The following is a 144,179-nucleotide window of genomic DNA, read 5'->3' on the forward strand; positions in this document are numbered from 1 at the left end:
ACGCTGCCTGTTACTGTTTAAATTAAAAACATGAAACATTAAAAGACAGAGAGAGCAAGTGAGAGAGAGACAGAGAGGAAAATGGAGGTAAAGAAAGTTAGAAAGGGTAGAGTAATTGTGCCTTACCTTGAAATCCTATTCCAGTTAAGAGCTGTTACTTCTCCACATTCTATATTCCACATTCTTCATTTCACAGTGTGTTTTCTGTCTATGTAAAGGACACAAATTGCTCCAGCAGGAGTTATCTAAGGCCTCTATAATTTATTCAGGTTCGAACGGCGATAACAGCATAATCAGGTAATTCAACAATACGGCCACCATCACTTTCTTAGAATTTTGGCTGATAAATCTCCCTCAACGCTGTATGATAACGAGGTAAATATACCACGAAACCAGTAAGCTACAAACAATGACCTTGCCTGTTTTTCCTCCTATAAATTCTCCCAATTTTTGCTATATTTTTTTAAACCCCAACGCTGCGCGCTGATAATATTTTAGAGTGGCAGGGGAATTGGCACTCTTCTGCCGCAGCAAATTACCTCTGATGGCTGCTCTGCCGCGACTGGCGGGATTGAAAAACCAGGACCTTTTTAAATTGAACGCTGGCATTGGGTATGGAAAGGTAAATAGAGAAGGAAGAGTCAGAAAGTACAGTTCGGGTAAAGTAGCCAAACCTCAAGCCCTCCTTCACACCCATCCCGAATCCCAACAGAACAGACCAGGCAGGAGATGGTGAGTTCATAATTGGGGGACACATTCAGCAGACGTCCCTGACACATTAGGATAAAGGAATAGTTGTTTAGGAATGATCATTCTTTTTGGAACGGGGCTGTGTGAGTGTGGACTGACTGTGAGTCGACACACACCTGGAGAATCACTCAGCATCCATTATTGTCTCTGACCCAGAGCCAGGAAGCACCTACACTTGAGTGTGTGTGTGTGTGTGTGTGTGTGTGTGTGTGTGTGTGTGTGTGCGTGCGTGCGTGTGTGGACCTAGAAGCACACCTACAGGACTGGAGCACAGCGCAGGAATAAAGATACACGGTCTGCTGGTCTTTTATGACTTTATTACGGCAAGATGATGTCCAGTTTATGAACTCCAATCATATAAAAGAGCTTAGTCAGGATGGAGAGGAGTTTACAGGGTCTGTGCTCTTGGGAATACACAATGGCATCATTTCTGTTTTAGTGGCAGATGTTAAGTGTATGCCAGGGTGGTCATATGTCTCTTCTAAAAGTTTTGGCAAAAAAAGGAAACTTTAAACTTTAATTTCACTTTATGATTTTGATTCCAGTTTATGAATGAGGTTAGAGAAGTCTATATGGGCTATTAGCATTGGACTCCTCTTCTTACTACATTGGACCTGCGAGTCACTCGACAGTCGCAGATAGCACCATACCAGCTCTTCTAAATGCCACAGTAAGTACTTTAGAACGAGGCCACTGCCAAGAGGCCCTACTTATGGTGTTAAATGTCCCTAAACCTCTGCCAAAAGAGAAGAACAATTTCTTCTGCTTTTTTCCTGACCAATTTAAGACTGTTGGAGCATGAGTCTGCTGATTTAAAGCCGACAGGCAAACATTCACTGTTTGTCTTTGTACCTAGCTGCAAATTTATTCTGATACACCTCTCATCCATCTTGTGAGTCTGTCCGACGTTGTTTTATTTGTTGTCATTGGACTACTTGTGTTAAAAAGGCCATGAAGAGGAACGACAATTCCCTCTGTTTTCGTTGTTGCACACATCTGTAGCCAAGGTAACAGAATACCCCTCGGAACCCCTGGAATGAGAATTAGAGGGTTCATTCATAGAACCTTCTAGAATGACTGAACGGTCTACGCTCAGTGCCTGGAGAAGTACAGACATTATGAATAAGGACAGTTATCCAGACTATATTATGTTTGGGCAGTCTTTCGTGTGAGTTTGTGTGTATGTGTGTGTGTGTGGCTGTGTGTGTGTCTATCTTCTCTTCTGGTTAAGTCATCTCTGTCCCGGCTCTAGGCCAAATTATCAGGCTGTGTGAGCTGCATGTTGTTATGTGTATTCAGACTACTATTCAGCCAAATGGACACATATCCTCTCCAACAGACAAAACAATAATAATTTAGGGGTCGATTCAGACTTAGGACATTTACGCCTTTTCCGACGCACTTCTCAGTATTTGGTATTCAGACTTACCTTATTCAGTTGTCTAATGCACTCTGCAGGTGTGGCTACCTTGCGCGCTCTGAATAAATGTCATTCAACCACTGAAAACCGTGGAATTTTAATTCAATAGGGTTTTCAGTACATTTATCTTAAGTCATCCCTTTTAAAAGGGTGTACCTTTTAGTTAGAATTTAGTCAAAACTCAGTAGAATATATCGACAGAACGGGTTCAGAATGTTAGGGATCAATGAAAGAAAGCAAACTAAATTATGCATATTCGTCTCCGTTTCAGCATCAATTGGTAGATTTAAAAATACTCAGATCTTATTGTTTATTTAGGTTTAGGAAAGTATTTCTGAATCATAAAATGCAGGATTGGAGAGCCTTTACGTATGAAAGGAAGAGAACTGCGGTTTGATTAATTCTGAAAATTGCCACATTCAGTTCTTCGACAAATGGTAATGTTGGAAGATTAGTGTGCATAGAATTATAGTAGGGAGAATAGTGTACAATAGTAGGCCATACCCTCATCTTTTGCCTGCAATAACAATGGAAATGTAAAATGACAAGGCCAAATATTGCGCCATGCATTCAAACTGTTAAGACTTGGTCTGAGCTCCGCTCCATAATGTTTTAATTAGCTTACATGTCTTATTTTTTTTATATTATCAACAGCTACTAATGATCCTCAGTAACAACAACGGCTGTGACAGGATTTACAGAGGAAGCAAACTAAAAAAAGTAATTAAATGGAATGATAATGTAGGATATACCAACTGAAGGGAACTAACAGTAAATTGGTAGTTGAATATGTGTGTTTTTTAAACCTACTGTCGGCCGATACTGATAGTGGCTAATAATTAACATGATAGAAATAGGAAACAGAGACGGTTGTGGTAGCCTGTAATTAAGACATCTGAGAATTTAATAGAAATGCTGCATATTTGCACTGCATTTCATAAAATGAACTGTGAAAGTTGATATGTTCATATGCTTCCTTTTATTGCCATATGACATACTGTATGTGCTCATGTTTTACTAGGCAGTTAGTCTGTTTTGTCTGTCAGTGAGATAAATAAATAATTAAACAATCATCAGCCTCTAAATAATAATTCTGGAAAACAAAGTCATCCTCTGTCAAGTTAAATATTGGAGCAAGGATCTAAGATATAACATAACACAGTAAAATTCAATTTGGCCGCTGTGTGGATGTTGCTCTTCAGTCCCCTTAATAAGAGTCAGTCCCCTTGATTCCTCCTGGCTACCCCAACCCCGGCCAACAGATCCGCACCACCCGCAGCTACTTGCCCAAGCCTCCCAGCTTCTCCTTCACCCAAATCCAGATAGCAGATGTTCTGAAAGAGCTGCAAAACCTGGACTCGTACAAATCAGCTGGGCTGGACAATCTAGACCCTCTCTAAAATGATCCACCGCCATTGTTGCAACCCCTATTATCAGTCTGTTCAAACTCTTTTTCGTATCGTCCGAGATCCCTAAAGATTGGAAAGCTGCCGCGGTCATCCCCCTCTTCAAAGGGGGTGACACTAGACCCAAACTGTTACAGAGCTATATCCATCCTGCCCTGCCTTTCTAAAGTCTTCGGAAGAAAAGTTAATAAACAGATCACTGACCATTTCGAATCCCACCGTACCTTCTCCGCTGTGCATTCCGGTTTCTGAGCTGGTCATGGATGTACCTCAGCCACGCTCAAGGTACTAAACGATGTCATAACCGCCATCGATAAAAAACAGTACTCTGCAGCCATCTTCATCGACCTGGCGAATGCTTTCGACTCTGTCAATCACCACATTCTTATCGGCAGACTCAACAGCCTTGGTTTCTCAAATGACTGCCTAGCCTGGTTCACCAACTACTTCTCAGACAGAGTTCAGTGTGTCAAATCGGAGGGCCTGTTGTCCGGACCTCTGGCAGTTGCTATGGGGGTGCCACAGGGTTCAATTCTCGGGCCGACTCCTTTCTCTGTATATGTCAACAATGCTCTTGCTGCGGATGATTCCCTGATCCACCTCTACACAGACGGCACCATTCTGTACATCTGACCGTTCTTTGGACACTGTTAACAAACCTCCAAAAGAGCTTCAATACCATACAAGTCTCCTTCCTTGACGTTCAACTGCTATTAAATGCTAGTAAAACTAAATGCATGCTTTTCAAAAGATCACTGCCAGCCCGACTAGCATCTCTACTCTGGACGGTTCTGACTTAGAATATGTGGACAACTACACATACCTAGGTGTCTGGCTAGACTGTAAACTCTCCTTCCAGACTCATATTAAACATGTCTAATCCAAAAGTAAATCTAGAATCAGCTTCCTATTTTGCAACAAAGCATCCTTCACTCACGCCGCCAAACATACCCTCGTAAAACTGACTATCCTACCGATCCTGGACTTCGGCGATGTCATTTACAAAATAGCCTCCAACACTCTACTCAGCAAATTATATGCAGTCTATCACAGTGCCATCCGTTTTGTTACCAAAGCCCCATATACCACCCACCGCTGCGACCTGTATGCTCTCGTCAGCTGGCCCTCGCTACATATTCGTCGCCAGACCCACTGGCTCCAGGTCATTTATAAGTCTTTGCTATGTAAAGCTCCGCCTTATCTCAGCTCACTGGTCATGATAACAACACCCACCCGTAGCAAGCGCTCCAGCAGGTATATCTCACTGGTCATCCCCAAGGCCAACACCTCATTTGGCCGCCTTTCCTTACAGTTCTCTGCTGCCAATGCCTGGAACGAATTGCAAAAATCGCTGAAGTTGGAGACTTATATCTCCCTCACTAACTTTAAACATCAGCTATCTGAGCAGCTAACCGATTGCTGCAGCTGTACACAGCCCATCTGAAAATAGCCCATCCAATCTACCTACCTTATCCCCATATTGTTGTATTTTCTTTTTTGTTCTTTTGCACACCAGTATTTCTACTTGTACATCATCATCTGCACATCTATCACTTATGTTAATTTGCTAAATTGTAATTTCTTTACTACTATGGCCTATTTATTGCCTTACCTCCTCACGCCATTTGCTCACACTGTATATATACTTTTTTATTGTGTTATTGACTGTATGTTTGTTTATTCCATGTGTAACTCTGTTGTTGTTCGTGTCGCACTGCCTTGCTTTATCTTGGCCAGGTCGCAGTTGTAAATGAGAACTTGTTCTCAACTGGCCTACCTGGTTACAGTGCCTTGCGAAAGTATTCGGCCCCCTTGAACTTTGCAACCTTTTGCCACATTTCAGGCTTCAAACATAAAGATATAAAACTGTATTTTTTTATGAAGAATCAACAACAAGTGGGACACAATCATGAAGTGGAACGACATTTATTGGATATTTCAAACTTTTTTAACAAATCAAAAACTGAAAAATTGGGCGTGCAAAATTATTCAGCCCCCTTAAGTTAATACTTTGTAGTGCCACCTTTTGCTGCGATTACAGCTGTAAGTCGCTTGGGGTATGTCTCTATCAGTTTTGCACATCGAGAGACTGACATTTTTTCCCATTCCTCCTTGCAAAACAGCTCAAGCTCAGTGAGGTTGGATGGAGAGCATTTGTGAACAGCAGTTTTCAGTTCTTTCCACAGATTCTCGATTGGATTCAGGTCTGGACTTTGACTTGGCCATTCTAACACCTGGATATGTTTATTTTTGAACCATTCCATTGTAGATTTTGCTTTATGTTTTGGATCATTGTCTTGTTGGAAGACAAATCTCCGTCCCAGTCTCAGGTCTTTTGCAGACTCCATCAGGTTTTCTTCCAGAATGGTCCTGTATTTGGCTCCATCCATCTTCCCATCAATTTTAACCATCTTCCCTGTCCCTGCTGAAGAAAAGCAGGCCCAAACCATGATGCTGCCACCACCATGTTTGACAGTGGGGATGGTGTGTTCAGCTGTGTTGCTTTTACGCCAAACATAACGTTTTGCATTGTTGCCAAAAAGTTCAATTTTGGTTTCATCTGACCAGAGCACCTTCTTCCACATGTTTGGTGTGTCTCCCAGGTGGCTTGTGGCAAACTTTAAACAACACTTTTTATGGATATCTTTAAGAAATGGCTTTCTTCTTGCCACTCTTCCATAAAGGCCAGATTTGTGCAATATTGTAGTCCTATGGACAGAGTCTCCCACCTCAGCTGTAGATCTCTGCAGTTCATCCAGAGTGATCATGGGCCTCTTGGCTGCATCTCTGATCAGTCTTCTCCTTGTATGAGCTGAAAGTTTAGAGGGACGGCCAGGGCTTGGTAGATTTGCAGTGGTCTGATACTCCTTCCATTTCAATATTATCGCTTGCACAGTGCTCCTTGGGATGTTTAAAGCTTTGGAAATCTTTTTGTATCCAAATCCGGCTTTAAACTTCTTCACAACAGTATCTCGGACCTGCCTGGTGTGTTCCTTGTTCTTCATGATGCTCTCTGCGCTTTTAACAGACCTCTGAGACTATCACAGTGCAGGTGCATTTATACAGAGACTTGATTACACACAGGTGGATTGTATTTATCATCATTAGTCATTTAGGTCAACATTGGATCATTCAGAGATCCTCACTGAACTTCTGGAGAGAGTTTGCTGCACTGAAAATAAAGGGGCTGAATAATTTTGCACGCCCAAAATTTCAGTTTTTGATTTGTTAAAAAAGTTTGAAATATCCAATAAATGTCGTTCCACTTCATGATTGTGTCCCACTTGTTGTTGATTCTTCACAAAAAAATACAGTTTTATATCTTTATGTTTGAAGCCTGAAATGTGGCAAAAGGTCGCAAAGTTCAAGGGGGCCGAATATTTTCGCAAGGCACTGTAAATAAAGGTGAAAGAAAAATAAAGAAAGAAAGTTGTTCTCGGATGGGGCCACAGTGTCTCCTGACCCCTCCCGTCTCAGCCTCCAGTATTTATGCTGCAGTAGTTTATGTGTCGGGGGGCTAGGGTCAGTTTGTTATATCTGGAGTACTTCTCCTGTCCTATTCGGTGTCCTGTGTGTATCTAAGTGTGTGTTCTCTAATTCTCTCCTTCTCTCTTTCTTTCTCTCACGGAGGACCTGAGCCCTAGGACCATGCCCCAGGACTACCTGACATGATGACTCCTTGCTGTCCCCAGTCCACCTGGCCGTGCTGCTGCTCCAGTTTCAACTGTTCTGCCTTATTATTATTCGACCATGTTGGTCATTTATGAACATTTGAACATCTTGGCCATATTCTGTTATAATCTCCACCCGGCACAGCCAGAAGAGGACTGGCCACCCCACATATACTCTCTCTAATTCTCTCTTTCTTTCTCTCTCTCGGAGGACCTGAGCCCTAGGACCATGCCCCAGGACTACCTGACATGATGACTCCTTGCTGTCCCCAGTCCACCTGACCGTGCTGCTGCTCCAGTTTCAACTGTTCTGCCTTATTATTATTCGACCATGCTGGTCATTTATGAACATTTGAACATCTTGGCCATGTTCTGTTATAATCTCCACCCGGCACAGCCAGAAGAGGACTGGCCACCCCACATATACTCTCTCTAATTCTCTCTTTCTTTCTCTCTCTCGGAGGACCTGAGCCCTAGGACCATGCCCCAGGACTACCTGACATGATGACTCCTTGCTGTCCCCAGTCCACCTGACCGTGCTGCTGCTCCAGTTTCAACTGTTCTGCCTTATTATTATTCGACCATGCTGGTCATTTATGAACATTTGAACATCTTGGCCATGTTCTGTTATAATCTCCACCCGGCACAGCCAGAAGAGGACTGGCCACCCCACATAGCCTGGTTCCTCTCTAGGTTTCTTTCTAGGTTTTGGCCTTTCTAGGGAGTTTTTCCTAGCCACCGTACTTCTACACCTGCATTGCTTGCTGTTTGGGGTTTTAGGCTGGGTTTCTGTACAGCACTTTGAGATATCAGCTGATGTACGAAGGGCTATATAAATACATTTGATTTGATTTTGATTTTGATTTGATTTGAAAGAAAGATAGACTCTTAAATAATTTTTCAGACCCCTAACAAAGCCCTGGGCTTCTATTGGTCTCTTATCTGGTCTTAAAGTGCTGAAGTTACTAATGTCCTGTGGAGACAGAGATAGACAGCCAGAGAGAGTGTGAGTACTGCTACTGAAGCGGAACCATTATCTCTGATGGGAAGACTGGCGCTACTGCTTGGGTTTAAGAGCTGTCACTAGTGCTACTGACAAAAGCTTGAAACGTACAGCTCTTATCCAGGGTGACTTACGTAAGTGCATACATTGTGACTCGTTTCAGGATACTAAGTGTATGCCGCGGGTCACTACTTCACAGGAGCGCCATTTGAACATAAACTTGTTTTTTTAAACAGAATGTGTTTTTTGACATAAATGCCTTGTGGAACATGTGAACATTTTAATGTGCCTTTAAACTCTCTCGCCAACAGCCAGTGAAGGTGCAGGGCGCCAAATTCAAAACAACAAAAATCTCATAATTACAATTCCTCAAGCATACAAGTATTTTACACCATTTTAAAGATAAAAATCTTGTTAATCCAGCCACAGTGTCTGATTTCAAAAAGGCTTTACAGCGAAAGCACCACAAACGATTGTTAGATCACCACCAAGTCACAGAAAAACACAGCCATTTTTCCAGCCAAAGAGAGTCACAAAAAGCACAAATAGAGATAAAATGAATCACTAACCTTTGATGATCTTCATCAGATGACACTCATAGGACTTCATGTTACACAATACATGTATGATTTGTTCGGTCAGGTGCATATTTATATAAAAAACAATCTCATTTTACATTGGCGCATTACGTTCAGTAGTTCTAAAACATGCAGTGATTTTGCAGAGAGCCACATCAATTTACAGAAATACTCATCATAAATGTTGATGAAAATACAAGTGTTATACATAGAATTAGAGATATACTTCTCCTTAATGCAACCGCTGTGTCAGATTTCAAAAAAACTATACGGGAAAAAGCAAACCATGCAATAATCTGAGTACAGCGCTCAGACAACAAAGCAGCCAAAAAAATATCCGCCATATTGTGTAGTCAACATTAGTCAGAAATAGCATTATAAATATTCCCTTACCTTTGATGATCTTCATCAGAATGCCCAGGAATCCCAGTTCCACACTAAATGTTTGATTTGTTCGATAAAGTTCATAATTTATGTCCAAATAGCTTCTTTTGTTAGGGCGTTTGGTAAACAAATCCAAACACGCTTGCAGGTCCAGCCGAACATCGGACGAAAAGTTCAAAACGTTATATTACAGGTCGAAGAAACTTGTCAAACTAAGTATAGAATCAATCTTTATGATGTTTTAATCATAAATCTTCAATAATGTTCCAACCGGAGAATTCCTATGTCTGTAAAAAAGCAATGGAACGAGAGTTAACTCTCTCGTGACCACATGTCACGAGCCTGTGAGACTCTGCCAGACACCTGGCTCAATCCCCTCTCATTCAGCACCCCTTCATAGTAGAAGCCTCAAACAAAGTTCTAAAGACTGTTGACATCTAGTGGAAGCCTTAGGATGTGCAATATGACCCCATTTACACTGTATATTGGAATGGCAAAGAGTTAAAAAACTACAAACATCAGATTTCCCACTTCCTGGTGGATTTTTCTCAGTTTTTCACCTGCCATATGAGTTCTGCTATACTCACAGACATCATTCAAGCAGTTTTAGAAACTTCAGAGGGTTTTCTATCCAATACTGCTATTAGCATCTGGGACAGAGTAGCAGGCAGTTTACTTTGGGAACCTTATTCCTCCAAGCTACTCAATACTGCCCCCTGTCACCAAGAAGTTAATAACAAACTTGTATGCCATCTGTAAATACGAATAAAATGGTTAAATTATGAGCCTAGTTGGTTTAGCCAAAGAAAAGGTCAGCAACCTTTCCTCTAGCCATGATTGGCTGAGATAAAGAGTGGGCTGGACATGCCGAGAGATGAGTTCAAATTGGTCTGCCATGTAGCACGCTTCTGTCTATTTGAGCTGGTCAGTATGTCTAGGTAATCCAGTCTAACGTGTCTTTTTTTTAAATATATCGCGTAGTACAACTGCATAAGCGTTGTTCTCCACTTTCTGGAGGACCGAGTTTTGAAATCAGTGGAATTAGAGTATGATAGCTAAGGACACCGGTCTCCAGATTACATCTTCAAACTAAGGGCAGCCATAGCATCCAACAGGAGACGCATCCATCCATGAATGATTTATCTGGGAAAGATAGTCTAGCTAGCTCCATTTTCAGAAATTACACGTTTCTAATTTTGACAGAAAGTCATTTTCATTTCAAGTTAAAGTGTACTGTTAGCTAGCTAGCTAGCTGGCTCGCTAGCTAACATTACATGTATTATCTTATTCTTATCTCAGAGCCATTTGCTTTGCTAGTCATAGCCTAATGATAGCTGGCTAACATTGAACCTGGTTGGTTAGCTACCTGCAGATTATTGCAGGGTAGTAACATTATGAGTTGGGATTATGGTTCTTTCTTTTACCTAGCTACATGTCTTATCAAAATACTCCACTATGCAAGTAACCATTTCAATAGAATGTCACTGCGACAACTGTTGATAGATGTTGCTGGTATATTCGCTCTGGCTATCTACTCCAATTTTAGACCACCCTCGTCTGAGTGTGCCATTTACGAATGCTCAACACCTGTTGAACATGGCCGGTGTCAGTAAACGTTGGCAAAAAAGTGTAAATTGTTGCCAGCAGCACAGTTGCAGTCACCAATGCTTTGGATAACATAAAAACAGCCTAACCAGTTCTGTTAGAGGGAGTAAAATGGTCAGTGAGCTGATCTCTCATTTACCATCTTTTCGGTTTAGTGATCAAAATCTTTCAACTTTGAAAATGTATATTTGTTATATAATTATGATTATATAACTCCAGGTTAATTACTCTGACTAACGACCCTTTAAATCTCTGCTTGGCCCATTTGAACCCGAAATACAAAAGGAGGAAAACTCGGAGGAGTTAAACAGAGTTATTTTTAATAAGTGCTCATATTGTAGATGGACACAGCGCAGCGCTGGCGGTTGTCTTAAGTAAAGTATGGCAGGAACTGAGGCAACACGTTTACACCAGCAAAGCAAACGGACTAAATCCAACAATAGGAACAAGAAAACAATCCGAATTTGATCAGGGTGTGTGTGTGTGTTTGTGGCCCTGGTTCTGGTTCTGTCCCGGACCCAAAACTAAGCTGTTTACATTTCCACTCTTCAAAATGGGGAGCGACTCAAAAGTGAATATCCCATCTTCGAGCATTTGCCACCACAAAAGAGGTGTGTGTGTGTGTGTGTGTGTGTGTACGTTTGTGTGTGTGTGTGTGTGTGTACGTTTGTGTGTGTGTTTGGGTGTGTGTGTGTGTGTGTGTGTGTGTGTGTGTGTGTGTGTACGTTTGTGTGTGTGTTTGGGTGTGATCAAGGGAGCAAATCGGAGCCAAAGAGCGCAATATAGCTACTTTGTTTGTGTTAGCCAGAAGGAAATATAGAAAACATCTTGGTTCCCAATATGACAAAAACATTAAAAGAAAAGCTTTCTTTTTTTACAACCAAATCAAGATTTTTGATGTGAATGGCATGTTTAAGAAGGGTGCAGTCACCTTTTTTTTTGTGATTTCACTTGTTTTTTTTTTTATCAAATCAAATCAAATAGTACATGGACACACCCGGCCTGCACACCTGCATACTGGAAATGGCTCGAGTCGCACAAACTTTTTTGTGATTTCACTTTCAGTTTTTGAGAAACTTACCCAAAACCGGGAATCAAAAAACATTAACAAAGGCATTTTATTTTATTTTATATCCTTTTAGAAACAGCAAAACTCTCAGCATAGTGATGCAGGTCTTTAAATGTGGCATACATAAAAGTGTGTCATTCCGAAATGTATCCGCAAAAGTTCGGAATGACACAATTTCATGTGTACAACATCAAAAACAAGTGAAATCATAAAAAAGGTGTCTGGAACATTCTATAACCTGCCATTTCCATCAGAAATAGAGATTTGGTTGTAAAAAAAAAAAAGGCAACTTCTCCTTTTAACATGTTAAGCAGTAGACTGGAGCAGGGTCTGCTAGAGTCGTTATCAGTCTCCAGGCACAGATGTCTGCCCTGTGAAAAGCCAAGTGCATCTCCCTGGAAGTGTGTGTTAGAGCTCTGCTACCCCACCTGAGCCCGATGGGTCCTGACATTCCACATCATGTTAGGGATGGGTAGGGCCTGTTTTGTCGCCAATAACTAAGGTACAGGTGGGGCACGGGTATCACTACATTGATCACCTGCTCTGCTGCGCGGTGTGGTCATATCTTACTAAGATCATAACATGATGTCAGAAGTGCTTTCACAGAAAATAATCATGTTTCTTGAGTTTTGTTCGTTGTTTAGATTGACAAAAAGTAGCTAGCAGACAGCTAACTGCTCTCTAATGTCTGGTAATTGAGCAGAGCAGGCCAAGCAAAAGGTTTCTCTTAGATAATACAGCCAAAAAAGAAAAATTGTCTATATCATAAGAATTCATGAAAACAAAAATTTGTTTTTTGGTCTTAATTTAAGGTTAGTAGTGTGGTTACCGTTAGAGTTAAGTGTTTGGGTTAGGTTTAAAATAAGATTTAAGAAAATAAATGGTGAAAAATAGGCTGGTTTATGACTTTGTGGCTGTGGAGACGTTGCTATGGAAGTACATGCACGCAGAGTGAGCTGTGCGCAGGGAGTGGGTGACACAGAGTGGAGTAGCTAATGGATTTACGTAATAATGGAGGAAGTTATTTCTGCCTTACATTTGGCAGAAGCGATTAGGCCTGTGCAGGGCTCGTGTGTGTGTGTGTGTGTGTGTGTGTGTGTGTGTGTGTGTGTACGTACAAGTGCCATGGGTAAATATGATTGTGTCTGCCTGACATGCAAATGAGTTTGGATAGTTGCGTAAACAATAGCATTTTTGCAAAGACATTACAATTACAACATCAACAACAACCGCGACGACTGAGAAATGTACAGCGTCCATATATTTCATTTGACAACAAATGTATCTTGTTCGGTGAATGTCTTTTTAGAGCAGAATTCTACCCTTGTCTTGATTTGAAACAAATGACTTCTGTAACACTTGGCCTGATAGCTTTTGTAATCAGATACGGTATATTCATAAAGCACATGTCAAACCTCGATCTGCCACAGTTGAAGCCCTTTCACAGTCCTTAGGCTCGGACGCATCTTGTTGAATTGTTCATTCACTGACATTATATTAGAATGGTCCGTTTCAGTCTCCTGGTGTGATTGGCGTGGGTCTTTGAAGAAGAGAGTATCGTGTTAACCAAACGGTTGAAGCCTTATAGTAAAGAGTCTCTTTTCTTTGTTTGTTCATTAATAACTTGTTTGCTCCCTCTGTATTTAGTAATTGACAACATTGTTGATTGATGAAAACTTGCGTACATGAGCCCGACCACAGTCACACACACACACACACACAACATTGCTAAAACTTTTCTGATTGAACAGAACAAAAGCAGAAAATATGTATTTCATTGTCTCCCTCAACATGGAACATGTACAACCTTGCACAGAAGAAAAACAGAATGTCATTGAAACTGAATCAACTTCGATATAGAATATTGTCCTCGTTTTGTTCTATGAATAACTGAATTTGGAATGAACAAAAAATCATGTCAACTCAAAAGAGCAGAAAATCCCAACACTACACAGAAATGGACTTAAACACTAACTATGTGACAGATTTAACAGGGTTTCTGATGGAGCGCCGCAAGGGATCAATGGAAAGTGAGAATGTCTGACACTTCCCAAAATGTCTGTCTGAAACAGTCATCCACAGGAAGTCGGTGCGTGACACACACAACCTAAACAGGATGCTGAGAACTTAGTGTGTTTTATAAACAAGCGTAAAGAAACAAGGGACAATATTCAAATCAGATCAGCAGTAACCCGTGGTGAACTACAAACACATAACTTATCATTGCTTTTGTTTAAGCGGTGTAACTGGTTTGGACCTGTCAAATCCACAAGCGACTCCCAGCGATATAATTATCACAGGGAGTAGAAATCCTGTGCAGCTGTTTTACAAGTTCAAACACTGGAATGTGTGATGTAATCTACACCTTGATTAGGCTGATTAAAACTTATTATTTTGTTTAATGATTTTCAATTAGTGTCATTATTTCTATATGGCCTACACTTTTTTTGTTCTGAATTGAATCTTGGCCAAGAGCTGCCAGCACTATGGTTCCTGTGTGTGTTGAAGTCACTGCCGTCGCTCAGGGGAGGCTGGTTTGGAGGGTAAATTAAGATTGTTATCTCTTTACATTAGTCCAAGAAGCATCCAGATTCATCTTGCCTCTTCCGATAAAAGAACGAGTGAGGTCTGCTGAGTGCACTGCACTTTCTTCCTTCCCTCCTTATCCCCCTCCTTCACCGCATCGTCTTCCTCTTTCTAGTTCCATGATGACGAGTTTAAGCAGTAGGATCTGCTATGTCCACTCCTTTCTCTTTCTCCTTTTCCTCCTGTCCCCTCTGAACCTGGGAGTGAAACAGAGGACAAAGGACCATTAATACAGTGGCTGTAAATCTGAGTGGCAAAACAGGTCACTCCAGAGCTTCTAGAGAAATGCCAAAGCGTAGAGGTGGCACAGCAAACCTTGTTCATCTCCCTGTACACAAACTCAACCCCCCCCCTGCCATATGTATTCTCTAGTTGTTCCTAACAGCTTTGTTAACACACAGAACTGGATAGTGGTTATCTGGCATGGGGTGTGTTTGGAGGTGATGGACACAGCCTATGTGTGGAGGATCAGACCTTCTGTTAGCCTGCCCAGATGGAGGTGCACACACAAACACACACACAGAGGGTTTAATCTCAGACAAAATAATGTTAACATGGGCAGGAGGGCAAAGCTGACACACTAACAATGCCCAGATGACCTAAGGGTAGATGGATGGTGATTAATTATAGTTACTATGCCCTTGCAGAGTTTTACTACCGTAGTGCACTTGACTTTTAAATACTTTAAAAGGTTCCCATTACCATGAAGAACTTACAGATTGTTCTTCAAACAGTCACTATTTACAGGATTTCTTTTTACTTCTGAGTCAATGGAATATCATGAGCACTGCTGCACAGAGGAGAAGACGAGGTCATTATGGCAAGAGAAATATACACGTTTACAGTGTGTGTGTGTGTGTGTGTGTGTGTCTGTGCATGTTTGTGTACATGTGCAGTACTCCTGTTTAACAAGTGTCCGGACAAAACTGTTTCCACATGCACATGAGTTTACAGGAGTTCCTAACTGGAACAACTAACACCACCCAGTCCCCTAAATGAGAGACTTTCCCCTATCGTTACAGAAGAAACACACAAACACACAGAGAGAGCGAGAGCTTAGCATGGGTTTTACAGAGGGCCTTGTAAAGAGTCTTATTTTCCACACGGTTTGTGCCGTCGCTGTTGGCATGAGAAGTGCTGAGAGGAGCTCTCTATAAAATGTATGCTCTCACTGTGGCTGTATCTCACTAATACACATCAGCCAAGCAGGCTGCGTTTACACAGGCATTCCAAATCTGATCCTTTGCCAAATTTTTGGCTGATGGTCAAAAGACACATTTGTGGAAAATGATCAGAATTAGGCTACCTGTGTAAACGCAGCCTCTGACACACCTTACTTTACTAATCAATGGCTTGAAGATCAGTTGATTCGTTGAATCAGGTGTGATTGTGCTGGAATGGAACTAATTCTACACACCCGTGAGACAAAGAGAGGACATCACTTTTGACTCTTTAGAGAAAGATTGGAAATGGAAGCTAGAATAGATTGAGCTGTCAATTGCTATATTATTGGCGGAGAGTTCCACTTTCTTTTCCCATCTGTCCCTCTCGCTACCATGGTATAATCAGAGCGAATGAGGATCAGAGAGGTGGCATTCACACCCCCAACTCCCCCTGCCATACGGCGGCACTACCCATCCCTGCTGCTCACAGATTACCTGCACCGTCTTCATTGTCATTCTAATAATCACTGTCTCTATTCTGATACAATGTCGTCTCTCTCCTATAACAGCATTCCCTGTTTATTCTAATCTGAGCTACCCATTCCATTAGAGTCTAGAGCAGTTTTTGTGTTGCGATCCACCAAGAGCTTTCAGAGTTTCCCTTTGACCTGAAAAAACATAAACAGTGTTTGTGGTTATCATTTCTTTCCATGACCCATGAAAGAATCCCTCACAACTCACACTGTACCAGGGAGTCCCGATCATCCCACACACAGTAGCTTCATATCAGCTGTAAGAAGGGCTAGGCTTTCACTGGACCTCAACAGCTGGGCAGAAACACCAAGGGGTCGCTAAATGTAATTTCTGCAAGCCATGACACCCACCACCTCAGATTGTTCTGAAATAATTTTGGTAGTTATAAACATATAAGATTAGCACATTATTTTGTGTAAAATATCATTTTATATCTGAGAAATTAAGCTAATTGATTGCACCCAAATTGGCCATTCCAATGTATGGCATTCATAGTATTCAACAAATATAGTACCTAACATCCGATTTGGACCAAACTTTTTTCTAACAATGAGTGAGACATGAGGAATCCAAAGAAATTGTTAAAAGACACCCACGGACCCCCCACGCCAAACCCAACTCACACTGTACCAGGGAGTCCCAATCTCAGTAGCTTCATATCTGTTGTAAGGGCTAGTCTTTCTCTAGATCGCAACAGCTGGGCATAAGCACCAATGGAAATGAGAAATGCTGTGTCCTATAAGTATATTCAGGAAATGTATCCAGGAAATGCTGGTCTTTGCATTAGCATTATACATACTCCTGTTGTCCTTTAAAGGTTATGGATGTGGTTATAATTGCCAAGCTGTATTCATTTCCTGAGTTGGAGAAAGACCTTTAACCATTAGGCTCATGCACAGAAGTAAACAAATACAAAATAAAGCACAGAGAGAGAGAGAGAGAGTCTGACAGATGTGTTCCAGCCACCAGGCAGAAGCACCCAGCCAGTGTATCCAATGTCTGATGCTTCTGAGTTAGGAGTTAGGCCTCAGCACTGAGAAGTGCTTGGTCATGCACAGACATTCCGACATGACGTAATGGTGGAACACTGACTTGAAATTAGAATGTCTGATGTCTCATTTGTGATTCATTTCAGTCTAATTCTATGGTTAGACCCAAGGACTGTATGGTTGGAGAAAAATGAGGAAATATAGAGTGTTGAGACATGGTCATCCATGGTGTTCAGTCCCTCTCTCTCAGCAGCTCTGGGGAGGTGTGATTTCGGAGTTCTTCTCTGCTTATCCCTGCTTAGGACTAAATACCCTCTAGGGGGAAATTAAAAACCCTCTCTAGGGGAAACTATTTATCCACGCTCTCAGGGTTTTGCAGAGGGACGCGTGCGTGTGTGTGTGCGTGCGTGTGTGTGTGTGCGCACGCATGTGTGTGTGTGTGTGTGTGTGTGCGCATGTGTGTGTGTGTGTGTGTGTGTGTGTGTACTGTAAATGCATTTTTTTCTCAAATACTAATAGCAAGTTGAACTCTAAGTCAATAAAAAGTTGTTATTACTTAAAATGTTTGTGGTTCTGACTCAAAACTAAATGAGAAGTCACACCAACAGTTTTTTAAAGATATGACAACAAATGAAAAAAAATCCAAGCACGCTCTGCTAATTTTTTAAATTGTTTTTAATATGTTTTTTTGCATGTACATGTATAGTACATTGAGTGATTAATATTATGCTACACAAAGATAAATAACATACACTTTTCTGAACTAATCCAATCATTTAGTTATAATATTTACACCCATTACTGAAATACTTATTCCAGTTGAAATGGATCAGGTAGTCTCCTCCAGCTGTTCCGAACCCTGGCGATCATTATAAATGCAGGTTGCGGATGAATACAAATTTCAACTGTTGGATATCCTGATGACTCACTGCTTCCAGACAATTTCCATCAGTGAGGCTGAGACTGTGGATGTACAGTGTGGTCTGAAATTATTGACACCGTTGATAAAGATGAGCAAAAAAATACTGAGCTTTTTCGAGGCTCAAAAAACGGGGAAATTATATTATTTAATACTTATACAATTGCTCAGAGAAAGATGTTTTGCATAACAAGCAAACATTTGTTTTCAATAAAACGTAGGGCTAAAATATTTTGATACCCCTGTTTTCAATACATTTCAATACCTCACCTTGCAAGGATAACAACACTTTACCTTTTTCTAAAATGGTTTATGAGTTTGAGAACACATTGGGAGGGATCTTAAATCATTCCTCCATGCAGAATCCTAAAGATCCTTCATCTGCGCTTATGGACAAACCACAGGATTTCAAAGGGTTTCAAGTCCAGAGACTGAAATGGCCACGATGTTGATTTGAGTGGCCAAATAACATCTTTATTTGTCGATTTTGATGTGTGGTTATTGTCTTGCTGGAAGAACCACTTGGGGACAAGTTTCAGCCTTCTGGCAAAGGCAACAAGGTTTTTGGTAAAAATATCCTGGTACTGGGTAATGTTCATGATGCCATTGACCTTAAGGACCCCAGGACCAGTGGAAGCAATATAGCCCATAACATCAAAAGACCCACCACCATACTATACAGTAGATATGGGGTTGTTTTCTGCTCATGCATTCTCAATTTGACTCCAAACCCACCACTGGTGTGCATGGCCAAAGAGGTTTATTTTTCTTGTCATCTGGCCTAAGCACCAGTTCCAATCCAAGTACCAATGCCGTTTAGCAAACTCCAGGCGTTTACATTTCTTGGATGACATGGAAATACAGTTCGTTGGCCACGCACACCAAAGGTGGGTTTGGCGTCGAAATGAGAACGCAGAATGCAATGCATTAGTATAAAATAATATAATGTCCCTATTTTTTAAGCATACAATATAGCTTTGTATTTTTATTATTATTATATATATATATATATATATATATATATTTTTTTTTTTTTTTACATTTTTTCTCATCTTCATTAAGGGTGTCAATAATATCATAACCCACTATATCTCAATAGTCTCACCCACCTAGTAGGTATCCACCACACTGTCATTTTTCAGATCAGTAAAGATGGAGATGAGAAGTGGGAAGGAATGCACTTGACTACTTAGATGCCTCCTTTTAGGCATAATTCATCTGGAGTTCTTCTGACGGTCTCCAGTATAAGTAGTCATACACCTGAGTATTAGACAGAGCACGTTAGCAGAGCTGTACAAATCAGATGGATTATACTATTGAGGTTTACATTTACTGGAGAAATTACAATGTTTGTTACTCTTCTTGTTGTTCTGTATCTCACACTGTCTGCATAACTGCTCTTCAGTGGTTTGTATCACAATCCGGCCATGATTGGGAGTCCCATAGGGCGGCACACAATTGGCCCAGCGTCATCCAGGTGTGGACGGGGTCTGCCGTCATTGTAAATAAGATGAATAAAGGTTAAATAAAAATACAAAATTCAACTAGAGGTGTGCAGAGTAGTCGGACAAAATGAGTATCATAACAGATATGGGCAATTTTCTGGATACAATTATGATCTGAGTATTTTTGTAATCATCCGTGATGTGAAAAATAAACATCTTTCTCATGTCAGCCAGTCAAGTAAGGTGCTACAGTGCTACACTGTCTAAGTAACTCAACTGGCTAGTTTGCTTGTCTGTAAAGAAAAGGGTGGGCTGTATGTTGATCCGGCTGCTCTAATTGGGTAGAGTGAAGCTGTATTTCCCTGTCCACTCACTTCATAAATTCACCTGATCACTTTCACTTTTCTGCTTCAATTAAGAAGGAAAGAAATTCCACAATTGTGCTTTTAACAAGGCACACATGTTAATTGAAATGCATTCCAGGTGACTACCTCATGAAGCTGGTTGAGAGAATGCCAAGCGTGTACAAAGCTGTTATCAAGGCAAAGGGTGTCTACTTTGAAGAATCTCAAATATAAAATATATTTTGATTTGTTTAACACTTTCTTGGTTACTACAAGACTCCACATGTGTTATTTCAGAGTTTTGATGTCTAAACTATTATTCTATAATGTAGAAAATAGTAAAAATAAAGAAATACCCTTGAATGAGTAGGTGTGTCCAAACTTTTGACTGGTATATATGGGGAATTGGAAAGATTGGAAGTGATGCAGACAATTACATTGATGGATGCTGCAATATATTTTCAATATTAAAGCTGATCTAACCCCTAAAACAAATAGCTCTGTTTGCTGGAAGAGGAACCCTCACCCTGTGTGTGTGTGTGTGTGTGTGTGTGTGTGTGTGTGTGTGTGTGTGTGTGTGTGTGTGTGTGTGTGTGTGTGTGTGTGTGTGTGTGTGTGTGTGTGTGTGTGTGTGTGTGTGTGTGTGTGTGTGACCTAGGCCTGCTGAGAGAAAGTGGCAGATCATGAAAGGGAAGGAAGCAGTGTTTATGTATTTTTGTCTCTCGCCTTCTCTTTAGGGATTATTCTGTGTTTCATCTTGTTCAGAGCTAGGTCACAGTCTGGGTAACGACGTGAGCAGGATCATAGAAGGACGGATAGAGAGGAAGAACTAAGGTGTGTGTGCTAGCGTTCCTGTGTGAGTGTGTGTGGCTCTTGTATCGGCCTCCACAGCCAAATGAAGTGGCACGGGCACCATAAGGGCAAAACTTTGTTGTTGTTGGTACAGAGAAATGTATGCTGAACAAAAATATAAATGCAACATGCAACAATTTCCATGATTTTACTGAGTTACAGTTCATATAAGGAAAATAGTAAATTGAAATGAATGTATTAGGCCCTAGTTATGGATTTCACATGACTGGTCAAGGGCTCAGCCATGGGGAGCAAGGCTGAGGCAATCAGATTACGTTTTTCCCCACAAAAGGGCTTTATTACAGACTGAAATACTCCTCAGTTTCATCAGCTGTCTGGTCTCTTTCGATCCTGCAGGTGAAGAAACCAGTTGTGCAGGTCCTGAGGTAGCATGGTTACATGTGGTCTGCAGTTGTGATGTTATGTTTGCAGTGTTATGTTTTGTGCAAATCCAATGAAACACATAATTAGGTACAGCTCTCCAAATTTTCAAGCATAGCCATGGCTGCATATGTTATGGGTATGATTGTTAAGGACTGGGGAGTCCTTAATGATTTGCACAGGCAAAATCCTAGAGGAAAACCTGGTTCAGTCTGTTTTCCACCAGACACTGGGAAATAAATTCAGGACAATAAGCTAAAACATAAGGCCCAATCTACATCGGAGTTGCTTACCAAGAAGACAGTGAATGTTCCTGAGTGGCCGAGTTACAGTTTTGACTTACATCTGCTAGAAGAGCTACAGTATGGCAAGACTTAAAAATGGTTGTCTAGCAATGATCAAAAAACAGTTTGACAGAGCTTAAAGAACTGTGAAGAGAATAATGTGCAAATTTTGCACAATCCAGGTGTGGAAAGCACCAGAAATAATCACAAATGTAATCGCTGCCAATGGTGATTCTAACATGTATTGACTCAGGGCTTTAAGTACTTATCTAATCAATATCTATTAGAGTTTTATTTGTCATTAGCTGCTTTACAAATGTTATAATTTTTCTTCCTCTTTGACGTTACAGAGTATTCTGTGTAGATCGTTTCCAAAAACAAGAACATTTAACCAATTTTAATCTCACTTTGTAACACAACAAAATGTGGAAAAAGTCAAGGGATGTGAATAGTTTCTGATTGCACTGTATGTGTTCTCCTAGTAAGAAACTGTCTGGAAAAAGCTGACTTTCATGTTCAATCTTGCATTCTGAATGCCTGTGTTTGAGATGCAAACACTTATTAGCACATCTAAATGCATCATGTTTAGGTTTTAAACACTGACGTGTGGGTTATAAATGTATCACATGGTTTCATGTTTCATGGTTTGACAGTGTAGCATTTTAGAGACACCCTGTACCTCTGAACACAGATGGTACGAAGGATTTGCATCCCAGCACGGGCAGATGTGGAGACACACACACACACACACACACACACATACACACACACACACACACAAAGAATATAGCACGGACAGCAGTCTATGACCAGCTGAGGCCTGTGCTAACTACCCCACGATAAATTCACTAGCGCCACGTTTCCCTGGTTGGTGCTAAACACATAGCAGCATGACATAGCAATCCATCACAAACTGCTCTGTGTATGTGGGTGTGTGTGCATGTCTGAGTTTGTGTGTCTGCTTTAGCAGGTCCAATAGAGTCCATAACTGCAGAACACACAGGTCGTAAAGGGCTCCCCGAGCGCAAGAAATAAGGCTTTACGAATACACACACGCACTCACAGACACTCACAGAGGAAATAAGGCCTTCTGTGCCTCATGGCTTCTTTGGCAGGATAGTCTGGAGAGCTTAGTGTCTGTCTGTCTTAGCTGTGTCCTACTACTACTTAGTCACATGTGGTCAGTGGGCTGTAGCATGTGCTGGCATGAGATTCACTGAAGCTGTTTTCACTCCGATCGTCTTTTTTTTAAACATATTTTTAACAGCCATTCTCCCTCCTCTTCTTTAATTCAGTTTAATGGTTGTTCTCTCTCTCCTCTCTTCTCTACATCCATTGTTAAATGGAGAGAGCCTCTCTCTCTCTCTCTCTCTCTCTCTCTCTCTCTGATTCCTGTCTAGTTAGGTCAGGTTATCTGTTCTCATTTTATAAGCCTGCTCTCCATTACCCTGCTGAGCCTGTAAGTATGCATGTATATATGTGTGTGTGTATGTGCATACTCATACTAGCACTCCACACACCTGCAGACTGCAGATTTATCACTCTTCTCTCCCTGTGGCCTCTTTTTCTCTAAGGTGGAAACATTTTTCAGTTCAGTTCATTACAAGGACTAAACCCCTGAACAGTGTGATTTTATGACCCTGATTAATCACACCCAGACTAAAAAACAGTCTACATTGCAACACGCTTTAACGGAGACATCAGCAGACTATATAACGAGCAGATTATAAAAACATAATACTGTATAGTGATTACATCTGCCATTGATCATCATTTACAGCCCAAAGTGTTGCTAATAGATCTCTGCCTACATCTATCTGGACACCAGTCAATGATGATTGCTAGCCCTATTGTAGCTCTGCTGACATGTGGAAGTGTTTTTCAGCCCAAAAAGATTATATCCTCCAGGATTTGTCCTCAGACTATGTGTATTTTAATGATCGCTCTTGCCTTTTCCCCCTAATATTACTACTTTCTCGCCCAGCACACGCGAGCTGTGGGTTTTAGCGTAGTCTCTAACTCTCCATAGCGTGCAAGTCACAACAGAATCGCACCATGCAACATAACAACTGGCAATGGGAAATGGAAATATGGGTCTGGGTTTGTGTGATAAACATGAAGCAACATGCAGGCAACAGTGATCAAGAGCTATTGGATCTATTGGTTTGCGTTATGTCTCTCGGCTGTCTAATACAATTACTGCTAAGTTGTTCATTCAATTTACAACAACCTCCATCAATAACAACTTACAGGCTGTTAGCTCTGGCTTTTGTGAGTGCCATTCATACAACATAAATTCTTCTGAGCAGCAGTCCATGCTTCCACTGTGATCTGTCAAACGCGTCCTTCCCCATTCATTAATTAAATTCTAAATCAATTTGACTTAACACATTTCTGCTTGCCTGAATTAAAGTCTATTTGACTCAATTCATTTCAGTGGGGCTTCAATCTGGTTTCAGAGCTGGTCATGGATTCACCTCAGCCATGCTCAAGGTCCTAAATGATATCATAACCGCCATCGATAAGAGACAATACTGTGCAGCCGTATTCATTGACCTGGCCAAGGCTTTCGACTCTGTCAATCACCACATTCTTATCGGCAGACTCAACAGCCTTAGTTTCTCAAATGACTGCCTCGCCTGGTTCACCAACTACTTCTATGATAGAGTTCAGTGTGTCAAATCAGAGGGCCTGTTGTCCGAACCTCTGGCAGTCTCTATGGGGGTGCCACAGGGTTCAATTCTCGGGCCGACTCTCTTTTCTGTATACATCAATAATGTCACTCTTGCTGCGGGTGATTCTCTGATCCACCTCTACACAGACGACACCATTTTGTATACTTCTGGCCCTTCTTTGGACACTGTGTTAACTAACCTCCAGACGAGCTTCAATGCCATACAACTCTTCTTCCGTGGCCTCCAACTGCTCTTAAATGCAAGTAAAACTAAATGCATGCTATTCAACCGATCGCTGCCCGCATCTGCCCGCCCGTCCAGCATCACTACTCTGGACGGTTCTGACTTAGAATATGTGGACAACTACAAATTCCTAGGTGTCTGGTTAGACTGTAAACTCTCCTTCCAGACTCACATTAAGCATCTCCAATCCAAAATGTAATCTTGAATCGACTTCCTATTTCACAACAAAGCATCCTTCACTCATGCTGCCAAACATACCCTCGTAAAACTGACTATCCTACCGATCCTCGATTTCGGCAATGTCATTTCCAAAATAGCCCCAACACTCTTCTCAACAAACTGGATGCGGACTATCACAGTGCCAACTGTTTTGTCACCAAAGCCCCATATACCACCCACCACTGCGACCTGTACGCTCTCGTTGGCTGGCCCTCGCTTCATACTCGTCGCCAAACCCACTGGCTCCAGGTCATCTACAAGTCTTTGCTGTGTAAAGCCCCACCTCATCTCACCTCACTGGTCACCATAGCAGCACCCACCCGTAGCACGCATTCCAGTAGGTATATTTCCCTGGTCACCCCCAAAGCCAATTTCTCCTCTGGCCGCCTTTCCTTCCAGTTCTCTGCTGCCAATGACTGGAACAACTGCAAAAATCACTGAAGCTGGAGACTCATATCTCATATTAATGAGGGCACTAACTTTAAGCACCAGCTGTCAGAGCAGCTCACAGATCAGTGCACCTGTACATAGCCCATCTGTAAATAGCCCATCCAACTACCTCATCCCCATACTGTATTTATTTATTTATCCTGCTCCTTTGCAGCCCAGTATCTCTACTTGCACATTCATCTTTTGCACATCTATCACTCCAGTGTTTAATTGCAATTGTAATTACTTTGACCCATTGGCCTACTTATTGCCTTACTTATCTTACCTCATTTGCACATCCTGTATATATACTTTTTCTACTGTATTATTGACTGAATGTTTGTTTATTCCATGTGTAACTCTGTGTTGTTGTTTGTGTCGAACTGCTTTGCTTTATCTTGGCCAGGTCGCAGTTGTAAATGAGAACTTGTTCTCAACTGGCCTACCTGGTTAAATAAAGGTTAAATAATATATTTTTTAAAGGAATCAATAGCTGCATTGTGTACCAGTGGAATTGTGCAGCACTTGTAGGCAGGGTAGGCAGTGAATACTCTGTGATATTCTAATAAAAAATATATTATGAAAAGCCAAATAAAAAAATAATTATGTGACACATTTTCATATTTTTTTCCCATTATCTGTTTTTTCTGAAAGATTAATTTGGATTTTATGCTCAAAATCAAACATTTTGCTAAAACTGCACACAAAAAAAGGCGCCAGGGCATTCATGCCTTTCTTTCCATCCATACGAATCCATACGAATCCATTAAAATCTTTAAAATGCACAGCCTTTCCTGTCTCCAGGCATGGTCAGCATAGCAAAACTCCTGTTTTTCCTACAGTAACTTGAAGTAACTTGAGCCGATTTCATATTTTGCACATGCGTATTGCCTAAACATTTTCTGTGGGTAATTGCCTGGGATAAGCTGTGCACATTTGGGCGTGTAAGCATCATTTGGCGCTAGCATCCCTTGAACTAAACAATGGTAGCTTGCTAGCAAAAACAACCTGATAAATGGACACCACTGTACTGCACCTAAAACAATTTTCCAAGTTAAAATAATCATGTAATAAGCTGTTTGGGGGATTCGAAGAGTGAAACGTGAACTTTATTTAAAAAAAATCTTCCCATGTACATCTCTTAACTTTCTCCATCCCACCCTCCCATGTACATACAACTATTCCACCTCTGGAACGTCAACTATAATGACAGTTAAGACCAGACAGAGGCAGGATACAGCGTAGAAGATGGGATTTTATTCATGACAGGCAAGTCAACCACCATCTCCCTCACTGCTAGCTGTCGGGCAGGTGAACAGTGAGTGATGGACTGTCCACTTGTCTGAAAAGTCATGACCAATTAATACTTTTTACCCAGACTTTTCGCATCTCGGGCATTTCATTTTGCTTCGTGGACGCAGTTGGAATGGGGCTTCTCCCGCCACTCCATGTGGGCCCAAGCCTTATGTTCCATGGTGTTTACATGCATTGGAAGAATTAGAAATCCATTGTGAATGGCTATGGAGTTTTCATTGTGAATTATTCAGATGAAATGTGTCCATATTTTGGTATTTTAGTGCCACCTTTCAGTTATAACTGTAAATGCAAAATAGGTCTATGGCTGAGCTGAGTTGATCAGTGTGTCAATTTGTAGAATTGTTTGAAATATGCAGTTATCCGAGGCTATTGCTTGTCTATCGTGGCTACATTGGTATTTACATTTGGTGAAAACATTTTTGGTCAATTTCGGTTTATAGCCTATGTCACTTTGGTTATTGGAGCTATCTATTGTATGGTGAATTTGGGCTTCATCAAGGTTTATTTGTGAGTAAATCTGGCTTTGATAATGGCCAGTATTTACCCAGCCGCCGACCTCACCGCACATCGCTGGTGCAGTGTCATCGCTCTCTCTGATCTATTGTGTCACTCTGTCCACACTGTAATGACACTGAGTGAACGGCTTTAACCCTGTGAGATCCCTGGTTGCAAAAATGCAACAGGTCCTAAACTCACGTCCAACACTACACAGTTCATCTCCTTAGACCCAGATGTATTTTTTAGTAGCATTTGTTGTGTGTCCTGTCTTCTCTATAATTCAGTGACATGAAGAAAAAATTAACAGAGAAACAAACATTCTGAGCCAGAAATAGAGGTATTTTTGTCAGTGAAGGCAAAAACGCATTTGCAAAAATGCTTGGGTCTCACACTACGGATTGTTGCTTTCAGCTCTATGCCTCTCATCCCTCTGTAAGATTGTGTGTGTGTGTGTGTGTGTGTGTGTGTCTCTCTCTTTTAGTGACGTTGGTTGAGAAGTGGCTTTTCCTAATGGGCCAAAGCTGCCAGACAAGCCCTTGAACACACACACACACACACTCTTCTCTACATCAGATATCCCTCTCACTGGGGTTTCAATGGCTCTACTCTAACCAGTTTTTTGCCCTTTTGGCTGAAATGAATACAGACTTACTAGGGGTTTACATTTTTAAAACATGTTTTTTTATGACATTGTTATTGTTTTCATTATTTTACTTCATTAATGACCTTCAGGTCAAACATGTTATTCATTTATTTCTGAAGTTATGGGAAAAACAAGAAAGTGGCTTAGTCTAACTGGATTAACTACCAAGGTGGGACCGTGAGTCTAACTGGCGTAACTACTGAGGTGGGTCTGTGAGTCTGGGCCTGTTTCAGACTGCGAGGTCAGTCTGAAAAAGTAAGTCTGATGCTTGACTTATTTATTTGTGCCGACGACTAATGTGACTTTCACAGGAATGGCTTGGCTGTGACTCCTTAGTGTCAAACTTCAGGTAGGACATCAAAAGTTTGGGCCAGACTTTTTGACAGGAAATGGACGGAGAGGGAGATGGTTTTGGAGTTTAATTATGAGATCCAATATTTCCTCTGGGTTTTCATTAAGGGGTCTAACCTGAACAATTGTGCCTCATCAAAAGCACTCGATCAAAATCAACCCCAGCCAGAGAGAGTTGTTATTTATTGAGATTAGTTTATTTATTGAGTAATTTCATTTGTGTATCCCCAGAACGAGCCTTCGCTCCACTCAACTTAAGTTCCCAAATAAACTAATTACCTTGCCTAAAACAACACCAACAGATGGAGGGCAACAGTAAAACTTTAGCGGTGGAAAAGTTTGCGAAATGCTCGTAAGATGTGGAGCCAGCAACAGCCAGGTTTGGTTTCCAGACCATCCGAGGCAAATACCAGAGATGGTACGGCAAGACTTTATTAGGAGATGCTGCGAAGAGACAGTGTCATATCATTAAACACTGTTTGACTGTCGTCCAAGGCAAGAGAAGAAAGCAGAACACAATTGGAAGTAGTAAGTTAGGAGTAAGTGCGGCTAGCGGCAACTCAACAGATGTCCATTTAATCGTTTCCAGCTTAAGGCCTAGATTCAATCAGCAGACATCCGCATAGTAGATGTTTTGGGGGTACCGGGGGTGGAACGGCATTGAAGCCATCAAATCGGTGAGCAACTGCTCTTGTGATCATTGTCACAAAGCCACATCCTCCCCACTCCCGTTAGAAGATCAGAACGAGAAAGTGTAGGCTATTTCAAAATAATGACTCTCAAATTGAAAAATTGGTCAACTTAATAATGAGGATTTCTATCATCCTAATGCAGGTGTAGATTACATCTCACGTTCCACTGTTTGAACTTGTAAACAAGGCTGCATGGGATTTACTCCGTGCAGCCAATGGAAATATCGGCTTCAGGTATAATGCCAGGAGCCACTTGTGGATTTGGCACCTCTAACACAGTTCAACCTCAGACACAGTCAAAACACTCTCTATGAGGATGTTGGCTAAGCGGATCGGTTTGAATCGAAACTTAAATGTGTTTTGTAGTTGTGGAGAATAGGCTCTTGTATCTGTCCTAACGTAATGATCTAATGACCAGTCACTGGATCACAGAACAGTAATATGACATCACCCGCTGGCAGAGGTTTAAAAGTCATTCATTACAGTTACTCTCATTACTGTAACTGAGTAGCTTTTCCAAGTACCTTTTTTGGTATTTTTCAAAGTCAGTCATTTTTACTTCTACTTGATAAAATGTAATTAACATAACAGTACTTCTACTTGAGTAGGATATTCCAGTACTCTTTCCACCAGTGACGAGTGAGTGAAAGGTATTTTTTGTGTGAGGGAGGGAGGGCGGAAGGGAGGGGGGTGGGAGGGAGGGTGTAAGGACTGACGCTGGAGAAGAGAAGCAGGTACAGGGAGTTGACATTTAATTAGAAACGGACATGCAACAGGACAGGAACAGCGCCAGAAATGGTAACACAAAGACAGACGACAATCTATGCTGAAGCGGGGAATGGAGCTGGGGAACAGACAGATATCGGTGAAGTAATAAAACCGGTGATACAGTCCAGGTGAGTCCAGTGAATCGCTGACCTGCGTGACAAGGGAAGGCAGGTGTGCGTAATGATGGTGGCAGGAGGGCGTAACGAGGGGCAGCCTGGCGCCCTCTCGCTCCAGGGGGGAAGAGTGGGAGCAGATGTGACAGAGGGAGTATAAATGGGTGAATGTCAGCCGGTCCCGTGGACAAGTAACAGACTTTATTGTTATGCACTTTTTTGTGTATCTTTTTTATTTATCAATACATTTTAATTCCTTTGAATGTTTAATAAAAATAAAAACATGTTATTAGTATATTTTGAACAAATCATATACAGATGTGCCTTGTTGCAACTTATAAAATAAAGGAACTTAGTTCCTACTGTACATTAATTTCCTCTTCCTTTTTCAATTTAATGCTATTTAATGCAATATTTTAATTTTAAAAGCAACTCAGAGTAAAAGTAATTAAGTACTTTTTAAATGAGCTACTTTTACTTGAGTAGTTTTTTCAGTACTCTTTCCACCGCTGCCTGCTGGCCAAGAGCTTGGTGAGAACATGTTCATAGATACAACACTGCTGAGTGAAGGGGGGTAGGATGAGATTGACCCTATTCAGCTCAGGCATTTCCAAACCATGCATCAACTAGCTATTATCCCAAATGTATTGCTTATCTGTCCTCGCAAATGAAAGCTACAAGTAATTGTCTGAAATACCACCACTCTCACATCATGAAGGTTATGCTTGGCCTTCAAATATGCCTTACTAAGTATTCAGTGTAATTTTTCAAGAACTGCGCTGCAATATACAGGTGACAACCATGTGTGCATTTGTGTGATGTGTTATTGCGGTGTATTCCGCCTCCTCATTAATTCACATAGAATTAGCCCATTTCAGTGTTGCGGACAATTTACATAGGAGGCATTACTGAGCAGGACAAACTTCTCTCTTCAACCAGAGCAGAACAAACTTCTCTCTTCAACCAGAGCCCAAGCACAAACTTTTTCCTCCCTGGCACATTTTCCAGCTGCCCTCACTTCGCCTTCACTACTAATAATAACTTTGGACATGAGTGCATTTCTATCAAAGTAAGTGCCTTATCATTATCATTATAGTTTCTGCATATTGTGTTGTCATTTCTACTGTAGCACACAGTAGAATGTATGTATGTATGTATGTATGTATGTATGTATGTATGTACTGTACAGTTTACATACACTTAGGTTGGAGTCATTAAAACTTATTTTTCAACGACTCCACACATTTCTTGTTAACAAACTATAGTTTTGGCAAATCGGTTAGGACATCTACTTTGTGCAGAACACAAGTCATTTTTCCAACAATTGTTTACAGACAGATTATTTCTCTTAAAATTCACTGTATGACAATTCCAGTGGGTCAGAAGTTTACATACACTAAGGCTAACTGACATCATTGGAGTCAATTGGAGGTCTACCTGTGGAAGTATTTCTACTATTATCTACTATTATTCTGATATTTCACATTCTTAAAATAAAGTGGTGATCCTAACTGACCTAAGACAGGGGATTTTTACAAGGATTAAATGTCAGGAGTTTTGAAAAACTGAGTTTAAATGTATTTGGCTAAGGTATATGTAAACTTCCGACTTCATGTATGGAGCATAATGTACTTACTGTTTTATTCACGTTTACAAGCACTGGTGACAAGTCATGTATTCCGATTTTTGCATTGTAATGGACATATACTGTATGATGTATGTAAAATACTTTTTGAAAGTCGTATTGGTTATGATGAGCTAATGCTGAGCTAATTACCAGCTATGTGTGGCGTCATGTTTGATGACATCATACAATGCATTCCGGTTGTCACGTAAGCGTCTGTCAGACCAAAGATGTTATAACAAAATGAGGTGAAGGGATGGCTCACTCGTCTTTCCAGTAAACTTCTGGAAGTGAATGATGGTAGATGACACACCCCCTTCAACATGCATACTGCAAACAGGCCCAACTCATCTTGTAACCTCTTATTTTTGGTTGCCGGGGAAAAAACAAACATGTTGGTGCTCACAAGCTACCCAATGTCGGATTACTTTATATTTTAGAAAGTGTTCTACTCAATTATTTCGATCACTAGTGAGGTCACCCATGATGTGATGAATTATAAATCATAATTGCTATTAGCTCATTCATACGATGGTTTCTGTCATTCAAGAGTTAACTAAATATGATCCCTTGTGTTAAGTCACTCTTTCCTCAGTTAGTTCCTCATGTAGCCTACATTTTCTGGTTTGGATGATAATTGTGTTATGCTGTCACTACTTCTGTGAATGTCTGAACATTAAATAAATAAAAAAAACTGCTCACATTGAGGACATAACATTGTAAAGACTGTGTTCGTGCAAAATGTTTCTGTGAATAAAAAACAGTGTGGCTATCTCAAATGCTGACTGTTGCGTCAATCGTAACTAGCATTCTAATCACACCGGTTTGAGAGTACAATGCAGGAACCACTGTAGAATGATCACACCTGTGTGTTTGTATGTGTCAAAGTGTTAATGAACGTATTACCTTTGCTAATGTGTGTGTGTGTGTGTGTGTGTGTGTGTTTACGTGCCTATGTGTGTGCTAAATAACTTAACAAATAACAATTTAAGCCTATCTAATGAAGAGCCTGCTTAGGTGATGAATGTCACATTACCATGAGTACCCAACTAATTGGGTTCTACTGTATGGTTCGTATATTATGTAATTCCTTTCCTTTTCAAAACGTATTATAATATCACTGAAATACAGGAAATGAATACAACTTGAGCAGCAGAACTGTAATTGATACAGGGAATTAGACTAGGCCTATAGGCACTGTAGGGTACTCTATGCCTGTAGTGAGTAATATTGGACTTGGAATAAAAGGTTATCTATAACATATGAAAGTCATTTGAAAGATCAAAGAATGTTGACATTTTAAAATATAGCTCTTGGATCCATCCCCACGACATCATAGTCAAATAAACTCTCTCTTTTAATGATGAAAGTACCCTCGCCCGCAAAGCACTGGAGCCAATATCTGACCTGTTTCAGGAAACCAGGCATCTGTCATGGGTCAATACTTCACAGGAACTTCAGAGTTAACTTTTTTTTATCAAAATGCATTTTTGGCAGGAATGCATCTCGAACATGTGAATGTTCATGTGCCTTAATAACAAACTTTTATGCCAACTGTGAATACTAAAAGTACGAGCCTAGAGCTGACAAGGTACAAATCTGTCGTTCTGCCCCTGAACAGGCAGTTAACCCACTGTTCCTAGGCCGTCATTGAAAATAAGAATTTGTTCTTAACTGACTTGCCTAGTTAAATAAAGGTAAAATATAAAAATTAAATAGTTGGTTTAGCCCAGGGCCTGATTGGTGTCACACTTTTTCCCCATCCCTAGCAAACACAGCTGATTAATCAAATTGCATTCTAAACTGAACATGATTAGGTGATTATTGGAGTCAGGTGTGTTAGCTGGAGCTCGGACAAAACTGTGACACCAATCCGGCCCTCGAGGAATGGAATTGCCCACCCCTGGTTTAGCCAAAGAAAAAGTCAGCAACCTTTCCACTAGCCATGATTGGCTGAGATAATGAGTGGGCTGGACATGCCAAGAGATGAGTTTGAATTGGTCCGCCATATAGCACGCTTCTGTCTATTTGAGCTGGTCAGTATGTCTAGTCCTGTGTAATGCACATGTTTTTATGTATCATGTATTAAAACTGCATAAGTGTTGCTCTCCACTTTTTGGAGGACTGTGTTTTGAAATCAGTGGAATTTGAGAATTACAGCTAAGGAGACTGAGAAAACACCTGTCTTTAAATTTCATCTTCACACTAAGGGCAACCATGGCATCCGACAGAAGATTTGTCCAACAATGAATGATGTATATGAGTAAGATAGTCTAGCTAGCTACATTTTCACATATTGCAAGTTTATACTTTTGACAGAAAGAGCAATTTGCGTGGCTAGCTATAGCCTAATTTTAGCTAGCTAATGTTGAATCTGGTTGGTTAGCTACCTGCAGATTCATGCAGGGTAGGAACGTAATAAATTGTGATTATGGTTCATTGTTTATCTAGCTAGCTAATGTTAGCTGGCTGGCTCGCTAGCTAAAGTTACATGTATGACATTATTATTCGTATCTCAGAGCCATTTGCTTAAATGGCTATAGCCTAATGTTAGCTAGCTAACATTGAACCTGGTTGGTTAGCTACCTGCAGATTAATGCAGGGTAATAATGTCATGAGTTGGGATTATGATTCATTGCTAGATGTCTTGCTAGATTAATTGCTAGATTAATTGCTACATGTTTTGACAAAAGACTCCACTATGCGTGTAACCATTTCAGGTGCGTTCGTAAATTCAGTCTGGCCATCTACTCCGATTTCAGAGCACACTCATCTAACTGATTAATTTACGAACGCTCAACACCCGTTGAATATAGCTTGTGTCAGTAAACATCAGTAAACTAATCGTCCAGAGTATCCTGTGTGCACTCTTAACGTGAAACACTCTGAATTTACTAATGCATAATCTGACAGCACAGCTGCAGTCACCAACGCTCTGGATAATGGCGAGTAATGTTTAGTGAGCTGTTCTCTCTCACGTAGATGTCTGGTAGTAGCTAGCAAGTTAGCTTGGGTGGTTGACTGCTGTTATTACATTCGGATCAACCCTTAAAGAGTTGGGGCTAAAGCATAAGAGGGTGTGAACAATGCTGAATGGGTGTAGACAAAGAAGGGCTCTCCAATAGTAGTACGAAAACATTCAAAGGCCATTTTCTCAAATGTGAGTTTACAAGTTTATCAACTTTCAAAGCAAAATTACTTTCCCGTTTTTCCTCAGTTGTAGTGTATGAAATACCATTTTGTAGATTTGAGTCTCTACTTTTATCCAATGTAAAAAAACACAATTTCAAATTATGCTACCTATGACCGATTTGAGCAGGTCGGTCACATATAGCCTCACCAATGCGACATGAACGTAGTGTCATTTAAGGTGAAGTCTGAATACTACAAGCATACTTTTATGAAAGCATTGGCAGGCAACATACACCTAAGACTTTTTGAGATGTTATCTCACCAGTCCATCAATGATCCTGCATAAAACCCCCTGTCATTTCGGATGACTGTGTGATCTCGCTCTCTGTGGCCGATGTTAGAAAAACATTTAAACAGGTTAACACTCACAAGGCCGCCGGGCCAGACGGAATACCAGGGTGCGTTCTCAGAGCATGCACTGACCAGATGGCAAATGTCTTCTATGACATTTTCAATCTCTTCTTGTCACAGTCGGAAATCCCAACATGTTTGAAGCTGACTACCATTGTCCCTGTTCCCAAGAAATCCAAGGTAACCTTCCTAAATGACTTCCGCACTGTAGCACGCCCAATTTTTCAGTTTTTGATTTGTTAAAAAAGTTTGAATTATCCAATAAATGTCGTTCCACTTCATGATTGTGTCCCACTTGTTGATTCTTCACAAAAAAATACAGTTTTATATCTTTATGTTTGAAGCCTGAAATGTGGCAAAAGGTCGCAAAGTTCAAATGGGGCGAATACTTTCGCAAGGCACTGTATGTATATATATATATATATATATATATATATATATATATATATATATATATATATGTCACGTGTGCTCCCTCTCCGGCTTCTAGGTCACCAGGCTGCTCATTATGGCGCACACCTGTCACCATCGTTAAGCACATCAATGCATTATGACACTTTGATTACCTGCCCTATACATGTCACTCCCTTTGGTTCCTTCCCCAGGCTTTATTGTTTCTGTTTCATGTCTGTGCGTTGTTCGTGTTTCTTGTTTTGTATTATGTTGTGTTTATGTATAAAAACACTGACTCCCTGAACTTGCTTCCCGACTCCCAGCGCACATCGTTACATATATTGTCCATTTTTCCTGGCTGATTCATTTATACCATTGATTTACCTAGCTGAGATATAGACTGACAGACTCTTTAAAAGTTTGTATCTTGCTTGATTTTAATGGCAAGAATGTTTAAATATAGAATTGATTATGGCTCGCACACTGCCACAGAACACACACAAGCATTACACCTAATTCACAAACACTAAGTAGATGTTGTTTAACCACACACACAAAACCATTATCACGCTAAGCCTCAGGAGCTCTCAGACTAGCCAGATATTTATGTTTGAAGGTACTGCATGTGAAAGCCCTATGGCTGGTATGAAAATTGGGAAAGAGTTCAAGTTACCTTAGCCAAACAAGCCACCATCACTAGTGAGACTGCTTCGTGACTACTTCAACAGGTGGTTTGTGTGTGTGTGCGTGCGTATGGGCATGTGCGTGTTTATATGTGAACGTGTGTGTGCGTGCTTGTGATTTATTGAGTCTTAGGGAGGTTGGTTTGTAAATGCTTTGTAAATACAGAATGGCCCAATGGTGTTTTTTCTTACAGTGTAAGCTGTGGGGGGCAATGAGTTACTGCAATGTGTGTGTGTGTTGATATACTGCAGTGTGGCAGATCCAGCAAGGAACCTGGATTGAAGAGAAACGGGTTCACTGAAACTTTAGCTCAGCAGCTCTGTAGAGAGACAATGGGGTTCTAGAATGGAACTCCAAAATTGAACCCACAAAACTGCATTCTACAACATAGTAAAAAATGAAAGTCACAAAATTATGAATTAACCCAACATTCTAACATAACTGAAATCTTGTTGACAGTGACTTTATGATGTAGGATCTTAAATTAATAGTGTTTAATTCTTCATTTAAACAGTGAATTTCAAACACAAAGACCAGGGAGGTTTTTCAATGATTCGCAAAGAAGAGCACCAATTGGTAGATGGGTAAAATAAGTGTCACGACTCCTACCGAAGGTGGCTCCCCTTCCTGTTCGGGTGGCGCTCGTCGTCACCGGCCTGCTAGCTGCCACTGATCCCTTTTCCCCCTTTCTGTTTATTGGTTTCACCTGTGTTCATTTTAGCCTGATTGGTCAGGCTTCATTTCCCTGCAGGCCCGCCTGGGATTGTCCGATGTACGTGTGTACATGTCTGTGTGTCACAGTTTTCCCATGTGCTTGGGTTTTTTGCTGGACTGTTTAAGTCCCCCGTGTTTGGGGCATTTGTTTTGGTTGGCGTATGTTCACCGTTGTTGTGCATTAAAAGTTAGCACTACCCTGAACTCTCTGCTTCCTGCGCCTGACTTCTCACCCACTACACCCCAGGCGTTACAATAAGCAGATATTGAATATCCCTTTGAGCATGGGTAAAGTTATTAATTATACTTTGGATGGTGTATCAATACAGGCTACTTTCCTAACTCAGTTGCCGGAGAGGAAGGAAAGCGCTTAGGGATATAACCATGAGGCCAATGGTGACTTTAAAACAGTTTAAAACAGAGTTCAATGGCTGTGATAGCAGAACTGAGGATGGATCAACAACATTGTAGTGAATTCAAAATACTAACCTAATTGATGGAGTGAAAAGACGGAAGCTTGTACAGAATAAAAAATATTCCAATACTTGCATCCGGTTTGCAACAAAAGTCACTAAAGTAATACTGCATAAAATCACTTTCTGTCCTGAATACAAAATTATTATGTTTGGGACAAATGCAATACAACATATTACTGAGTATCACACCATATTTTCAAGCGTAGTGGTTGCTGTATCATGTTATGGGTATGTCATGTTGTCTTGTCTCTGTCCTTTCCCTTCACCCTGTCTCCCTCTGCTGGTCGTGTCAGGTTACCTTTTCTCCCCTTCTTTCCCCCAGCTGTTCCCTGTCTCCTCCTAACTACCCATTCACCCCGTTCCCCACCTGTTCCCTTTTTCCCTCTGATTAGGTCCCTATATCTCCCTCTGTTTCTGCTCCTGTCCTTGTCGGATTCTTGTTTGTTTGTGTTTCATGCCTGAGCCAGACTATCGTCATGTTTGCTGTAACCTTGTCCTGTCCTGTCGGAATCTGCCGGTCTATCTGAGCCTACCTATGTTTTGTTATTAAAGAAGCTCTGTTTAAGTTAGTTCGCTTTTGGGTCCTCATTCACTCACCATAACAGAAGAATCCGACCAGGAATGGACCCAGCGACTTCGGATCCTCTCCACTCAGCCGTCGGGATCCAGGGAGCGATGCTAGGCAGACACGAGCAGGAAGTGTCTGCTGCTCGACATGCCGTTGAGACCCTGGCCACCCAAGTCTCCAACCTCACAGAACAGGTTCACCATCTCCGCCTCGATCCACCGGCCACTTCCAGGGCTTTCGAATCTCCGGAGCCCAGAATCAATAACCCGCCGTGTTACTCTGGGGAGCCCACTGAATGCCGCTCGTTCCTCACCCAGTGTGATATTGTGTTTTCTCTCCAGCCCAACACTTACTCCAGGAGCACTGCTCGTGTCGCCTACGTCATATCTCTCCTTATTGGACGGGCTCGTGAGTGGGGCACGGCAATCTGGGAGGCAAGGGCTGAGTGTACTAACCAGTATCAGGACTTTAAGGAGGAGATGATACGGGTTTTTGATCGATCTGTTTTTGGGGAGGAGGCTTCCAGGGCCCTGTCTTCCCTATGTCAAGGTAATCGATCCATAACAGACTACTCTATTGAGTTTCGCACTCTTGCTGCCTCCAGTGGCTGGAACGAGCCGGCTTTGCTCGCTCGTTTTCTGGAGGGTCTCCGCGCAGAGGTAAAGGATGAGATTCTCTCCCGGGAGGTCCCTTCCAGCGTGGATTCCCTGATTGAACTCGCTATTCGCATTGAGCGACGGGTTGATCTGCGTCACCGAGCTCGTGGAAAGGAGCTCGCGTTCTCCGTTGCCCCCCTCTCCGCATCACTACCATCTTCCTCTGCCGGCTCGGGAGCTGAGCCTATGCAGCTGGGAGGTATCCGCATCTCGACTAAGGAGAGGGAACGGAGAATCACCAACCGCCTCTGTCTCTATTGCGGTTCTGCTGGTCATTTTGTCACTTCATGTCCAGTAAAAGCCAGAGCTCATCAGTAAGCGGAGGGCTACTGGTGAGCGCTACTACTCCTGTCTCTCCTTCAAGATCCTGCACTACCTTGTCGGTCCATCTACGCTGGACCGGTTCGTCAGCTTCCTGCAGTGCCTTAATAGACTCTGGGGCGGAGGGCTGTTTTATGGACGAGACCTGGGCTCGGGAACATGACATTCCTCTCAGACAGTTAAGGGAGTCCACGGCCTTGTTCGCCCTGGATGGTAGTCCTCTCCCCAGGATTCAGCGTGAGACGCTACCTTTAACCCTCACTGTTTCTGGTAATCATAGCGAAACCATTTCTTTTTTGATTTTTCGTTCACCTTTTACACCTGTTGTTTTGGGCCATCCCTGGCTAGTTTGTCATAATCCTTCCATTAATTGGTCTAGTAATTCTATCCTCTCCTGGAACGTCTCTTGTCATGTGAAATGTTTAATGTCTGCTATCCCTCCTGTTTCCTCTGTCTCTTCTTCACAGGAGGAGCCTGGTGATTTGACAGGGGTGCCGGAGGAATATCACGATCTGCGCACGGTGTTCAGTCGGTCCAGGGCCACCTCTCTTCCTCCACACCGGTCGTATGATTGTAGTATTGATCTCCTTCCGGGAACCACTCCCCCCCGGGGTAGACTATACTCTCTGTCGGCTCCCGAACGTAAGGCTCTCGAGGATTATTTGTCTGTAGCTCTTGACGCCGGTACCATAGTCCCCTCCTCCTCTCCCGCCGGAGCGGGGTTTTTTTTTGTCAAGAAGAAGGACGGGTCTCTGCGCCCCTGCATAGATTATCGAGGGCTGAATGACATAACAGTTAAGAATCGTTATCCGCTTCCTCTTATGTCTTCAGCCTTCGAGATCCTGCAGGGAGCCAGGTTTTTCACTAAGTTGGACCTTCGTAACGCTTACCATCTCGTGCGCATCAGGGAGGGGGACGAGTGGAAGACGGCGTTTAACACTCCGTTAGGGCACTTTGAATACCGGGTTCTTCCTTTCGGCCTCGCTAACGCTCCAGCTGTCTTTCAGGCATTAGTCAATGATGTCCTGAGAGACATGCTGAACATCTTTGTTTTCGTTTACCTTGACGATATCCTGATTTTTTCACCGTCACTCCAGATTCATGTTCAGCACGTTCGACGTGTCCTCCAGCGCCTTTTAGAGAATTGTCTTTTTGTGAAGGCTGAGAAGTGCACTTTTCATGCCTCCTCCGTCACATTTCTCGGTTCTGTTATTTCCGCTGAAGGCATTAGGATGGATCCCGCTAAAGTCCAAGCTGTCATTGATTGGCCCGTCCCTAAGTCACGCGTCGAGCTGCAGCGCTTTCTCGGCTTCGCGAACTTCTATCGTCGTTTCATCCGTAATTTCGGTCAGGTGGCCGCTCCTCTCACAGCCCTTACTTCTGTCAAGACGTGCTTTAAGTGGTCCGTTTCCGCCCAGGGAGCTTTTGATCTCCTCAAGAATCGTTTTACATCCGCTCCTATCCTTGTTACACCTGACGTCTCTAGACAGTTCGTTGTCGAGGTTGACGCGTCAGAGGTGGGCGTGGGAGCCATTCTTTCTCAGCGCTCCCTCTCTGACGACAAGGTCCACCCATGCGCGTATTTTTCTCATCGCCTGTCGCCGTCGGAACGTAACTATGATGTGGGTAACCGCGAACTGCTCGCCATCCGGTTAGCCCTAGGCGAATGGCGACAGTGGTTGGAGGGGGCGACCGTTCCTTTTGTCGTTTGGACTGACCATAGGAACCTTGAGTACATCCGTTCTGCCAAACGACTTAATGCGCGTCAGGCGCGTTGGGCGCTGTTTTTCGCTCGTTTCGAGTTCGTGATTTCTTATCGTCCGGGCTCTAAGAACACCAAGCCTGATGCTTTGTCTCGTCTCTTCAGTTCTTCAGTAGCCTCCACTGACCCCGAGGGGATTCTCCCTGAGGGGCGTGTTGTCGGGTTGACTGTCTGGGGAATTGAGAGGCAGGTAAAACAAGCGCTCACTCACACTCCGTCGCCGCGCGCTTGTCCTAGGAACCTTCTTTTCGTTCCCGTTCCTACTCGTCTGGCCGTTCTTCAGTGGGCTCACTCTGCCAAGTTAGCCGGCCACCCTGGCGTTCGGGGTACGCTTGCTTCCATTCGCCAGCGTTTTTGGTGGCCCACCCGGGAGCATGACACGCGTCGTTTCGTGGCTGCTTGTTCGGTCTGCGCGCAGACTAAGTCCGGTAACTCTCCTCCTGCCGGCCGTCTCAGGCCGCTTCCTATTCCCTCTCGACCGTGGTCTCACATCGCCTTAGATTTTGTCACCGGACTGCCTTCGTCAGCGGGGAAGACTGTTATTCTTACGGTTGTCGATAGGTTCTCTAAGGCGGCCCATTTCATTCCCCTTGCTAAGCTTCCTTCTGCTAAAGAGACGGCACAAATCATCATCGAGAATGTTTTCAGAATTCATGGCCTTCCGTCAGACGTCGTTTCGGACAGAGGTCCGCAATTCACGTCTCAATTTTGGAGGGAGTTTTGCCGTTTGATTGGGGCTTCCGTCAGTCTCTCTTCCGGCTTTCACCCCCAGTCTAACGGTCAAGCAGAACGGGCCAATCAGACTATTGGTCGCATCTTACGCAGTCTTTCTTTTCGCAACCCTGCGTCTTGGTCAGAACAGCTCCCCTGGGCAGAATACGCCCACAACTCGCTTCCTTCGTCTGCGACCGGGCTATCTCCTTTTCAGAGTAGCCTCGGGTACCAGCCTCCGCTGTTCTCATCTCAGTTCGCCGAGTCCAGCGTCCCCTCCGCTCAGGCTTTTGTCCAACGTTGCGAGCGCACCTGGAAGAGGGTCAGGTCTGCACTTTGCCGTTATAGGACGCAGACTGTGAGGGCTGCTAATAAGCGTAGAACTAAGAGTCCTAGATATTGTCGCGGTCAGAGAGTTTGGCTCTCCACTCAGAACCTTCCCCTTAAGACGGCTTCTCACAAGTTGACCCCGCGGTTCATTGGTCCGTTCCGTATTTCTCGGGTCATTAATCCTGTCGCAGTTCGACTTCTTCTTCCGCGATACCTTCGTCGCGTCCACCCGGTCTTCCACGTCTCCTGCATTAAGCCCGTTCTTCGCGCCCCCGCTCGTCTTCCCCCCCCCCCCCCCCCATCCTTGTCGAGGGCGCACCCATCTACAGGGTCCGCAGGATTTTGGACATGCGTCCTCGGGGCCGTGGTCACCAGTACCTTGTCGATTGGGAGGGGTACGGTCCTGAGGAGAGGAGTTGGGTTCCCTCTCGGGACGTGCTGGACCGTGCGCTGATCGAGGATTTCCTCCGTTGCCGCCAGGTTTCCTCCTCGAGTGCGCCAGGAGGCGCTCGGTGAGTGGGGGGGTACTGTCATGTTGTCTTGTCTCTGTCCTTTCCCTTCACCCTGTCTCCCTCTGCTGGTCGTGTCAGGTTACCTTTTCTCCCCTTCTTTCCCCCAGCTGTTCCCTGTCTCCTCCTAACTACCCATTCACCCCGTTCCCCACCTGTTCCCTTTTTCCCTCTGATTAGGTCCCTATATCTCCCTCTGTTTCTGCTCCTGTCCTTGTCGGATTCTTGTTTGTTTGTGTTTCATGCCTGAGCCAGACTATCGTCATGTTTGCTGTAACCTTGTCCTGTCCTGTCGGAATCTGCCGGTCTATCTGAGCCTACCTATGTTTTGTTATTAAAGAAGCTCTGTTTAAGTTAGTTCGCTTTTGGGTCCTCATTCACTCACCATAACAGGGTATGCTTGTAATAGTTAAGGACTGGGGAGTTGTTCAGGATAAAAAAAACAGAATGGAGCTAAGCACAGGCAAAATCCTAGAGGAAAACCTGGTTAAGTCTGCTCCCAGACTCTGGGAGATGAATTCATCTTTCAGGACCACAACCTACAAGACAAGGCCAAATCTACACTGCAGTTGCTTACCAAGAAGACAGTGAATGTTTCTGAGTGGCCGAGTTCAAAAGAAATCAGCCAAGACCTCAGAAAAAAATGTAGACCTCCATAAGTCTGGTTCATCCTTGGGAGCAATTTCCAAACGCCTGAAGGTTATACCCTGACTACACCGCTCGCGTCGCAAAATAAATTTAGGAATCTATGTTATTAAATTATTGCATGCACACTGCTCGCACGCGCCAACGAGTGTCTGCATTTAGCCATGGGCTAAAATAGAAGTCATTCCTATTTCTGACGCAGATCACACTGCAAGTCCTGCCTCTCCCATCTCCTCATTGGTTTATAGAAGAAGGTACCCACGTGCCATCTTCTCATTGGTGATTGAAAGATGAACTGTTTTGCCGGTTGTCATGGTAATACTATGAAAGTGTAGATGCCAATCACCATATAAGTTCAAAGATGAAAAACCTGTAAGGATGACTAGAAACGATTCGGTTGACCGTTTTATGTGTGGATTAATTGTCGGAGTAGAGGACCTTGTGCATTTCAGGTAAAATAACAACTCAATGTTTATTTCAGAGGACAAATTAGCTACCAACAGCAAGCTAGCTAAATAGGACAAATTAGCTAGCAAGTGCAAGCTAACTAGCTAAATTGGCATACATGTTTAATGCTTTTCGACCTGTCCCCAAATTAATGTCATTGGTTCAGAGTTTGTGTTGATATTTTAGCCTGCGTGTCGTGATCGTGTTTGGTATAGGGGGACAAAAAAAATGTATGCACAGTAGCACACGATGGTGCATGCACGCAGCCGGTTTGGGTTCCATGTGAAGGTACCACGTTCATCTGTACAAACAATAGTACACAAGTATAAACACCATGGGACCACATAGCCGTCATACAGCTCAGGAAGGAGACGCGATGCTGGAGGAAACAGGTACAAAAGTATCTATATCCACAGTAAAATAGGTTCTATATCGACATAACCTGAAAGGCCGCTCAACAAGGAAGAAGCCCCTGCTCCAAAACCACCATAAAAAAGCCAGACTATGGTTTGCAACTGCACATGGTGACAAAGATCGTACTTTTTGGAAAAATGTCCTCTGGTCTGATGAAACAAAAATATAACTTTTTGGCCATAATGACCATCGTTATGTTTGGAGGATAAAGGGGGAGGCTTGTAAACCAAAGAACACCATCCCAACCGTGAAGCACAGGGGTGGGAGCATCATGTTCTTGGGGTGCTTTGCTGCAGGAGGGACTGGTGCACTTCACAAAATAGATGGCATCATGAGGGGGGGAAATTATGTGAACATATTGAAGCAACATCGCAAGACATCAGTCAGGAAGTTAAAGCTTGGTCGCAAATGGGACTTCCAAATGGACAATGACCTCAAGCATACTTCCAAAGTTGTGGCAAAATGGCTTATGGACAACAAAGTCAAGGTATTGGAGTGACCATCACAAAGCCCTGACCTCAATCTTATAGAAAATGTATGGGCAAAACTGAAAATGCGTGTGCGAGCAAGGAGGCCTACAAACCTGAATCAGTTACACCAGCGCTGTAAGGAAGAATGGGCCAGAAATTCACCCAACTTATTGTGGGACGCTTATGAAAGGCTACCCGAAACATTTCACCAAAGTTAAACAATTTAAAGGCAATGCTACCAAATACTAATTGAGTGTATGTAAACTTCTGACCAACTGGGATGTGATGAAAGAAACAAAAGCTGAAATAAATCATTTCTCTACTATTGTTCTGACATTCCACATTCTTAAAATAAAGTGGTGATCCTAACTGACCTAAGACAGGGAATTTTTATTAGGATTAAATGTCAGGAATGATGAAAAATTGAGTTTAAATGTGTTTGGCTAAGGTGTATGTAACTTCAACTGTATGTAGGCAGCAGCCTCACTGTGCTAGTGATGGCTGTTTAACAGTCTGATGGCCTTGAGATAGAAGTTTTTCAGTCTCTCGGTCCCAGCTTTGATGCACCTGTATGGACCTCTTCTTCTGGATGATTGGAGGGTGAACAGGGAGTGGCTTAGGTAGTTGTGTTCCTTGATGATCTGTTTGGCCGTCCTGTGACATCGGGTACTGTAGGTGTCCTGGAGGGCAGGTAGTTTGCCCCTGGTGATGCGTTTGTTAGACTACACCACCCTCTGGAGAGCCTTGCGGTTGCGGGTGGTGCAGTTGCTGTACCAAGTGGTGACACAGTCTGATAGGATGTTCTCAACTGTGCATCTGTAAATGTTTGTAATGGTTTTAGGTGCCAAGTTAAGTTCTTAGCCTCCTGAGGTTGAAGAGGCACTGTTGTGCCTTCTTCAACACACTGTCTGTGTGGCTGGACCATTTCAGCTTGCCAGTGACGTGTATGCCGAGAAACTTGTGGCTTTCCACTTTCTCCACTGCGGTCCTGTCTATGTGGATAGGAAGGGGGGGGGGGGGGGGGGGGGGGGGGTGCTCCCTCTGCTGTTTCCTGAAGTCTACGATCATCTCCTTTGTTTTGTTGATGTTGAGTGAGAGGTTATTTTCCTGGCACCACACTCCCAGAGGCCTCACCTCCTCCCTGTAGGCTGTCTCATCATTGTTGGTAATCAAGCCTACTACTGTTGTGTCGTCTGCATACTTGATGATTGAGTTTGCCATGCAGTCATGGGTGCACAGGGAGTACAGGAGAGGGCTGAGCACACACCCTTGTTGGGCCCCAGTGTTGAGGATCAGGAAAGTGGAGGAGTTGTTTCCTACCTTCAACACCTGGGGGTTGCCCATCAGGAATCCAGGACCCAGTTGTACGGGGCGGGGTTCAGACCCAGTTACTCGAGCTTGATGATAAGCATGGAGGGTACTATGGTGTTGAATGCTGACCTATATTCAATGAACAGCATTCTTACATAGGTATTACTCTTATCCAGATGGGATAGGGCAGTGTGCAGTGTGGTGGCAATTGCATTGTCTGTTGATCTATTGGGGCGGTAAGCAAATTGATGTGGGTCTAGGGTGACGGGTAAGGTAGAGGGGATATGATCCTTGACTAGTCTCTCAAAGCTCTTCGTGATGACATAAGTGAGTGCTACGGGGCGATAGTCATTTAGTTCAATTACCTTTGCTTTCTTGGGTACAGGAACAATGGTGGCCATCTTGAAACATGTGGGGACAACAGACTAGAATAGGGAGAGATTGAATATATTCGTAAATACACCAGAGAACTGGTCTGCGCATGCTCTGAGGACGTGGCTAGGGATAATGTCTGGGCCAGCAGCCTTGCGAGGGTTATCACGCTTAAATGTCTCACTCACATCGGCCACGGAGAAGGTGAGCCCATAGTCCATGGTAGCGGGCTGCGACGGTGGCACTGTGTTATCTTCAAAGCGGGCGAAGAAGGTGTTTAGCTTATCCAGAAGCATGACGTCGGTGTCCACAAAGTGGCTGGTTTTCCCTTTGTAGTCCGTGATTGTCTGTAGACCCTGCCACTTATTTCTTGTGTCTGAGCCGTTGAATTGCGACTCCACTTTGTCCCTATACTGATGTTTTGCCTGTTTGATTGTCCTGTGGAGGGAATAACTACATTGTTTGTATTCTGCCATATTCCTAGTCACCTTGCCATGGTCATATGTGGTGGTTCGCCCTTTCAGTTTTGTGCGAATGCTGCCATCTATCCACGGTTTCTGGTTAGGGTAGGTTTTAATAGTCACAGTGGGTACAACATCTCCTATACACTTCCTGATGAACTCAGTCACCATGTCAGTATATACATCAATCTTATTCTCTGAAGCTACCCAGAACATATCCCAGTCCGCGTGAACAAAACAATCTTGAGGCGTGGATTTGATTGTTCAGACCAGAGTTGGATATTCCTTAGCATGGGTACTTCCTGTTTGAGTTTCTGCCTATAGGAAGGGAGGAGCAAAATGGAGTCATGGTCAGATTTGTCAAAAGGAGGGCGGGGGAGGGCCTTGTATGCATCCCAGAAGTTGGAGTTACAGTGGTCAAGTGTTTTTGCAGCTTGAGTACTACAGCCGATATGTTGATAGAACTTTGGCAGCCTTTTCCTCCAATTAGCTTAGTTTAAAATCACCAGCTACAATAAATGAAGTCTCAGGATATGTGGTTTCCAGTTTGTATAAAGTCCAGTGAAGTTCTATGAGGGCTGTCGTGGTATCGGCTTGAGGGGGGATATACACGGCCGTGACTTTAACCAAAGAAAATTATATTGGGAGATTACACGGCCGGCATTTGATCTGTGAGGTATTCTAGGTCGTGTGAACTAAAGGACTTGAGTTCCTTTATGTTATCACAATTACACCATGAGTCATTAATCATAAAACATACACCCCTGCCCTTCTTCTTCCCAGAGAGACATTTCTTCTTGTCTGCGCGATGAACTGACAACCCAATTGGCTGGACCGACTCAGACAGTATATCCCAAGAGAGCCATGTTTCCGTGAAACAGAGTATGTTACAATCCCTGATTTCTCGCTGGAAAGAAGCCCTCACCCTGATCTCGTCTACTTTATTATCCAGAGACTGAACATTTGAGGGTAATATACTCCGAAGCGGTGGGTGGTGTGAGGGCCTCCTAAGTCGGACTAGAAGACAGCTCCGAAGACCTCTCCTTCGCCGGCGTTGTTTTGGCTTCTGGAATCAGTTCAATCGCCCTGGGGGGTGCGAACTAAGGAACTGCTTCGGGAAAGTCGTATTCCTGGTCGTAATGCTGGTAGTGCTGGTGAGTTACCACCACTCTGATATCCAATAGTTCTTCCCGGCTGTATGAAATGACATAAATCATTTTCTGGGCTATCAATGTAATAAATACATAAATCAACAAAATACTACAAAATTCCTAAGGGCGAGAAGCGAGACATCCCTCTCTGTCGGCTCCATTATCTGATGTGAATGGCGTCCCTTAGAGGAAAACCACTTTAATTTCACGTGATCACGTGTGAATTGTTCCACAAACACGTTTTCATGTGATCTTATGTCAAGTTACTGTGATAAAATGTTACAATATGTAAAGCAACTTGAGATAACATCAAACTACAGATGTGAAAACGTGATCACATGTGGTGTTCCAACACATTTTCACATGATTTCACATATGAAATTTCATGTGAATTCATACGATTATCCACGTGAAATCATGTTTTTTTTCTGTAAGGGGTGGGCACCATTATCCTCCTGACTCTCACCATTTGAATTGCTGGACCATAAAACAGTTTTTTTTGTCCATGAGGTAGTGCATCAAGCAGAAAGGATGTGTGCAGCTTAGTGGCATCTTGTTATGAAGCACTAATAGAAAGTTCTGAGAGCCTCTATAAAGGCTGCCAAAGGGAAATTTCTCGAGTTGCAGCCGAGACAAGACACAAAGAAGCGCGCACACACACACACACACACACTCAAGCAATGTCGAGATATAGCTTTTTATGTTGAGATACATTTATTTATGTGGACTGGAGGTCGCCGACAAGTGCAACACTATATTTGTATTCCCTCTCTGTGAAACAAACATGTCACAATAGTCAGGTTTGAAATGGACACAAGATTTGTGACACTGTGGGGAAGTAGGATAGATTAGAAAGGGCAGAGAGCACCATTGTATAACAATGTTGCATATTTCAGCAGAAAGGAATTTGGAATATAAAAGAGGAGAGAGGAGGTGAAGAATCTTACAATCAACAGAATATATTGAACCACCCATTACCATCAGGGTCAACGTCTCTCACCTTTCTTTGCGTCTGAGACCAGAGGTCTTGGGGGGAGTGGATGCATAACTTCATATTCAGACCAAACTTGAGAAAATCCCTGCTGTACAGTGTTTCCTAATTGTTTCATGCAAGTGCTCTTGCACAACTATACTGTACAAACAGCAATCTTACCAATACAATTTTGTAAATAAGTTACATTTCACAAGATCGAGCCTTCAGCTTAAATATTACAACGTGAAAATGTTATATTTCTGTAACACAGCCTATAATATAACCTACTGAAACAGCTAGGGTCTATGGACAGCTCAGAGTTGTTCTAAAACAGATTTTGGGTGCAGTTACACTTGCCAGCTGTCTCACATCTTTGTCTCTTTGGACACTGCTCTAGGAGTGTTTAGAGCTGTGTCTTCTCACAGATGAATGGCTTCCCAATCTGTTTTTGTGCTTTAATCAATACTTGACAACAGGTGGAAACAGTGCAGTCAAGCTGAACATAACTCAGGGGCCACAGTCTGCCTTGTGCGCATCCATATTAAGGAACATCTTGCGGATGTAAAACAAGCTGAACGTAACTCAAAGATGCAGATTGTGCATATCCCTGTTTATACACCCTGTGTAACTGAGAAAGGTCTAGAGAGTTGGGAGAGTTGCCCCACAATTTTGCAACTCTCATGGGCGAATTCTGCTGAGAGTAAGTGAGTGAAACAGTATCAGTGGAATATATATAACAGAGTTAGATTTCTTGTATGAACAAAAAACTGGACTCTGAGAACACAGACGTCCAGACATCCTATTGATCACATCCTAGCATTATGTCTCTGCTGTATTTCTAGTGATGGATTATACACACCTCCCAGACAATCTGTTTAACACATATACACACACACACACACACACACACACACACACACACACACACACACACACACACACACACACACACACACAGTCATTGGTCATCCTGTTATATTTAGCTAACAATAGGTGTCCTTCTTTTCGAGGCATTGGAAAACCTCCCTCATCTTTGAGTTTGAAATTCCCTACTCGACTGAGGGACCTTACAGATAATTGTATGTGTGGGGTACAGAGATGAGCTATTCACTCAAAAATCATGTTAAACACTATTATTGCACACAGAGTCCATGCAACCTATTATGTGATTTGTTAAGCACATTTTTACTCCTGAACTTATTTAGGCTTGCCATAACAAAGGGGTTGAATACTTATTGACTCAAGACATTTCAGCTTTTCATTTTAATTTATTTGTAAAAACACAATACCACTTTCACATAATTGAATCCATAAATTCAGGCTGTAACACAACAAAATGTGGAAAAGTCAAGGGTTGTGAATACTTTCTTTAGGCAATGCACGCTACACAGCTAGGCAATGTTAGCTAGCTAAACATTTTTTTCTGCATCCTCACATAAACGTGCTGTAGCTTAATGCTGATATTTAGCTGAACCATATCTAGATAGGAACTTAGGCGTACACTAGCAACCCTAAAGTTAGAACAAGCCTGGCTTTATTTTATCAATATCATGGAAGTCATTATGAGGTAAAAGCAAATTGCAACTGAAAATTGCAATAATTCCCTGGAGAGTTCCTTCTTGCCTGGACCCCCTGAGGTCTCAGTGCAGTCAAGCAATTATCAAACAAAAAAAAAAAAAACATTCAGATTTAAATCTACGGCAACCATTTCAAAATGTAACAGGCTGTTACTACAGTCAGTGTCCAGATTTCAGTTAGGCTACTATTCCATTCAACCCATCTGAACAGTACAGTTCCCTTGACATGCTATTTTGAAGTCCCCGTCTTGTGACTGTCAAATTTGTATAGCGTCTCCCAAACATCACACATAACATAGCCGGTGCTGCTAGCATGTTCTTTTACCACTTTACTAAATCTTTCCCAAACATTAGACTATTGCTCTGGCCCTCCCTTCTGTTTATTTTCTACTCTCCATTTCGCAGATTTTCTCTGAATTCAACACCAACATTGTCCCTTTTGCCTCAGTGGATCAATGTTAACTTTTCTGCCCATGTTCGTAAAAGCCTTTGGCAATTGGCGTGTATTTGACGTACTACAATTACGGCATGCAGGTTAGGCTTTGGCTACGGCAGATACAAATAATGAAAGAAAAACCTCAACGTAGCCTATTGATAGAAGTTGCACAATAATGATACATTCATGGATTTTTTTTATACATTGGTTTCCCTTTGTTCAACCCGCCTGCCACCCACTCGCCCTTCATCCACACAATATGTCTTGACCCTTAACTCGCCTGCCGCGACGATATAACCACAGGGTCTGCGAGTTATGAGTCAACCCTTGCATCACTAACAAACGCACACTCACCGCCATTGATCATTCCATTAGATTTCGGAAAAAATGTTTACCCGAGATCTCCTTGTACCCTGACACACACACACACACACACACACACACACTGTCTGACACTATCTGATTGCCACACATTCAAGCCTCACTGAGTGATTAACATCACGAGGCTATATTCAAGAAAAGGTGAGGTTTGGAAAATGAAAGTGTAATTTCCTCTCCAGTGTGGCCTTGAAGTGGCCATTACGGCAGAAAACACACATTTCACTTCAATTCTGTCTCATTATAATGAATGCAGCCATTGTAATTAGATTGATGTTAGATTGAGCCAGCCCTATTCATTTCTCATTACAACCAATAGATGAATTATCTAACGACTTTCAAGGACAGAACGGGTTGTGTGATTGAGGCATGAGGTTGAAGTAACTCAATCAATCTAATTCAATTGTTGAAAGGTGTATTGCTTAGTAAAAAAGTAATTCAGACAGACACAGAATGCTAAACACAGAAACACAGGCCTGGCCGTAACATAAGAACAAGCCTAAGGTGACAGGGACAGAATTGGATTCCTCTCGAGGGAAGTCACAGCTGTATTCCATTCCAACATATTCCAGTCTGTGCTAGCGAAACAGTCAGGTAGTGTAGCATCCGCGTTATCTGACCACTTCCGTATTGAGCGAGTCACTGGTACTTCCTGCTTTAGTTTTGGCTTGTAAGCAGGAATTAGGAGGATAGAATTTGCCAAATGGAGGGCAGGGGAGAGCTTTGTATGCATCTCTGTATGTGGAGTAAAGGTGGTCTAGAGTTTTTTTCCCCTCTGGTTGCACATGTGACAGGCTGGTAAAAATTTGTTAAAACTGATTTAAGTTTGCCTGCATTAAAGTCCCCGGCCACTAGGGGCGCCACTTCTGGGTGAGCATTTACTTATTTGCTTATGGCCTTATAGAGTTGGTTGAATGATAATCGTAATCGTAGGTAATCAATTTTATTTTCGAATGATTTGCATGTTAGCAGGTAGAATGGATGGCAGTGGGAGTTTACTCTCTCGCCTGCTGATTCCCAGAAGGCAGTCCTATCTGTGTCCTCTTTTCCTCCGTCTTTTCTTCACCCAAATGACGGGGATTTGGGCCTGTTCCTGGAAGAGCAGTATATCCTTCTCATCGGACTCGTTAAAGGAAAATTGTTCATTGTTCTGATGTCCAGAAGTTATTTTCGGTATAAGAGATGGTACCATCAACATTATGTACAAAATACGTTTCAAAATAAGTTACAAACAACGCAAAAAAAACTAACAAACTAACACAATTGGTTAGGAGCATGTAAAATGTCAGCCATCCTCTTCGGCGCCGTCCTTGCCCCAACAACAGTGAAGTTCCTGAGGGAGCAGGGTGCACAGAATCAACAATGCGTTGTACAGGACTGTAATAACATCACATAACGAGGTAGTTAAAGGACTTATGGTAACACAACTCTCGGTAAGAGGGCACTCAATCATGACACCAAATCTACTATCTACCATTTAGACCTCTGTCTACATCTCATCTTATCTGTGAAAGCTACGGTAAGGTATGGTATTAGCCAATTGTATTTGATACAACTTGGGTATAGCTGTACTGAAGAGTTTAGATATGGAACAAAGATATACTGCCCTGTTTTTGGCCTTTTCTGAGAGCGGGTCAGTCTACCGTATACGGTTAGGTGAAATTGAAACCAGGGCAAAGTTGGACTCTTGGGGATATTCAAAATATTGTGCCTGCTATTTGTAATCTGTTTGTAATCTGTTTGTTTGTTTGTTTATTTGTTAGTAGTGCTCTTTGTGGAAACTGTGTTTCTATGCAATAGGCAGCTGCACTTTATTAGAAGTCACAGGAATGTCCCATGGATATCTGTTTCTGTTTTGTGTGCCTCTAGACAGTCCTAACCACTACAGTGTGTGTACCTGTTTTCCTCGACACACAGGAATGGATGATATTAAAAGTAAATGAAAAGAAGAAGACATAACTCCTTCCCACCGATAACTAATCTGATTTCATTCCATTGCAGACCGCAGAGCAATCTCCACTTTTATTACCAACCCTTCATGCTTTTAGATGTTTTTAGAAGTGTACTTGAGATAAATGCTGAATCCACAATTAGTGTCCCATCTGAGTGTGATAGTTGGTTGAATTCATTATAAAATAACACTACAGCAATTTGAGTTGCAGAGTATACAGTTGCCTAGTAGGCCATATTGTATGTGTGCTAGTTTCTAAACAAACTGTGTTCCTATTTCCTGCTCAGGAGATTGTCCTATGGCTACTTCCTGCACTAGGAAGGGTTGTGTCTACATGTGATGGTATCTGTGTGCATTAAGTATGGAATCTTCTGCCAGCACGATGAGGCAGCTGATAATCTATCAACAGATGTCACTGGGTTCAGAGGCTATTCTTTGATGTGCAACATATACAGTACCAGTCAAAAGTTTGGACACACCTACTCATTCAAGGGTTTTTCTTTATTTGTACTATTTTCTACATTGTAGAATAATAGTGAAGACAACAAAACTATGAAATAACACATATGATGTAGTAACCAAAAAAGTGTTAAACAAATCTAAATATATGTTATATTTTAGTTTCTTCAAAGTAACCACCCTTTGCCTTGATGACAACTTTGCACACTTTGCAGAAATGTTTTGGTACGCTTCCCCAGGTCTGTGCCTCGACACACTCTACGAACAATTCCTTCAACCTCATTGCTTGGTTTTTGTTCTGACATGCACTGTCAACTGTGGGACCTTATACAGACAGGTGTGTGCCTTTCCAAATCATGTCCAATCAATTTAATTTACCACAAATAGACTCCAATCAAGTTGTGGAAACATCTCAAGGATGATCAATGGAAACAGGATGCACCTGAGCTCATTTTTGAGTCTCATAGCAAAGGGTCTGAATACTTCTGTAAATAAGGTATTTCTGTATTCATTTTTTTTAAATTAGCAAACATATTGAAGAACCTGTTTTCGCTTTGTCACTATGGGGTATTGTGAGTAGATTGCTGAGGATTTTCCATTTTATTTAATCAATTTTAGAAAAAGTCTGTAACCTAAAAAGTCAAGGGGTCTGAATACTTTCCGAAGGCACTGTATAATTTGGGAAGACAGTTTATTTCTTTGGTCTGAAAGAACAGTGTTAATTAGCTTGTACATTATTATTGTTGATAAATGAACATCATCAATATCCTTTTTACTTCTTAGATCACAGTTTTCACTTGTCCCTCTATGCAAACGCAACTCAACTGGCTACTCTACAGTGAGTTCAGTTCACAGGACAATGCTATGTCCTTCAGAGGGACTCTCGCTCTAAAAATAGCTATGTGTGTGTTGGTCTTTTCATGGGACAGGCACGGACTCCTCATGGTGCAGTTAGGTGTTTATATGACTAACATACATTTGGGAAAGTGGAGTGTGTCAGATAGATAGCTAGGTCTCTCCACCAGAGTAGGGTGCCCAGGCTTGTGGGACTGTATTGTGTGTGTGTGTGTGTTATACGCAGCAGGGTTTATTCTAGGGCAAGGAGCTATGGCTCAACGCTGACTGACACACACACATATATACACGCACACACACACAGTCTTGTCCTAGTTATGACCACGTTTGTTATGATAACAAAGACTGAAAATGCATATATTTCAGTATGTCTCCATAGGTATGCAAGACATAAATATGTTATTGATGGCTTTATATAAAACATGTAATAGAAGAGCATATTAGATTTCCCCTACATTCTGCCTTGTAGTGATTGTCTTTGTTAGCACCCACAGTTTTCACCTAGCACCTATATTTTCCACAGCTTGTTAATTAACACCTATATTTTCCACTAAGTGTATTGCAATGGTGGAGAGGAGAGAGAGAGAGGAAGTGAGAAATAAAGAGCGATTGAGGCAGGAGGCAGAGGGAGAGGAAGAGCATGTGTGTGTGTGTGTGTGTGTGTGTGTGTGTGTGTGTGTGTGTGTGTGTGGGACACGATAGTAGCACAGAGCTCTCCGTGGTGGTGTCGTTGTGTCCACCGTGTCTCCTATCTTTCCCTTCACTCCCTCCCCCGTTCCTCTTCCCCTATCCTTCCTCCCCTGTTCCTCTCCCCCTGCATTCCTCTTCCCTGCAATCAGCTCCTCTGAATCCCCCTGCTTCCTTGCCAAGGCACATATAAGTCACAGGGTTGCCACACATACAGCCACACACACACACACACACACATATATGCAGAGACACACACTTACACCCACACACACACACCACACAGAACATCTCCCCACACACTCCACGTGCACATTTGTTCAGCTGCGAGCTGCTTATGAAGCTCTCCTATCTGAAATTAAGCTCACACCTTCAACGACAACATTTCCTCACCACAAAGCTGAGCCAGCTTCCACTCCATAGAGTCTTACCAGAAAAAAGCACCCAGAAAGGGAAAACAGAGATGAAGAAACACAAAAGTAGAAGTTGAAGCAAGAAAACCTAAACTAGTAACAGAACCCTGTTAAGATGGGCGGAGAGTGGAATATTCCCCCAGGGTGGACATGTGTGCATTTAAAGTCTAGGAAAAGGGATGAATAGGTAAATATGGCGGGAGCTAAGAGTTGGGAGAGCTTTGCGCTGAGGTGTGGCCTTGTGGTTACAGTGTCCGCCCTGAGAGTGGAAGGTTGGGACTTTGATCTAGAGGGCTGTATCTTGGTCCCGATAGAGATCATTGTGGTGTGGTCAGCATTTTTCATGCTGCGTAGGAGCGTTAGCCTACCTATTGTATTAAAAAAACCTCTGTCGCATTATACACACACTCTCAGATTCACTGCAAGTTCAGTAGCCTACCTCTCCTCTCCAAGTTGGGCGTGAGTGATCAAGTGCGCTTACAGTATGTGTGGTCTTAATGAAATAGAGCAGACTGCATAGGCGGAGTTGGGCATGCAAGATCAGGTGAACGTTGTGTCTCAATTAGGCCTAAATAGAGTAGCCTAGGCTATAGCATATGCATGTGCGGAGAAGCACAGGACAGTTATCTTTCCAAGGAAATGAACTTCCTAAATATGATTAGGTTTTAGTTTACTACATTGCCTAGAAATAAATATTGGTCGCCTATATTTGTCTCTGTCTGAAAATCGTCCTGCTTCTGAAAGGTAGCTATAGGCAAAACGTAGCTCAAAATAAAGTGCAAGTATTTCCTCTCTTTCCAACTCTGCTCTCTCCAAACTACATCTAGCCTTTTGGCTGATATAGCCCCGTAATATGATAGCCTAATATAATGGGCCATGTGAGAATCTCTGGTAATTTAACCTATTTCTTAGGTTATATTTGTACATTTTGATATTACCTATAGAGCGCAAAATAGCTGGCACAGTTATATGACAAGCGAGGCTCGTCATACACGCCTAAAGTAACATTAGGGGACTGTAGGTGTGTTCCGGACCAGGTGTTGCGGGAGCGGGTGGGAGTCTGACAGAAGGCTAGTGGGCTGGTGCAGTATGAAAAGCTGCTGGCAGGATGAAGAAATCAGTCCCGTGCAGACCTGTACTTCGATCCCTATGACTGTAAAGTATGGACCCAATGCATCTCTGCTAGGCATTCAGAGTTAAGGAGATACAGTATATTGGGTTAAGGCCCTGTGATAGACTAGTGTCCTGTCAAGGTGGTGTATTTGTACATCAAGCTGCCTCACACTACAGAAACAAGAAATAAACTCCAGCTCCTATGAGCCGTCCCGGCTCTCACAAGCCAAGGCTCGTTCAAAGGCTTGGTCTGTTGTTTTCATGAAATCATTTTTAATCATTTTTAACCATTGGAAGTTCTGATAGCTAAGGATTCCGCGACGATGTTAGTTTTTTCGGCTGGTAACGCAAGTTTGTGTCTTGGATTCCTGATGAAAATAAAAAAATTGGTAGCGGTTAGCCATCACGCTAACAGAACAAGATAACGCTAGCAGTGCTAGAGTCAAAACACCAGTGGTATGAGTCTACGTCTGCGCTCAAATGCGCTAGATGTGAGATTATATCCACGCAAAGAGGAGGAAAATAAGGTAGAACTGATGACTGAACATAAATTCTTTGTCTGTTCTAAATGTATCATCATCAAGCAGCATAGGGAAGAGATTATCTGGCTGCTAGCTCAGCTGTAGGATAAACAATATGTGCTTTTAAGTACTTTGATGCAGCCCAGACACACAGAATTTCAGTTCTGAATGCCTCATACAGCCAAGGGGTTGATAAGTCGGGCAATACTGACCTGATCCAATCCACTGGACCGATGGTAAGCTCAACTCCGTGGCCAGTGGGAGACTGGACACTGGCAAGGCGAAGGAGGTCGGGTGGGAGGCAGTCTGGTCAGCCTCCATCTATCATAGAAGATCAGATCCAGCTATTGAACAGCTTTGCCCCGTTGGAGGTAGACATACCGGCCCCGGGAGTTAGCTCTCATCCTGGGAGTACACCAACAGCCAGTAGCCATCCAGGGGCACCCGCCACAGCTCAACCGATCGCTGACCAAAAGAAACAAGGTCTTGGGGCCTCCTCCATTTCTCTGAGGTTTCCGACGCCATCCGCTGCTACTGATACATGTGCGGCGAGTCAGGCTGGTTCAAAGCACACCCCTCCCCCCAAGGCAGGCCCGTTCAGTTCCCCCTCTTCCTTCCCAATCGGATTCCATCACAACCACCATCGTCGTGGGCAGCTTGATGGTGAGAGATTTTGTCACCCAGGCGCCAGTGTCCAAGACATCAACTCCCTTCACCCCACAGATCTAGCCAACTACTCTAACATAGGCACCATTGTCACTCACTTCAGATTTATTGACATTCGCTTTTGGCAATCTGAGTAACTGAAGAAGGACTACAACATTCTCTTGAACACCCTTGTTTTTACAGGGAAGCAACAGAGGACATGGAAATCGTATTATATCGCAGAGAAATAGAAGTGCAGGAAACGTAAGTAACCTAATCTATGTTCCTTTAATGCTACGAGGGTACTGTCTGCAATACTCATACGCACTGTCAAGAGTAGTAGGCTAAGGCCCAGTTCTCTGTGACATTTTAGAGACACATTTGCATACACCCACACACACTCACTCATGACCGAGTTTTACTTTCACACACAAACGGAGCACAAAGAAGAATGAACATTAAGAGAGAGTGGACATTGAAGAAGGAAAATAAGAAAAAAGTAAAATAAATAAATTGGGACTGGAATTTACCAAAATAATGTTTAAAGGTTAAATATGTTAAATGTTAAAGTTTGAAAGCATGGGGAAATGTACAGTGGAAAATGTTATTGGAGTAATGCAGTAAAGGGGATGACAATGTTATTTGCATTGAAATATGATGAATGTAGACAATGTGTTTTAAGCCTATAAGAACAAGGCCGTAGGGTCTGTAGGAGGTTGATAATGAAAGGTTATAATGCTGAAATGTTGTAATGATGGGATGTTTAACTTGTTGGATATCTAAGAGCTAAGGGGAGTAGTAAGTTAGGTTAGAGTAGGATTGTAATGGAGCCAAGTGGGGAATGGTAATAAAATATAAGGTTTTTATTAACATTAAGAGTGCTGGCCTGAATTGGAAGTTGCCTGGTCAGAGCGGCTAGGAGGAGACATCCTGTCAAGGTGGGCATCCTGGGAGGAAAGGAGCGTTGTCCGCATTAGGTGTTAACCACTGTATGCGTCATCGGAGCAGGTGTCAGTCATGATGAGTTGGCAGAAAGAAGAATGGAGGGTATAAAAGAGCTATGATTTTTGGGAGATGGGCACTCTCTTTGAGCTTGCTAGAAAAACCTGTCGACTGCTGAAAGAAGATTTTTGGTGTAGCTTTTTAGCCTAAAATATATTTTGGGTGGTTAGAGCGTTGGACTAATAACCGGAAGGTTGCAAGTTCAAACCCCCGAGCTGACAAGGTACAAATCTGTGGTTCTGCCCCTGAACAGGCAGTTAACCCACTGTTCCTAGGCCGTCATTGAAAATAAGAAGTTGTTCTTAACTGACTTGCCTAGTTAAATAAAGGTACATTTGTTTTGTTTTTTTAAGATTTTATACTCTGTTAAAGTAAAATTCTAGGTCTCCCTAGTGGTGCAGTGGTCTAAGGCACTGCATCACAGTGCTAGAGGTGTGACTACAGACCCAGGTTTGATCCCAGGCTGTGTTGCAGCCGGCTACGACCGGGAGACCCATGAGGCGGCGTACAATTGGCTCGGTGTCATCCGGGTTAGAGGAGAGTTTGGCCGGCTGGTGTTTCCTCCGACACATTGGTGCAGCTGGCTTCTGGTTTACGCGAGCAGTGTGGCTTGGCAGGGTTGTGTTTTGCAGGACGCATGGCTCTTGGCCTTTGCCTCTCCCGAGACAATATGAGAGTTACATCTATGGGAGAAGACTGTAACTGCTAATTGGATATCACAAAGAAGGGGGGGGGAACTATTACAATTCTAGGAGGAATCCTTAAGGTTACCTCATTGATAGAGGTTTGGTAAAATAGTTGTTTGAGTTTTAGACGTCGTCTTAGAGACTGATCATCCTTAGGGGGAGCCAAAAAAACTGTTTATATAGTTGTAGAAGGTAAGAAACATTTTTTATTTTTAAATATTGTGCTTCTCATAAAATTGTAAGAGAGGATGGCTTTCATTTCAGCAGCAATGAATTCATGAACTTTTGAGGAAAAGATCATGATCATTAGAAAGCAAATTACGGCCTCCTCTTTAAATCTGCGTAATCCTCCAAAGCTCAGTTGTCCTGAGTCTGCACAACTCTGCCAGGACCTAAGATCAAGGGAGACTCAAGTGTTTTAGTCCTATATCTCTTGACACAATGATGAAAATAATTATGGCCTCTAAAACTTCAAGCTGCATACTGGACCCTATCCCAACTAAACTACTGAAAGAGCTGCTTCCTGTGCTTGGCCCTCCTATGTTGAACATAATAAACGGCTGTATCAAACTCACTAAAAGTGGCAGTAATAAAGCCTCTCTTGAAAAAGCCAAACCTTGACCCAGAAAATATAAAAAACTATCGGACTATATCGAATCTTCCATTCCTCTCAAAAAATGTTGAAAAAGCTGTTGCGCAGCAACTCACTGCCTTCCTGAAGACAAACAATGTATACGAAATGCTTCAGTCTGGTTTTAGACCCCATAATAGCACTGAGACTGCACTTGTGAAGGTGGTAAATTACCTTTTAATGGAGTCAGACCGAGGCTCTGCATCTGTCCTCGTGCTCCTAGACCTTAGTGCCGCGTTTGATACCATCAATCACCACATTCTTTTGGAGAGATTGGAAACCCAAATTGGTCTACACGGACAAGTTCTGACCTGGTTTAGATCTTATCTGTCGGAAAGATATCAGTTTGTCTCTGTGAATGGTTTGTCCTCTGACAAATAAACTGTACATTTCAGTGTTCCTCAAGGTTACGTTTTAGAACCACTATTGTTTTCACTATATATTTTACCTCTTGGGGATGTCATTCGAAAACATAATGTTAACTTTCACTGCTATGCGGATGACACACAGCTGTACATTTCAATGGTTTCATGGTGAAGCCCCAAAATTGCCCTCGCTAGAAGCCTGTGTTTCAGACATATAGAAGTGGATGGCTGCAAACTTTCTACTTTTAAACTCGGACAAAACAGAGATGCTTGTTCTAGGTCCCAAGAAACGAAGAGATCTTCTGTTGAATCTGACAATTAATCTGATGGTTGTACATTCGTCTCAAATAAAACTGTGAAGGACCTCGGCGTTAGTCTGGACCCTGATCTCTCTTTTGACAAACATATCAAGACTGTTTCAAGGACAGCTTTTTCCATCTACGTAACATAAAAAAATCAGAAACTTTCTGTCCAAAAATGATGCAGAAAAATGTATCCATGCTTTTGTTTCTTCTAGGTTAGACTACTGCAATGCTCTACTTCCCGGCTACACAGATAAAGCACTAAATAAACTTCAGTTAGTGTTAAATACGGCTGCTAGAGTCCTGACTAGAACCCCAACATTTGATCATATTACTCCAATGCTAGCCTCCCTACACTGGCTTCCTGTTAAGGCAAGGGCTGATTTAAAGGTTTTACTGCTAACCTACAAAGCATTACATGGGCTTGCTCCTACCTCTTTCTCCTGTTTGGTCCTGCCGTACATACCTACACGTACGCTACGGTCACAAGATGCAGGCCTCCTAATTGTCCCTAGAATTTCTAAGCAAACAGCTGGAGGCAGGGTTTTCTCCTATAGAGCTTCATTTTTATGGAATGGTCTGCCTACCCATGTGAGAGACATAGACTCGGTCTCAACCTTTAAGTCTTTACTGAAGACGCATCTCTTCAGTAGGTCATATGATTGAGTGTAGTCTGGCCCAGTAGTGTGAAGGTGAACGGAAAGGCTCTGGAGCAACGAACCACGCTTGCTGTCTCTGCCGGCCGGTTCCCCTCTCTCCACTGGAATTCTCTGCCTCTAACCCTATTACAGGGGCTGAGGGGTGCGTCACTTGAGTGGGTTGAGTCACTGACGTGGTCTTCCTGTCTGGGCTGGCGTCCCCTCCTTGGGTTGTGTCGTGGCGGAGATCTTTGTGGGCTATACTCGGCCTTGTCTCAGGATGGTAAGTTGGTGGTTGAAGATATCCCTCTAGTGGTGTGGGGGCTGTGCTTTGGAAAAGTGTGTGGGGTTATATCCGGCCTGTTTAGCCCTGTCTGGGGGTATCATCGGATGGGGCCATCGGATGGGGTCTCCTGACCCCTGCTGTCTCAGCCTCCAGTATTTATGCTGCAGTAGTTTGTGTCGGTGGACTAGGGTCAGTCTGTTATATCTGGAGTATTTCTCCTGTCTTATCCAGTGTCCTGTGTGAATTTAAGTATGCTCACTCTAATTCTGTCTTTCTCTCTCTCTTTCTTTCTCTCTCTCTCTCTCTCTCGGAGGACCTGAGCCCTAGGACCATGCCTTAGGGCTACCTGGCATGATGACTCCTTGCTGTCCCCAGTCCTGGCCTTGCTGTCCCCAGTCCTGGCCGTGCTGCTGCTTCAGTGTCAACTGTTCTGCCTGCGGCTTTGGAACCCTGACCTGTTCACCGGACGTGCTACCTGTCCCAGACCTGCTGTTTTCAACTCTCTAGAGACAGCAGGAGCGGTAGAGATACTCTCAATGATTGGCTATGAAAAGCCAACTGATATTTACTCCTGATGTGCTGAATTGTTGCACCCTGGACAACTACTGTGATTATTATTATTTGACCATGCTAGTAATTTATGAACATTTGAACATATTGGCCATGTTCTGTTATAATCTCCACCCGGCACAGCCAGAAGAGGACTGGCCACCCCGCATAGCCTGGTTCCTCTCTAGGTTTTGGTCTTTCTAGGGAGTTTCTACACCTGCATTGCTTGCTGTTTGGGGTTTTAGGCTGGGTTTCTGTACAGCACTTTGATATATCAGCTGATGTAAATAAATCTGATTTGAAAAAAATAAATACATTTGATAATAGACAGAAAACATTTTATTGGCACTCCCCCAGGGGTATAGTTAAGGGCACTGAAGGTGGTCTATCAATTTATTTTACTGTACATTTTTGCTCATCATTAATTTGTGATATTGATTTGTGAGTGATTGACTTATTTGTGATGTTTTATGCCTGTTTCTGGAATTTTGAATAAACGTGCTATATTGTTCTGAAACCCTGTGTCATCAAAGAGTCATACAAGTGCATGTCGTTTTACTCTAGGTTTCTGAAGAAGGCTTGATTATTTGAGGATCTCTAGCTAATTTTTTTGGTTAATTATTACATCGGGAACCCGAGTAGCTGGTATAAAGGAACATAACCTGATACCCAACAATAGTTACTGAGTGCATTGGTAGGACTCTTAGTGAGGAGTGTCTCTAGGCTAAAGCCAGAGCAGGACGACCCGCTCATGGTGTGCCAAGGTTGAAAGTCTGTCCCGGGTGATCCTGTGAAGGCATCGAGTTTATACGATTCAGGGAGCATAGGCACTCAATTTCGGGGATAGCCTAAGGACACTCCCTAGCTGTAGACCAGCTCAGTGATAAGGCAGAGCAGCATCTATCAGATCTGTAGGGATTAATGAGGATTGGGTAGGCAGGGGCGAGTTGAATTGTTATTCCTGCAGAAGTGGTATTTTAGCTTTGACAGCACATAATTGAAACAATTAAATTGACAACTTATTAACATCAGAAAACATGAATTTTCTTGCCATCTCTGAAACACACTTAGATACTTGATTTGATGATGAAGAAGTAGCTTCTGCTTACATGTTTATAGAATATATAGGAAAGACATAAATGCAAACGGAGCAGGTGTTGCCATGTCTGTTCAGTCATATTCCTGGCTGAGAGAGGATTTAATGTCAGATGATGTGGAAGTAATATGGCTACAGGTTCATCTACCTCACCTAAAGCATATTCTCATAGGAAGTTGCTATATACAATCAAGTCCTAAAAGGCAATATTTGTAACCAGTGCCTGCAGTCTGGTTCAAGTCATCAGTTAACCTACCAGGGATTTTTTTTTAAAGAACAAGAACTAAATCATCCACATGTATTGATCACATCTTTACTAATATTGCAGAAATCTGCTCTAAAGCAGTCGCAACACCCATTGGATGTAGTAATCATAACTTAATAGCTATATCTAGGAAAAACAAGAGTTAGCCTAGACAATCTGATGAGTGACAATATTAGGCCTATCAGTTGTCAAATTGTCCATGAAGAGATGGGCGCATCTGGTAATTGACAGATGCATATCAAAATCTTCCTTCAGTCAGGAAGGTACATTGTGATTTCTATATAGTATTTGATTGAGCATATTCTGCCAAATATCTCTCAGATTTCAAGAGGTGCAGCTCTTTTTCCAAATTGCACTTTTTCCAAGAATATCTGTGCTGTCCATGCATTCAGCACATGAACACTCGCCCGGCAGCATTGCTCTGCCTACTATAAGCAAAAATGAGTAACATAATAAACTAAAATTTTAAAAATGTTAATCTGTCGTCAATGGCTGAATGGGAGCTAGAAACCAGATAGAAACAGATAATGGTGCATGTGATATCGAAACCAAGTACCTGCTCAATGGCTTTCCATATCTGGGAAAAGATTAAACCAGGCCAGTGGGTGAGCGACTGTCTGAGACTGTGTTTTTTGAGAATCTGGGAGCCTTACATGGGCAAAGATGTGACCATGGGCAACTTATTCACATCAATTTCCCTGGTAGACAAGTTGTTTGCAAAGAAGACTAGCCTGCTCGGAACAGTGAACAAACAAAGGCAGGAGCTGCCCTCCTCCGCGCTGTATCAGCTGTCGTGGGTTGAAGAAGGTGAAGAGGACCAAAGTGCAGCGTGGTACATGTTCATGATGTATATTTATTTTAACTCAGAACACTACGATCAAAATAACAAAAATAGACCAACACGAACCAGTTCTGTCTGGTACAGAGACCGAAAACAACTACCCACAAACACAGGTGGGAAAAGGCTACCTAAGTATGGTTCTCAATCAGAGACAACGATTGCCAGCTGCCTCTGATTGGGAACCATACCAGGCCAAACACATAGAAATACAAAACCTAGACTACAAAACATAGAATGCCCACCCCAACTCACGCCCTGACCAAACTAAAACAGAGACATAAAAAAGGAACTAAGGTCAAGACGTGACACGTGCAAAACATACCAGAAATTCCACATCAGTGATGGAGAGCGGTAAACACTCACGGTGACAAGATGTAAAAGAAGAGTGTTTGCATCCTCAGCTCCATGCATCCCACGGGTCTAGCATGTGAGCTTCGTGAGAACCACATGAACGCCAAGAAAGAAGCTACAGCCACAAAGCAGGCCGCAGGTCCTGCTATCCCTCTTTCCCAAGCACCACAGCTCCCACTCTGGGAAAAATAAGACACAATGTCAAGACTGCAGGTGCACACAAAACAATGCCCATGAAAACTGTGTGCAGTGCAACTGATCTGTTTGTAGGGCTTGCTCTTGTTATGTCTGGCATGTGAAGTGTTTTTGACCCATTGTATATATTTATTGTTTTTTGTTCACAGTGATTTTTAATATTAAACTGCACCGTGGTAAAGCAGTCTTTGCTCTCCTGTGCCTGACTTCTCTGACTTCTCTGCCACCAGTACGCACTCATTACAGACAGTTTGAAAGGTCAAGGCAGGCAGAAAGGTCAGGCAGGCGGGTGCAGAGTCCAGAAACAGGCAAGGGTCAAAACCGGGAGGGCTAGAAAAAGTAGGAAAACGTGAAAAACGCTGGTTGACTTGAAAAACATACAAGAAGAACTGGCACAGAGACACAGGAAACACAGGGATAAATACACTGGAGAAAATAAGCGACACCTGGAGGGAGTGGAGACAATCACAGGGAAAGGTGAAACAGATCAGCGCGTGACGTGTAATGTTTAAATTGTATGGGAAACAAAAATAGGCCTAAAATTAGACAAAACATATCCTTGACTCTTTTTTTATTGATATAGTTCCATGAATATTTCTTTATGCAATTAATAATTTACAATAGTTAATGCACTATTTTTCAAGCATTTATTTATTAACCATGTTTGCGCTCCTTGCAGGTTGATATCTGATGCATATGCTGAAGGGGAAGCCCGGCAAGGTTCGCTAGCGGGTACTTATATGCTGAAAGGCCAGGCGGATCTAGTGTTAAACCACCTGACCAATTCTTAAAACAATGAGACTCCCTAAATCTCTCTCAGATTATTAGCAATCCCACAAGGTATGACAGCAAACACCTAGAAAAAGCTACTCTCTGATGCTACCCTCACAAATAATCCTGACAGGTATCAGTCTGATGCTTTCTGTAATGACCTTAGTGATCACTGTTTTACGGACTGTGTTTGTAATGGCTGCTCAGTTAAACGACCTGTCTTGATTTGTCATAGACGCTTCCTTAAAAACTTTATAAGAATATTTTGAAGGTAAATACACAACGCAGAGGATGAGAAGACTAAAAACTAGAGTACTAATGGTCAATAGGGAATTGTAAATAGGAGTTGGGTCTCAGTTCAACAGCTGTTTAGAATCTGTTGAATGTCACTCCTGAACTCAGAGCTACGTGTGCTACGTTCTGTAGTAGGGAGCAGGATACTTGTTATTTGGCCATTGGCCAAGTTGTACTGCAAGGTCTTCTGTTTGGTCAACATCAGGCTAGATTGGGGGGGTTATAAATGACATCCTGTTCCTTTGTTCGGTGGAGAAAAGCTGAGGACAGGGGAGACTGAACAGCTACCTCCCAGCATAACATCTTGATTTGTCCTTCTCAAATAAACCTATTTTTCTCCCCCTGATTTGCTTTGGAGTTTGTGTTATTGAAGGATAACATCAATTGCTAACAACTTTAATGAGCAAGCTTTCATTCATGACCTGGCCTCTGTGATTTGGTATAGAATCAGCTTGATACATTCTGTTGAAGATGCTAGGAAACTCTTTTTTATATTTTCAGTGGTATTTTTAACAAGCACACCTCCATAAAGAAAATTAGAATTATAAACCGGTTCAGTGCCTGGTTTTACCGTGATCTGGCAGTTAATCAACCTCAATAACACCATTTGGCGAAAGGCTTGCCAGACAAATACTCTGACTGACCTGCTGAAGTTCAGGCAAATGAAAACAAGTGCACTCAGGGTATCCGGAAGGCCAAAGTTAGTTAATTTAAGGAGCCGTTCTCTCTCTGTGGGTCTAAACCCAAGAAGTTCTGGAAAACGGTGAAAGACCTGGAGAATAAACCCTCCTCCTCACAGCTGCCTATGTCCCTTAATGTTGATGATGTGGTTGTTGCTGACAAGAACCACATGGCTGAGGTCTTTAATCACCACTTCATTAAGTCTGGATTCCTATTTGACTTAGTCATGCCTCCTTGCCCGTTCAACACTTCCTCATCTCCCAGGCCTTCTAATGCGATTAGCCCTTGATGCACTTCCCTCTTTTCCCCCTGCCCCGTTACACAGCTTCTCCCTGCAGGCTGTTGCTGAGTCTAAGGTACTAGAGGAGCTCCTTAAACTTGACCCCAAAAAACATCTGCGTCAGATGGTTTAGATCCTTCCTTCTTTAAGGTTTCTGCTACTACAGGGGTTCATCAAGTTTAGAGCTTATACCGCAACAGTTTGTGGCATATGGTGGTAAACTGCGTAATTCTGTCCCCGCACCACACCATCACAAGGGGGAGTTAGAACACTGATCTGTCAGTAGTCTAAACGGTGGTAAAATGTTGGGATTTTTCACACCTAGGTAAGCTATTAGACTGTCCTTTGGTAAATGAATGGAGGTGTGCATGTTTCAGTCTGAGAGTCTCTCTTCTCTGGCACTAGTGTCCTGCATCAGGCAACAACAACAAAAATAGCTGGTGGGTGTTGAGATAGAACTTGGGTAAATACAATGACGGAATTATACATAACATGTGGACTGACGTTTTCGAAAAATAGGCACGGTGGGCTTTTGGTTTCTCTCCCTCTAAAAACATAAATAAATCATCATGAATAACAACCTGGCTTTATTTAACACAGTGTGAAAGAGTGATACCCCCTTTAAATAAAGTGAGTTTCTGAAACATTCTCTGCTGTTGTGAAGAAGACACTGAAAGAAAGAGAGTCCAGCGAGGATAGGGAGGGGAAAAAAGTTGCCCATAATTTGAAGACCTGAGTTACTTAATTTATTTATTTTATTTATGAAATGTACTAGTTCATTTAGGCAATTTAACATATTTGTTTTGACTTGGCCTATTTAGTAGGTTATTTTGCAGCATAAAGCTATATTTGTCAGCATAAAGCTGAGTGACTCAGTCATTCGTGGCTTTGGATCAAAATAAATCATTGCATTAAAGAAATGCTTTGACCAGGTTAATCTGCTCATGTTGTGTGTGTGTGTGTCTGTGTATATGTTCAATTATCTGTGACATTGTGGTTACAATGAAGAATGGAAACAAAATAAATCAAATACATCTTCTTCATAATGAATAATCAGATGTGTGTTGCAAGCTTGTCATTTGTCCTTTCTTTGTAAAATTGTAAGATTTTTTTCTGTTTTTTTTAGACAACACAAAACATTCACATACAAATGACAACTACATCACACCTTCCCAGACCCACACCTCACTCTCTGCCACATTACATATACATTTTAGTCATTTAGCAGATACTCTTATCCAGAGCTACTTACTACCTTAAATGCATACATTTTCATACTGCTACCCTGTGGGAATTGAACCCACAATCCTGGCCTTGTAAGCACCATGCTCTACATACTGAGCTACACAGGGCACAAGGCCCCAAACTGTATAATTTTGTGTCTCTCCATCACCCACGCACTTTCAACATTTGGATGATAAAGCTGACATTGGATTGATTTTCAGTTTTTAAGTATACGCTTTTTTTTTTAGATGACTGATGAGAAAAGTATCATCCAACCAATAGGGTATCTCATTGCATCCCTATATGTCATGTCTTGAAATATGCAGACAGACGGATTCAAAGTTCATTTCCATTGTAATACTTCTGACAGCCACATTTTTAACACCGTCTATAACTTTTGGATACAATTCCCAGAAGGCATGGATTATTATAACCTGAACCTGGTAATCAAATTTAATTTGCTGCAGGGCTAAGACCTATGGGTTTAATCTTCTGAATAAATGATTGTATTGATGATAGAAGCCACCTCTTAATAAATGTTTTAGTTGCGAGAGCTCCGAGACCCTTTACCCAACAAAATAATACATTAATTTCAACATTCACACCTCCATTAATTTACAAAAGGATAGTCTAACAGCGTGGCTAGGTGTGATAAAAATCCCCCAATTTGTGGCACAAGTTTAGACGACCGATAGATGCTGCGGTCAGAGTTTAGTCCTATTTTAAAGTGGCAAACTTGCAATAAATTCGAGGCTTAAGTCCTCTAAAGTTGTACATTTGTAAATCAATATCACAGACCTGATTTGCTCTAACAAAAAAATTGCATCGACCCTTACAAATATATATTGTACCAAGAGGAGAGAAACTGTATATGATGAAGACAATCAGAAAGAATGTGTCTGTAACCCTGCATTATAATATAACTTTTTTTGAACGAAAGCCAGGAATTAGTGAGTCACTCAGCCCTACGCTTGGGGTCCTGCTTCTGTTGTCTATTTGAGTGTTTGTTTAATATCCTATTGATTCTGTGATCACCAAGCCGCAAAATGTTGGATAAAGAAATTTGTTATGTTATATTAAAAGCTTTACAATTTTGTTTCATTAGACCAGACTCGCTGGTATTACTTCTAATTTATTTAGTGTTGTTTACACTGTTCCAAACGGGCAGAAAAATTATACTGTAATCTAACAGCACCTGTTTGTCATGCAACATTTCACCTATTTCACATGATATGCCAAAAATACTTATATCCACTAGACTAAATAGTCAAATTTTTCCTTTCGATTATTTAATGAACCATTTTCATGTTGTTTCAAGTTATCCCTTTGGAGCACATGCAAAAGCGATTTGGAGTTGTTGCGCCGGAGACTAAATGTATTACAATTTAATTTGAATGAACGGAATGAGGAGAATGAAGAAGAAAAAGGTGATTGAATTTAGAGCAATAATCTAAGAATTGCTTTTCGTCTGTCCCGCATGCACACAAAAAAAGTATATATTTTTTGTTTCACATCAATGATGTCGCTCTTGCTGCTTGTGATTCTCTGATCCACCTCTACACAGATGACACCATTCTATATACTGTAGTTCTTGCTCTTCTTTGGACACTGTGTTAACAAACCTCCAGGCGAGCTTCAATGCCATACAAGTCTCCTTCCGTGGCCTCCAACTGCTCTTAAATGCAAGTAAAACTAAATGCATGCTCTTCAACCGTTCGCTGCCCTCACCTCCCCACCCATCCAGCATCACTACTCTGGACGGTTCTGACTTAGAATATGTGGACAACTACAAATACCTAGGTGTCTGGTTAGACTGTAAACTCTCCTTCCAGACTCACAATAAGCATCTCCAATCCAAAATGAAATCTGCTTCCTATTTCACAACAAAGCATCCTTCACTCATGCTGCCAAACATACCCTCGTAAAACTGACTATCCTACCAATCCTTGACTTCTGCGATGTCATTTACAAAATAGTCAACAACACTCTACTCAGCAAGTTGGATGCAGTCAATCACAGTGCCATCCGTTTTGTCACCAAAGCCCCATATACTACCCACCACTGCGACCTGTATGCTCTCGTTGGCTGGCCCTCACTTCATATTTGTTGCCAAACCCACTGGCTCCAGAGTATCTATAAGTCTTTGCTAGGTAAAGCCCCGTCTTATCTCAGCTCACTGGTCACCATAGCGACACCCACCCGTAGCACGCGCTCCAGCAGGTATATTTCACTGGTCACCCCCAAAGTCAATTCCTCGTTTGGCCGCTTTTCCTTCCAGTTCTCTGCTGCCAATGACTGGAACGAATTGCAAAAATCACTGGAGCTGGAGACTCATATCTCCCTCACTAACTTTAAGCATCAGCTGTCAGAGCAGCTCACAGATCATTTCACCTGTACATAGCCCATCTGTAAACAGCCCATGCAACTACCTCATCCCCATATTTATTTATTTTTTATTTTTTCTTCACGACGAGGTCGGTCCCTTTCCTTGCTCGGGCGGTGTTTGGCGGTCGACTTCACCGGTCTTCTAGCCATCGCCGATCCACCTTTCATTTTCCATTTGTTTTTTCTTGTTTTCCGGCACACCTGGTTTGCATTCCCTCATTACTCGTCTTGCATATAACCCTCTGTTTCCCACCATGTCTGTGTGTGGAATTGTTACGTGTAAATGTATGTGTACTCCAGGCTGGTTTACGCCAGGTTATTGTAACCCGTGTGTGTTTTCTGAGTCCCGTGTTTTGTTCGCCTCAATAAAGGGCTCCGTTTGCTAACCATTTCTGCTCGCCTGACTTCCCTGCAGACAGTTACGTACTCCTTTACAGCCTCTCACTTCACCCATCACTTTGCATAACCCACCACATACACTGTTTTCTAACTACATCTGGATTTTCATTTTATTTAACCTTTATTTAACTAGGCAAGTCCGTTAACCTCACTAGGGTACGTGGGACGTCCCACCTGGCCAACATCCATGCAGAGCGCCAAGTTCAAAAACAGAAATACTCATTCTAAAAATTCCTAAAACATACAAATGTTGTACATAGGTTTGAAGATTAACGTCTTGTTAATCCAAAAAAGTTTGTAGAAACATGTCAAAATATGTTTATAGTCATACCTAAGGTTGTTTTTAGCCTAAATAATCGATAATATTTCAACGTCGTCAATGTAAAAGGTAAACAAGAAAGGTTCGCTCTCGGGTCGGGCGCATGAAAAAGCTCTATGACACTGTAGGGTCCAGTCATTCAGACTGGTCTTACTCCCTAATTTTTCAGAAAACAAGCCTGAAACAATTTCTAAAGACTGTTGACATCTAGTAGAAGGCATGGGAAGTGCAATTTGAGTCCTTAGTCAATGGATACTGTAAAGGCATTCAATAGAAAACTACAAAAATAAAAAAAATCCTACTTCCTGGATGGATTGTGCTCGGGGTTTCGCCTGCCAAATCAGTTCTGCTATACTCACAGACATTATTTTAGCAGTTTTGGAAAATTGAGTGTTTTCTATCCAAATGATATGCATATTCTAGCTTCTGGGCCTGAGTAGCAGGCAGTTTACTTTGGGCATGCTTTTCATCCAAACTTCCAAATACTGGTCCCTACCCTAGTGAAGTTAAGAACAAATTCTTATTTACAATGATGGCCCACCCCGGCCAAACCCAGACGATGGTGGGACAATTGCTCGCCGCCCTATGGGACTCCCAATCACAGCCAGTGGTGATACAGCCTGAAATTGAACCAGGGTCTGTAGTGATGCCTCTAGCACTGAGACTCAGTGCCTTAGACCGCTGCGCCACTCGGGAGCCCCATGACAAATTTCTAAGGGAATGAGTATCACTGAATGACAAAAATATTGGAATAAAGTAGGCTAATGCAATTGAACGCATCACATTGTTGCTTTCTGAAACACCCAAAGTCATCCAATTGTTATAATAGGATTTGAAGCAATAGCCCGCATGTGGTCAAGTATTTCAGCACCGTTTGCGCTGAAAGAGAGGCCATCAGTAAAACATTGTGTTGTTTGCTGGGAATTAGGTTCAATGTTAGATAGCTAACATTAGGCTCTAACTAGAAAAGCAAATGGCTCTGGGATACGAATAATAACGTCAGCTATGGAGCCAGCCAGCTAATGTTAGCTAGCTAGCTAACAGTACAGTTTAGCTAAAGACATGCAGCTATCTAGCTAGGTAAACAATGAACCTAGCTAGGCAATCAACGTTTAAGATCACACACGTCATGTAACGTTAGCTAACAAGCCAGCCAGCTAACATTAGCTAGTTAAACAACAATGAAAACAGTCCCAAATCATGTCATCTCCCAGAGCAAACGGCTAGCTAGCTAACAGTACACTTGAGCTTGAAATGAAACCACTTTCTGTAAAAATTTGAAACGTGTAATATCTGAAAATGGAGCTAGCTAACTTTAGATTATCTTTCCTATATACATCAATATGCATGATGGACGCATCTCCCTGTCACGAATGCCATGCCACGGTTGCCCTTACTTAGAAGATGTAATCCGGAGACAGGTGTTTTCTCCTTCTCTTTAGCTATCATACTCTAATTCCATTGATTTCAAAACTTGATCCTCCAGAAAGTGGAGAGCAACACTTTTGCAGCTCCACGACACAATGCATTTTAAAAAGCCGCGGTCGACAGGATTACCAACACAGACTGACCAGCTCAAATAGACAGAAGCCCTCTATATGGCAGACCAATCCAAACTCCTCTCTCAGCATGTCCAGCCCACTCATTATCTCAGCCAATCATGGCTAGTGGGAAGGTTGCTGGCTTTTTCTGTGGCTTAACCAACACGGCTCGTAATTTAACAGTTTTATTCGTATTTGCAGATGCATACAAGTTTGTTATTAAGGCACATGAAAGTTCACATGTTTGAGAAGGCATTTCTGCCAAAAAAAGGCATTTTGATAATTAAAAATGTTTTATGTTCAAATGGCTCTCCTGTGAAGTCATGACTTGTGACATACACCTAGCTTCCTGAATCGGGGATCCACTGATCCACTGTATCATTGCCAAGGCCGATCTCTCACACTTTTAACCCATATTTCCTCTCTGGGAGGTTCCCAGTGCTTGGAAGGCATCCACGGTGCATCCTTTATTTAAAAGGGGAGATCAAGCGGATCCTAACTGTTATAGGCCAATATATATATTTCTCTGTTTATCAAAAGTGTTGGAAAAACTTGTCAATAAGCAACTGACTGGCTTTATTGATGTCTAAAGTAATCTCTCTGATATGCAATCTGGTTTCCGCTCAGGTTATGGATGTGTCACTGCAACCTTAAAGGTCCTAAATGACATCACCACTGCCCTTTATTCTAAGCAATGTTGTGCTGTTATTGACTTGGCAAAAGCTTTTGATATGGTAGACCATTTCATTCTGGTGGGTGGGCTAAGGAGTATTGGTGTCTCTGATGGGTGTTTGGCCTGGTTTGCTAACATCCTCTCTCATAGAGTGCAGTGTGTAAAGCCAGAACATCTGATGTCTCATCCACTTCCTGTCATCCAAGGGAGTACCCCAAGACTCGATCCTAGGCCCTACACTCTTCTCAATTTACATCAGCAACATAGCTCAGGCAGTAGGAAGCGCTCTTATCCATTCATATGCAGATGATACAGTCTTATACTAAAAAAACACTCAAACTACATTAAAATAACCTGGAGTCCAATCAATGAGACAAGATCAGAAATGTTGGTTAGAGATGCCTAGCCCTATAAAAAAACACTCACAAAATGTAAGTTGACTATTCACAAGAAGCATTGCCTGATGTGAACCATGCCTCGAACAAAAGAGATCTCAGAAGATCTAAGATTAAGAATTGTTGACTTTCATAAAGCTGGAAAGGGTTACAAAAGTATCTCTCAAAGTTTTGATTTTCATCAGTCCACGTTAAGACAAATTGTCTATAAATGGAGAAAGTTCAGCACTGTTGCTACTCTCCCTAGGAGTGCCCATAAGGGAAAGATGACTGCAAGAGCACAGCGCAGAATGCTCAATGAGGTTAAGAAGAATCCTAGAGTGTCAGCTAAAGACTTGTAGAAATCTCTGGAACATGCTAACATCTCTGTTGATGAGTTTATGATATGTAAAACACTAAACAAGAATGGTGTTCATGGGAGTACACCACGGAAGAAGCCACTGCTGTCCAAAACATCTGAAATGTGCAAAAATGCACCTGGATTTTCCACAGCGCTACTGGCAAAATATTCTGTGGACAGATGAAGCTACAGTTGAGTTGTTTGCAAGGAACAAAAAATGGAGAGAAAAAAGATACAGCACATCAACATCAAAAACTTATTCCAACTGTAATGTATGGAGCATCATTGTTTGGGGATGCTTTGCTGCCTCAGGACCTGGACAGCTTTCTATCATCAATGGAAAAACAAATTCCCAAGTTTATCAAGACATTTTGCAGGAGAATGAAAAATGTCTGCCAATTGAAGCACAACATAAGTTGAGTGATGCAACAGGACAACGACCCAAAACACAGAAGTAAATCAACAACAGAATGGCTTCAACAGAAGAAAATATGCCTTCTGGGGTGACCCAATCAGAGTCCTGACCTCATACTAATTGAGATGCTGTGGCAGGACCTCAAGAGAACGGTTCACACCAGACATCCCAAGAATATTGCTGAACTGAAACAGTTTTGTTAAGTGGAATGGTCCAAAATCCTTATTGACAGTTGTGCAGGTCTGATCTGCAACTACAGAAAACATTTGGTTGAGGTTATTGCTGCCATAGGAGGGTCAACCAGTTATTAAATCCAAGTGTTCACATACTTTCCCCACCCTGCACTGTGAATGTTTACACTGTGTGTTCAATAAGAACATGAAAACGTATAATTGTTTGTGTGTTATGTCTATTGTTGTGACTTAGATGAAGATCAGATCAAATTGAATTCCAAAGGGTTCACATACTTGTTCTTGCCACTGTAGTGTTGTCTCTACCTTTTTGCCCTTCGTGCTGTTGTCTGTGCCTAACAATGTTTGTAAAAATGTTGTGCTGCTACCATGTTGTGTTGCTGCCATGTTGTGTTGCTAACGTGTTGTTGTTGCATTGCTACCATGCTGTGTTGTTGTCTTAGGTCTCTCTTTATGTCGTGTTGTGGTGTTTTTCCTGTCATTTTTTTTTTATCCCAGCACCTTTCGCCTCTTGGTAGGTCGTCATTGTAAATAAGAATTTGTTCTTAATTGACTTGCCTAGTTGAATAAAATAAAAAAAGATAGAGGTAAGCTACAAGCAATACATATCATGAAACTCCTGGGGATAATAAAAACAAACAATTATACAAGGATTAATGTTTTTCTGTTGGGTATCTTTAATACATGCAATAGGACAGTGATCACTGATGACATTAGCAAAGACAACCCTCAATAAGTACTTGTAGGGGCTATTTTTCAAAGTGTTGTCAATCAGCGAGGAGTTTGCTGGGTTTCTTACATGAATGCATGTAGTTTTGGAGATTAGTTGAGTCAGGTTAAAGTCAAGACAAATATTCTTCAAATCATCAGAGGCCGGGGTAAGCAAATCCAGGTTAAATTCTCCTGAAATAAGTCCTTCAGATGACAGAAAAGGTTTGAAATATTCAGAAATAGTATCAAATACATCCATCAGTGCAGCAGGCTGGCAGTAAATCCCCGCTACAAACAAAAGTGTATTTTGGCACAAGGCCACATCTACAGTGCCTTCAGAAAGTATTCAAACCCCTTGACTTTTTCCACATTTTGTTGTGTTACAACCTGAATTGAAATGGATTAAATGTAGATGTTTTTTGTCACTGGTCTACACACAATCCCCCATAATATCAAAGTGGAATTATGTTTTTCTAAATTTTTACAAATTAATAAAAAATTAAAAGCTGAACTGGCTTGCGTCAATAAGTATTCAACTTCTTTGTTATGGCAAGCCTAATTAAGTGTTGGATATAAGAAGGAAGACCAGGAAGATTGTCCAATGTCTCGAAAAGAATGTAACCTAATGGTATATGGGTAGCAAAAATGCAGACATTGAATATCTCTTTGAGCATGGTGAAGTTAATAATTACCATTTGGTGTATCAATACACCCAGTTACTACAAAGATACAGACATCCTTCCTAACTCAGTTGCCAGAGAAGAAGGAAACCACTCAGGGATTTCAACACGAGGCCAATGATGGTGACTTTAAAACAGTTACAGAGCTTAATGGGTGTGATAGGAGAAAACTGAGGATGGATCAACAACATTGTACTTAATCCACAATACTAACCTAATTGAGTAAAAGGAAGGAAACCTGTACAGAATACAAATATTCCAAAACATGCATCCTGTTTGCTACAAGGCACTCCTGAACACAAAGAATTATGTTTGGGGAAAATCCAATATAACACATTACTGAGTGCCACTCTCCATATTTTCAAGCATAGTGTGGATATGTATGCTTGTAATCATTAAGGAATCAGAAGTTTTTCAGGATAAAAAAGAAACCTGGAGCTAAGCACAGGCAAACTCCTAGGGGAAAGCCTGGTTCAGTCACTGGGAGATTAATTCAACATCTACCCTGGAGTTGCTTATCAAGGAGACTGAATGATCCTGAGTGGCAGAGTTACAGTTTTGACTTAAATCTGCTTGAAAATATATTGCAAGACTGGAAAACGGTTGTCTAGCAATGATCGAAAACCAATCTGACAGAGTTTAAACAATTTTCAAAATAATTTTGGGCAAATATTATACAATCTAGGATTTGCAAAGCTCTTAGAGACCAGAAATACTCCCAGCTGTAATCGCTGCTAAAGGAGATTACAACATGTATTGAATCAAGGGATTGAATACTTATGTAAATTGGATATTTCTATATTTCATTTTCAATAAGTGTGTAAACATTTCTAAAAACATGTTTTCACTTTGTCATTTAAGGATATTGTGTGTATATGGGTGAGTTTTTGTTATTTTTGATGAATTAATTTTGAATTCAGGCTGTAACACAACAAAATCTGGAATATGTGTGACGATGGTGCCAATATTAGAGTTATTGACCAGAACGGACTCAAACCAAGCTAGTCTAACTGCACCAGCAGCATTGGATGGCGTCAGGAGGTGTGGTAGGCTGGTGGTATGGACAGGAGTTGTAGCTACTGGCCGGCTGCCAGCCGTTAGTCAATTCCCAGGAACAGAGCCGATTCCCAGAGCCGGTAGGTCTGCCGCAAAACTGGGGCAAAACTGTTTGATAGCCCAATCTGATCTTCCAGGATAGATGTAGACCAGCCAGACATCCACCCTCCAGGACCTCCTATGCCTGGCTAGTGATCGGCGCTCGACTCATCGCACCCTGACTGGAGGAGGCACTCAAGACCGAGATGCAATTCTCCTGGGATGCAGCTTTGTCGGTGAAGTTTGATAGCAGGTCCTGCTTATACCGCAGCTGAGCTAACAACAGGAGAATCTCTTCCTGAAGCTGCATGATGGTGATGCATATAGGGCAGATAAACCCCCGTCCATTGATCAGTTCCCCCCATTTCTTTCCTCTTGCATGGGAATCATCTTGCACCTGTCACATTTGGGCCCAGCCATGTATAAACACCCAGGTAGGCTAGCACTGCTAGTCTGCTAGCCAATAGGATCCAAGCTCAGGTCAGGTTCGAGCAGTCCCAGCCACAAGGGCTAACCGTGATGTGGATAAAAACTTGAATCCAAACGCTAAATCAAACAATACGAAGACATAGATTAGACTAAAAACAGACTAAAACAAACTATGCATTCACATGCCAAACCAATCAAAAAACACCAGCCTTCCCTCCAACCGGTCGTGATGTAGTCTACATTACAGTAAAGCACAAGGAGTTCCCATGGGAACGAATATGTTTGGAGAGATGTGCGATAACATCAGGGGAATTGCCCAAACTATGCATGGACCTCCTATGTCATAGTCTGTTTACTAGACCTATCTCACAGGCTGACCTCGGCGTAGTTACACACAACAACACACCTCTTTCACCCCATCAGACATACATTACATCACTATAAATGGGTTCACTGTTTTTCATTTCTATAATTGAGCAGACCTGTGGAGATAATGCCCCAATAAGACCAAGACCAGAACCTCTTCTCCTACCTCACAGGCTGTTGTTGTGCATGGTGCGCTGTGACGGCGTGTGTGTGAGCACGAAACTCTCCGTGCACTGCTGGCTGCTAGACGACAGCGACCTCCTGGGCGAGCGCTGGAACCGGTTCCTCCGGTTGAAGTAGCTGCCCGCGGTGCAGGTACGTTGGCGCTTCCGCAGGTACTCCTTGTAGTTCTTGGTGAGCAGCGTGTAGAGGAAAGGGTTGATGCAGCTGTTGGAGTAGGTGAGGCAGGTGGTCAGATAGTTGATGTTGCGCTTTGCCTTGGTGGAGAGGTCGATGGAGGGGTGGAACTGACCCAGGAGCTGCCAGATCCAGAAGGGCAGGAAACAGGCCCAGAACAGCAGGACGATGGTAAAGATCAGGTAGAGGACCTGGAGAATAGAAAAATACAAGATGGAGTTAAAACTAGCTCAGATAGAGGAGCTGTTGGACAGGGATTTACAAGATTACAGCAATCAATCACATTCACTTGTTTTACCAAAGGATATTCCTTTGACATATCTAAATGATGGATAGGCAGAGAGATAGTTAGTTTGATTGACTGACCTTCTGGTTTGGTAGTTTCTTGGTTTGTTTGAAGGTTTCTGTCTGAGAGATCCAGTAGGTGCGAGCCAGCCCGATGTATAGAAAGCCGATGATCATCCCCGGAGCCACGATGCTGGTACAGAACAGGAAAGTGATGTACACCTTATAGGACAGTGGAGAGATGGTCGGCTGGCACATGGCCTTGCTACCTACCATCATCATCTGAATCCTGAGGATCATGGGTAAAGTAAGAACCAGGGAAGCCACCCATACAAGCACCGCAATGGCTTTGCGGTAGCTCTTGGACCGTTTGACTGTGTCCAGCGGTTTCAGCACGGCAAAGTACCTCTCCGTGCTCATGATGGTCAGCGTAAAAATGCTGGCATGCATCGTCAGGAAATCCATACTGATCAGAATTCTGCACCCAGCATCGCCAAAATACCAACCTTTCAGGAAGTACGTGCAGACAACGAACGGGATGGTCAACAGATAGAGCAAATCCGCCAAGGCTAGGTTGATGATGTAAATATACATGGACGCTGCGGAACGCATGGAGTGACACATGACCACGAGGGTGTAGATGTTTCCGGAAACGCCGACCAGACACATGAGGGAGAGTATACAGCCTATGGTGAAGGTGGCGGCTGTGTTTTCGGGAGAGGAAGGGGCAGAGTCAAAAGGTGGGTCGGTGGCGTTGGGGATCCGCTCCACCAGGACCAGCAGGGGTTTCATGGATACAGTGGTCATCGCTATGGAGGGGGAGCAGGGCATGGGAGAGCAGAGAGAGATAAGCAAGGGAAGTGTTATCAATCATTATTATTCAATTATATCTATAATTTGCATTTCTGCAGCAACAACAGTTATGTTCCATGTATATTATGGTGATTTTAGGTTATGGGAAGAAAGTAATGGGAAATACAGTACCTTCAGAATGTATTCATAACCCTTATCTTATTCAACATTTTGTTGTTTTACAGCCTAAATTCAAAATTTATTAAATAAATAATAATCTCACCCATCGACACACAATACGCCATAAGAAAAAAGTGAAAACATGAAATAAATAAATATTTAATTTACGTAAGTATTCACATTTATTCACAATACATGTTAGAATCACCTTTGGCAGCAATTACAGCTATGAATATCTTTGGGTAAGTCTCTAAGAGCTTTGCACACCTGGATTGTACAATATCTGCACATTATTTGTGTTTTATTCTTCAAGCTCGGCCAAATTGGTTGTTGTTCAACTTTAACCAGGCCATTCAGAAACATTCAATGTTTTCTTGGTAAGCAACTCCAGTGCATAGCATGGGCTATACACTGGAGTTGTACCCCTTCTACTGCTTCTACTGCCACTATACCCCTTCTACTGCCGGTACGGGGCATGGAACCCCGCCGATCCTTCACGAATGGAATACCGACATAATCTGCCCGAGGATTCCAACAGGCTCCTCAGGCGCGACGTCCTCTGAAGGCCCACTAATCGTGGCCTGCTAGCTTTCTAGAGCATATTGGACTGTTAGCTGATCCATCGACCAGTTTCTTGGACCACTATACCCATTTTTTCAATTGGACATGGACCTCTCTGCTACTTGGAACCCTACTAATTCCACGACTGGTCTAGCGACGTCACCTCACGAAGAGAGAAGAACAGACTTTCCCCCATCGCGACGTCCCTCTAAGGCCCTTCTGCTAACTTGCTAGGCCCGGCCTGCTAACTGCTAGCTTGCTAGCCCCGGCCTGCTGTCTGAATCGCCATGTCCCCAGCCAACCCAACCACTCACTGGACCCATAAGATTCACTTGGCTGCGCATGCCTCTCCCTAATATCAATATGCCTTGTCCGTTACTGTCCTGGTTAGTGATTACTGTCTTATTTCACTGTAGAGCCTCTAGCCCTGCTCAAAATGCCTTAACCAACCATGTTGTTCCACCTCCCACATATGCGATAACATCACCTGGTTTAAACGTCTCTAGAGACTATATCTCTCTCATAATTACTCAATGCCTAGGTTTACCTCCAATGTACTCTCTTCCTACCATACCTTTGTCTGTACATTATGCCTTGAATCTATGCTATCGTGCCCAGAAACCTGCTCCTTTTACTCTTTGTTCCGAACGTGCTAGACGGCCAGTTCTTAACTTCTTCGATATAGGGGGCGCTCTTTTAATTTTTGGATGAAAAACGTTCCCGTTTTAAACAAGATATTTTTTCACGAAAAGATGCTCGACTATGCATATAATTGACAGCTTTGGAAAGAAAACACTCTGACGTTTCCAAAACTGCAAAGATATTGCCTGTGAGTGCCACAGAACTGATGTTACAGGCGAAACCCAGATAAAAATCCAATCAGGAAGTGCCGCATTTTTTGAAACCGCCTCATTCCAATGACTCCTTATATGGCTGTGGAGGAGCTAGGAGTCAGCTTACCTTTTCCACGTTTTCCCCAAGGTGTCTGCAGCATTGTGACGCATTTGTAGGCATATCATTGGAAGATTGACCATAAGATACTACATCTACCAGGTGGTCGCTTGGTGTCCTCCGTCGCAATTATTGCGTAATCTCCAGCTGCAGTATTTTTCTGTTTGCCTTTGTTGAGAAAGTTCGATCTTGGGGAAAAAGGTTATAGTTAGGGATGGAAATTTCAGGGTTTTTGGTGGTTTTCCTAAGCCAGAATTCAGACACGGCTAAGACATCCGGGTTGGCAGAATGTGCTAAAGCAGTGAATAAAGCAAACTCAGGGAGTAAGCTTCTAATGTTAACATGCATGAAACCATGGCTTTTACGGTTACAGAAGTCAACAAATGAGAGCACCTGGGGAGTAGGAGTGAAGCTAGGCACTGCAGGTCCTGGATTAACCTCTACATCACCAGAGGAACAGAGGAGAAGTAGGATAAGGGTATGGCTAAAGGCTTTAACCTCTAGCGTCGAGCAATCCCGTATCCGGGAGCGTAATCATAGCCTCAAGCTCATTACCATAACGCAACGTTTCCTATTCATGAAAATCGCAAATTAAATGAAATAAATATATTGAAACACAAGCTTAGCCTTTTGTTAACAACACTGTCATCTCAGATTTTCAAAATATGCTTTAACCAAAGCTACACAAGCATTTGTGTAAGAGTATTGATAGCCTAGCATAGCATTAAGCCTAGCATTCAGCAGGCAACATTTTCACAAAAACAAGAAAAGCATTCAAATAAAATCATTTAGCTTGGAAGAACTTCGGATGTTTTCAATGACGAGACTCTCAGTTAGATAGCAAATGTAAATTTTTTCCCAAAATATTATTTGTGTAAGAGAAATAGCTCCATTTTGTTCATCACGTTTGGCTAAGAAAAAAAAACGAAAATACAGTCACTTACAACGGCAAATTTTTTTCCAAATTAGCTCCATAATATCGTCAGAAACATGCAAACGTTGTTTAGAATCAATCCTCAAGGTGTTTTTCACAATTATTTTAGATGAAAAATCATTCCTGGCAGTTGGTTTCTCATCAGAGCCAAACGGAAAAATACTGCAGCTGGAGATTACGCAATAATTGGGACGGAGGACACCAAGCGACCACCTGGTAAATGTATTCTCTTATGGTCAATCTTCCAATGATATGCCTACAAATACGTCACAATGCTGCAGACACCTTGGGGAAAACGTGGAAAAGGTAAGCTGACTCCTATCTCCTCCACAGCCATATAAGGAGTCATTGCCATGAGGCGGTTTCAAAAAATATGGCCCTTCCTGATGGTATTTTTATCTGGGTTTTTTCTGTAACATCAGTTCTGTGGCACTCACAGACAATATCTTTGCAGTTTTGGAAACGTCAGAGTGTTTTTTTTACAAAGATGTCAATTATATGCATAGTCGAGCATCTTTTTGTGACAAAATATCTTGTTTAAAACCGGGAACGTTTTTCATCCTAAAATTTAAAGAGCGCCCCCTATATCGAAGAAGTTAACTAACCTCCAGATGAGCTTCAATGCCATAAAACTCTCCTTCAGTGGCCTCCAACTGCTCTTAAATGCAAGTAAAACTAAATGCATGCTCTTCAACCGTTCGCTGCCCGCACCTGCCCACCTGTCCAGCAGATGGTTCTGACTTAGAGTATGTGGACAGCTACAAATACCTACGTGTCTGGTTAGACAGTAAACCAGACTCACATTAAACATCTCCAATCCATAATTAAATCTAGAATCGTCTTCCTATTTCCCAACAAAGCATCCGTCACTCATGCTGCCAAACATACCCTCGTAAAACTGACCATCCTACCGATCCTCGACTTCGGTGATGTCATTTACAAAATAGCATCCAACACTCTACAAATTGGATGCAGTCTATCACAGTGCCATCCATTTTGTCACCAAAGCCCCATATACTACCCACCACTGCGACCTGTATGCTCTCGTTGGCTGGCCCTCGCTTCATACTCGTCACCAAACGCACGGGCTCCTGGTCATCTATAAGTCTCTGCTAGGTAAAGCCTCACCTCATCTCAGCTCACTGGTCACCATAGCAGCACTCACTCCACTAGGTAAATCTCATTGGTCACCCCCAAAGCCAATTCTTCCTTTGGCCACCTCTCCTTCCAGTTCTCTGCTGCCAATTTTATTTTATTTTTTTACCTTTATTTAATTAGGCAAGTCAGTTAAGAACAAATTCTTGTCAGTTCAGGGGTTTGAAATTGCAACCTTCCAGTTACTAGTCCAATGCTCTAACCACTAGGCTACCCTGCCACCCCAATGACTGGAATGAACTGCAAAAATCTCTGAAGCTGGAGAGTCTTACCTGCCTCACTAGCTTTAAGCACCAGCTGTCAGAGCAGCTCACAGATCACTGCACCTGTACATAGCTCATTTGTAAATAGCCTATCCAATCTACCTCATCCCCATATTGTATTTATTTATTTATCTTGCTCCTTTGCACCCCAGTATCTCTACTTGCACATTCATCTTCTGCACACCCTACCATTCCAATTTAATATCTATATTGTAATTACTTCGCCACCATGGCCTATTTATTGCCTTACACCTCTTATCCTACCTCATTTGCAAATGCTGTTTATAGATTGTTCTGCTGTATTATTGACGGTATTTTTGTTTACTCCATGTGTAACTCTGTGTTGTTGTATGTGTTGAACTGCTTTGCTTTATCTTGGCCAGGTTGCAGTTGCAAATGAGAACTTGTTCTCAACTTGCCTACCTGATTAAATAAAGGTGAAATAAATAAAGAAATAAAAATATATTTGGCCTTGTGTTTTAGGTTGTTGTCCCGTTGTAAGGTGAATTTGTCTCCCAGTGTGTTGGACAGCAGACTGAATACGGTTTTCCTCTAGGATTTTGCCTGTTCTTAGCTTTATTTAATTTCCTTTTATCCTACAATACTCACTAGTTCTTGCCGATGACAAGCATACAAATAACATGATGCAGCTACCTCCATGCGTCCATGTGTTGTGTTGGATTTTCCCTAAACATAACACTTCGTATTCAGGACAAAGTACATCTCTTTGCCACATGTTTTGCAATTTTACTTTAGTGCCTTAATTCAAACAGGATGCATGTTTTGGAATATATTTTATTCTGTACAGGCTTCCTTCAGTTCATTCTGTCATGTAGGTTAGTATTTTGGAGGAACTACAATGTTGTTGGAGTAACTACAATGGTTTTGATCCATCCTCAGTTTTCTTCCATCGCAGCCATTAAACTCTGTAACTGTTTTAAAGTCCCCATTGGCCTCATGGTGAAATCCCTGAGCGGTTTCCTTCCTGTCTGGCAACTGAATTAAGAAGGACGCCTGTATCTTTGTAGTGGCTGGATGTATTGTTACACCATCCAAAGTGTAATACTCTGCTTATATGTATTTTTACCTACAGTATCTACTAAAAGTTGCCCTTCTTTGCGAGGCGCTGGAAAACCTACCTGGTCTTTGTGGTTGACGCGACTGAGGGACCTTACAGATAATTGTATGCGTGGGGTACAGAGATGAGGTAGTCATTCAAAATCATGTTAAACACTATTTCCATGCAACCTAAGTGCATTTTTACCCCTGAACGTATTTAGGCTTGCCATAAAGGGGTTGAATACTTATTTCCTCAAGACATATCAGCTTTTCATTTTTAATTAATTTGTAAAAACTTTGAAAAACAACATTTCTACAATGACATCATGGGGTATTGTGTGTAGGCCAGTGACACAATCTCAATTTAATCCATTTCAAATTTAGGCTGTAACACAACAAAATGTGGAAAAAGGAGGGGGATGAATCATTTCTGAAGGCACTGTAAATAAATAGATATTTTCTTCAACGATCACTCCACCAAGATCACCATTGGTTCCATGGATGCAGTGGCCACCGCTGGAAAGAGGAGTGGAAGACAGGGAACAAAACGGAGAGCTTGAGAAGAGAGGAAGAGATAAAGATAAAGATTAGAGCGAGAGAGAATGACAGAGATAGAGAGAGAGAGAGAGAGAGAGAGAGAGAGCGAGAGAGAGGGAGAGAGAGAGAGAACATACGGAGTAGTGGTGGTGAAAGTGTTGCTAGATGCAACCAATTTGATTAACAGTCAAGTCTCATCTTGAATTAGACCTTCTGCTGGTCTTGCTAATCAAGATCTGGAAATTTGAGTATAATTAGATACCTCTGGGTACAACAGGGATGAACAGCAAATGACAGCAAATCCCCAGGAAAGAGAAACAAAGTAAAACTTTTTCAAAAGAAGCGTATCTTAGGGAGCATGAAACTTCTTTCTACGGACTTAAGGAAATTCTATTCAGGTATTGGGAAATACAATCATGTTCCAATAAATATGGTGGGTCGATATACTTAACTGCATTGACTGACTGGAATACAAACGTCTGTGACCTTAGCTGCCCTTTGACAGTACTGTGGTTCAATACTGAGTGCACTCTTAGAAAAAAGGGTTCCAAAAGGGTTCTTCGGCTTTCCCCATTGGAAAATCCTTTTTGGTTCCAGGTAGAACCCTCTGTGGAAAGGGTTGTTATTCGAACCCAAAAGGGTTCTACCTGGAACCAGACGAAGAACCCTTTTATGTTTTTTTTCTACGAGTTTATGATCAGGATAATAGCATATAGGAATCAAATAAGACATGCGTAGTTAGGGGAGATCATCATAGATTATATTGGTCTGGTTATAAATTGCTTATAAATATAACTGTTATGTTTTGTGAACAATTATATTAACTTACAGTATAAAACCCGTCGGCCTTGATGTCTATATGTCTACAAATCAATATAATAACTGGTTTATACGTGGTAAATAATATTAATAACATACAATAAGTGGAAAAACCCTACACAATTATAAAAAATAAAAATAAACATGTACCTGCTTTTTTTTCTAATCTGCAGTCTCCCTTCAGTCTCCCTTCAGACCTAAATCCAGCTGTTCAAACAGAGGTAATTTACATATCATCTGATATCTTCTGATAGTCAAATCAGGCCACATACTCCATCTCTGATGACATACCCAGAGGACGACGCAAACATTTTTCACAAAATGTATTCTAATTAGCTAGTAGATCAAATATTAATTGACTATAAAAACAAAACAGCAGACTGTTTTCCAGACTGGATGTAATTATAATTGTACTTTACCTCAGTCAGATTCTCTCTCTCTCTCTCTCTCTCTTTCTCTTTGTCTCTCTCTGTGTCTCTCTCTCTCTCAAAACTCTGACATAAATCAATACAAATGTAATCCGCTCTAAGTCTTCCTGTGCGACACCAGCCAGACACATCACTAGCAGACGTGACGTTAAAGGACAGACATAATGTCTGGGAGTTACACTCTGATGCCTATTTAATTAACTACTCTTTATCTGCTCTGACAGAGCCCGGCAGCCTGTTGGAGTGCCAGGTGTGTGTGGTGTGTGCGTGCGTGCGTGCCTTACCTTGATTGTAAGCCGCAAACAGACTGGCAGCCTGAACAGAAAAATGTAGCATCTATTTCCGTTTGCCCGATGAACCATCACCTAGCTCACTCTGGTTCCCCAAATTTCACACATACTGCAGGTATGTCTAGAGCCATTAAAGTCCACACAGAATCTTCAGGAAATGTGGTGATTCTTTGCATTTGAATTGAGATAAATAAAAAAATCCTGTATCTTGAGTTTGGGTTTAAAAAAATCCTGTGCTATAATACCACTGTCTTTAGTTTACCATAGTAAAAAGTCTGTCAATCAAAAGGTGAACGAGATCTGAAAAAAAAGAAAGGTGTCTTTTGAGCTGGAGTAAAACTTATCCTACGCTCTCTGTTTCTCGGTGCCTCTTGAGAGTACCTTCCACAGGTCTGGTTGACAGCTTTAAAATGCCACCGGAGAAATTGAATTTAGAGGAAGAGAAAAAAAACATAAATGAAATGATGAGGAGAAAAAGGAACGTTTCCTTACGGGGAGCAGAGAGTGACGGAGGTGAGAATCACAACAAGCCACAGCTGGTTACGGTGAATCTCCTTCACTGAGACACTGTGTGCCTGAGAGACTGAGAGAAAGAGGGGAGAGAGGAGGGAGGGAGGGAGAAGAGGGAGGGAGAGAGAGACTCATAGAGAAGCATTCTCGCGAGAAGTGGGAGGGGAGACGACTGAAAGAGGGACAGAATGGGGAGAGAGAGAGAAATGGATTGAGAGAGAGGGAGGGGGGAGAAAGATAAAGATACTGGCAGAGAAGTGGCATGGATTATACAGAAATATGCAGGAAATATGTCCTGCTCACTCTCCTCTACCCTTTAACCTGCTATTTTTGTGCAACAGTAGTGTGTGTGTGTGTGTTAAGCTGGGAAAACATCTTTCAGACTCCCTATCTCTCAGCACAGGGGCGCCGCAGGGTTGCGTGCTCTCCCCCTTCCTCTACACCAATGACTGCACCTCCAATGACACATCTGTCAAACTATTCAACTTTGCTGATGACAACACCCTGGTCGGTATCAACTCAGACGGTGACGAGTCCAAGTAACATGGAGAGATTGACTGCCTGCTGGCCTGGTGCAGTAGCAACAACCTGGAACTCAACACAGTCAAAACTGTGCAGTTGGTGGTTGACTTCAGAAAATGTCCCCCACCGTCTCTCCCCCTCGATATTGATGCTTCAGGCATCAGCAAGGCCAAGTCATTCAAATACCTGGGAACCACCATCTCCCACAACCTCAAATGGGAGGACAACATCACAGGGGTGACAAAGAAGGCTCGACGTAGGACGTACTATCTGCGCTAGCTGATGAAACTCAATCTCTCTCTCTGACAATTCTGATTCGGTTCTATACGGCCATCATTGAGTCCATCCTCACCTCTTCTATCACCCTCTGGTTTGGGTCTGCCCGCCGCAAGTGCAAACTGCAGCTCATTGTCCGGTCTGCAGAGAAGGTTATCGGCTGTCACCTGCCTTCCAGGACAAGGAAGAGTGCAGGAAAGATTTTCACCGACCCTGCCCACCCCAGACACCCCATCTTTCAAAGACTCCCCTCTAGCAGACAGTTTATGTCAATCATTACCAAAGCCGACCACCACCTGAACATGTCCTCCTATTCCCCCTGTAATCAGTTAGTTTTATGTTTACTGTTCGGATTTTGTATTTTATTCTGTATGATGTATATGTGGACTTGTATTTTGTTTGTATATTGTCTTTTGCTGGCAGCACCTCACTAAGTCAAATCCTGGGTATGTGTAAACGTACTTGGTGAATAAAGGTGATTCTAATTCTGTAATCTTCCAAGGTGTTTGTGTGTACAGTATATTTTATGATACTATGTATACATGACTATGCTTCTTTAAACTTTTTCTTGTAAACATCAGAAATAACCGGAGATGTTTTGTGTGTGTGTGTTTTCGAGAAAGAGCGATTCAGTACTTGGCCCTGCACAGTTTTAATCAATAAACTCTCCCTAACCAGAGACAGAGGGGACAAGACTCTCATATCTCTCCCACATACAGAGGTCCATCCAAGGTCCTCCTGAAATCACAGGAGACAATTTGTGTTGATTAGAGAGAACTAACATCCCATTCCTGACCCCGGTCCATACACACACCCATGACAACCCACCCTAAGAGATCAGACTCATTATCTGCATTAGCCTGGACTGCCCATAGTCTACTGCTGTGGGACTACAACTCAAGGATATTGTATCAAACACACTTAAAAAAAATAATTACACAGTTTACCATATTACCCCTGAATGTACTGTAAACAGGTTGAAAAGGGCTGGAAAAAGAGATCATAAGATGGTATGCTATGCAGAGAAGCATCGGAGGAAGGAATGAGGCATGGGTGTGGAATGCAGAAGGCTAATATGTTTTAGATGTTAGTCACGTAGCACAGGAGGACTGACAAGCAGAGTCTATTTTTACTTTTGTGTGAATGTGTATTTATTTTGATGTATCTCTGTATGTAAGAGATCCTTAACTCGCAACCTCTAGAATATGTGGGTTTTTCCCCCTACTGAAAAAAAAACAGGCTTTTGGCAAATCTTTGGTCAATTTGCTGCAAATGTGCTGTAATGTCATTTTCACATGCAAATTAGTTTTGTGGCAAACCATTGTGGCAATTTAGCAGCGACTTGTGAACCTCTGGCAAACATTCTGGGAAACTTGTGGCAAACATTCTACTGTTTGGTCCAAATTTGCTGCAAACTCATTATGAATATGCTAATTAGATCAGGTGTTTGGTTACTTTGGGCATTAACACAATGTTGTATCTACATAAAACAAATCACATATAACTTTAAATGAACTTGCTTCTCACAGATAAAAGTCAACTCAACAATACTAAACATGTATTCAATATCTTAACAGATAAAAAATATATCCAGTACAACTTCAAATCACCAGCATGCTAATGAAGAAAAGAGCAAAGACTGAACATTTCCCAAATCAATTGTTCATTTAATGTAGCTACAACATTTACAAGAGAGAAATGCGAACACTATGGGGATGTGGACCTTAGGATGTTTAAAGGGGGGACTACATTACAATGAGCTTTCAACCAATGGATGTTTAGAATAGAATGAACCAAATTGAAATAACTAAAACAACAGAAACAAAATCAAGCCCAGTTCAGAAGTATTGCGTGTTTGAGTGAACTTTGGAGATGGCGGCCCAGTGGAAGTCCTTTGTCCCAAGCTTGTTGACTGCATGCACTGAAACAATCAGAAAAGACAAAACAAAAACATTAGGATACTGAAAACAATTACTGAAAATTATTTTATATTTTGGCATTTTAAAAAAGTAGACTCAGCGGCTAATGGGCAGGTCTGGCTTTGGAAAAATGGGGTCAGCCATTACAATGTTGCCTTGATGTTGATATGCTTCTTACTGAAACTACCATTCTATGTATTTTTCAGCAAGAAAATAATGTAGCAACATAAACGGGGACTAGGCCTATTAAATCTACCTTTAAATGTGTTACCAACTATTCTTAGAGAGCTACAGTAAACCCGATTTTTCTCCAGCCAAGCCTCAACACAATTGATTCAAACAAATCAACTAATTACTCATTTCAATTTAGACTGGAGACTTCCTCATTAAAAGAGACAGTTGTCTACTAGTTGTCTCCTCTTCATGACTCTGTTGTATAAGGCTTGGGTGGAAGAAAAGCTCAATCAAATTGAGTTATACCTAATATGGCAATTCATATTGTTTTTCCAAAATGAATTATTGTTAACTTACATCTCAAAGACATGCATGCAAGAAGCCGTGTTCTGGTCTGGTGCAGACACATTTATCTGTCCTCAGTTTGATTGAAATTCTCAATCTGTCTTTTTGCCTTGTAACTGATTGATTCTAGAAAGAGAGAAGGAAGATCAAGATGAGCTAGCTACTAGTTTAAAGCAATGACATATCTAATTGTTACAAAGAAAGAATGTATAGGCTAAATGTATGATAATAAAGCATGAACCTTATCAAGCTTGAAGACAATACACTCATTTATCACTGAAACAAGTGTTATGAATGAGTGCACCACAAACATCTTTCCAGGGTGTTGATGCATTCTGAATGCAGCCTCTTCCATCACCAAGTCATCTTATATTGTTGTTATCTTGGCTCTTTTGTTAGCTAACATGCTACTGAACAGGGACACTAGGATATTGACATACATAGTATTGGTATTAGCTAAAAGATAGCAACATATCGACCTAAAAATATAAGTGTTTTGGCAAATCATTAGCTAAATATGCAAAATATGATAGCTAAAGTTAGCTAGCTAAGTGCTAGCGAAGTAGCTAAGTGCTAGCCACTAGCTAACCAGCTAGTCAGTGGTGTTGACAGACTGTAACTGTTACAGCAACAAAATGTGTTTCATTCTCTCCCATAAAGCACAACATTGCTAACCAGGCATCAATTAGCTAACACAATTATTTTAGTTCATTAGGAAGTTTAATTAATGAATTAAACACTCACTGGACTACTTTGATAGTTAGCTAGATAGCTTGGTTTCCATTTTCCAAGAGGCTAATCACATGAAAAGAACCTGAGAACATACGCATGTGAGTGTGTGATTACTTGCAAGAATACCCCTGATCCCCTGGCAGTCCATTTGTTTTGCTGTCATATAATCAGCAGGGTGCGTGAAAGATTCCGACGTGTGTGTGTATGTGTGCTGGAGGGAGATTGGAGTCAAATAGAGCAAATTGTTTTGTTCTCCTGTGGCTTTGAAAGGCACATCTGGACCCCATCAGACTGTCATTCATTACCTCTGCCTAGGAACTGAGATGGTGAGAGAGAGTGAGTGAGCGAGAGAGCGAGAGAGAGAAAAATAAAAAGAGAGAAAAATAGAAAGAGAGAGAGAGAGAAAGAGAGAGAGAAAGATAGAGACAGAGGCAGAGATAGGGGAGAGGGGCGGAGAAGGAGAAAGAGAGAAAGAAAGAGAAGATATAGACAGAGTATGTCTAAGCGTGCAAGTGACTGTATCTTCATCTGAGCGCCCGGGAGTTTTTGGCCCACGGCAGACTGGTAGCACATTGCTCTCCAGCCGATGCTGCTATTCTCTGTCCTGTACTATGCCGTGTTAAGCCCCACTGTGAGGCGAGAGAGAGGTCTGGAGGATGTGATGACTTTATAGGGGGAGAGGACAGAGCAGCAGAGGGGCACAGCAGACAGAGACTGTTACATGGCAGGGTAAGCCTGGCTTGGCACTTCTAACTGCACATCTAACTGACAGGCTTTGTGGGTTCCACTAGGACACAGGCCAGGGGTTGTGGTTATGACGACAGACAGTTAGAACTACACTATATGTAAACGGTGGTGTAATCTAAGCCGCTATGTGTGTGAGAATGTGGGGTCTCTGTGCGTGTGTGTGTGTGTGGCATGGAAAGCCTGAGGGGAGCAAGAGAGAGAGAGAACGAGAGATATGTAATGAGAGAGAGAGAGAAAGGGGGAGAGAGAAGGGGAAAGTGTGTTTAAGCCGAAAAATATTTGCAAGCCATTTAACTCTCTCTCTCCTGACTACGGATTGTCCCAGATAACCCTGGAGACGCGCACACACACACCACGCTCATTCAAGACTGACAAGGACCCTGGGTCTGGTACAGATACACAGATAATGTGATTTAACCAACATGTCTACAAAACGTCACCAGAGATTTTTCAACCTGTTATTGGCGATACTTTATCGTCGATTCGTGGAAACAGGAGTCTCATAAAATGTCCAGGGGGTCCGTCTGAATTTAGAAAAAGCTCCATTATTAAAATAAGAAAATGTTTTGCTCCAGGAAGTAATCCAACATTGTGTTGCCGCCATCTTGTCTATTTCCTATTTTCTTCTCTCATTGATCGAGACAGGTGTCTGCCATCATGCGGCACTTTGGGGTGGACCCACTTATCTCAATCAAGGAGAAAAGATTTGAGAAAGACGCGGTGGCGGTGAACACATTGTTGGATTACTCCATGGAGCAGAAACATATTCTAAATTCAAACGGAACCCCTGCAATTGGATATGTTATGCGACTCCTGTTTCCCGTGAATCGTGGATGAAGATAGTATGTCCAATACCAGGTGAGTTGAAAAATCTCCGCCGATGTTTTGTAACTACCAGTATAATGATACCAAACATTTTTCGTTAAATCATATTATCTGGTGTTGCAATCTGTAGTTACCGCAACCACGTTTAAAAAATGTTTTTTATGAAGTAATAATTTCTAAATATTGTATTATATAATTTTGGGATATAGACCTCATCCAAAGGCCTCATCCAAATTGAACAATTGTCTATGCCTAGTGGCTAGTGGCACAAAGAAACACATGTATTTTTAAAACACTAAAATACCAAATTAGGCCTACATTATTATTAAATTAGACCGCCATCCCTGTCAATCGTGAATGACAATTCTTCACGTTTTACAGGTGAAACGTCCATGCTGCATCTGCATGCCAACCATGTGATCCCAATCACTTTCATGGGAATGTGCATTTTGATCTTCTTGAATGATGTAAGCAGCCCTAATACTGTTCCATTTAGAGCAGATGGAGTGAAGAAGCCACCTGTATTTTGTTTCAATCAAAGCATATTTAGCATGGTGGGTTTGGCCACATGATAAAACATTGACTTACAATTCAACGCAATCATCCTAAATTGTCATAAGAAATGACGTGGTGTTTTTAGGTCTCACAGTAAACTAACATGATCTAAGCTGTTCGGTTTGTTATGTAAAATACTAATGAATCATTAAGTGATCTTGCGAGACATATTCATTCAACTTCAATCTAAACTTTATTAAACTAACCTCCTTCTTTGAAGTGACAGATCGTCGCACCGGCAGCACTACACCGCCTGCTCAAGATGCTGAAAGAAAGAAATCATAGCCTATTTCTCAACTCCTGTTCCCGAGTCAAATGTACATTTGGTGTATCATTTTACTGCAAGAAATGCTTAATTCTGCAGGAGTTAATATTATATTAGGCTACATGTGAGAGGTTAAAGACACTACAGTCAGTGTCCAGATTTCAGTTACTATTCCATTTAACCCATCTGTGCCTACAGTTAGTTCCCTTGACGTGCCATATTTTAAGTCTCTGTCTTGTGACTGTCCAATTTGTATAGCACTTCACAATCATCACACATAATCATCACACTATTCTCATCCTCTTTAACCAAGTCTTTCCCAAACATTGCTGTTCAGGACCTCCCTTTATTTTCAACTCTCCATTTCACATTTCCCTTATTAAATTAAAACATTGTCCTTTTGGCCTCAGTGGCTCGATGGTAACATTTGGCGATTGTAGTATACTTGGCACATAAAGCATATGCTTACGCACTAATGCCAGATACAAAAACATGAAAGAAAAACCTCAACATAGCCTGTAGATATGAATTGCACAACAATTACACATTTATGGAATTGTTTAATTCATTGTTTTCTCTTTATTCAACCCCCCCGCCACTCACCTGCCCTTCATTCACACAATATTTCATGACCCTAAACCCACCCGCCTCGCGGATATAACCGCAGGGTATGCGGGTTATGAGTCAACCAGCGCATCACTAGTGGGTTTGTGTGTGTGCATGGTGTGTTTGTTTAAGTGATTTACAGACACACATAGTTACTCTCCACTACAGTTTCTCCCGATACAGCTCAGATAAGCCACCACTCACAACCTAACCCCATACTGCCCTCTAGCACCGGCTACAGCACACTCCTACTAGGATGCTATTTTTCCCTCCGTAGCGCACAGGTCACTGCCATCATGTAGTTTGCTCAGCTTGGGGAAGTGTTGCCCTTTCTCTACTATGTGTGTTTAGAGTTGACTGGGACAATATTTTTCATCTCATGCACACACTTTGATGTACTCTATGTGTGAGTCCCCTCTCCCCCTTCCCTCCTTCCTTCCTCCCTCCCTCCATCCCTTCCCTCTATTTATCTGTCTTCCAGGTAACACTTTAACAGTATATTCTCATGTACAGTGCCTTGCGAAAGTATTCGGCCCCCTTGAACTTTGCGACCTTTTGCCACATTTCAGGCTTCAAACATAAAGATATAAAACTGTATTTTTTTGTGAAGAATCAACAACAAGTGGGACACAATCATGAAGTGGAACGACATTTATTGGATATTTCAAACTTTTTTAACAATTCAAAAACTGAAAAATTGGGCGTGCTAAATTATTCAGCCCCCTTAAGTTAATACTTTGTAGCGCCACCTTTTGCTGCGATTACAGCTGTAAGTCGCTTGGGGTATGTCTCTATCAGTTTTGCACATCGAGAGACTGAATTTTTTTCCCATTCCTCCTTGCAAAACAGCTCGAGCTCAGTGAGGTTGGATGGAGAGCATTTGTGAACAGCAGTTTTCAGTTCTTTCCACAGATTCTCGATTTGGATTCAGGTTTGGACTTTGACTTGGCCATTCTAACACCTGGATATGTTTATTTTTGAACCATTCCATTGTAGATTTTGCTTTATGTTTTGGATCATTGTCTTGTTGGAAGACAAATCTCCGTCCCAGTCTCAGGTCTTTTGTAGACTCCATCAGGTTTTCTTCCAGAATGGTCCTGTATTTGGCTCCATCCATCTTCCCATCAATTTTAACCATCTTCCCTGTCCCTGCTGAAGAAAAGCAGGCCCAAACCATGATGCTGCCACCACCATGTTTGACAGTGGGGATGGTGTGTTCAGCTGTGTTGCTTTTACGCCAAACATAACGTTTTGCATTGTTGCCAAAAAGTTCAATTTTGGTTTCATCTGACCAGAGCACCTTCTTCCACATGTTTGGTGTGTCTCCCAGGTGGCTTGTGGCAAACTTTAAACAACACTTTTTATGGATATCTATAAGAAATGGCTTTCTTCTTGCCACTCTTCCATAAAGGCCAGATTTGTGCAATATATGACTGATTGTTGTCCTATGGACAGAGTCTCCCACCTCAGCTGTAGATCTCTGCAGTTCATCCAGAGTGATCATGGGCCTCTTGGCTGCATCTCTGATCAGTCTTCTCCTTGTATGAGCTGAAAGTTTAGAGGGACGGCCAGGTCTTGGTAGATTTGCAGTGGTCTGATACTCCTTCCATTTCAATATTATCGCTTGCACAGTGCTCCTTGGGATGTTTAAAGCTTGGGAAATCTTTTTGTATCCAAATCCAGCTTTAAACTTCTTCACAACAGTATCTCGGACCTGCCTGGTGTGTTCCTTGTTCTTCATGATGCTCTCTGCGCTTTTAACGGACCTCTGAGACTATCACAGTGCAGGTGCATTTATACGGAGACTTGATTACACACAGGTGGATTGTATTTATCATCATTAGTCATTTAGGTCAACATTGGATCATTCAGAGGTCCTCACTGAACTTCTGGAGAGAGTTTGCTGCACTGAAAGTAAAGGGGCTGAATAATTTTGCACGCCCAATTTTTCAGTTTTTGATTTGTTAAAAAAGTTTGAAATATCCAATAAATGTCGTTCCACTTCATGATTGTGTCCCACTTGTTGTTGATTCTTCACAAAAAAATACAGTTTTATATCTTTATGTTTGAAGCCTAAAATGTGGCAAAAGGTCGCAAAGTTCAAGGGGGCCGAATACTTTCGCAAGGCACTGTATACTATGAATTCCTAGCCCAGATGTGTTATAGTGATGACAGGAGAGTGAAAGTGACAGAGAGTACTTTACCTCTCTAGCATCAATAAGATGCTGCTAAGAAAAGCTGACCCGTTTCAGATAGTCAGTATGATTCAAACCGAATTCTACATTCTGCTGATAAATATTATGAGTAATATGGTTTATGGTATGGTCTGTATAGTGTTGCGTTGTCAAAGTGTCATCCAGACTCTCTGCTGCAGAGGTTTCTATTCTCCCATTTGATGTTGTCAACACTCTGTCACAAGAGCAACAGTGCCAAGGGATTACAGTTGCTGTTGACCACTGGAAGTACCGGCCCCACCCTGTTTCCGTATCACCTGCTTCCTCACACAGTCTATTTGTGTGTGTTTCTATTTTTATGTTCTGACTCAGTACCTTATGTTCCCACGTGGACTCAGAAGAGCAACAGCCAAAATTCAAGAATGCTGATACTATTGGCATGAGGTCAGAAAGTCGTTTACACTTTCACACAGTGGGATTTGAGCACCTATGTAACTTTGTCTTGGGGAAAGGAGTGTGTGTGTGTACACATTTTTACTACACCTGTGAGTACCAGAAGTGCTCACAGAAACCAAGTCAAATACAGAAATGGGAGGATTTTGTCAGTCCTCACTTAAAAAAAAAAGCCATTTTAGGCTAAGGGGTTAGGTTTAAGGTTAGAAATAGGGTTAGAATTAAGGTTAGGGGTTAGGTTTAGGATTTGGAGTTAGGGAAAGTAGGATTTTGAATGGTAATCAATTGTTGGTCCCCAAAAGGTCCTCACAAGTATAGTTAGACATAGCAGTGTGTGTGTGTGTGTGTGTGTGTGTGTGTGTGTGTGTGTGTGTGTGTGTGTGTGTGTGTGTGTGTGTGTGTGTGTGCGTGCACTGGTCGTCCTAGGAGATGAACAACGTTCCTATCATGCCTGGTCGTATGTTCCTTATTATCACTAATCCTGTTTGGGAACATCTCAGTCTCCATCCCATTAATATAGACGTGTGCACACACACACACACACACACACACACACACACACACACACACACACACACACACACACACACACACACACACACACACACACACACACACACACACACACAGTGACACACAGATCCCTCATATCCCCCACATATCCCGTGTTGTGTCCCCTGTATCCCAATTCTGCTGCCTTATTATTTAGAATCAAAATTTGAACAGTTTGTCACAGCAGGAAAACAACCCTGCAGCAACAAAACATTTGAATTATTATGTGTATTATAATAAATTGACATTGTTGCAGGAGTAGATTTTTTTCTTTAGGGCGAATCAAGTCTGAATTTTAAAGTGGAAATTACAAACCTCAAACACACTACAAGTTTGCATTTCCTGCCACGCAGGAAAATTCTCTGCAACAGCAGAGTGATCAAATGAAGATAATGCACCTGTATGTCTGCCTGGTGAACTGAGCATAAAGAAAAGGGAATAGATATATAGACAGGATAGAGGATGTACTGTATCTCACAATTAGATCCAAGACAACAGAGACTTATAATGCATGGAATGTAAATATGCACACCAGGAGGCAGGAAGTATACAAGGATGTAACCTGGTATGACCAAGACGTTGACATTGGAAGGTCTATGGGTCTCATATGAGCCCAGCAAGTTTGTAGAGAGCGTATATGGAGTACGCAGCTTTCTTTATTCTATACAGGTCTATGGGTCTCTACACATGCATGTAAACATAAACAGTAGTGATTCGTCATGCCATACTGTAGAAAAGGTTTGTGATCTGGTCTGGTGGGGCATGAAGTTGCTAGACAACAAAACAGTTTAATTCCACCACTGTTTGGGAAGAGACTGACCTAAATTGCACTGCACATGATACGCTGATATGATAAATATATCATAGCGTTTATCACATCAATAACTGACGCCATAGAAACGACCAAATAAATGTAGGGCAACATAGATATGTGGAAACATCTCACTAAATGTTTGGTCCACACACAATAACATATCCACAAAGAAACAAACACACACAACAATCTATCACAATATATTTGCTCCCTCTGCAACATTTCAATTATCCCAGTAAGAGTCAACCCACATTTTTTCTCCCTACTGTCCCTTGTTTTTCATTCCTCTCCATGTCTCTCCCTCCCTATTTCATAATTCCCTCCCTTCCTCTCTCTCCTAATTCAATTTAATGTTGTGTTCCTGTTTGTGTATCTTGGAAGGGATGTGAGGCAATATGTGTTCTTGGAATGTGCTGTAATGCTCTAATGTGCTGATGTATTGTAATGTAATGATTTATTGTATATTTGGGTTCGGCAGGTTAGAGCGCTGGGTGAGTAACCGAAAGGTTGCTGGATCGAATCCCAGAGCTGACAAGGTAAAAATCTGTCGTTCTGCACCTGAAAAAGGCAGTTAACCCACTGTTCCCCGGTAGGCCGTCTTTCTAAATAAGAATTTGTTCTCCTGGTTAAATAAAGTAATAAAATAATTACCCAGTTGTGGTTTGAATTCTCTTCCTCTGTCTAGCTCACTCCCTTTCTCTCTCCTTACCGTGTGGTTGAGTTGACGACAATGGGCCTGCCAAGTATTAGGGCTGGAACACTTTTCAGAATTGTTACAAAACAATGTCTCTGTGTACACAGTGTGTGGGGGTGGGGGTGTGTGTGGTGTCCAAACTAAACTCTGATCTCTTCCCTAGCAGTGAGCATCCTCTCATTGTATCATAACAAGCTGCCTTGGGGGACCAGTGTTCCTCTGACGGGCTTCTGTTGGCATTCTGATCCATCATCAACAACTCTGGTTGCACTTCTGGGCAACACATTTCTCTGCCTCTTTCCCTCGTCTCTCTCTCTCTCTTTATCCTTGTGTGTCTTTCTTTCTCTCTCTCTCCTTCTCTCTGTCTCTTTCTCTCTTTGCACCCTCTTCCCTCTTCTCTCTCTCCACTTCGTCCCACTTTCACCTCCCTATCACTCTAAAAGCTATGTGTACTGTACACTTTTGGTTTCCTAGGTTCCGTTAATTTAACCTCCTCAGTGGCAGGATTTGAGGTTAAACACATTTACCACTGTAACGGAGTTGTGTCGCCTTCCTGCAGTATCATAAAACCCACAGCTTCCATTACTGCCATATTAATGACACCCTTGCATCTCTCAGCCGTTCTCTGACAGTTTTCTAAGTGTGTGGAAAAATGTCTACTTGTCAGCATTATCTCACGTAGAGCCATTTGATGTAATCATTTGGGAGTTGTCAACACCGAATAAGAGGTGCCCTCGTTGCCAATATCTGTGTGTGTGCACGAGCGTGCATGGCATGTCTGTCAGAGTTCGGCTGGAAAGACAACCTGTACATTCTAGAGACAGAGTGCCAGGAACGAAAGAGCAGCCATGAGAGAGAGAGTATACATTGAGTAAGAGTGACAGGACATCTCCCAGTTGGTTAGACAGTTGAAACCCTGTCAGGTTCAATGAAGCAAAGAGAGTAGATTGACTCTGGTTTGGCCTGGTGTGTGTGTGTGTGTGATGTGCTGTGCGGCGTGTGTGGAAGAGGCATAACTTAACGTTAAACTCTGTTAAAGCTCTGGTGTAACTAGATCATTATTTAGTTGATCCTTCACTTAGCCAGGTACAGTGCCTTGCGAAAGTATTCGGCCCCCTTGAACTTTGCGACCTTTTGCCACATTTCAGGCTTCAAACATAAAGATATAAAACTGTATTTTTTTGTGAAGAATCAACAACAAGTGGGACACAATCATGAAGTGGAACGACATTTATTGGATATTTCAAACTTTTTTAACAAATCAAAAACTGAAAAATTGGGCGTGCTAAATTATTCAGCCCCCTTAAGTTAATACTTTGTAGCGCCACCTTTTGCTGCGATTACAGCTTTGAGTCGCTTGGGGTATGTCTCTATCAGTTTTGCACATCGAGAGACTGAATTTTTTTCCCATTCCTCCTTGCAAAACAGCTCGAGCTCAGTGAGGTTGGATGGAGAGCATTTGTGAACAGCAGTTTTCAGTTCTTTCCACAGATTCTCGATTTGATTCAGGTCTGGACTTTGACTTGGCCATTCTAACACCTGGATATGTTTATTTTTGAACCATTCCATTGTAGATTTTGCTTAATGTTTTGGATCATTGTCTTGTTGGAAGACAAATCTCCGTCCCAGTCTCAGGTCTTTTGCAGACTCCATCAGGTTTTCTTCCAGAATGGTCCTGTATTTGGCTCCATCCATCTTCCCATCAATTTTTTGGGAATCAATTTTTTTTTTATATATGTTTTATATCTTTATGTTTGAAGCCTGAAATGTCGCAAAGTTCAAGGGGGCCGAATACTTTCGCAAGGCACTGTATGTCATTGTGAACATTGCGATCGATGGCAACGCCAGTGAAGTCAAAACTATTTTTATAAACACGTCATTGTGATTAAGTTATTTTAAAGTGGAGGTGTGTGTGTGTGCAAGTGTGTATTCATGTGTCACATTTTCCAATAACCAGGCTCATTCTGATTTTAACAGGAGTATGCTGCATCAGCACTGTAATCCGCCTCTAAGGACCACAGAAGCGCATCTTTGTGTTTGTTTTTTCTTTTCTTTTTAACCTGGCTTCCACAGACTATCGTAAAATAGTCAGATAAAGGTGTTTCAGGGCAATCAACACCAATCCTCCTTTGAGGGTCACCGCTGCTGTAGAGGACTTTCAGCTCTCAATCTCTTTGGTCAACGTGAGTAGGACCTTCAAGTGTGCGGATACTCGCAGATGGCATCGCCGGCCGCGTCCTCAATGCATGCATAGACCAACTGGTCAGCGTGTTAACCTTTTTGGGATAGGGGGCAACATTTTCACTTTTGGATGAATAGCTTGCCCAGAGTGAACTGCCTCCTACTCTGTCCCAGATGCTAATATATGCATATTATTAGTTGTATCGGATAGAAAACACTCAAGTTTCTAAAACTGTTTGAATGATGTCTGTGAGTATAACAGAACTCATATGGCAGGCAGAAACCTGAGAAAAAATCCACCAAGAAGTGGGAAATCTGAGGTTTGTCGTTTTTCAACTCAGCCCCCATTGAAGATACAAGGTGATATTAGTTATGTTTCACTTCCCAAGGCTTCCACTAGATGTCAACAGTATTTAGAACCTGTTTTGAGGATTATACTATAAGGGAGGGGCTCAGAAGGGCTCTTTGAGTGGTCACAGCCTCGGTCTGGTGCACTCACGTGAAAGGTAGCTACGTTCCACTTCATTTGTACAGACAAAGGAATTGTCCGGTTGGAACATTAATGAAGTTTTATTTTAAAAACATCCTAAAGATTGATTCCATACTTAGGTTGGCATGTTTCTACGGGCTGTAACGGAACCTTTTGAACTCTTCATCCGACGTTCGGCGCGACCTGAACGCACTTTTGGATTTGTTTACCAAACGCCCTAACAAAAGAAGATATTTGGACATAACTGATGGACATTATCGAACAAATGAAACATTTATGGTGGAACTGGGATTCCTGGGAGTGCAATCTGATGAAGATCATCAAAGGTAAGTGAATATTTAAAATGCTATTTCTGAGTAATGTTGACTACCCAATGTGGTGGGTATCTTTTTGGCTGCTTTGTTGTCTAAAGGCTGTACTCAGATTATTGCATGGTTTGCTTTCTCCGTAAAGTTTAAAAAAAAATCTGACACAGCGGTTGCATTAAGGAGAAGTTTATCTAAAATTCCATGTATAATAGTCGTATCTTTATCAATGTTTATTATGAGTATTTCTGTAAATTGATGTGGCTCTCTGCACAATCACCGCATGTTTTACAACTACTGAACGTAACGCGCCAATGTAAACTCAGATTTGGTGATATACATATGAACTTTATCAAACAAAACATACATGTACTGTGTAACATGAAGTCCTATGAGTGTCATCTGATGAAGATCATCAAAGGCTAGTGATTCATTTTATCTCTAATTCTGCTTTTTGTGAAAAATGGCTGTGTTTATTCTGTGGCTTGGTGGTGACCTAACATGATCATTTGTGATGCTTTCGCTGTAAATCCTTTTTGAAATCAGACACTGTGGCTGGATTAACGAGAATTGTATCTTTAAAATGGTGTAAAATACTTGTATGCTTCAGGAATTTTAATGATGAGATTTTAGTTGTTTTGAATTTGGCGCCCTGCTCTTTCACTGGCGGAACGGGGTTCCTTTGACAGGTTAACAAACATACTTGACCTCTCCCTGTCTTAGTCTGTGGTCCCCATATGCTTCAAGATGTCCACTATTGTCCCTGTACCCAAGCAAACTAACGTAACCTGCCTAAATGTCTATTGCCCTGTAGCACTCTATTGCCCTGCTTTGAGAGGTGGTCAAGGACCACATCAGCTCCACCTTACCTGTCACCTTGGACCCACTCCAATTTGCATACCGCCTCAACAGATCCATTCCCACCTGGACAAGAGGAACACCTATGTGAGAATTCTGTTCTTCGACTACAGCTCAACTCCAAACTTGACATTAAGCTCAAGGCACTGGGTATGAGCACCTCCCTCTGCAACTGGATCCTGAACTTCCTGACAGGTAGACCTCAGGTGGTGAGGGTAGGCAAAAACACCTCCGCCATGCTGGCCCTCAACATGGGGCTCCCTGTACACCTGTGATGCCATGAATGACTCCAACACCATCATTAGGCTTGCAGATGACACAATGGTGGTGGGCCTGATCATCGACAACAACGACAGCCTACAGGGAGGAGATAGAGCCCTTGTACAGTGTTGCCAGGGAAACAGCCTCTGCCTCAACGTCAGCAAAAACAAGAAGCTGAAGAAATTTGGTATGGGCACTCGGATCCTAAGGAAGTTCTACAGCTGTACAATCACAGCATCTTAACCAGCTGCATCACTGCCTGGTACAGCAACTGCACCGCCCTCAACTGGAAGGTCCTACAGAGGGTGGTACGGACAGCCCAATACATCACTGGGGGCAAGCTCCCTACCCTCCAGGACATCTACACCAGGCGATGTCTGAAGAAGGCCCGAAAGGTCGTCTAGAACTCCAGCCACCCGAGCCACGGACTGTTCACTCTGTTAACGTCTGGCAAGCGATATCGGAGTATCAGGTCTCGGGCCAACAGGCTCTGAGACGGCTTCTACCACCAGGCCATAACACTGCTCGAAAGCTAAACATAGCTTTCTCCCTGCACAGACCTGCACATTAAATACTATTTGCACCGGAAAGATTGTGTCAAATTTTGGAAAACTCAGGTTATTGTGTTCCACAGTGCAATTTCAGAATGGATGAACAACCAGGCAAGTTTCACAATGAACAATACTTAATTTGAAAAGGTAGGAAATGTCTCTTACAAATTGTTGTTTTTGCAACGTCTGTTTAAAAGTTTCTCCTCAAAAATACCAGCAACTCTTAAAAAAGGCCTCTTTCTTAAAATCCATCAATCAACATGTGTCTTAATTAACAGTCAATACTCATCCACATGTAGCCTCTGTAGTATAGTCCTCCCGTGGTGCCAGTTCCTCCACTTTAGTCAGTCCTTTTCTTCTTAGCGCGCCATTGAATCTATTTCTCTCCACAGGTTCCAGTCTCCATGAAGGGGGGTTCAGGTCCGTCCTCGTGAAGAAAAAGGAAGTGTAAGTATCCGAGGCAGGTAGGTATCACAGTTTCCCAGGATTAATTCCCTTTTACTTCTATATCTTCAGCACAATGTTCGCTCATATCCTGCATAGTCATAACTTATTTAAAGTGCACAGAAGTGACTTTGAGCCGCAGATGATAACCTCAAGGGCGAGAGGAAAAGTACTTAACTTTAGTGCGCTGTTTGTGTTGGGAGCGACGAATGTTCAGAGGCAGGCGTGGATTCGAGCTCTGTGCGTCCTAGGAGTAGACGGCCATCAGAGAGCTGTGTGTCTGCGCTGTCGGGATGCGGGGTCCCGTTCATTTCCTTCACCTGTGCACAATCAAGAGTGGAAAGAGAGGCACGCAGGAATGTCGCCTCTCAATTTGGGTTAGAGAATATCATTGGCGTACAAGCTTAATAGAGAGCACGCGTGAGAATTTAGGACAGGCACTATTGGTAGCACATGAGAATTTAGGACAGGCACTATTGGTAGCACATGAGAATTTAGGACAGGCACTATTGGTAGCACATGAGAATTTAGGACAGGCACTATTGGTAGCACACGTGAGATTGCACACTTCAATTACTGAACAGAGAGCACTCGTGAATAGGTTGGCTCAGCAAAACGTATTCCCAAACATGTGAACACAGCAAAACGTATTCCCAAACATGTGAACACAGCAAAACGTATTCCCAAACATGTGAACACAGCAAATGTATTCCCAAACATGTGAACACAGCAAAGGTGAGAGGGAAAGAGGAAGCTCTTCATCACAACAACTATATGCACCTTAGAAAGGATTTGCACTGACTACCCACATATCCAACCCTTGCACACAAACATACATACACAAAACAAACACCCATAAACACACGCAAACACACACACGCTCAGAGCTCACTGTGTGTGTACACTATTGATTCCGCTACCCACTTTAGTGTCTTCAGACAGTATTCATATCCCTTACTTATTCCATATTTTGTTGTGTTACAGCCTGAATTCTAAATGGATCAAATATTTTTGTTCTTCTCACACATCTCAACACTACAAAGGGAAAACATGTTTTTTCAAAATGTATGCCCATTTATGGAAAATGGAATACAGAATGATCTAATTTGCGTAAATATTCACAGTCAATACTTTGCAGAAGCACCTTTGGCAGCAATTACAGCTGAGTATTTCTGGGTAAGTCTCTAAGAGCTTTCCACACCTGGACTGTGCAACATTTGCCCATTATTATTTTCAAAATTCTTCAAGCTCTGTAAAATTGGTTGTTGATCATTGCTAGACAACCATTTTCAGTTATTGCCGTAGATTTAAGTCAAAACTGTAACTCGGACACTCAGGAACATTTGGTCTTCTTGGTAAGCAACTCCAGTCTAGATTTGGCCTTGTGTTTTAGGTTTTCGTCCTGCTGAAAGATGAATTCATCTCCCAGTGTCTGGAGGAAAGCAGACTGAATAAGGTTTTCCTCTAGGATTTTGCTTAGCTCTATTTCGTTTGTTTTTTTATCCTGAAAAACATCCCAGTCCTTAATGATTACAACCACAACATGATGCACGTGCTGACGGGATGACCTCACGCAGTTGCTGCATATTATAACGTCAGTATATTCATGCTGCGAACAGCCCGTTCCATCTCATCCCAAAAAATGTTCTATTGGGTTGAGGTCTGTGGACTGCGCAGGCCACTCAAGTAAACTGAACTTGCTGTCATGTTCCTAGAACCATTCTGAGAGAATACGTGCTTTGTGACATGACACATTATCCTGCTGGAAGTAATCATGTGACGAAGGGTGAACCGTCTCCTTGAAGGGATGCACCTGGTCAGCAACAATGTTCACATACACTGTGGTGTTCAAACATTGCCAAGTGGTATCAAGAGACCTAACGTGTGCCAGGAAAACATTCCCCATACCAGTACACCACTGCCACCAGCCTATACCGTTGACACCAGGCAGGATGGGGCCATGGACTCATGCTGCTTACGCCAAATCCTGACTCTGCCAACACCATTGTTATACTGCGCAATGAATTGCCTGTTTGTGGGCTGCCAGTTAGCTTGCCCAATTCTTGCCATTCTCCTTCGACTTCTCTCATCAACAAGCTGTTTTCACTCACAGGCCCACACTGCCTGGATGTTTTTTGTTTATTTCACCATTCTCCGTAAACTCTAAACACTGTCGTGCGTGAAAAGCCCAGGAGGCCGTCCGTTTCTGAGATACTGGAACCGTCGCCCCTGGCAACAACGATCATACCATACTCAAAGTCGATTAGGTCACTCATTTTGCCCATTCTTACCTTCAATTGAATAGTAACTGAATGCCTCGATGCCCGTCTGCCTGCTTTATATATCACGCACGGCCAAGTGACACACTGTCTACAGATTTATAGTATATTCCCATTCCAATGCAGGAAGACCTTCTGTAGAATGTATGACATCACTAGTGTGGTTGAATGATAATTACTGTATGTTGCATAAAATAAACTATATTCATCAATCTGACTTCATTATTATGTGAATAAACGCAACAGGCCCTGTACATCTCTGGAGGATGTAGTCAGCAAGCCAATTAAGAGGCTAAATGCAAATAGCTAATCCAGGCGACCAATGTTACTGTTATTGTAATCCAAACATACTGTATACTATATGTAGTGTAAATTATATTTACCAATAGACCTACTAAATTCTGAATGTACAGTCAATCAAATAATGCATTTTCTCAATTCAACTGATAGGATGTATTAGTCATGAAATAATTAACACTCATACCATTACAGTGTACATGAAATACAGTGCTGTGAAAAAGTTGTTTCTACTTTTGCATGTATTTGATGCTGAATGTTATCAGATCTAAAACCATGACCTAATATTAGATAAAGGGAACCCGAGTGAACAAATAACACATTAATTATATACAAGGAATTTCTCAAAGCTGCTAATGAGAACCTTGAGGACCTTGTACCTAGCCGGTGGGAATTCCGGTGGAGACCCCCACCCAGGTACAGTAGTGGCAGTGCTGGCAACACTAGCTGCAGTAACCCATTGGGAGGGGGTCACACTCGGACAATCAGAGAGGGGGCAAATTATTGTGGCCCTGGCGGCACAAAATAATCAAAAGGTCTGACAGCTCAGAGATGCTTGGGAAAATGGTCACAACGGGGGACCAGTGTGTGTTTTAGGGGAAAGGGGTGTATCTGAGCTCCGTCTGCTAGGACTTGACATTAGTTAAGCAAATCTCCCCATTCTTGCTCCATTTTGCATGCCTTCGCTAACAGCTACAACTGTAAATGCATTTGCGCATCAAGTCTTCTCTTGAGTTGGGCTCGGGGATGCATCAACTGTGGAACATGTGAGCGTGTGGTTGTTTGTGGGGGAAGGGTGGGGAGAGTGTGTGTATGTATCCTACATCTGTTGCTAATGGGTAGTGATGTTAGGAACAGTATAGGATTAATCACAATAATTGTTTACTAAAATAATAATTGCTTACCAAAAATATAATTTTAGCAATGCCAGTCATGGTTATAGGTAATACTTTTTTTATATGAAGTGCCTACATTATTATGCATATTATTCGTTAATTGTGGAAATAAATTAAGATATCCAATATGTTTTATATAGTGTATATATATATATATATATATATATATATATATATATATATATATATATTTTAATAACAGTATACAATACAATCGAGGTGAGGGCATTGGAAATGCTTTTGGCTGTTAATCTCCTTCTGTTCTTTAGGTGGTACTGTGTGTTCTTTTTAAAGGATGGGTCCCAATCTCTCAAAGGCCCTAGGATACAGGTGGACAGGTGTGGTCTGCCAGTCACTGGGACGACAACCTAACTTGGGATGGGGGGAGGTTTTAGCGGGTTGGAATAGTGGAGAACAATTAGAGGTTTACTCAGTAGCAGTGCAATTATCATGGTGCGGTTATATGGACACTCAATCATCATGGTACTTTTTAAATGGTCAATTACAAACATATACTGGAACTAGTAGATATATGGAGGCCTGACCTAGTGAGATATACATGGCAGAGGCTAAATCAAGCTAGTTATCTTGAGTACTTTCTTATGTCATTCTCGCCGGCACCAAAAGTTTGAAAAGTGTTGATAGGGGACAGAATGCGGTCGGACCATCAAATAATTGGCATATACATTACTCTTTCCACGTGGACGAGGATTTTGGAAATTTTATCAAAGCCTATTGGTTGACAACTTGTTTTGAACCAGAACATAATTTATAACTGACCTTTTCAAACATAGCATTTTCCAAAGTACAGCAGATCCCCTTATTGTATTGGACACTTTTAAATGTGCCTTTTAGAGGCCATGCAATTAAAACAAAGAAAATTTAAGTCAAAAGAGTTCATTTCAACAAAGGACATAGAGGGACTAACAGTACGGATAGATCACACTAAAACGGTACCATAGAGGCAATGAATAAGTTAGACACAATAAATAATAATGAACAAACTTATTCAAGAAATAATGGTACCATGTCGTCCAAACAAGTTATACTTTTGACTCAACTGTCCATAGAACATTCTTCCAAGAGTCTTGATGATCATCCAGGTGTTTACAGGTGCTTTTTGGAAAACTTGAGTCAACTTCTTTGATGAGATGGGTCCCACTGCATAACACAGTAAGGACCTCATACCAACGGTCAAGCATGGCGGTGGTAGTGTGATGGTTTGGGGAAGCTTTACTGCCTCAGGAGCTGGACGACTTGCTTTTATAGAAGGAACCAAAGAATTCTACAGGAGAATGTCAAGCCTGTGAGTTGAGGCGCAGCCAGAGGGAAGGTTCACTGTGTCATGTAATTATTTAATCAAATTAGATTAGAATGTAATTACTGCAGGGTGGAACGTGTGTCTGACTTAGACAGGAGATGGAGCCTATTAGTGATTGTACGTGAGTGTCACTTCCTGTGGGATTGTGATGGTGGGCATCATAGGGTGTGTACGATGGGATGAATCTGATGTAGATTACGCGTAGGGAAGAAACCACAAGGATCCAGAGGTTTACACAAACATGTGCATGTACACACACTCATTCAAGTGCGAACATGTGGATGCACTGTAGACAAAAAACACACAGCACCCAAGCTCTTTTATACCAATTTAGATCATAGAGCCAAGACTAAATCGCACACTGCATAAACAAACAGTATTTTAAGAAAAGTATGTGCTCAAATTGTCACTTAAGTTGCTGAGCCCATGTGGTTTCAGATGAGCTGATTGGAAGCTATGCAAAGCAAGGTCTACATTTCACAGCACATGAGTTTCTGATTAAATCATTCACGTTTCATGGTTAGGAGGGTACAGATTGCACAATATATATTTTTTTACATGCTGCTAAATGAATCATTTAGATGACTTTGGAAATACTCAATGAAACATTAAGCATTACAGATGTGTGTTGAATATAAATAAAAATTAACTTTAACAACTCAAGAGTGACAGAGTGAGATACAGTAGACAGCGACAAAAAGAGACAAAAAAAAGAGGTGTGTGTGTGCCGTGTGTGTGTGTGCCGTGTGTGTGTGCCGTGTGTCTGTGTGTGCCCGTGTCAGACAGCCGGTCTCCAGAGGAGTGTCTAATTTGAAGAGTGCCTTTACTGCTGCCTGGTAGTCTGTCATTGTTTTCCGACCTCTGACCCATAATGGGAACATGTCCATCCGTGTTTAACTTCCTGGATCAAAACTTCTAATAAAGGACAGAAATCATCCCTGTTTCTCTCCAAGGACAGTTCGTGTCCTGTCACGTCTATTTTGCTGGCAGATGAAATTATATAAAAACCTATAGGGAAAGTTTGATCTATTTTTTGTCATTGATGAGGACATGTCTTTGAGGTTGAGTGAGATCAGAGGATGGGCTTGTCAGTATATACTGTGGGGAACCAGAATGCACTATCATCCATTTGGCTGGCTGCCAAAATATAGATGGAGAAGGGGAACAAGTGAGTGTTCCCTTTGTACTCTTTCAGGTGACAGTCCTACACAGTGGGCAGGTTTCCACTGACCTAGGTTTATTTGACAAAAAGCAATGTAGCAACAACAAAATGGAAGCGGCAGATATAGGAGAAACGCTCTAATGATCGACAACATTTTTATCTGTTCGACAGGTGTGGATTTCTCTTTTGTGTAACTTTGTTTTTCGAATAAATTATGATTGACGAATACTTTTGAAGGTACACAGGTCACGTGATGTCATCACGTATCTATAAGCTGCGTAACTATAAGCTCCACTATTTATTCAAAATGTCTACTGCTTGCCAAATCAATTGTTTCGACTATAAAAAATAGTACGGATGAGAATGTCTGAATTGCGTTGACTTGCTTTTCTAGTTGGTTTAACTGGCAAGTGTCACCGTCCAGTTATTTCAGATCTACCGGAGTGAACATTTCACCATGACAATACGTTGGCACAAGATAATTATTAGAATATGGCAAATATTAGTCAATTATTGCATTCTATCCATGCCAGTATTCACGGGCTACCTGAGACATCAAACAAATAGCTAGGAGGCAATTTATTAATGTGCAATATGCCTGAATGGGTAGTGGAAACACAACATTTTTATTAGACACTAGGTTTTTGCAAAAAAACGTTTTTCCTAAGTGTGACGTCATTACGTCCAGCTGTTTTTATCGACACAAGATAGTTCAATGGAAACGCACCCTAGCAGGCAATAGTTGCATCTATTTTATATGTGAACTTTGTAAACGTCAACAACAAAAAATCACTGGACAAGTTAATGGAAACATAGCTAATGTCAATTTACAGGAACTCTCTCCAAGCGTTTTAATATTTTGAGTGACAGCTTGTCAAATAACCCATCGTCAGATGAGACAGATGCTCCCGGGAGTTTAAGATTGGGCTTTGTTTCTAAATATCTACAAGAGATTCCTACCGAAACAGACACTGACTCAGACATGTTAAAGATGTTAAATCCTGATTATTCCATTATCCTATCTTTAATTAATCTATGACTCAGCTGTCTATTATCTGAAATATGAATAATCATGAAATGTTTTTCCCAGTGACTTTATTATGCTGCATCTGGATTTGATCATTAACTTGTTTAATTATTTCTGATTAGCCCAGACGGCTGAGGGTCTAACACCCTCCACCGCCCACCCCCTCAATCGATAGACACACTATTAACTCAATAATGATTGACATCTCTAATTTGACCCCATCTCTTTCTCTCTCGTTCCGATAAAATGTCTCAGCTCTGGTCTAATTCCTGACATAGTGAATACATTCAAAGTTTTAAACTAGATATTTTCTAGATATACACTCCCCTAAGAATTGTAATGCCCAGACATCCACAAAAAGTTTTGAGTGATGCTCCTATTCAGTTTGATCTTTCTCTTAAGCCCCTCAGACATATCAGTCTGGAGTCTGGTTTGTGAGATGAGTAACCCAGCATGATTTAATGCCTAGGATTTAGCTCAAAGGGCTAGCACAGAGTGATGGTGCACAGATGACCAGGGTTCAAAGGCAGTTGGTCACACCTGTACCATTTACAATGAACTAGAGTGTCCAAATATGTGCATTTACACTTATTGGATGACGTGTCAACACCCTTTTACACTCACTGCAAGTTCATCCGGGTGTACACCACAAGATTTTGGCCATGATTTAGCTGTTCCAGACAAGTTTTTGTGATTGGAGACAAAATCCCCATGTCATTGCCTGCTTGGGGCGCGCAGCTGTCGCACTTATTTAATGTGAGAGGGTCAGATACGCAGTCTAAGGGCTAGCGATCCCGTCTTTGAGCCGTCCCAGACATCCCAATATTTTCAAACATGTTTGATTTTAACGACACAAAATCTGTAGTGTGATGTGCAATGACAGGTTTTGAGAACGGTGATCAGCAATAGCCAATGAGAGCTCGCCAGAGAAGAAGCCATTGAGATGATGACGTAGTAAACCTGTTATGGCTGCAATCCCAATATCGGGATCGATATGACAACTACTAGTGAAAATAGAGGGCGCCAAATTCAAACCACAGAAATCTCATAATTACAATTCCTAAAACATGCATGTGTCTTATATCATTTTAAAGCTATTCTCATTGTTAATCCCACCAAAGTGTCTGATTTCAAATAGGCTTTTCAGCAAAAGCACTACAAACGATTATGTTAGGTCTCCACCAAACCACAATAAGCACAGCCATTTTCCAGCAAAATATAGCATTTCAAAAAGCATAAATAAAGATCAAATTAATCACTAACCTTGAATTATCTTCATCAGATGACACTCATAGGACTTCATGTTACACGATACATGCATGTTTTGTTTGATAAAGTTCATATTTATATAAAAAAAACTGAGTTTACATTGTCTATTTAGATTCACTAGTTCCAAAAACATCAAGTGATTTTGCATAGCCACATCATTTCAACAGAAATACTCATCATAAATGTAGAGTTATACACATGGAATTATAGATATACCTCTCCGTAATGCAACCGCTGTGTCAGATTTTAAAAAAAGTTTACGGAAAAAGCAACCCATGCAATAATCTGAGACGGCACTCAGAACAGTAGCCAAATTAGCCTCCATGTTGGAGTCACCAGAAACCAGAAAATACATGATAAATGATTCCTTACCTTTGATGAACTTCATCAGAATGCAGTCCTAGAAATCCCAGGTCCACAATAAATGCTTGATTTGTTCGAAAATGTCCCTTATTTATATCCAATTAGCTACTTTGATTAGCGTGTTTGGTAAACAATTCCAAAGTCACAAAGCGCGTCCACTATAACGTGACGAAATGTCCAAAAGTTACATAACAGTCAGTAGAAACATGTCAAACTATGTACTGAATCAATCTTTAGAATGTTGTTTACATATATCTTGAATAACGTTCCAACCGGAGAATTAGAATTACTTCAGATGAGCGGTGGAACGCAAGTCCTTCCACTGTGAACGTGCCTGGTGAAAGCATGGTCCACTCATGGCTATGGTGACTATTTCCTGTGTCAATCGACCCCCCCTTCACATTAGAGTCATCAGACAAATTTCCATTGACTGCTGACATCTAGTGGAATGCGTAGGAAGTGAAAACTCATCCATATCTCGTCGTAATTTCAATGAGACCTTGGTTGAAAATCTGCCTCCTCCAGAAAAAAAACAGGAAGTGGAATTTCTCAGGTTTTTGCCTGCTATGTAAGTTATGTTATACTCACAGACATAATTCAAACAGTTTTAGAAACTTCAGAGTGTTTTCTATCCAATGCAAATATTAGCAGCTATGACTGAGGAGCAGGCCGTTTGATATGGGCACCTTTCATCCAAGCTACTCAATACTGCCCCTGCAGCCATAAAAAGTGAAGTCACCCAGAATGTGTAGACTCTCAAGCAGAGCGATGACTACTACTAGTATGCGTTTGTAGGGCTACTTGCCTTTAACCAAAGCCAAAGTGTCAAATCATTACCGCTCTGATGTTTACAAGCAATGTTATTCAATTCAAAATCTAGATATTTCAACTCTCTATGGCAAGCGTGAATGTCTGACTGAAAAAGTTTATTAGGCTGCTTTGGTCCACAGCCCTATCTAGCTACGTTATTAATAATCTAATCACATCAACACATTGTATTTGCGAGACAGCATGGTATCGAGAATCCACGCAACCAAGTGAAGAATCTTGTAGTGTGTGACCCACTATGTTGGCAAGACCGAAAAATACAGGAAATACGGTTGTTAATGTGAGAAGCTCAGCAGTAAGGATTTTGAAAGTCGTGTAGTGAATGGCCAGCATTAGATGAGTAACCCTGGGCACCCAAGTGGTGCAGCGGTCTAAAGCACTGCATCTCAGTGCTAGAGGTGTCACTACAGACCTGGCTCAATTCCAGGCTGAATCACAACTGGCTGTGATTGGGAGTCCCATAGGGTGGCACACAATTGGCCCAGTGTAGTCTGGGCTGGGGTAGGCTGTCATTGTAAATAATAATTTGTTCTTAACTGACTTGCCTAGTTTAAAAAAAAAGTTAATTGCACACAGGTAGAGTGGCTGCCCTTGCAGGCTGCCCTCGCAACAACATTTCACAGTCTCAATTTTAGTATTCAACATTTGTCCATTAACGTCAAAACTTGACAGTTACATTTAGGAATGAATACCGACTGGATATGGTAAGGGTTAAGGTTTGAGATAGGGTTAAAACTTAAAGAAGAAAAATATGAGTGCCGAGCACTGGGATTGACACTGTGATCCTAGGATCTGTATCTAGCTGTTTAACCCTTCCACAATCCACAACACCCTAGCAAGCCATAAGCCTACTTGGTGGTAATAGTGGCCAGTATTGAAGTATCTCCCGACATCCTGGGGACCTGGACAAATGTTGAATACTGAAGTGGATCTGGCGTGACCTGGTTTGCCTTTGCTAGTTTTCTCACCAAGACATCAACCACCCTCCTCACAGGGGGAGAACGGCTTTGAAGACTAATGTAAAGCATTACGTAATCCACCCCAGCCATTACTAGAGGTGTTTGAATTTGAGAGTTTCACTTCATTGCCTGTGATTACTTCTTCTCAGCCAGGTCCAGTCTGTTCCTGATTTCTGTGTACTCTAATTCAGCGATTCCCAAACTGGTGTACACGCAATGCCATCGGGGTTACGCCAAATAAAAATGTGGTTCACATTTTTTTTATTTTTTTTTATAAATAAATAAATATTCACATTTTCAAATAGTCCATTTATATTTTCCAACGGGGCTATACATTTGGGTGAGTTTTTTTTCCTCGCCTGAGTAGCCTCATTTCACTGCCCATAGAGACACATACCAGCTCTACTGGTAGTACTGCTCCTACCAACAGTACAAAAGTGGTTCCTCCTTTAAAAGTTGTGTCATACTGCAGCACACCTTGCGGGCTGCTGCAGCATTCTGTGGCACATTATTTAATTGTTAGACATTTTTTTCTGTTAATGCAAGTTAGTGCTAGTTGGTCCACCAGAGGGCATCTTTGAGAAGCATTTGATAGTCTTCCATATTGGCATTACCAGAGAATTTAAAACCTTTTTTGTAATAACAGTATATATATGGGAATGATTTTAAGAAATTTGGCTTAATTAATTTGATTAATATTATGGTGTTTCTATTCTGAGAAAAACTCAAAACGAAACCCTCAGGGTTTCCGTTAGGATGGAATGGAAAATATGGCGCTGTGCAACGTGATGGAAAAGTAGGCTAAAGCAGATTCTAAATTGTTTGCTTTCATTAGACAACTTGGTTCCAATATTTCTGTTAATCAGTGATATTTATTCCCATAGCAATTCGTTATGGATCCATAACTAAATCAACATCTGCATTTTGAAAGAGTATTTTTTTATCCTTTTTATCCTTATTTTATTAACGAAAGCATTAAGATGCTGATGAAGAAATACAGTATTGTTAAGTATATGCTTTTACATTTGGATAATAAAGCATTTAAAGCATTTTGAAGATATAAGCCACCTTCATTTTTTTATTAGGCTACTGTGCAGTCTGACAAGTAGACATAGCCTACGGTATATACTGTAGTAAACATGGGAAAGTGCTTAATTCCTTACATTAGGGAGAGCAGACCATGTCCAGACTTTCTCAGTGACCTCAAGTATTCAATCGTCTGACAAACAAAGACTTCCCATCCTGCAGGCCCAGGCATGGATCAAAGCTGGCGAGACATTCAATAACATCATCTTCACAGACAAATCAACTCTGGCCCTTGAGCAATTTGCTCAAAATTGCTACAGAAAAAAGGAAGAAGATCAAGCAAGACGAGTCCCAAGCATCCGCTGAAACTCCATGTGTGGGTGGCAATTTCTCACCAGGGACCAGGCCCATATTTGACTTTTGCTGATAAGTTTGGCTATTTACAAAGCAAAATGTACATAAAAAATTGCAGCCTACACCTCACGGACTGTTATGTGGTCCACAGTAATTCACTCTTGCCTCCTTTTTCAGGTATCATAACACAAGATTTCTTTGAGGAAGAAATCATCAAGAGATATGCTGGACCCTCTGTCAGAGAGGTGTTTCTGGGTACACATCGTTTCTTTCAAGGTAGGATTATAGCAATATTTTGTTACGTTTAGGCCTATTTACATTTCTATTATTTTACCTAATGTTGGCTGTAAGTCACCATTAATGATTTCTTATCCAAATGCAGACAATGACCCACCCGGGTTTGCATTGCAAAGGAGGGCATATGTAGTAAAATAAAGGCTAAATCAAAATATATTAAAGTCCTACAACACCTACGGTAGGCCAGCAGTATATCTAATAATATTTTTTAAATCTCTACATGTAGGTCTACTGATTTAAACCCAATCGAACTTATTTGGCATCAACTGAAAACATTAATCCGTAACTCTGCCAAGCCTACAAGCAAAGAGGAACTGGTCAAGACCCTCAAGATGTTTTGGCTAGAGAAATTGACGATACAACAATGCAACAAATACATTGATCATCTCAGCAAGGTTTTACCTGTGGTCGTGGAGCTGGGTGGAACTAAAATGCGACTAAAATGCAGTTTAAATACAAATCCGCATTTGAATGTCTTTTTTCTCGTAATTATATTAACGAAATCATAAAGATGTTAATGAAGAAATACTGTTTTGAGTTAGAAATGTAACACTTCAGAGTACTTATTAAGCATCGAATACATTGCAAGTTGAGGGATTTTCACTACAGTAGCCGGGCTATAAAAAGTATATTGTCCTGCTAATAGGAATCATTTGCATGATGGGCTACACCTGTTACAGTACTGCAGTACACTTGTGATAAACATGTGTCTGAAAACCTGTTTTCAAAATGCCTCCAGTTGTCCATCATAACAGTAAATAAAAACACAGCATCTTGTTTATATTCTGTATTGTAATTACAATGTCACAAAGAATTTGTATCTACCTTTCCAATTGCTTTTAGAGTTTGGGATTTACAAATGTGTGCTTTTCCTTATTAGTTATTGTTTTAGTTCGAACGTGCAGACCTTTTTTGTTTAAATGATTGTTTTATGTAGGATGCTACATGCTCGTTCCTCGCCCTCTCCCACACGTCATTCTCCGCCTGAGTGGCTCGCTTGTGGGCATGCTAGTACGAAATGGCAGCACCTTCCGTTGTGCATCAAGAATTCAGCATAGCAAATTTGTATGAAGGTCTGGTTAGTCACAGGCAAATAGTAATATGCTCTAAACTGCTCTGGTGACAAACTTTGCTGCCCTGTTTTCAATCGTCCACATGGCTGGGAGAACATCCTCAAATGAATGCAGATGAAGGGAGGTAGATATGCATAGGAGGTGTAGTGTACTGGTTTTTTTCTGCATAAACTCAGCAAAAAAATAAATGTCACTTTTTCAGGACGCTGTCTTTCAAAGATAAATCAAAATAACTTCACAGATCTTAATTGTAAAGGGTTTGTTGAATGAAACATAAACAGTTGATGAACATGCACCTGTGGAACGGTCGTTAAGACACTAACAGCTTACAGACGTTAGGCAATTAAGGTCACAGTTATGAAAACTTAGGACGCTAAAAGAGAACTTTCTACTGACTCTGAAAATCACCAAAAGAAAGATGCCCAGGGTCCCTGCTCATCTGCGTGAACGTGCCTTAGGCATGCTACAAGGAGGCATGAGGACTGCAGATGTGGCCAGGGCAATAAATTGCAATGTCCGTACTGTGAGATGCCTAAGACAGCGCTACAGGGAGACAGGACGGACAGCTGATCGTCCTCGCAGTGGCAGACCACGCGTAACAACACCTGCACAGGATCGGTACATCCGAACACAGGATGGCAAAAACAACTGCCCGAGTTACACCAGGAATGCACAATCCCTCCATCAGTGCTCAGACTGTCCACAATAGGCTGAGAGAGGCTGGACTGAAGGCTTGTAGGCCTGTTGTAAGTCAGGTCCTCACCAGACATGACCGGCAAAAAGTGATGAGTAGCGATTTTGTCTCACCAGGGGTGATGGTTGGATTCACGTTTATCGTCGAAGGAATGAGCGTTACACCGAGGCCTGTACTCTGGTGCAGGATCGATTTGGAGGTGGAGGGTCCATCATGGTCTGGGGCGGTGTGTCACAGCATCATCGGACTGAGCTTGTTGTCATTGCAGGCAATCTCAATGCTGTGCGTTACAGGGGAGACATCCTCCTCCCTCATGTGGTACCCTCCCTGCAGGCTCATCCTGACATAACCCTACAGCATGACAATGCCACCAGCCATACTGCTCATTCTGTGCGTGATTTCCTGCAAGACAAGAATGTCAGTGTTCTGCCATGGCCAATCCCATTGAGCACGTCTGGGACCTGTTGGATCGGAGGGTGAGGGCTAGGGCCATTCCCCCCAGAAATGTCCGGGAACTTGCAGGTGTCTTGGTGGAAGAGTGGGGTAAAATCTTACAGCAAGAATTGGCAAATCTGGTGCAGTCCATGAGGAGTACTTAATGCAGCTGGTGGCCACACCAGATGCTGACTGTTACTTTTGATTTTGACCCCCCTTTGTTCAGGGCCACATTATTCCATTTAATTTATGTTTATCACATTTCTGTGGAACTTGTTCAGTTTATGTCTCAGTGTTGCATCTTATGTTCATAAAAACATTTACACGTTAAGGTTGCTGAAAATAAACGCAGTTGACAGTGAGAGGACGTTTATTTTTTTGTTGAGTTTATATGATTTACAAATCAGTCTTTATTTAAACCATGTTTCTTGTCTATTTCGTGGTTACAATGTGTAATCATTGATGTCCCAGGAGCAGGAGTGGTAAACACTGTAAAAGTGTATAATTATAATACATACATGCAGACACAGCGTCATTCAAAGAATGGAGTTTGATACACCTGGTATTGGATATGACTGAAAAAAACTTGCTAAATAGCGATTTTCATGAATGAACTTTATGACAAAGCAAATGTGCACAACTGTTTGTCTCTACATTAACTAACATATTCCTCGCAATTGTAAATTTTTTGCTCGACTCATTATGACGTTATGATCACTTACATTTGCTTCCACCAAAATGTTTTTGCCAGACATCTTTGCTAAAGAAAGTCACCAGCGACGGGTACCATAACGTCAAATTCGTCATTGGAAACACTCAATATGATTGGTCATATAAAAACCTTGGGAACCAAATGCAAAATGAGTGCTTTAACTCCCCCCTGTGGTGGTCAGGAGCAATGAAGCAGTGATGCTGGGTATCTCTAAGTCACGCTGCGTGAGCTCGCAACTGTACACCTGCACCTGTCGATGACACAAGTTCTGCTTCCACGAGCACATCCATTGCTAGCAACAGCATTGCTAGCATAATTCTACATTTGTTGTTAGCACAGCTAGCATGGACACTGACAGTTGTGAATCTGATGCAGCCGAAGAGTTACTGCCCCCTTGCCCGGAAAATCAATGAACAACAGACAGGGACATTGGACCATCAAAGAGGCGCAAATATGATGAGAACTACATTGATTTTGGGTTCACTTATATTGTGAGTAGCGTCTTCCTCAGCCACAGTGTGTTAAATGTGCAAAAGTACTATCTCACAACTCGATGAAACCTTCACTCTTGCGCAGACATTTAGAAACAAAACATGCTAATTTGAAAAATTTGCCACGGGAGTTTTTTGAGCGAGAATTAAGACGATTTTCGAGTAGTAAGTCATATATACAACTTATAAAACGTATAAAATCAAGAAGCGTCTTATATGGCCAGCTACCGAGTAGCTAGGACAGGCAAGCCCCATACTATTGTGGAGGACTTAATTCTTCCTGTTGCCGCTGATATGCCCTGGACAATACCAGGGGAAAATGTCCAAAAAACTATACAGACAATGACTTCAACAAACAACACTGTTTCACAATGCTTCAGTGACGTGGCAGGAGACGTTTTGAAACAATTACTGCTTCGCATACAAGCCAGTGTTTTCTATGCTTTACAGCTGGATGAGTCAACAGACGTGGCGGGCCTGGCACATCTCGTGGTATATGTCCGTTTCGTTTATGGGGGGTCAATTAAGGAAGACATCCTCTTCCGCAAACCACTGGAAACTAGGACAACAAGAGAGGATCTTTTTTAAGTACTGGACAGCTTTGTGCCATCAAATGGACTTTGGTGGTTGAGATGTGTTGGTATCTGTACTGATGGCACAAAAGCCATGACAGGGAAACATAGTGGAGGGGTAACGCGCGTGCAGGCAGTTGCTCCCGACGCCACTTGGGTACACTGCAGCACCCACCAATAGGCTCTTGCTGCCAAGGGAATGCCAGAGAGCTTGAAATACGTTTTGGGCACTACAGAGAAAATTGTTAACTTTGTTAAAGCAAGGCCCCTGAACTCTCATGTATTTTTTGCAGTATGCAATGTTATGGGCAGCGACCATGTAACACTTTTACAACATACAGAAGTTCACTGGTTATCAAGGGACAAATTATTGACACATTTTTTTTAATTGAGAGACGAGCTTAAAGTTTTCTTAACTGACCATAATTTTCACTTGTCTGACCGCTTGCATGATGACAGTTTCTCACAAGACTGGCCTATCTGGGTGATGTTTTTTCTCACCTGGATGATCTGAATCTAGGATTACAGGGACTCTCCACCACTATATTCAATGTGCGGGACAAACTTGTGGCTATGATTAAGAAGTTGGAGCTCTTTTCTGTCTGCATTAACAAGGACAACACACAGGTCTTTCCATCATTGTATGATTTTTTTGTGTGAAACTGAACTCAAGCTTACGGACAATGCCAAATGTGATATAGCAAAGCATCTGAGTGAGCTGGGTGCACAATTACGCAGGTACTTTCCCGAAACGGATGACACAAACAACTGAATTTGTTATCCCTTTCATGCCCTGCCTCCAGTCCACTTACCGATATCTGAACAAGAGAACCACATCGAAATTGCAACAAGCGGTTCTGTGAAAATTGAATTTAATCAGAAGCCACTGCCAGATTTTTGGATAGGGCTGCGCTAAGAGTTTCTTGCCTTGATAAATTGCGCTGTTAAAACACTGATGCCCTTTGGAACCACGTACCTATGTGAGAGTTGATTCTCAGCCCTCACTAGCATGAAAACGAAATACAGGCACAGACTGTGTGTGGAAAATGATTTAAGACTGAGACTCTCTCCAATACAACCCAACATTGCAGAGTTATGAGCATCTTTTCAAGCACACCCTTCTAATTTTTCAATTTTTTTGATGAACAAATAATGTTTTATATGTAAGATGGTTAAATAAAGAGCGAAATTATTGATTATTATTATATTATTATTTGTGCCCTGGTCCTATAAGAGGTCTTTGTCACTTCCCACTAGCCGGGTTGTGACAGAAATTCATACTCATTCTTATGTTTAATAAATGTATCGTATAGTGTGTATGTGGCAGGTATACAATGATGGCAAAAAACAACATTTGAGAGTGCGCTGACCCTGGTGCTAGAGGGGGTACAAGGCTGGAGGTTGAATGTTTGAAGGGGTACTGAACCACTGCTCTAATTCCATTGAGACCTTATTAGGTTATTTTTTCTAAAACACATTTGTTATATGGGCTTCCAGGCTCCTGTGGCCTGGAAGCCTCCGGAAGGTTTTGTCTTTGGCTGGCTTTCTTTCTCTTCCTCTAGGATTCCTTTCTGTGGAAGCCTGTGTGCGCTTAACTAACCTTGCGCTAATTAGCCTATAGTTTTTACAGTATGTAAGGATCAGACTTCGGTAAATAATCCAAAATGGATTAGTTTTATTTTGAAATACTTTAGGTGCTCATGATTTAACTAAATATTTCAAACAATTGAAAGAGGTTTTTCCTGAAATCTAGAGCCATATTCATTATGCCTACTGTAAGTCTATGTAAAAACAAAAAGTCTATGTTTCTGCCTAGGTTATCTAAGCATACCTGTTCAATTGTATGCCTAGGATATTACATCCAAATTACAATGCATAACATGGGATCATAACACACATCATCAATACAGGTGCATATCATGGCATTATAATTAATCCACAAATGATGTTATCATAAAGTGACAGATTACATTTATAAATGACAGATATTTGAATAAGTAATTATGATAAAACGTGGGCTTAAAAATGAAGTTAAGTCATTCATTTAACATTGAAAAATATATATTATTTTAAACAGGACAAATCCGAGGGGGCACATGGCCTTGATGCCTCTGCTGCGTGATGCCTCTGCTGCGTGATGCCTCTGCTGCGTGATGCCTCTGCTGCATGATGCCTCTGCTGCATGAAGCCTCTGCTGCGTTTGGATAATACCACTGTCGCCAGGCTGAAGTATCAGTTAGCTATGCTACTGTCTATGGCACTGGTTTGTCCAAATGTCACTTATTAAGAACCCTGGTATGATCCGTTTTAGATATTGTACTGGGAACTTCTTCGATTGGTTTTCTCTGCGTTATTTGGCGATCCTGGGGTTTGAAAAACTTTGGGCTCCCTCTATTCAATTTGTATCGCTGACGCGTTACAGATTGTGTGATAGAAATGTAAAAGTAATTTGCGGTTGAGCCGACATAGGCAGCGTTTACCGTGAATGTAATCTCTAATGCGGGAACATTGCCCTTAAATTTCAATCACGCTGTAGCGCTGACCTTCCGCAGCACAGATTAGAATAGAGCCCTTTAACTCAGGTTTGGTCTCTCTGTAAGGAGCTCCACTAGGAAAGCACGCATGTGTTTTGCTAACCTCAAGCTAGCTTCTAGCTGTCAACATTGTAGCTAATAATCATTTTAGACATCATACTGGAACTTGTCCAAGTGTCTTGTATCATGCCTAATCTTTTTATTTTTATTTGGGCCTGGCAGGGAACATGACCTTTGACTCCCTTAATGAAACTTTTGTTTTCAGTCAATTTATAATGATTGTTCATTCAGGACGTCAAAACACTGTAATAATTTCAGATTTGTTACTGTTTGCTCAATAATATTGGATATCTAAAAGCACATACTTGGGTGATTGTGATTAAGTTTGCAAACCTCTCTCTGCAGACACACAAATGCAATAGCTAACTATCGCTCTCTCCTCTCAACGTAAATAAGTCAATTATAAAACCAAAGGTCAATTATATCAGGCATAACAAAGAAAGAAATGGCTTTTTTCTAATCTGAAAACCCATTAAGTTAATGCATCATTGAAGCTCCTTTGCTAACCCCAAAAACAACTTGAAAGAGTAATATTTTTTAAGGCCATCCTTTTATGATGAAGTGGCTTATGAAATCAATGAAGATGTCTTACGGGAACTGTGCCCAGCATCTCCTCCTGAACTGTCCTTCAGTTTATTGTGAATATCATAAACAAATGAACAAACTGTTCAATCAAGGTTTAGGGGCAGATATATATATTTTTAATCACATCTGTTTATAAAATGGTTTGTAAACAGGTTATAAAACCTAATCAAATAACATATTACAAAAATATCCTGTGTATCCATTAGATGAGGGTTGGTTTCCTTCTCCTCCAGCCCCATGTTGTTGTTGTTGTTATTCTGGTTGTATATTGTTAGGTGAGCACTCAGGTCATGGATCCCTATCCTGGTCAGTGATGGGAACATCAGGATTTTTTTATTTATTATCTCTTCCCAGCACCGCGTCAATCTCGACCCCACGGAGAGCTAAGCTAGCCCCGGTCACACACTCTATCTAGCAGGCAACTGGCCAATCATAGCTGACCTCCCAGAAGGCCGCTGTGCTTCTCGGATACCGACCCAAATTGGTAAACAAGACTTTTAAATAACTGTCACCCTGTCAAGACACATCTCAACTGTGATGTTGCTGTTTTAACTCACGTTGGTTCCTAATGTTACTTTCGGTCACCTAATCCTCTCCAGCTCCCCTCCAAGGGAGGCTCTATATTTTTGGGAAGACAAAAAGTGTTTTTGTGTTTTGTTTTCCTCATGCAGTGCAAATGCAAATGTCAAGTCCACTGTCATGGTTGTTTATCAATAAATAAATGATTTATCTTTCCATCTAGGACCTTCTGCGGTTTTCCAGGATCTGATCTGAGCGAAGGGAGGAGAGTAAAGAAAGAAAAGCGGTAAAGAGAGAGAGTGAGAGGAAGCGAGATCACTAACTGGGACACCTACCTCCGCCATTCAATCAAATACCAGAACATTTGCCGTTCTCCCTGTGATTTAGGAGAATAAAGTACAATACTTAGCCAGAGGGGGTTATCACACGTGAGTTGTCTCTCCTGGACTTCTCCCAGGGCTTTAAAGCAGCAGCAGCAGCAGGGCTGAAGGCAGACACCACAGGCCTGGGGCTGGATCACTAAGAGATGGGCAAGCCTGGGCGGATCACATAACGCCAAGGTTACCACATGACTATACCACTACATTGGCACGGAGCTAGAAAGTGATATGAGTGGTTCTTTCTCTCAGGGAGGCTACAGATGGGGATGGGGACGGTTTGGTTTTTATTCTTGTTGAGTGCCTCCACTGTCTCCTGGCAAGCCTTTGGGTTGTAGCTAGTACATGGACTCAATGCAGTTATTGAAGTCTAATCACCTCTATACACATATTTCTCTGGTTCCTCCGACTGTCTTCTACAATTCAGAGAATACACAGAGGGGGAAATTCTAGTGGAAGAAATAGAGAAAGTGATACTCGTGACTGGTGACTTGCAGGAGCCGAGGCCCAGCGTGATGACTAAACCACGATTTATGACATTGTTTGAGTGGATGAGCATCTATGGGGTCAAATACAACACAGGGGTCAAACACACGTTATGTGTGGCTTTCTCCAGGAAGGGATGTTCCCACAGAACCCTGGGAGCATGGACCCTGTTGGAGGTCTGAAGACGGATGAAAACATGAATGAGGAAATGAATGTTCCTGTGAATTAAATTGTCGTGCTTGGATAGTTTCAGTAGTTCATAAAGAGCTACGCATTTTGATATGTTGTATTGTACTTTAAGTGCTATGGATTTATTGTTACAGGGAAAGTGTGTTATTTTGTTAGTCTGACGATGGACAGTTCAAAGATGAGCAATACAGGGGTGTGCTCCTATCACTTACATTTTAGTTGATTAGATTCGAATCTGGGTGTGGGGTTCCTGTCTATTGTTTTTACAAGCAAAGGGCAAATAAATGTTCATTCAGGTTGGATGTGAGTTTCTGATTGAATTTGGTTAAAAGGACACTGAATTTGTTCATAGTTTAAAAACTTGTTAGCAAGCTTCTGTGTGTATTCACACACACAGTTTTTCTCTTGCGCACTGACTAGACCTCACGCGCATGTTGATTTTGTCCACCCACACCAGACGTGATCAGGACACGCTTGTTTGAAATATCAAAACGAACTCTGAACCAACTATTTGGGGACAGGTCAAAAAATAATTAAACATTTATGGCAATTTGGCTAGTTAGCTTGCTGTTGCTCGCTAATTTGTCCTGGGATATAAACATTGGGTTATTATTTTACCGGAAATGCACAAGGTCCTCCCACAATTAAATCACAGATAAAAGGGTAAACAGAGTTTATATGGCGGTTGGCAACCAACTTTAAGGTGCATTACCACCAACAACTGGACTGGAGTGTGGACCTCAGTTTATCTTTAAATCTCCCACATGGGTATATGCTCCTAAAAACCAATGAGGAGATGGGAGAGGAGGGACTTGCAGCGCATAAAGCGTCACAAATAGAACCAAGTTCTATTTTAGCGCCTGGCTACGCAGACGCTCGTTGACGTGCACGAGCAGTGTGGGTGCAATGATTGAATAACATGTATGTGTACATTTATTTTGTGGTCAGCATGTTAGAGATTATTCTGAATTGAAGACATGTGTTACCACGTTAATCCCATTGAGAACTTGTGGTCAATCCTCAAGAGGCGGGTGGACAAACAAAAACCCACAAATTCTGACAAACTCCAAGCATTGATTATGCAAGAATGGGCTGCTATCAGTGTGGCCCAGAAGTTCATTGACAGCATGCCAGGGTGGATTGCAGAGGTCTTGAAAAAGAAGGTTCAACACTGCAAATATTGACTCTTTGCATCAACTTCATGTAATTGTCAATAAAAGCCTGTGACAAGTATGAAATGCTTGTAATTATACTTCAGTATTCCATAGTAACACCTGAGAAAAATATCTAAAGACACTGACGCAGCAAACGTTGTGGAAATTCATATTTGTGTCATTCTCAAAACGTTTGGCCACGACTGTACATATTACCTCAATTACCTAGACTAACCGGTGCCCCCGCACATTGACTCTGTACCGGCACCCGCTGTATATAGCCTCACTATTGTTATTTTACTGCTGCTCTTTAATAATTTGTTCATTTATTTATTGTTTTTCTACTTACTTCTTAAAACTTCATTGTTGGTTAAGAGCTTGTAAGTAAGCGTTTCACTGTTGTATTCGGCGCATGTGACGAATAACATTTCATTTGAGATGGTTGATGAACTGTGCCTAGTTTTCTCCAGACATAGCACTTTGCGTTCAGGCAAAATAGTTGAATTTTTGTCTCATCAGATCACATAATTGTTTGCCTTATGCTCTCAGAGTCTTTCGTGTGCCTTTTTGCAAACTCCAGGCATGGTGTCTTGTGCCTTTTTCTCAGGAGAGGCATTCATCTGGCCACTATCTTATAAAGCCCAGATTGGTGAAGTGCTGTAAAGACTGTTGTCCTTCTGTCTGATTCTCAAATTTCAGCCAAGGAACTCCGTAGTTTTGTCAGAGTGGTCATTGGGTTCTTGATCACCTCCCTGACCAAGCTCCTTTTTGCCCGGTTGCTGAGTTTGGTCGGATGGCCAGCTCTAGGCAGAGTCTGGGTAGTTCCATATTTTTTCCATTTCCCAATAATGGAGACCACTGTGCTCTTAGAAACTTTCAACACTCTACAAATTGTTTCATACCCTTCCCCTGATATACACTGGACAAAACATTAAGGACACCTTCCAAATATTGAGTTCCAACCCCCCTCTTGCCAACAGAACATCCTCAATTCGTTGGGACATGGACTCCACATGGTGTTGAAAGCGTTCCATAGGGATGCTTGTCTATGTTGACTCCAATGCTTCCCACAGTTGTGTCAAGTAAGCTGGATGTTCTTTGGGTGGTGGACCATCTTGATACACACTGGAAACTCTTGAGCGTGAAAAACTCAGCAGCGTTGCAGTTCTTGACACAAACCAGTGCGCCTGGCACCTACTACCATAGCCCTTTCAAAGGAACTTAAATATGTTGCCTTGCCCATTCACCCTCTAAATGGCACACGTCTCAATTGTATCAAGGCTTAAAAATCCTTAATTAACCTGTCTCCTCCCCTTCATCTACACTGATTGAAGTGTATTTAACAAGTGACATCAATAAGGGATCATAGCTTTTACCTGGTCAGTATATGTCATGGAAAGAGCAGGTGTCCTCAATGTTTTGTACACTCACTTCTCATCACAAATCTCGGAGACAGTTCCTTGGTATAGCTGGATGAGAGATTGCCAAGAGTGTGCAAATCAAGGCAAAGGTTGGCTACTTTGAAGAATATAAAATATATTTTTATGTTTAACACTTTTTTGGTTACTACATGATTTCATATGTGTTATTTCATAGTTTTGATGTCTTCACTATTATTCTACAATGTAGAAAATAGTAAAAATAAAGAAAAACCCTTTAATGAGTAGGTGTGTCCAAACTTCTGACTGGTACTGTATGAATTTTTTTTTTTTAAATGATAAAATATATACCTTTACTACTATAGTCCATAGAAACACATTGAATAACACATTCATAAATGGCAAAAATAATGGCAAAAAATAAGTCATAAGGAATACGTTTTTGAAGTGTCTGTCCTATATCTAGGAGATATAAGAAAGCTCAGGAAATATTTGTAATAAAATTCACACATATTTAACCCCGTATTTTTATTGGCACAAACTACCCCCATACTTCCATTCGTCTGAATGGCTCAAACGATTCGGACGCTACAGACAAAAGTTGGCACATCAGCGTTACCGAGTTCAGACGAGTGGGAGTTTGTAGGGCAACCAGTTTGAACGCTACAGACATTTTCTTAGAAGACCGATTTTCAGGATGTTTTATGGTCTGACAAACAACGCTGTAGCTCGGCCACCTTGCACCTGGATTGAGGTGCAAAAAAATCTCTAGTTTAAATTGACAGATTTTGCTAAGGATTTTTTTATTATGTTACTTAGATTGCCGTACAACTCATCAGGATGAATTCAGTACACCCTCCCCTGTTAATGCCATTTTCTTTATGCCATTCTAATCTACATTTGTGCCACTGTTCAACAGTGTGAAGTTATTTTTCAGTGTGTTCCTAGAAATCTGAACCCATTAAGCAAAATTACGTTTAAAAGTTGTCTTTCCCAGACGTTGAAGTCATGTTCATTTTTGATTCTGAAAGAATGTTGGAAATACTTTCTTTACTTTTGTTTTACTGTGCGGTAATGTACTGCATTCTGCGGTGTTCTGCTACAGTGGTTCTCAAACCTGTCCTCAGGGACCCCCAGACTTTTTACAATATAGGCCAGTCCAGATCGGACCAAATCTGAAACAAACATAGACGTCTATGATTGGTTCCGTTTTGGTCAGGAGACCAAATTTCAACATCCGTGGACGAGATTAAAAACACGCCACTTCAAAACAGCAGGTGAGGATAATTAATGCAGTTGGTTAGGATAATTAACATAGCAGGTTAGGATAATGAGGGTAAGGTTAGGAAAAGGGTTAGGGTTAGCGAAAATGCTCCCCTAACCTGCTACGAAAAGTCACTTGTATCGAAGTGGTCTGTTTTTAGGACGACCGAAAAAATACAAAAAAAATACATTGGTGTAGGTCTACTTAGTGGGAAGTAGACATCAACAAGTAACAAACAGAGGGGGTCTGGGGGGACTACCCTGGATGTTTTATTTTATTATATTTTATTATTATATTTCATTATTTTATTGTTTCCAAATGCTCATTCAGCCAACTTATTCAGTACTTTTAGAGTCACTTACAGGAACTGGTTATGTGCTTAATGTAAAGCAGCTGTTAATATTCACCCCCATCCCCTCTTTAAATGGAGAATCCATATGTTTTGCATGAATGCAAATAGCCATGTCTATTTAGTAATAGCCAGGGCCTGGTTTTCCAATAGTGATGGAACTTAAGCTTATGAGTGTTTTAACGATGCATCGTTTCTATAACGGCCAAAGAACTCACATACATTTCCCAAAACACCACATAGGGAGAACATTCAAGAAGTGCATCGTTAGAGCATGTGGCGATACTGATAGGATCGAAGGAAAGGCAGCGCTGCTCGCATATCAGCGCTCTGCAGTCAAATCTTACCTTAACATTAGATACTGATGATGGATCAGCTCCTAGAATTAAATTATCACCTATTGATGCAATATTGAGGCGGCTTATTGTAAATGCTTAAGCTATGCACTAAATCTAATAGTTGACACAATATTGTGCACATGCTGTTAGGCCTACACATCATGAAATTGAGGCAAAAATTAGACCGTAGCCTACAATTAGCAAAATAGAAGTTAGCTGTTCTACGAGTGGTCTGAGACAGTCGGTAAATAACTAGTGTTTCTAAGTGCAACATTAGTAACAGTGGTTTTGGGGAAACCACTATGAGATTTAACGATGCACCTACAAAGGTTCTAATGAAGAATTTAGCCTTAAGATGCTTTTGGGAAACCTGGCCCTGGACAATAAATTATGTGAGATAAAACAATTTTGTATGATCACCTTCTGGTGTAAAAAACATGGAAATTAAAAACAAAAAAATATGTTTTAAGTGAGAAGTAGTCATTGGCCTGAAGCCGAAAAATAAAGCAAATTCACATGAGCACCACAACGCTTACTCCACCCATGCTCTACAAAGGCTTTCCAGATTTGACCTAATACAGTAACTATGTTGGTATATTGTACTTCAAACGATGTGTATGCAGGTTGCTTAGGATTCAAACCTTCTCAAACAGCCTAATTCACAATCTTCAGTGAAAGAATGGACTTTACAGTGTCCTGCTATTAAAATCATGTTTACATACAGTACTAGTCAAACGATTGGACACACCTACTCATTCAAGGATTGTTCTTTATTTTTACTATTTTCTACATTGTAGAATAATAGTGAAGAAATCAAAACTATGTTATAACAGATATGGAATCATGTAGTAACCAAAAAAGTGTTAAACAAATCAACATATATTTCATATTTGAGATTCTTAAAAGTTGCCATCCTTTGCCTTGATGACATCTTTGCACACTCTTGGCATTCTCCCAACCAGCTTCATGAGGTAATCACCTGGGATGCATTTCAAATAACAGGTGTGCCTTGTTAAAAGTGAAATAATGGAATTTCTTTCCTTCTAAATGTGTTTGAGCCAATCAGTGGTGTTGTGACAATGTAGTGGTGGTATACAGAAGATAGCCCTATTTGGTAAAAGAGCAAGTCCATATTGTGGCAAGAACAACTCAAATAAGCAAAGAGAAACAACAGTCCATCATTACTTTAACTACGGGATCGGTGACCCTGCTCGGGACGGTTGAGCTAACGTGCGCAAATGTGATTAGAATGAGGTTGTAAGTAACAACAACATTTCCCAGGACATACACATATCTGATATGGGCAGAAAGCTTAAATTATTGTTAATCTAACTGCACTGTTCAATTTACAGTAGCTATCACAGTGAAATAATCCCATGCTATTGTTTGAGGAGAGTGCACAGTTACGAACTTGAAAATGTATCAATAAACCTATGAGGCACATTTGGGCAGTCTTGATGCATCATTTTGAACAGAAATGTAATGGTTCATTGGATCAGTCTAAAACTGCACATACACTGCTGCCATCTAGTGGCCAAAATCTAAATTCCGCCTAAACTGGAAAATACAATGTGGCCTTTCTCTTGCATTACAAAGATGATGAAAAAAAAACATATTTTTTTTCTTTGTATTATCTTTTACCAGATCTAATGTGTTACATTTAAGTTCCTCGGCGTACACATCACGGACAAACTGAATTGGTCCATCCACACAGACAGCGTTGTGAAGAAGGCGCAGCAGCACCTCTTCAACCTCAGGAGGCTGAAGAAATTCACCAAAAGCACTCACAAACTTCTACAGATGCACAATCGAGAGCATCCTGTCGGGCTGTATCACCGCCTGGTACGGCAACTGCTCCGCCCACAACCGTAAGGCTCTCCAGAGGGTAGTAAGGTCTGCACAACGCATCACCGGGGGCATACTACCTGCCCTCCAGGACATCAAGATCATGAAGGACAACAACCACCCGAGCCACTGCCTGTTCACCCCGCTATCATCCAGAAGGCGAGGTCAGTACAGGTGCATCAAAGCAGGGGTCGAGAGACTGAAAAACAGCTTCTATCTCAAGGCCAGACTGTTAAACAGCCACCACTAACATTGAGCGGCTGCTGCCAACATACTGACTCAATTCCAGCCACTTTAATAATGGAAATTTATGTAAATTGATGTAAAAAATGTATCACTAGCCACTTTAAACAATGCCACTTAATATAATATAATGTTTACATACCCTACATTACTCATCTCATATGTATATGTATATACTGTACTCTATATCATCAACTGCATCTTTATGTAATACATGTATCACTAGCCACTTTAAACTATGCCACTTTGTTTACATACCCTACACTACTCATCTTATATGTATATATTGTACTCGATACCATCTACTGCATCTTGCCTATGCCGTTCTGTACCATCACTCATTCATATATCTTTATGTACATATGTATGTACATTACGTACATTACACATGTGTGTATAAAGTAGTAGTTGTGGAATTGTTAGGTTAGATTACTCGTTGGTTATTACTGCATTGTCGGAACTAGAAGCACAAGCATTTCGCTACACTCACATTAACATCTGCTAACCATGTGTATGTGACAAATACAATTGGATTTGATTTGACATTCTCCTATATTAATTTCACATTTCCACAAACTTCAAAGTGTTTCCTTTCAAATGGTATCAAGAATATGCAAATCCTTGCTTCAGGTCCTGAGCAACAGTTGGGTATGTCATTTTAGGCAGGAAAAAAAAGAAAAAAAAAGAGGATCAAACCCATTTCTCTCAACCAGGTTCATGAGGTGGTCACCTGGAATGCTTTTCAATTAACAGGTGTGCCTTGTTAAAAGTTATTTGGGGTATTTTTTTCCTTCTTAATGCGTTTGAGCCAATCAGTTGTTTTGTGACAAGGTAGGGATGGTGTACAGAAGATAGCCCTATTTGGTAAAAGACCAAGTCCATATTATGGCAAGAATAGCTCAAATAAGCAAAGAGAAATGACACTCAATCATTACATTTAAGACATGAAGGTCAGTCAATCCAGAAAATGTAAAGAACTAAAAACCATCAAGCGCTATGATGAAACTGGCTCTCATGAGGAGCGCCACAGGAAAGGAAGACCCAGAGTGACCTCTGCTGCAGAGGATACGTTCATTAGAGTTACCAGCCTCAGAAATTGCAGCCCAAATTAATGCTTCACAGAGTTCAAGTAACAGACACACCTCAACTGTTCAGAGGAGATTGCAGCAATCAGGCTTTCATGGTCTTATTGATGAAAAGAAATACTACTAAAGGACACCAATCAGAAGAGACTTTCTTGAGCCAAGAAACATGAGCAATGGACATTAACCCGGTGGAAATCTGTCCCTTGGACTGATGAGTCCAAATGTAAGATTTTTGGTTCCAACCACCGTGTCTTTGTGAGACGCAGAGTAGGTGAATGGATGATCTCTGCATGTGTGGCCCAACATGAAGCATGGAGGAGGAGGTGTGGTGGTGTGGGGGAACTTTGCTGGTGACACTGTCAGTAATATATTTAGAATTCAAGGCTCACTTAACCAGCATGGCTACCACAGCATTCTGCATTGATTCGCCATCCCATCTAGTTTGCACTTAGTGGACTATCATTTGTTTTCAACAGGACAATGACCCAACACACCTTCAGGCTGTGTAAGGGCTATTTGACCAAGAAGGAGAGTGATGGAGTGCTGCATCAGATGACCTGGCCTCCACAATCACCAGACCTCAACCCAATTGAGATGGTTTGGGAAAGCAGCCAACAAGTGCTCAGCTTATGTGGGAACTCCTTCAAGACTGTTGGAAAGCATTCCAGGTGAAGCTGGTTGAGAGTGCAAACTATCCTCAAGGCAAAGGGTGGCTACTTTGAAGAATATAAAATATATGTTTAACACTTTTTTGGTTACTACATGATACCATATGTGTTATTTCATAGTTTTGATATCTTCAATATTATTGTACAATGTAAAAAATAGTAAAAATAAAGAAAAACCTTTGAACGAGTAGATGTGTCCAAACTTTTGACTGGTACTGTATGTAAATGAGATATTTCTGTATTTAATTTTCAATAAATTTGCGAAATATTTCTAAAAACATGTTGTCACTTTGTGTGTAGATACGTGAGCATTTTTTAAATCCATTTTTAATTCAGACTATAACACAACAAAATGTGGAATAGGTCAAGGGATATGAATACTTTCTGAAGGCACTGTAGATTCAGACATACTACATCAAGTTCTTTCAAGACGTAAATAACGAATTCCCAGGATTGTGTTGAAGAAATCAGAGTATGTTGGATTGAATATTATTGTATGTGTGTTTTGTGAAATCAGGACAGCCTTGAAAATATGATAATGCATCTCGTTAGATTTTATCCTGTCAATAAAAATCTTCAAACACTGCTCTAAAGTTTTAGTCTGTAATGTTTGTTATGAAGTAAATAACAACACATTGACTTATACCATTCTGTTGCCTACCTTCAAACCACCAAAGTCCCCTTCTTGTGCTTAAAAATCCAAGCTCAGTTTAATGAGTTGTTTATATATATATATTAATCCTACAAATACATGATTCTCAGCACTTTGGAAAAAAAAATCACTTTCCTCAGCAAATCAAGAAAGCTAGAAAATATCCCTAAAATTAAACAAAACTGACTAGCTAAAAAAAAATTCGAACATTGAAACAAACAGAGAAAAATTAAAACCCATCACAAAAAAGATCACCCCCAAAAAATATATAATGAAATAATTAAAAAATCTACATCCTGTACAAACACTATGGCCCAATAATTTAAGAAAATAGTGTCTCTAAATCGTTCATATTGCTTTGTACCTCCACTGTTGCCCGTGTGAGGGTGAAGTCCCACTGTCTAACACTGAGCATTCCCAATAGTGGCCACAGGCAGGCGCTATCCAAAGTTATTGGTGCTGCTGACACTCCAGAGGTCATGGGGTCGACCTGCAGCCAATGGCGGCATGCAGGTGTGGTAGAAGAGAAACAGTCATGTTTGTATTCTTGTTTCAACTCTGCTTATGCTGTGTTCTTTTCACGTTCTTGTGGTTTTGGCAGTACAACAATACAAAGACAAGGGATGGTCACACTACGACAGTACTGCACGGATCCTCAATAAAACCAAGGATGATTTGACCGTTTTGTTGTAGTTTTACCATAATTACTCTCTACGGTATTATTACTACGACTATCACCATCACGGATACACCAAGTGTATCGTGTGTTTGCATGTGTGTGTCTGTGTGCCTATGTGCTTAATGGTTTGCTGTGTGTGTGTGTGTGTGTTAGTGTGTGTGTGTACATCAGTGTGTGTGAGTGTTCAGTGCTCAGAGCTTGTCTTCTCAAAGGAGAAGCTGGGCAGAGTCAACAGCTTGGGGTTGGGCCCCCCTCCCTCCTGGCCCAGCCCCTCTCCTGCCCCGAGGTCAAAGGAGTCCTTGGAGTCACTGGAGGGAGCCCGCCTCCTCAGACAGGAGGTATCCCGGCTGGGTAAGGGAGGGGGCATCCCTAGGCCCCCCAAACCTCCCAGGGTAGGTTGGAGGCCGGGCTGGGACTCCAGTCCATCAGGGGGGTCTACGGAGATACACGGGGGGCTCATTTTCTTCTTGCGTCGGGGAGAGGGCAGGGTCTTTGTTGTGGTCTGGGAGTGGATCTGGAGGCTGTCTGCTCGGGAGACGAACCCCGAGGACGTGGTGCTGCGCTGGGGACTGGACTCTACAGACGAACACACCTCCACTGAGTGGCGCCGAGGATCGTCCAACCAGGACAGGGGGCGTGGCCGGGACGCTAGAATGCTCCGGCCCTGGGCGTCAGCGCTGTGGAACCTCTTCAGCTGTCTCAGGCATGGCCGGCTCCCCTCACCACGGCCAACCTCATGACCTTGGTAACTGCCATTGAGACCTCCGACCTCTGACTCCAGTCCGACACCGGTGACATCCTCACTCCCCGCCAGCCCCGCCCGGTTGATGAGCGACACCTCGTGGTCTGCCGAGGCCTCTTCCTGTCTCCAGGGGCGAGCGGAGGGGAGGGGAGGAGGGGGTGAGGAGAGGGAGGAGGGGGAGTTGGGTGAGGAGGAGAGGTGGTGCTGGTCGTGGTTTGAGAAGGGGTGTTGGGTGTGAACACTACTGGGGCGCGACAGTTGAGGGGACGCCCCTGGGGTGGCAGGGACCAGCCAGAGAGAAGGCTGCTGGTGAAGATGGGAGGATGAGGAAGAGGAGGAGGAAAGGGGGAGGGCTAGGGAAGCTACATTTAGGACCCCCTCCCCTCCGTCAGACCACAGAGCCTCCTGGGAATCATTAGATACTGCCACCTGGTGGAGGAAGGAGGGAGAGAGGGGGAGGAGGGAGGAGAGGGATTAGGAGGGATGATGCAGTGAGGCAGAGTTTGAAAGAAATGGAGAAAGGTGGAAGAGGAGTGGGAGAGAAGAACAGGGAGAGGGGTGAGGCAGGGAGGGAGAGATTGAGACACAGGGGTTGGGTGGTTAGGGGGACATGAGGGGGTGAGAGGTGGGAGACTGGTTAGTGTGAGGTGACTGGGTGAGGATGACCAATAGGAGTGAAGGTCAGAGTTCACCATTAGACCAGCATGCTCTCAATACCGTCTCTGCCTCATTGTGATACAGAGGAAATGTTGAAATTGCAATAGAGTGCAGTACAATTTGTACGTCAACTAGTAAGTGTATTGCTGTATGTTTATTGCACAAGGAAACCATTCCAGGTTCAGATATGTGTCAAGAGTATCTGTTTTATGAAGAGATTCAGTGACAGCATGTGATTTACAGTAGCAGCAGTAGTAGGGCACAGTTTGTCTCAGCTAGGACACTGGGTACAACCGTGGTTTCCCAAGTTCTAATTGAGTGCCCAATGTTAATTCCCTGTTTAACAGAAGGAGTATTGGGAGATATGCCTGGTCTGGTGCACTGCATTTTGAGCCTCTTCCAAATGCCCAATATCCTCAATACCCTCTGCCCTTGTAGCCCAGTCAGCTAACTCCCCAATGACAAAAATGTATTGGAAATTTTAGAGAGTGGTACTATAGGGCAGCCCTTCAGCTTTTTTTCCTCCGAGGTCAGAGGGCAAAGGGCAGAGGGTACTGGGTCTGTGTGTAGCTACAGGAGAGGAAAGGTTAGTAGAACACAATGACACACTATAAAAGTTACAAAAGTCTCAAATAGCATCCTTTCCATATCTTATGCAATTTGAGACCACAGATCTGAAGTATCTTGGTTGTTATGTGACAAAATATGGACAGAAAAGAAAAGGTAGCTATTTAAGAGTTTTGGGACAACTGGGACATGATTGTTCACAGAATATTCATGACTTGAAGATTTGTGTGTCTTGACAGAACGCATGGATGATGTGACAACAGTGACATCTAGCGGACTAAGATAGTATAACCAAGCCAATACCACAGCTACAGTAGCACTAACAATGGAGCCAACTCTTACATTTTTTTTATCAATGCCTATTTGTGGTTGTAGAACATTTCCTGTCATACGGGGTAACGTTAAAAAAAATGTCATATCATAACTCCTTCTCAATAGTAACTATTTCATCAACATAATCATCTTCATACAATCACAATACTGCCCAACAAGGACAAGTGCTCTAAAACAGTCAAACAAATATGTGGCCAAATATTATGAACAGAACTGACAGTCCTGATTTAAACCCTGAGTTATAACAGTGTAATATGTAGTTACAATAGTGTGATGTGTTGGCCAACGCCTACATTTAATAGACAAACTGACTGCATCTTAAACTCAAATACATTCCATCAATCAACAGATGTGTGATAACGATTTCAGTGGGTAGTTCATATGACCCTTATAGGGGTTCAGAAACAATATAGTACCCTATTTCTATGAGAATTAACAGTCTAGCCATTCCAAAACGATGTTCAACGCTACCTACTGTATGACGGTGGGTCAAGTGAGATGCATTGTGGCAGATGGTCAGCAGAAGACAGACAAACAATGGAGCAAGAAGGGGAGGAGGAGAGGTCAGGGAAAGAGAAATGTGTGTGTGAGCGAGCGCGCACGTGTGTGTGTGTGTGTTGGAGGCGAGGTGGATAAGAAATAGGGACGCTCAGTGTTTCTGAAATGAGCGGTAGAGGGTCAGGGGTTGTTATTTTACTGTCTCAGAAACAGGAGTATCTGTGTTTGATCAGCAGCTCCGGGTCTGGTGGTTGCTGAACTAGACTCTGTTGGTAGCGGACACAGGAACGGGAGGCAAGCAGATGGACAGAGAGATGGACAGGGGACGGAGAGCATTGTGAGGGTGGAGGGAGGAGGGGAGGAGGGATGGAGAAGTTAGAAACATAAAACAGACAGGAAGAAGGGAGGCAGGAGGGAGGAGAGAAGACAGCATTAAGAGCAGAGCTGAGAGGAAGGAAAGTTTACGAAAAACATCATATCACAGCAGAAACATGAGGAGAAAAACACAATGATGAACAGTCATTTCTGATAGAAAACATTTGTTACCTCCGGTGTGTGTGTGTGTGTATGGGTTGTGTGTGTTTGCCTCTATGTCTGTGTCTCACCTGTCTGCGGAGTGTGCGGCTAAGTGTGTGTGTGTGCTGTGGCGGGGGTAGTCGGGGTATATTCTCTGAGTCTGAGAGGCTGTGAGGACTGATGGGTCTGAAGATGTCTGTAGGCACAGCCGACTGCTGGGAGCTCTCCTCTGGTTGGGACCGCACCGAGGTACTGGAGCCTGTGGTAACACACACAACACAAATATAACTTGATTCTCACACACAAAAACAACAAGAGATTATCAAAACAGTAGGTGTGGGTGAGGTTGGTTCCGGGTCCTACTGTTCTAGAAATGTATTGGTTTTCCTGACAGCATTCACTTTGGTCAAGGGGAAAGGTTACTATGTGTGTGTGTATGTGTGTGTGTTTCTGTGTGTGTGTTTGTGTCCGTTTGTGTGTGTCTGTGTGCGTGTGTCAGTGTGCGTGTGTAAACAATGTCGGCATGTAGAGGGAGTCTCTGTACTGTACCTGACAGGGCGCTGCTAAGTGCCTCTATGTGCTGCGGCCCTGTAGACTGTGTCAGTACTGGAGATAAGCCAGGAGCCAGGCCGGCTCCTGGGGGTCCGAAGGGCTCCAGAGGCAGGAACATGTAGCTGTCATTGGGTAGAGAGTGGGTGCGGCCCACCGCTGACTTCCGTACACTCAACAGGTTGTCCTCCAACGGCTCCCCAGGATCAAGTAACTCCACCTGAGGGACAGAGAAGTCAGCCTCTTTCTGGAACTACTTGGCGGTCTGACCACAGGTCTTTAGCAGAGACTTCACACACTCCCTCACACACACACACTCCACACATACACACATGAAGGAAGTAATTGTTGGCACACTGAGCGACAGACCAGACAGACGGCATCATTGCACTAGTGGCAGAGAGGAGACTGGCAAAGACCTGGCTCTGGGATCAGAGTTACTGAAACTAACTGAAACCACATTGTCTATGTCTTTACTGTAGCAAGACAAATGAATGAAGCATTTGGATGCTTGAGCTTTTTTTTGCTGTAATCGTTTATCGTTTAGGCAACAGATTTAGAGCAGGAGGTTTATTCTATCCCTGGGTTCTGAGAGACAGAAAATGCAAGCTAGGCCAGTGCCCTGCTATGTCCTTGGCTAGCAGACAACATATCTAACCCACAGCTACTAACCACAGAGATCGGAGTGGCACTACATTCACTTGTCACATTGTTTAAAACACAGAGGACGGCACAAAAGAGAGAGAGCAAGAGAGAGAGAGAGAGAGAGAGATAGGGAGAGAGAGAGAGAGAGAGAGAGAGAGAGAGAAAGCGAACAGGGAAAAAAGAGAGAGGACAGAGACAAAATAAAGAAATAGAGGTAGACAGAGAGAGACAGAGAAAGGGGAAAGGTTCTCTCTTATGAGAGAGACAGAGAAAGATAAGAGAGCGAGACAGAGACAAAAAGAGAAAAAGAGGTACGGGCAGGCGAGCAGGCGCACTAGTCTACTGGACTGGACTGGAACGGACAAACACCAGGCTAGAAAGGTGGAATGAAAAAGAGAGAGAAAGAGAGAGAGCGAGGGAGAAGAGCGGATGGTTAAAAAATCTCCAGGTTCTTCCAAACTCATGTGTGTGTCCTGCTCACATCTCTCTGTGTTTTACCTCCAGTTCTAAGATTCATTTGAAATCATTAATGTGTCTGGGTGATGCATGTGCTGGGTTCGGAAAATCCCCCTGACACAGCTATTACATTCATCCCACGCTACAATATAACCTGATTGATTAGTTCAACGCCCTTGTGATGAGTGGCAAGGTTGTACGTCGCCACCGCTCTCTGTGTCTGACATGCAACGGAGAGAGAACGACTCTCAAGCTAACGAGGGTAAATTGGTCATAAATTATCCCCGATTGTTTCCCGACAACTCTCAATTAGCTACGGTGCGTGGGGGAAACTCAGAGAGCTGAGAGCAGAGATGTCCTCTCTGAGCCACCGTAAAGGACATTGTGAGGAGACTAATTAGAACTGAAGTAGTGTAGAGGGAGTACCTTCACCTCGTGTCCCTCTCTACCCTATCGCTGCCACTCAATTAGTGTTCAAGTTGACAAGTTGCTTGATTACCAAATTACAATCGTGTCCATTGCATGCTAAATTCATTGGTTACTTTAGACATGTTTATATATGCCTAATTGACATCCAGAAGGTAACCTCCAACCTATAGCCAGTACCCCAGAGAGAGTGAGACTGGAGGGGCCAGCTGAGTTCGGAAGCTCCCTTGGGAAAGGCTAAGCTACAAGAGACAGCAGAGGAAGAGGAGGCGATGGGATTAAGAGAGAGAGAGAGGAACTGTCAGTACGTTGGACTCCAGACTGGTTAGTAAGAGAGGGTTAATATCATCAGGGGTGGAGTCGTCGGTGAGAGCTAGGGACCAGGATTTGTCGGAGGTCAGAGAGAGAGCTTCCATCTCCGCTAGAGGGATCTAGATAGAGAACAAACAAGGCCCGGTGAGCAGAGAAGACACACACGCACGCACACACAATCCGGCTAATCACACAAACAGACAGTGGCATGACACATCCCACAACGTGATGACATGCATAGCACAGATGTGACAAGTCATCAGACAGCGTGTGCTGTAACAACACACAATTACATACGGTAGATATAGCAAACAACCCTACACCTAACACCTGAGATTGAATCAACAACAGACATATCAACAGATACATGGATAAATCACACACAAACCAACACACACACACACACAGATATATCAACCTAATTCCAGACAAACAGATATGACAAACAACAGTTCAAGTAAATCTACAGACCAACAGTTAATGAAACAACATCCATCCATATAGATGACAAATACACGGCAATATGACGTCCCACAGACAAACCACAAAATGGTCTCTTATATGATATTGAAAAGGTTCAACTTTTTATGAAGAGTAATTGACAGAGGATGAGCTGGGATAATAAACAAACCTCGTGTAATGCAACCTTAGTAGAGCTAGCATAGTTTCACAACACTGAGCACCATCTTGGAAGGGTTCAAACTCTCAGAGCTTGCTCTGCTAAACGCTTACTGTTTCCGACTTCACTCCCTCACTCACCCCTAACCGGGAGAATGAATTGAGGAAATGCTTTTTGACAGGCAAACGACTGGGCCAGCCGTGCAGACAGGGGCAGGGGTCCTAACTGGCAGAGACTGAGTGGGCGCCTGGAAGAGATTTCTGCTAACTTTTCAGAATCAGACAGAGAGGGAGAGGCAGTGAGGCTATTACTGCTGCGGCATTACGTTAGCCTCAATCCATTTTAAAAGCTTTAGCAGACACTGTTTAGCAATGCTAATGTGATTGGCTGAATCATTTTGTCCTGAATGGGGAAAAGGAGACATTCAGATGCATAATTCAACAGTGATACATTGCTCAATGTTCGGGAAATTATCACGTACGTGTGTGTGTCCAGCCAGCTTGGCAGCGGAGTCAAATTATTATCATTAGTTGGTGCTCAATCCAATGGGTGGTTCGTTTTCAAAGCTCAAAGCCAAGTGTGTGTGTGTGTGTGTGTGTGTGTGTGTGTGTGTGTGTGTGTGTGTGTGTGTGTGTGTGTGTGTGTGTGTGTGTGTGTGTGTGTGTGTGTGTGTGTGTGTGTGAGTGTGTGTGTGTCTGTGTGCGGTAGGTATACTACCTTATCATTACCCTATACAGCCAAGCTGAGAGAGGGATATTGGAGGGTGACCACATTTCTAATAATATTATTGGCCAAGGAACACACAGGGGATTAGAGAGAAATGGGAACACACAGTTAGAGGTGAGAGAGTTGAGTGGGGTAAGAGAAACAGGAGGGGGAAAAGGGTTGAGTTAGAGTTGAGAGGAGGGTGTGTGCCATAGATTGAGGCTGAGCGAAGACTTCAGCATGGGTGTGTGGGTGAGTGATCGGCTGAGTCGGAAGAATGGTAGGGTTGCGCAGGCGAGTTCATTGACCTTCTTGTCACTGCAGTGCTTGCTGGGTAGTGGGGGTAGGGCGTAGTAGTGACATATTGACCCTGACAGGTTGTCCATCAGACTCAACTCTCCCTCCATCGAACCCTGGATCACCGAGGAGACCGAGTCAAACATCGCTCTTCGCTACAGATGGACATAGGGTGACAGAGACCGAGAGAGACCGAGAGAGAGAGAGAGAGAGAGAGAGAGAGAGAGAGAGAGAGAGAGAGACGGATAGGGAGACAGGGAGAGAGACAGACAGACAGACAGACAGACAGACAGACAGACAGACAGAGAGAATAAGAGAGAAACATAGACAGAAATAGAGAGACACACAGAAAGAAAGACAAACGGGAAAAAGGGAGCAGAAGGAGGAAGGAAGTGAGCGAAGACGACAAGGTCAGGTGTGGTAGAACACATACAGAGAATAAAACGCAGGTGGTGTGTGCACATGGTTCAGGACAAGCATCAGGTTGTTAACCTACGTCTGGTCTACACAGAACCAATACTCGCAATCAGTCATGTTCCTTAATACTGAAAGTTTCTTCACCAAACCAGAAGGGGGCAGTAAAACACTACTAAAACTCCACTCTCAACCCCAGAGGGAGAGGAAACAGAGTTTAACCACACATGTTTCTGCCAGCGAGGGATGACAGAGAGGAGAGAGAGATAACATCAGAAGAATGATACAGCCCAACCTCTAGTCACTATAAAAAGGCCTGTTGGCTGGAAATAGCAGTCTAGTAAACAACATACGGCTGTGTCCTGTCTTTCCCATGGCATTACAGTGACCTACGGCTGGCACTCGTCTACTGGGACTGATACACATACGCAACTTTATTACGGGAAAAAGGTTCAGTACACATCATTGCATTTTGTATCCGAAAGTAAGCTGGTCCTCTTTGAAGTCTCATAGATCGATGCATTGCACTCTATGAAGCCCTGTTGCATAAACTTCCGTCATACCTATCTCATTGTTGTGTGTATATACTGACACGTATGTGTAACTGATAGGTGCACACACACACACACACACACACACACACACACACACACACACACACACACACACACACACACACACACACACACACACACACACACACACACACACACTACATGTTAATATTTTTTAAATGCATGTAAATTATAAAGTATTTTGTCTGTAATGTCTGTTTCATGTGTCGGACACCAGTAATTGGCGTCAGCTAACGGGGTTCCTAATAAATAAAAAATAAATAAATTGTTAACCTTTATTATTTATCTTTATTCAACTAGGCAAGTCAACGACGGCCTAGTGGGTTAACTGCCTTGTTCAGGGGTAGAACAGCAGATTCATACCTTGTCAGCTGAGGGATTTGAAATTGCAACCTTCCGGTTACTAGCCCAACGCTCTAACCATTATGCTACCCTGCTGCCCCAAGCTGTATAAGTCACCAGACCTGGACTCAAGGGGATGTCTAACCCTGGAAATCCCTTCTATCTCCACCCAGTCAGGTAAATGTGCTTTTAGTTATTTTACAGCTCATGTGGAATGATTTCCAAAAGTCCTTAAAGTTGGTGTAGTTGGTACCTCTAGTGGAGGGATCATTAAATAGATTCAGCCGTGGGCTGTTCTTTTCTTGAGTGGATGGTCGGGGAACCGGAACATAATTAAAGATAGTTTGTTGACCGCAAATTGGCTGCAAGAAGCCCAAACAGATATAATAATTTCAAACCTTGCTTACATTAGTTTATGATCGCACGTCTCTCTCTATCATGCTTGGTAATTCTTGGGAACAGACCTGCAAAATTAAAATCACTTGGAGCTGATTCCCTGGTGTTTTTACAGTCTTTTATGTCCATATAAAAATGTAAAATAAAATGTATACAGTATCAGTCAAAGGTTTGGACACATTTACTCATTCAAGGGTTTTTCTTACTTGTTTTACTATTTTCCACATTGTAGAATAACAGTGAAGACGTCAAAACTACGAAATAACACATGGAATCATGTAGTATCCAAAAAAGTTCATTTGAGATTCTTCAAAGTAGCCAACCTTTGCCTTGATGACAGCTTTGCACACTCTTGGCATTCTCTCAACCAGCTTCATGAGGTCATCGCCTGGAATGCTTTTCAATTAACAGGTGTGCCTTGTTAAAAGTTAATTTGTGGAATCTCTTTCATTCTTAATGCATTTGAGACAATCAGTTGTGTTGTGACAAGGTAAGGGTGGTGTACAGAAGATAGCCCTATTTGGTAAGAGACCAAGTCCATATTATGGCAAAAACAGCTCAAATAAGCAAAGAGAAATGACAGTCCATCATTACTTTAAGACATGAAGGTCAGTCAATCTGGAAAATTTCAAGAGCATTGACATTTCTTCAAGCGCAGTCACAAAAACCATCAAGCGCAATGATGAAATTGGCTCTCATGAGAACCGCCACAGGAAAGGAAGACACAGAGTTACCTCTGCTGCAGAGGAAGAGTTCATTACCAGCCTCAGATTGTAGCCTAAATAAATACTTCACGGAGTTCAAGAAAAAGACACATCCCAACATCAACTGTTCAGATTACACCACTACTAAAGAACACCAATAAAAAGGAGAGACTGGCTTGGGCCAAGAAACACGAGCAACGGTCATTAGCCCGGTGGAAATCTGTCCTTTGGTCTGATGAGTCCACATTTTAGATTTTTGGTTCCAACTGCTGTGTCTTTGTGAGACGCAGAGTAGGTGAATGGATGATCTCTGCATGTGTGGCCCAACATGAAGCATGGAGGAGGAGGTGTGGTGGTGTGGGGGAACTTTGCTGGTGACACTGTCAGTAATATATTTAGAATTCAAGGCTCACTTAACCAGCATGGCTACCACAGCATTCTGCAGTGATAGACATCCCATCTAGTTTGCGCTTAGTGGGACAATCATTTGTTTTTCAACAGGACAATGACCCAAAACACACCTCCAGGCTGTGTAAGGACTATTTGACCAAGAAGGAGAGTGCTGCATCAGATGACCTGGCCTCCACAATCACCCGACCTCAACCCAATTGAGATGGTTTGGGATGAGTTGGACTGCAGAGTGAAGGAAAAGCAGCCAACAAGTGCTCAGCATTTGTGGGAACTCCTTCAAGACTGTTGGAAAAGCATTCCAGGTGAAGCTGGTTGACAGAATGCCAAGAGTGTAAAAAGCTGTCATCAAGGCAAAGGTTGGCTATTTTGAAGAATATAAAATATAAAATATAT

General features: G+C 42.0%; 2 protein-coding genes across 4 annotated transcripts in view; both read right to left on the reverse strand.

Annotated features, from left to right (window-relative positions):
* Positions 1-11,116: 11,116 nt before the first annotated feature.
* Positions 11,117-86,500, reverse strand: LOC110498925 (urotensin-2 receptor). Of its 3 annotated transcripts, XM_021575647.2 has the most exons (6): positions 85,903-86,500; positions 85,341-85,397; positions 78,021-78,748; positions 77,770-77,845; positions 77,464-77,684; positions 11,117-14,669 (listed from the first exon to the last, which is right to left on the reverse strand). In XM_021575647.2, exons 1-6 carry the CDS (start codon positions 85,952-85,954, stop codon positions 14,604-14,606), a joined length of 1,200 nt encoding a protein of 399 aa, XP_021431322.1. In that variant the 5' UTR covers positions 85,955-86,500; the 3' UTR covers positions 11,117-14,603. The 3 variants fall into 3 exon arrangements, with proteins under 3 accessions (XP_021431322.1, XP_021431320.1, XP_021431324.1); XM_021575645.2 differs by having other exon boundaries at positions 77,464-77,845; XM_021575649.2 differs by lacking the exon at positions 85,341-85,397 and having other exon boundaries at positions 77,464-77,845.
* A 46,102-nt stretch (positions 86,501-132,602) lies between these two features.
* LOC110498733 (calcium channel, voltage-dependent, T type, alpha 1G subunit) overlaps positions 132,603-144,179 on the reverse strand; it is a 198,628-nt gene continuing 187,051 nt past the window's right edge. The window contains exons 31-33 of the mRNA XM_036956460.1: positions 137,485-137,704; positions 137,025-137,194; positions 132,603-134,793 (exon numbers count right to left, since the gene is read on the reverse strand). Coding sequence (XP_036812355.1) covers positions 133,807-134,793; positions 137,025-137,194; positions 137,485-137,704 — 1,377 coding nt within the window. The 3' untranslated portion in view covers positions 132,603-133,806. The remainder of the gene's footprint in view (positions 134,794-137,024; positions 137,195-137,484; positions 137,705-144,179) is intronic.

This window comes from Oncorhynchus mykiss, chromosome 20, assembly GCF_013265735.2.
Source record: "Oncorhynchus mykiss isolate Arlee chromosome 20, USDA_OmykA_1.1, whole genome shotgun sequence".
Classification (NCBI taxonomy): Eukaryota; Metazoa; Chordata; class Actinopteri; order Salmoniformes; family Salmonidae; genus Oncorhynchus; species Oncorhynchus mykiss.

Coding starts and splice junctions, on each gene's coding strand:
- LOC110498925 (XM_021575645.2), bottom strand. CDS start 85,954: ATGCTACATTTTTCTGTTCAGGCTGCCAGTCTGTTTGCGGCTTACAAT. Junction 85,398..85,902: donor GTTTGCGGCTTACAATCAAG/GTAAGGCACGCA, acceptor CTGTTTGAACAG/CTGGATTTAGGTCTGAAGGG. Junction 78,749..85,340: donor CAGATTAGAAAAAAAAGCAG/GTACATGTTTAT, acceptor CCCCCTCCATAG/CGATGACCACTGTATCCATG.